This window comes from Coloeus monedula (assembly GCF_965178545.1).
Source record: "Coloeus monedula genome assembly, chromosome: 15".
In the NCBI taxonomy this organism is placed as follows: domain Eukaryota; kingdom Metazoa; phylum Chordata; class Aves; order Passeriformes; family Corvidae; genus Coloeus; species Coloeus monedula.
The window spans coordinates 18,230,350-18,370,516 of NC_138795.1; the positions used below are offsets into that span (position 1 = coordinate 18,230,350).

The 140,167-nt window shown below is 49.6% G+C and overlaps 2 protein-coding genes across 4 annotated transcripts; both read left to right on the forward strand.

The window, feature by feature from the left end:
* Positions 1 to 1,436: 1,436 nt before the first annotated feature.
* Positions 1,437 to 26,605, forward strand: ETF1 (eukaryotic translation termination factor 1). Its single transcript, XM_082291282.1, has 10 exons — positions 1,437 to 1,723; positions 15,884 to 16,059; positions 16,807 to 16,946; positions 20,206 to 20,344; positions 21,230 to 21,420; positions 21,884 to 22,013; positions 22,366 to 22,521; positions 23,063 to 23,127; positions 24,265 to 24,412; positions 25,750 to 26,605. The coding sequence occupies exons 1-10, from the start codon at positions 1,638 to 1,640 to the stop codon at positions 25,830 to 25,832; spliced, it is 1,314 nt and encodes a 437-aa protein (XP_082147408.1). The 5' UTR covers positions 1,437 to 1,637; the 3' UTR covers positions 25,833 to 26,605.
* Positions 26,606 to 37,428: 10,823 nt separating this feature from the next.
* On the forward strand, positions 37,429 to 104,377 carry FBXW11 (F-box and WD repeat domain containing 11). 3 transcript variants are annotated; one of them, XM_082291341.1, is made up of 14 exons: positions 37,433 to 37,518; positions 45,701 to 45,780; positions 74,567 to 74,629; positions 75,691 to 75,916; positions 81,372 to 81,558; positions 82,326 to 82,416; positions 92,998 to 93,135; positions 93,692 to 93,810; positions 94,336 to 94,585; positions 95,669 to 95,787; positions 96,310 to 96,420; positions 96,952 to 97,030; positions 98,460 to 98,648; positions 102,029 to 104,377. In XM_082291341.1, exons 3-13 carry the CDS (start codon positions 74,579 to 74,581, stop codon positions 98,619 to 98,621), a joined length of 1,533 nt encoding a protein of 510 aa, XP_082147467.1. In that variant the 5' UTR covers positions 37,433 to 37,518; positions 45,701 to 45,780; positions 74,567 to 74,578; the 3' UTR covers positions 98,622 to 98,648; positions 102,029 to 104,377. The 3 variants fall into 3 exon arrangements, with proteins under 3 accessions (XP_082147466.1, XP_082147467.1, XP_082147468.1); XM_082291340.1 differs by lacking the exon at positions 45,701 to 45,780 and having other exon boundaries at positions 37,429 to 37,518; XM_082291342.1 differs by lacking the exons at positions 37,433 to 37,518; positions 45,701 to 45,780 and adding an exon at positions 48,122 to 48,224.
* Positions 104,378 to 140,167: the final 35,790 nt, after the last annotated feature.

Here is a 140,167-nt window from a genome sequence, read left to right on the forward strand (position 1 = left end):
CCGGAGGCTCTCCCAGGGATGGCCACTGTGGGTGGGAGCAGCCTCTTGCGGGGCCGGAGGCGCCTGGAGCAGCGGGACGAGGCGCAGCAGGGCAGGTGGCCTCGCTTCCCCAGCTGCTCCAGCCGTGCCCGCAGCGCGCGCCACATCCCGGCGTACAGCGGTGCCGGTGTCCCACGCGGAGCCCAGAGCAGCAGCAGCAGCTCCTGCAGCTCCTCGGCCACGCTGACGCAGGGGCCGCAGCTGCAGGGGACGCTCGGGGGGCTGGCGGGACCATCCGGACGCTTCCGAGGGCTCGGCCGAGGCCTGGAGGCCCTGGGAGCCGCAGGGGCTGCTCGGCTCCTCCGTGGGCCCCTGGCCTGGGCCCCGGGGCGCTGCCGCAGCTTCCGAGTCCCGGCCTGCCGCCGCCGCGCTGCCCGGGGGCCAGTGGCCCACCAGACAGCCACGGTGGCCAGCAGCAGGGCAAGTGCAGAGAGCAGGAGGGCACCGTCGCTCATGGCTGCGGCGCTTCCCATCACGGTTGCAGGAGGGTGCCCTGGCCGTGCCACGGGACTGGGAGCTCATTGTTTGTCTGTGGGGCACCAGCCTCCTTCCCGGGCTCTCTGGGCACTGCTGCCAGCTCTCCTGAGCCTCTGGCCAGCCTGGCTGCCCTTCCCTGGACATTCCCCACTCCACTGGTGCCTCCGAGGCAGCGCTGGCCCAGATCCTTGTGGGCACCGCGTGTGGCTCCTGCCCTCGGACACCACGGCAGGGACAGCGGGAAGGTGACACTTCAGGGAAAGGAGAAATGGAGAGAACCCTATGGCTCAAAAAAACCATTCCATGTCTCCCCATTTCCTTCTCCTGTGCTTTCTGCCCCTCTTGGCCTTCTCCAAATGTTGATGTTCACAGGCCGCAAGGGACTGCCCTTGCCAGAATGTGGGCAGAGGGCCTGGCCTGGGGCAGTGGCAGCCACAGGGACGGGGCACCGGGCAGGGCCTGAGCGCAGCAATTCCCCCGCACAGGAGGCAGAACTGCTGCCCTGGGCATTGCCCAGCCCTGAACATATTTTGCAGAGAGGCGGTGCAGTGTCCCTCCCCGGGACACCCCGGAGCTGTGTGGGCACAGTTCTGCGCTGTGGGACGGAGCAGGGCCCGCTCCCGCCCATCCCCTCGCTGCCGGCCCCACCCCGGCCCCGCCGCCCCTCACGGGCCCTTTAAGCGCGCGCGGGCCGTTCCGCGCAGCTCTCGCGAGACCCGCGCGCGCGCGCGCGCGAGCTCCCGCCCCGCCCCGCCGGGCGGTCCCCGGACTACGCGCCCCACAATGCCCTGCGCGCGAGCGCGGGGAGGGGCGGCGGCCAATGGCGCGGCGCCCCGCTGCCGGCTCCCCCCGGAAGTGACGTCAGGGCCCCCATGTGAGGCGATTGCAACACATGGTGCGCGGCGCGGGGGAGCGCGAGCACCGCGTGCGACGTCAGCGCCGCGCGCCGGGGGGAGCGGGCAGCGAGCGGCGGGGCCCGAGCGGCACCGGCACCGCCCGGGACACAGCCGGCCCCAGCGGCCCGCACCGCGCCGCCCGCCCGCCCCGCGCCGCCGCAGCGCCTGCAGCCGCGGGAGCAGCAGCAGCAGCAGCAGCAGGAGGAGGAGGAGGAGGAGGAGAAGATGGCGGACGATCCCAGCGCTGCCGACCGCAACGTGGAGATCTGGAAGATCAAGAAGCTCATCAAGAGCCTGGAGGCGGCCCGCGGGTGAGCGCCGGGCCCGTGAGACCGCCGCCCCGGAGCGCCGGGTGTCCCGGCTGGAGCGGGGCCGCGGCCGGGGCGCTGCCCGGGCCCGCCCGGCGCGGGGGGACGGGAGGCGCAGCCCCGGCCCGGCCCCGGGGCCCTTTCTGTGCGGCCGCGCGGGGCTCGGCGGCCGCTCGGGCCCGGGGCTCGGCGGGGAGGGCGGGCCGGGCCGTGCGGGGCGCGGAGAGGAAGCGCGACCGCGCTTCCCGCACGGGAAAAGGGAAAAGGGCCGTGGCTGCCCCGGGCTCCGCCGGCCCCGGCGCGGCCCCGCAGCTGCTCCCGCACCCGGCCCCGCACGGGGCGGTTCCCCCCGGCCCCGGCGGGGGTGGCACAGGTGCGTGTCCCCGGCCCCGCTCCCGGCCCGTCCGGCCGCTCCGTGCCAGCTGGCACCGGAGAAAGGCGGATTCCAGCCGGAGGAGACGCTCCTCTGTCCCCCGTGCAGCCTTGGGCTTCTCCCGAGGGAGCGGCTGGGCTGGGGAAGGCGGCGGGATGAGGGCAGGGAGGCAGGGGCTGAGGCAGCACTTATTCGGAGCTTCTCTTACTGACGGCTGTTTGAACTTTCTCACCCCTTCCCCTCCCAGCGAAGGTGCTCAGGTCCATTTCCCTGAAAGCAAGCTCTTCTGAAGTTTGGACACTGGGAAGTTTAAAGTCTTTGATCCAGCTTTAATCTTTGCACTTTAATTTTTTTTTCCCCCACCGGAATGTCTGTTCCTGCAGCCTGCCCCATGCCAGAGGTGCCTGTTTGAGAGGGCAGCTTGGCAGTGGCTGGTTCCATCGGTTGGGAGCCCTCTTGGGCCTGAGGAATTGTGAGACCTCAAGGTTCTGAGGCTGTAAAACAGCAAAGAAGGTCTGTGTTGGTAGACAGCCTGATAAAATAAAAATGAAGGGTCACTCCTTAGCCACCCTTGCGGCTCCAGTTTCCACAGGCTCACTGGAACAGGTGTTCCGTAGTTGGGGCACCACTGGCATTGTTCTGTGGCCCCCCAAAAGCTTGGGGCCAGCTGGCAGAGGCTGAGCTGCTGTCTTGCCATGTCCTTAATACTGCTGCTTCTTCTGTGTGTGGAGTCAGCTCGTGGATTCGTTTAGCTGGAAGCTAACCCAGGCAGGAGGGGAACCCAAGCCACAGGTCTTCCTAAATATATTTTACTCTGATTTATGATGCAGCTTTGTGGGGATAGCAGGTGGGAGAAGGGAGTGGAGAGCCTGGGCTGCCCTTCCCTGCAGCACAGTGGACTTTGGCTACCCCAGCTGATCACTGGGCTGTGCCTGTGTTTGGTGTGGGCAGCACGGGTTGTGCTCACAGGGGTCCCAGGAAATTGAAAGGGCTTGGGAAGCTCCAGGCATCCACTGGAGCTTGTGACATAGCTTTGTTCAAGAGCACTGAGGGAGCCGCTGTGGGCTTTGGAAATGTAGAGTTGGAGTTTTCTCTCTCCCTGATTCGAAGTGTGCCCAGTCCAGTGTCAGCTCTCTTGTTGTTTGGGATAGATGAGTGTTGCAGAGAAGGTTCCAGCAGGTATTGGAGAGCTCCTGAGAGAGGGGAGGCTGAAGGGCAGGTGTCTCTTTTGGTATCGGCTTCCTGGGGCCACAGCCCAGGTGTCCCCCCTGTCATCCCCTTCAGGGTTCCCTGGAACAGCTCTGCTGTGCATCATAGATGCCACAGGCACAGTTGGATCCATGTAGGGGGTTTTGCTGTGCCCCCTGGACCCAGCACATCTCCTGGATGTGGTGATGCTGCGGTCCCTTAATTTAATCTGTGCCAGCTACTAAACCAGCACCCGAGGAAGGTGATGCTGGTGCCAGCAAGTCTGCTCTGAGCAAGGTGGTGCTGGTTCTGTGTCTGCCAGTGAGTTCTAGCCAAAATTATCCTGGTTTGGGACCAGTAAGGAGAAGAGGTGCTGCAGCTTCAGCCCCCAGAAGGCTCAGGCTCCCCGGCACAGGAGGCGTGAGGCAGTGGAACAGGCTTTTCCGGCCTTTGGGAGAGTTGCTTCCTCTTCCTGTGGAGTAGGAAGACCTGTTCTGGGGTGGGTGGGTTGGGGGGCAAAGCCTTCAAACAGGGTGATGTGGAGGGCCAGGGCCTCGCTGGCGTCTCCACCTTCCCTTACTCATGTGCTCCATTAGTGACCCAGCAGCAGTGTCCCAGTTTCATGTGCTGGCTGTTCCTGCAGGGGATCAAAGGGACGGGAAATGGAGGAAGCTGGAGTCAGACATTCCCTTGGCATGTGGTGGTTGGGGCACCTCTGCTCTTATCCAGCTCTTCTGGTAAAATCTCCTTGGAGTCTGCAGGCTGTTAACAAAAGTCAAGTGAGCAGGAGAGCAAGGAAGTGCTTTTATGGATTGATGAGGAAAGGGGCAGTGCTTGGTCAGAGCACCCAGGGGAAAGATGAAAACTTCAGCTTTCCCAGAAGCTGATCAGTTGGAGGCCAGCAGGGGTAGGTCTGCCTCTCAAACTTGGAGGTAACATCCTAGCAGGAATGCCCTGTGTTATTTTCCCAGCCCTGCTAGGGAAAGCTGGCTTTGTCACTGATCTCTGTAGAAAGAGTCTGTCAATTCAAAATAATGGAAAATAATTTTTAATTTCCTGACCCCGCCTCAATACCCTGTCTCTGCTGACAGGGACTAGAAGGAGCTGTTATCTGTGTCTTACTTCCTAAACAAGAAGTTACCTCCTCCCAGCTCTTCCAAAGTTGAGTTGCAAACTGTGTGATCCTGTGCAGGGTGGCTGAGTTGGTGTTTCTGATTTGGTGAGGTGAAGGGCGGTAGCTGGGCTCTGCACAGGGTGTGAGGAGGAGCAGAGGGGCTCAGTTCAGCACTGCAGGCAATTAACCTTTGTGGCCAGAAGAAGATGGGAGTAGAAGGCTGCTCATGAGCCAGCTGTGGCCTTGTCAGAAGTTTAACCTTGCCATTCATCTCTGAGAGCTTGGAGTGCTCCGACTTTCATCAGACATCTCTGCTTCTCTCCTACTGAGGGATTCATTCTGCTTTTAGTCCACAGTTCAGTTTTGTAGGACAGATTTGGGGAAACACTGGGCCCCCCAGAAGCTGCAGCTGTGTCTTTCTCCATGGAGGCTGCAGCAGCCCAAGTAGAAGCAGCATTAGCCACTCTGTTTTTCCTTTATCCTCTCTCTCTCGGGGCTTTTCTGCTGTTGCTTCATGCAGTTTTCCAGTGTCAGTGCTAAACTGACAATCTCTCTTTGTTCCTTTGGTCTCTGCAGTTCTGAATAGTTAGCTGGGCTACGGGCAGAGTTTTCTGCTAATCTAAGCTGTAAATGCTTGGCAAAATCAAGTATCAGCAACAACAAGCAGACCTGAGATGCCACATCCGAATCATATTTGGAAACTTCTCCAGCTCTTAGAAACACTTTCTTCTGCAAACACCTCTGCTTGGAAATGGCACTGCCACCTCTGTGGCCAGGTGGGCTTCCAGACCCCAGGTGAGAGTGCAGCTGGTGCAGGATGTGGAGCTCCCTTACGATGGGAAAACTTCAGGAGCCTGCTCTCTTGAGACATCTCCCCTGCCCTGAGCTTGCTCCGTTGGGAACAGTAGCCCTTTTTGGTTATTTTACTGGAACAGGAAAAGAGGAGGTGAAGATCGAGGTGTCTCTGAAGGCACTGCCTGCAAACACAACTGAGGCTGATGTGTGGAAGAACATTTTTCCAAATTACGTGCTCTGGAAGGCAGGTCAAACAAGGCCAGTGCAGAAACGAAGTCTGAACGAGTAACTTATTCTAGTTGTAACTGGAAGAAATGTTTCAAAGTTGGACGAGGGAGAAATGGCAAGAGAAGGGGAAGTCTTGGTGTCTCCAGAGCCTTGGGAAAGCAAAGTGATGCAGTTCCTGCCTGGGTTTGGATTCTGCCATGTTGAGACTTAGATCTAATATATGGGAGAAACAAAAAGTGAGAGAAACAAAGTCACCAGGAAGGATGGAGGCCTGGAAATACGTGGGAATTCCTGCAAAGAGAGACACAGTTCTGCTTGAGTTCCTGGAAAATGAAACAGTTCTGCTCGAGGGCGGGCAAGCTCACCTGTTGCTTACAGAAAAGATTTGCCCAGCTTGTGTTGCAGAAAGCATCGTTTGCAGATGGGTTCTCTTGCAGTCTGTCCAGAGTCTTGCTGGTCCTGATGGAAAAGCCCAGCCTTGGAATTAGGCACAAGCTGCTGCTGTTTCCCAGCCTCGTGGAACAGGAGCAGGAGGCTGCGCTTCTCCACACCTTGCTCTGGGATGCTGCTGCTCTGGGACCAGGCAGCTGGCAGGGCTGAGGTGTGTTTGGACAACCTGGTGGTTCTGGGCAGTGAGGTAGTCTTGGCCTGTTCCGCTGTGAGGGTGGTGGGCCTTTGCAGACGTGGCCTGAGAGCCCACCTTGCTGTGAGTTGGTGCCACAGTGGGGAGAGCTGTGCAGCACCACTGCTGGGGGTGGTCAGGGATGACTGGGGTCAGTGGCAGGTGTGTCCTGTACAAGTTTGCCTTGTTCCCAAGTTCTTGTGAGCAAAGGCCTGGAAACCGTGGTGCTGGGGTTCTCTGCTGCTGCCTCAGGGAGCTGTATTTCCCACCTGAATTAGGCAGAGCTCCTGCAGCACTCTCCTGTGGGTGGATTGTTCTGCTGGTGGTGCTGAAGGTGGAGTTGTGCTGGGATGACTGTGGGACAATAGCATAGCTGTGTTAACTCCAGTGTGGATTCTCCTGCTCCATACAGGACACAGCACAGCAGATTTAGGGTGTGCTCTTGCTTCAGTGAGTGTGACACCACCGCCATGCCCAGGCAGGTACCAGAGCAGCTCTCTTGGCTTGAGGGGTGTCATACACCCAGAGGAGCATTCAGTGAGGTCTGTCAGCACTGTGACTGCTGTCTGGCTGCACTGCTAGAGATGTGTGGGTCCAGAGGCTCCCTCCCCTGCTCCCAGGCTGGCAGCAGATCTCTTTCCCTGCCTTCTTTATCAGGATCTGTTTGTCATTGTGGCTGTGCCTCGGATCTGAGCTGTGGGTCAGTTTAACTGTTGATACAGGAGCTATTTCTGCAGCTTTCACCTTAGGATGGGGGGTAGGATGGAGGCCTTGCCCCAGGCCTGGATGAGCTGGTCCATCTGGGAGGGGCAGAGCCGTGCCAAGGTGGTCCTTGGCTTTCCAGCTCATGCTGTGGTGTTTAGGTTGCAGGGCTGATATGTTGTGCTAGTGCCAGTCGTGGGATGGCCTTGAGGGTCTCTCCTGCAAGCTGGTGTCTGCAGTGGACCTCTCTTACAGAAAAGTCCTGCTCCAGCTGGAATTGGGCTGGGCTGTCTGTCACACAGTGGGAAATGTGAGACATGGGTGTGGGACAGGGGCTGGAGGAGGAGGGTCTGCAGAGATTGAGTGAGTTTTCTGCTTTGACTTGGTGATCTGCCACTCGTATGGAGTGTTTAGGGAAGAGGTTGTGGTTTCAGTTCTTAACCAAGGCAGATTGCTTTCTCATGCTGCCTGTGGCAGGGGGAGCTCCCAAAGGAGGTCATGTTTCTGTGAGAGATAGAGGCTATGATGTTAATACTGCCTTTTGCTTCTGGTGGTGTGAGGAGAAGGAGGAGGTGTTTGCAGAGAGGCTGGAATAGAAATAGTCCAGGGCAAAAGGGAGAGCTGAGGGCACCATGGCAGGAAACCACGTGGGATGTACAGCAGCTGCTTCCACACCATTTCCCTGCTCTGACTGTTGGGTCTCTTCAGGCTGCCAGTGTCCTCAGTGCTGGGGTAGAAGCCAAATGTGGATTTCATGTCAGCAGGGCTGATCAGACCTCTCAGGACAAAGGCAGTGTCTCTTGTGTTTTGGTGGTGCTGAGAGTGGGTGGTCTGAGAATGTGCCACATGGGAGGACAGCTGGAGCCAGGGAGATGTCCAAAGGGTTGTTGACATCCTGCTGGTTGCCTCAGTCTAATTGTTGTAAAACACTTCCTGGGCTCTCACCTGCCTGCTGTACCTGTTCCTTTTGAATTACAGCAACAGTTAGGAAGTGCTGTTTGGAGAGTACTCACGAGCAAGTGGCTGAGGAGGACCTGAGCTGGAAAAGTGGCTCCAGATCAGAACTGCAGCGAGTGTCTTGACAGCCCATGGCTGTTCAGCAGCCTGGTACCTCTTCTACAACCATGTGAATCATTAGTGAGCAGTGTGATTCATGCACAGATCATCATTCACATCGAGCTAATGAATGAGCCCCTGAGGAATGACGTGGTAGGAGATGGGAATGAGCACCTCAAAAGAGGGCAGACTTTTTTGGCTTTGTGGCAACTGGATTTCTTTTCCCCACTGTTAGCCACCTATTCCCATGTAGCTCTGGGGCATTAGCATTTTAATAAGCAAATCTGGATTTGTTTCAGTCCCTCAGTGTACATCTTGTACCCAAATGGCCCATTAGCATAATGCAACAAGTCTTTTAAACTTGGAGCATTAATAATTGGAGAAGGAGGAGGGAGGGCAGGGGAGCTGTGGCAAAACTGAGCCTCCCAGTGAGTCACAAATGTCTGAAGTGCAGAAATGTCTGTTCCACTTCCCAGTAATTGGGCATCCGGGCTTTCTGCATGAGGTCAGATGCAGCCAATAGGGCCTATTCAAAACATGCCTATGCAGTTATGTTTTGTGGTGTGTTGCCTTTGATCCAAGGATTTTGCAGAGGCATTGATTCACCTTCCCCGTGGGGTGTGCAGGATCCACTTGTGCTGATTCAGTGCTTGGGATGAAGTTGGGATCTGCTCCTGGAGCTGCACGTCTCATTCGGGATGTGGGTGCTGGTGGTGGCCTGAGCAGCAGTATCAGAGCTGGCCCCAGTTTGGGGGGATGGAGCTGGCCCCAGTTTGGGGGGATGGAGCTGCTGACGTGTCCCTCTGGGCAGGTGGTGCGTGGTGGCCCAGGGGCCACGGGCTCACTGTCACCTGCTACCTCTGCAGCCCTCAGACACACGAGAGCTGCCAAACTGTGCTGTGTGGAGGAGTAGAAGTCCGTGACCTGATTCTTGTCTCACCTCCTTTGTGTCCTGGGAGTGAGGGAAGCTGAGCTCAGGAGGCAGCTCCTGGCAGGCGGCTGGCGGCTGCTCAGCGGGAAGCACTGCCTCGCCTGACCCTGCTGAGGCTCCAGCCAGGCTTGCCTCTGCTCCTTTGCTGAAGCAGCCATTTGCTGCCTCCCTGTGGGAAGCTCTCCCTGGCTGCTGGAGCCAGGGGGTGCACTGAAGAAATGAGGCTCACTTGTGTTTTCCAGGGTGGGTTCTGGCTGGGTGCTTCTCTCCCTGGCTGGCACTCAGAGCTTGGTTGGCATCTGGAGGCCTTTCCTCTCTGAGAAGGTCAGTGGGTGAGGGTAGGAGGGCAGGATGCCTTTCCAGGACCGTCTGAGTGTCTGCCTTCAAGCTGGTTCTGGTTACATGAAGTGCTTTTTCTATCGAGTCTGCCAGCTTTACAGGAGAATGATGGACAAGATTCCTGTCTTGGGCTTTGGAGCAGGACTACAGCAGTAGAGCCTGGCATTGTGTGAGCCATGGTGGAATAGCTGCACGGTCTCACGCTGTGCAGTTAAGTGGTTTTCCTTTGTCCAGGGGAGAGGTGGCATTTAAAGGCTGCTGGAGGAATTTGGTGTCTGGGGTGCTTCTTCAGTTCAGGGGAGAGGGGGCCTCAATTGCTTCGATTAATGCTTATGCTGAAAAGGATTCCTGAAGAATGAATTGCTTGGTCTCCTAAATCTGCAAATCCTCTCCTCATAACCACCCTGCCCCCATCTTGTCCTTTTTCTCTGCTTCTGAGGTGTCAGTGGATCAGAGAGGTGATCTCTGCCTTACTTGTGCTTGGGAACTGGTCCCTTCCATATTTCATACCCTTCTTTGGATGATGTGGGAGCCTTTGAGGAATGGTGTGTGTTAATGTTGCCTTTTAGGAGCTGATCCAGAGTTCTGCTGCATGCTGGGGTGAAATGCAGGATGCCTGTGGGGGATTGTGAGGTTCTTGCTGAAATAGTGCTGTACAAAGCTCTGCCTGGCTTTTGGCTCAGCTCCACGTGAAACCTCAGAGGAGCTGTGGCGGGTCCCACTCAGCTCCCCAGGGCTGCGTGCTCTGTCAGGGGTGCAGTACTCGTGTCCTGCTCGAGCTGTGCTGGGAGCCCATGGGCTGAGCAGGAGGGGGAGTTCATCTGTTTCTGGTGGAGGCATCACAAGACATTGTTGCCTCCAAGCAGCAGTCAGGTTGAGGTGTGTTGGCTGGGTTTATTGCAGAGCATTCAGCTGATACTCTCAGAGGCAATGCAGTCTTTAGCTTCCAGGTGATGTGGCCTCTGAAGCACTGAGGAATCTTGGGCTCTTGAGATTCCCTGCTCTTTCCTAGGAGGTTTTCCAGGAAAAGTTGTGCAGCTCTTGCATCTGCTGTTGCCTTTCTGGATTTGGCATCTCGAGTGGACTTGAGCCACTTTCTGTTTGATGAAGGCTTTGTCTTATTAAAAGACATTAAGTCTTTAAAGGGCACAGCTGTGACCTGTTTGCTTCACAGCCATAATTCATAAGTTGCAGGAGCGTGTGTAGAAGCTCCCTCTGGCAAGGTCAGTGCTCTTGCACACAGGGCGGGGATGAGTGGGGAGTGTCTGATGGCCTGGCTGTTGTAAGGGAACCCAAACCAGCAATTTTGTACTCGCCTGTACCAAAGGACACTCCCTTTCTGTAGCACTGCATTCAACATCTCTGCTCAGATGCAGCATCAATACCCCTCAGATATTCTTTACTCACATCACTGATTTTGTGGACTGTGCCCTGAACTTAGTCCTTCACTGAAGTACCACGTGCCTGCAGCGCTGCGGATGTTGGTTCAGAAGCAGCTCTTTGGGTGTGCCTGATGGAGTTCTGCCTTGGGTTACACAGATATTGCTGGCATCTGTCCTGCAGCTGGCTGTGCAGGGAACTCATTTAGCCATCATACTACTTGGGTAGCCTTGGCTGTCCGGGCAGCTTGGGCTCCTTGAGCTCCTCCTCTAGTATGTTGTGCCTGCCCAGTAATCCAGAGTCCTGGATGGAGGAGACCAGCAGAGGTTACCTTGGGAAGGTAACATGGCTCGGAGCAGTGTGTGGCAACAGTTGTTTCATAGAAAGCTTCCCAGCTGTGGAATGTGGCTGGGATCAGATTGTGTGGGAGCTGTTTGCTCTGTGCTCCTTCCAGTCTCTGGCAGTCACACACAGGCCTCATGCTGCCCTTGGTTCCTGGGGAGAGCAGGGTGCTCATGAAGCTCTGCCCTGTGAGAATAAGCCCATTTTGTGTCCTAGGGCATGACTGCCCTCCCTTGCCTCTGTATCCCACATTCCACAGTGTGCTGTTAGTGTGAAATATTTCACTGTGGAACAGCTACGGCTCAGCTGCTGTTTGTCAGGTCTCCTCTGATACCACAGGGCAGGCCAGTCGCTGCTATTTATATAGCAGTCTGTGAAATTAGTGCTCTCCCGTGCCAGCACATAGCCCAAATTGCAGGAGACAGGTTGACTGACTGCTCCTCCTCACAGTGCTGGTGGTTGTCTGCCAGGTGGAGGGGAGCTGTGGTTGGTGCTGCTGGTTTGGTGTGTGGGGTGGGGCAGTGCAGGACCCATTTCGGTGGCACAACACTGTGTAAGGTGGTAGGAGCCTTTTGGAAAACCCCTACATCACTTTCTAGTACCAGCTGAAAGCTGAAGGTCTGAAGATCTGCTCAGCTGTTCCTTCTGGTGGCAGGAGAGTAGAAATGTGATGACAAAGGCCTGCAGGTGGAGATGGTCACCCAGAGCAGGAGGCTCCTCTGGCAGCTGTCGTGGAAAGCAGCCAGGGGGGTGCACGTGGCAGCCATCCCAGATGGGTGCAGTGCCTGCTTTGTGCACTCAGCTCCTGCTCTGGTGCCTCCCTCGTGCTGGAGCACAGAGCACGTCCACAGAGGGCCCCGCTCCTGGTACCGAGCGTGGCGTGGGCTGGGAACGGGGATCCAGCTGGTGCCAGCGTCCTCTGGGCCATCCCTGCTCCTGGAGGGGACCCAGCGGTTGTCCTGGTCTGCACACACAGCACACGGAGGGGCTGTTGGGTGATCCCTCCTTTCCTTGCAGGGACAGGAGCTGCTTGGGTGCCACAGCAGCTGCTTGCAGGAAGAGTGGCACGGCTGTCCCCTCCAGCTTTTTGGGACTGGGTTAGTGGTGATTCAGCGCTGCCCACTCGCTGTGATCACTTGTCAGCAGTTGCTCTGAGGTCTCTCTGTGTCTGTGAAAGCTGTTTCATGGCACAGTTGTCTGAAATTCCAACTGTAGTAACATTGGAATTTTAATAATAGAAAGGCTGTCCGATCCACAAACCTTGATTTTCTGAAGAACTTGCTGTCTCCAGAGAGTGAAATGTGCTTATTTTTGCTTCCCCTCTTCCGTCAAACAGCCCTCTGGCAGGCTGTAGGAGAAAGCCAGAGCCCACCTGCTGTGGTGTGGGAAAGCTGGAGCCTTGATCCTCATTTTCTCTCCTAGAGATAGCTAATGCTGCTCATGGCAGGGGGTGATAAATCTGAGCTAATAGTCCGTTCCTCGCAGGGCTGGCAGTACCCACAGTGCAGGCAGGGCAGGCCTTCTGCCTTTCCAAGCTGGCACTGAACTGCCCCCTTGGTTCTTTGTGGTGTGTGGGCTGGTGCTTGTCATGCTCCTGATTGTTTCCTCTGCCTCTGTCCCCTGAGCAGTGGCACTCGTTGTGCTGCTGCCATGGGCCAGGGTGCTGCTCCCCTCCAGAGCAAACATCTCGGAGCATCCTGCCCTCGGGTGGCACTGGCAGCTCTTTGGCCAGAACAGGGACAGCAGCTGGCTGGAGCTGCTGCAAGCCCCTGGCTCAGCTCAGTCTGACAGCATCAGCTCCCAGCTGCTCTGGTGGAACTTGGGTGTGCTGAGCTGGGGGGAAACTGTAGCAGTGCTGTGAAATCGGGGTGTAGTCTGGATCCTTCCGGAGTGCTGTGGGTGATTCAGGGAAGACCTAGCTCCTGGCATGTTTGACCCCGAGCTGCCAGTGTGAGCAGCGCCCCTGGTCTGGGTAAAGCACTTGGTTGTGCCCGCTTTTGGGAGGCCTTAGGATGGTTGTGGGGAAATTCCTTACCTCATTCCCAGGTACGTGTACTCTGGAACCCTCAGCTCCAGAGGGGACGGTGGGATTTGCAGAAATACCTTTTATCTTGTTGAGGCTGCAAAGACCCAGAGGAGACCTGGAAATTGTCTTACTCTGCAGAGTAACCTATTTTTTCTGAGTGTTTTTGAACAGCAGCTTTCTTAGAAACTCTTCGCTGCCTTTTGTCTCCTTGGGGTGAATTTAGCAGATGCACCACAGGGTTTTTTAGACCCTGCCATGCTGCATTAGGGTACATACAGGTACAAGCTTGCTTTGAGAGCAGAAAGCTGCTCTTCCCTGGTCGGATAACAAGGTGTTGGCAGTGTGTGAGGGAGTTCTGCAGCCACCCTGAGTGCTGGTGCCCATCTGCTTCAGCTGGTGTCTTGCTGGTCTCAGTCTTTGGTTGTCTGGTGGTTTAGTGACCCCTTGGGGTGCTGGGTACCTGGGGACATGGTGACATGCTGGCTTCTTCCTTGTGCTCGAGGCCTCCAGCAGCCTGGGTGCCATGAGGTGCTCCCCTGGCAAGCTGCATGCCAGCTATTTTGCTGGATTCTGCAGGAATTGGTTAGAGCCTGAAATAGCTTTGGCTGTGTGAGCAGTGGTGCAGCATGCCAAAGCCAAGGGGTGCACTTGATGTTGGTAGGGCAAGGTGCTTTTGGATACAAATCCAGCCTGGAATTCGCTGAAGGATTGGCCCAGGCACAGCGGTGTGCTGTGTTGAACCAGCTGGAGATTTAAATGAGCAGGAGTGCTTCCTCTGAGAGACCCTTTTCATTTGTTTGCAGTAATAAATCACCAGGGCTTGGTGTTCCCTGGGGTGGGGTGTTCCGAAGGAGCAGTGCTGTGACCCTGCCTGGTGGGCAAGGTGCTGTGTGTAGGATAAATAATCCCCAGTTCCAGTGGTCCCAGTAGGATCCAGTGGGTGCTCAGTGCTGGCACCAGTGTTTGTGGGGCAGTGGAACACAGCACAAGGCCAGGGCTGGCATCTGAGGGGTGACTTGCATTTGAAAACTGAAGGGAGCTTTACAAATGACTTTGTACTGAAGAATTGCTCTTGGCAGTGCACGCCCAGCCTTCCTCCTTGCTGTGCACAAAGCTGGTGAGGTGTCTGGACAGTCAGCCCTGTGAGGAGCAGCTGGGGGGGCTCATCTTGGAGAAGAGGAGGCTTGGGGGGACCTTCTTTCTCTCTGCAAATTCCTGTAAGGAGTTTGTAGGTGGGGGGGATCAGCCTCTTCTTCCAGGCAGCTTGTGACAGGACTCGCTCCCTGCTCTTCGCCCTCTGTCCTCAATTCAGGAAAAACTGTATGAAATCTCCTCTTAGCAGGAGAGCCATGGAGTGCCCAAGGGGCATAACAGTCCCCCTCCCACGTGCCACACTGGGATGCCCTTAGGTGATGCAGGAAGTTGGGTGTGATGGGCAGAGCTTTCTAATCTCTGGGAAGTCTTAGGACTTTCTTCTTTCAGAGGAGGGGATAACTCAGGAGTGCTGCTTTCAGAAAAGTGGGGAAGAGCTGCTTTCATTCTGATCAGCCTCTTCCTCAAAGGAGCCTGCTGGGAATGATAGCCATTATCTCTCCCCGAAGGCTGGTGCCATTCACTGGGGTAGCTAACTGCTTTAATTGAGTGGGATATGGAGTATTCTTGGCTGGGGTGACCTGGAAGCCTGAGAGCTGTCAGCGTGGCTCAGAGCTCCTCCTGGGAGTAACGCGGGCGAGAGCCGCTTTGTGACTTTCTCGACTGGTGTGTATGGGGAGCTCGGATGTTAAAACCAATTAGTTGTCTTTAAGGTCAGGGACTTATTTGACCTACCAGCCTCTGCTTCAACTTGGCCTGGATTGAGGATCTTTGGGAGAGGGCTGCACAACTTTTGTAAGGAGGCTAATGAAGTGGTGCTTTTTAAAGCACTTCCCTGCTGCCTCTGCAGCCCAAACACTTGAGCAGGACGCTGGTGCGTGACAGCCTGGAACAGCAGCAAGCAGGAGCTGGGTTCGGCTCTTCCTCCCGTAGGAAATATAAGAGAGCAAAACCCTGGGGTTTGGTGTCTGAAAAGCACTTTGCTGGCTCTCTGACTCAGAATCCTGAGAAGAGGCTTTTTCACAGAGCTTAGCTGGTTTGCCCTTGAGAGGGCTGGAGGATACGATGAGGGATTTGATTTTTATGCTGTTACTCTAGCGGGAAGTGTGAGGTCTGGGTTAAATCTGAGACAGTGCAGAGGCAGCACTTCAGACATCTGGGATGCTTTAATGGCAAATGGGAGGTACCTGCTGGAAGGCAAATGGGAACTTCCCCAATTTTCCTTTTGGCTTTGGATGGATTTGAACCACAAGGCGGCTTTAGGGATTAAGATTTCTGTAGGACTCACCCCAAAGCCCTAGGAAAAACGAATATCAAACTTATTTTCTTTTAATTTACGCCTGTTCTGTGATTTGTGGGGTCTTATCTCCTGACTCTGTGCCTGGGGTTGGTGCTGGTGAAGCAGCAGTGTGTGCTTAGCACAGTTCAGTTAAAGCAGCTGCCAGAGCTGATGAGCTGCTCTGGGGAGAAAAGTGATAGTAGGAAAGCAGAAAAAACTCACTGTGACAAAGGGATCCTTCCAGTTCAGTTTTCTGTATTAATCTGAGGAAAACAACATGTTAAGGCAGCACTTGGGCTGCTCGGTGCTCCAGCTGTCTGAGAACAAATGGAGTGGGCTTTAAGATGTCCTTAAAGTATGTGGCTGCATTGTTTTAAATAATCTCTGCTGGGAGCTGCTTCCATTCCTTCTGCTCGCAGCCCTTGGTCTGTACATGTGTTCTTTCTTCCCAGAGCAGTATCCCAGAGTAAACTAGCAGCTTCTGGAGGACTTGCTTGGTAGAGGCTGAGCACTGAAGAGAGCCTATTTTGTTTTCTTGTCTTTTCTCTCCCATAATTGTCCAGCAGAAGGGGAATTACACCAGCAGCAGTGAAGAAACATCTTTGGGGGAGGGAGGAGAGACCTGTGTACATGGAACATGGTGTGAGGGTGCTTGTTGCTCTGCTGCCTGCTCACATCCCTTTTTTCCCTCCCCAGCAATGGTACCAGCATGATCTCGTTGATCATTCCCCCCAAAGACCAGATCTCGCGAGTGGCAAAAATGTTAGCGGACGAGTTTGGCACTGCCTCCAACATAAAGTCAAGAGTGAATCGCCTTTCAGTACTGGGAGCCATTACATCTGTACAGCAAAGACTGAAACTCTATAACAAAGGTAACTTCTAGCTTGTATGGATGCTGGCACACTTCCCTTTCTTGGAAGCAGCCTTAAGTTCCTGCACTATGCAGTTTTCTGCTAATCAAATCTGTTGGCCTGTGCTGCTGTTTTGCACTGATATTCCAGGTATGTTGCCCTTGGATAGCTACTTCAGGGGTGGACTTTGGGACTAGAAGAGTAAGGTGGTCCTTGTCTTTAATGAGTGGGCTCATGATTCTGTTCTTAGTGCTGACTCTGCTAGACGTGGCCAGATTTAAGTGCTGTGTATTCTGCAGTAGTTCATTTGCACTAAAGCAGTGATTTTCTATCAAGCAGAAACTTCTGTGTGCCTTATGCATGGCATGAGCAGCTGCCGTCATTTTGGGGGGGAGCAGACCCAGGTGAGATGAGCCCTGGAAGAGTTCATTGTTACTGCCTTTGCACCAACCCCTGGCCTTCCCTGGGATGGTCACTCTGTAAATCCCTGTGTGGGACCAGCAAAGCCTCAGGGCTGCTCAGCCTTTCTCTGGGTGCTGTGAGCTTGCAAGCTCATGGGTTTAACAGGCAGGTGCATGTCTGCTGCAGGTGCACTAAATGAGTTTGTTTTCCACTGTAGAGGGAATGAGGTGGGGAAAAGGGAAAATTAAAAGTTTGGGAACTTGAATTTCAACTCTGCTATGAGTCTCAAGGGCTGGCAGTCAGTTTTTGATGGGTACAGCTTGCTACGTTCCTTAGTGATCTAAACCTGCATTGTGTCGTTTGTAGTACCTCCAAATGGTCTGGTTGTTTACTGTGGAACAATTGTGACAGAAGAAGGAAAAGAGAAGAAAGTCAACATTGACTTTGAACCTTTCAAACCAATCAATACGTCGTTGTATTTGTGTGACAACAAATTCCACACGGAGGTAAGGACTCACCTATTTGCAGGAACCAAGGTCTGGGCACAACCTTGGTGTGCTTGAGCCTGGAGAGCAGCAGGAACATGCCCTGGGGAGGCCACTGGATGGCTTGGGACTTGCCAGAGATGGGGGATGCCTGCTGGAAGGAGCTGAGAGGCTGCCCAGCTCCTCCCACAGCTGAGTTTGTGTGACCCACAGACAGGAGCTCCTCTCTGTAGCTGGAGGAAGGGTGTTCTTAACCACAGAGGCCCATAGATCTTATTCCAAGCCAGGCTTTAAAATACTGCCAAGATACTATCAGTGTTGCCAGTCTTGGCTATCAGATGTGTTAACTGAGAGCCTGGATGGAGAACTGGTGTGTGCCTAATCTGTCTGGGGGGAAGTGGGATTATTTTTATCCAACATCTAATTAAGTTAAATGAATGGTTTGAGGCATATTTAAAGAAATGTGGATTATAGCAGCCAGTGTGTTGCCTCTGAGTCTGTTTTGGCTCTGGCAGGTACAGAGGTCTCCATGTTTGCAGTGCCCCTCACATGTTCCCCACGATAAATGTGTGGCCTGAGACTTAATTGCCTGTTGTCAACCCGTGTGACGTGGGCTTGACAGGCCCTCCAGTGATGTAGTTCTGCTTGTCTGCTGGGGTCTGTGGAGATGTGATCCATGAGTGGCTTCCAGAGGGCGGGAGTGCAGCAGGGACTGGTGTGCTTGTTGCACAGGTGAGGTCCATCCCTACTACTCTGTCTCCCCCCAAAGGATGAAATCCCAACACGTCCTTGACCTCCCAGGAATAAAAACCTGTGCACAGGCACAGGTCTGGAGTTCTGCTGGGTCCATGTGTCTGTAGATGAGTGAAAGCAAGAGGCAAATAAGAGAATTCAGTAGAGAGCCAGGATGCCAAGCCCAGGACGTGTTTGTCCCTGCTGCTGTGGGCAGTGGGAGGGTGCTGAGTTTCTTCCTGTCCTGCCAAGAGATGGATTTGTTGGGTCTCCTCAGCAGCTGCTGCCTCGGGGCACTGATTCAACACACAAGTGCCCAGCAGGCTGTTCCAGGAGCAGCTGCACAGCCACTGGTGCTGTTGTGTGGCACTGCTCAGTGAGAGTGGCAGTGACCTGAGTGGAGTCTGGGAATTGCTGCTCCTGCTGATGGGATCACTGCCAGCACCTCCCTCCACGGGCTCTGTGCACTCCCCTGTCTGTGGAGTGTGGGGTTATTTCGCTTGGGATTGCCTGCAGTGCAGGGTCAGCTGGAGCTGTAGCAGCCTGCTGGGGGCTGTGAGCACTGGGCTCTGGCTTTGTCCCTCTCTCTGGCTGTAGAGCTGAGCTGACAGCCAGGGCAGCTGCTTGGGGCACCCACAGGTTTCCTGGGAAAGTGAGGGCGTGTGAAGGAGCAGGAGAGGGAGGTGATCTTCACCTTTGGGCTAAAGCTGCAGAGAGGAAGCTCAGTGCAGGCTGAAGGAACAGAAGAAAGGCAATAGTCCCATCTTGGTGCTGGACAGGTCACACAGTGCAGGCGCTGACAGAGCTGATCAGGGGCACTGAGGGAATCACTGATCATTGGTGCTGTATTAAAATAAAGGGAATTGGGAGTGTCAGAGCTGTAGTCATCTGCTGCCTGGCAGGAGCATGTGATAAGATTTCCTGTAGATATTTTATGGCCTGTGTGAAACTGAAGTAACTCCCCCAGGGGGCTGTGAGCCCTGATGTGTGTCTGAGGGGTAGGATTTACAGTGACTTATTTTGATACCTTGGCTGGAGCATTCATTCCAGTCACACGTTTAGCTTGGCTCTGTCCCAGTTAAATAGATTGCAGTGTAATATGCCACTTCCTCCTCTCATTCATCCCACTGCTGAGGAATTAATACAGAATATTTATTTTGGCCAGGAGATTCCATTAAACCTTAGCCTCTGTTTCTTCTAAGCTTGAGAGCTGCAGCCTGGGTTGTGTGGATTTTGGAAGAGGATGACTGATGGGTTTTATCCTTTCAGTTCAGCCCAGTAATCAGGCTGACAGCCCTGCAGGCAGCTCAAGGTCCCGTGCAGTAACCCAGCACCATCACTTTCAGTGTTAAACTGGTGACTTCAAGCAATCTGGAGTTTTGACAAGTTCCCCATCCTACTGATGTGGTTTTGCCAGCCAGAAAGGATTCTGGCTATTGCTTTTTTGGGCATGTGTAAGCGAGCAGGAGTGTGTGTGTGTGCTGGATGTCTCTGCCCACTCAGACAGCCCTTGGGGGAACAGCAGCTGAGAGATTGCCTCGAGAAAGGAGTGCTGAGTTTGGGTGCTTGTGGATGCCCCAGGGCTGGGCAGGAGATTGGGCAAAATCAACTCAAAAGCCTTGATACTGCTCAGTGCTTTGGTTGGTCAGCTTAAATGACCATATGCCTTCTCTAAAGGGAGGAAAATTGAAAGATAACTTCATTTTGCAGCAAATGTTCTGGCTATCTTCTCCACAGCCAGTTATGCACAGAACAATTATTGCTGCTGCTACTTGTGCTCTGTAAGGCTGAATTTGCCACAGGCATTGTAGATTTATTTCATCATTCTGCCTGTGGGATTTGAAGTCAGCGGGTGCAGCAGACCAGTGGTTGTGGTAGGGAGGCTGTGTCAGTGCTCTGGAGTACAAAACTGAACTGACAGTGAACTGAGCTAGTTCTCCTTTCCTGGCTGGAATGCCAGAATCATCCTCCAGCTGTGCCAGCCAGAGCGGAGAGGCCGCCTCAGAGAGGTGGGATCCATTTCACTTCACACTCTCCAGAGCCCTTCTCTGGGGTTTTGCTGTCACACCTGCCCATGACCTCAGGTGGGGAACTGGCAAAGCTGGGAAGTCGTGATCAGAATTAAACTTGGGTTTCCTTTGTGCTCTTGACAGTGTCGTGTGGGATGGGATTATGTAGGGAAGAAATTTTTCCCTGGGAGGGTGGGCAGGCCCTGGCACAGGGTGCCCAGAGCAGCTGTGGCTGCCCCTGGATCCCTGGAAGTGTCCAAGGCCAGGCTGGACATTGGGGCTTGGAGCAGCCTGGGATGGTGGAAGGTGTCCCTGCCCATAGCCAGGGAGTGGAATGGGATGAGCTTTAGGGTCCCTTCCCACCCAAACAACTCTGGGATTCTGTAGTGATCTGGAATAGTTACAACTCCTGAGTGTGCTGCTTTTCCTCTAGTTCATTTATAAAACAATAGCTGTGAGCTGAGACTGCTGGAGCTGTGCTGTCTCTGGTGCCCTGTGTGAGCCATGCCGCACCCTGACAGCCTCACTCTCTGTTCCAGGCCCTCACAGCGCTGCTCTCCGACGACAGCAAGTTTGGCTTTATTGTAATAGATGGGAGTGGGGCACTCTTCGGAACTCTCCAAGGAAACACGCGAGAAGTGCTGCACAAATTCACTGTGGATCTTCCAAAGAAGCATGGTAACACACTAGCCTGTCTCTGCTGAGTGCAGCAGCCTGTCCTGGGGTGGGATGTGAGGGTGGAAGTGGGGAACTTGGCCTGTGGGGGGTTTAGCTCTGCTCAAGTCTGTGCTCCCTTGGAATCTGACAGTAAAGCCTCCAGTCTGAGCCTTCTGTCAGAATTAATGAATCACAGTAATATGCAGTTGATCTTAGAAGTGGCACTTTTTATTTCTTGCTGCATTTGACCCTTTATTTGGTTTTGGGACAGTTCTAACTAAATATTAGTAGCACAAGTAGTAATCCCACTCGATGGAGTCATTCAGGTTTGATGTGCTGGTGGTGTGGGCACACCACAGCGAGGAGGAGCGAGCTGCTCTCTGCAGGAAGCCCGGGGCCTAATGGAGCAAGGAAAATTTGAGTTCCACTCTGTGGTGCTGTGTTGTAGCCAGCCACTGATGAGTTCAGCAAATTGTCTGCTGGTTACTCCTGGCCTACTGTCCTTTGTAGAGTGGATGGGACAAAATGAAATAAAAACTGCCCCCAGTGAGGTTGTGCAGCAGAGACTGCTGGGCTGTGCTGCGTCAGCAGTGTTTGAGGCAGTGTACAAAGAGATGGCTTCTAATGAAGGTGCAGGAGAGAGAATGTGCTCAGATGTTCAATTTCTGCAGAGTTGTGAGTCTTTATAGCAAGAAAAGAAACATTTTCCTCTGTGGAGAAAAATCTGGTGGAAATGAACCCTCTTTATTCCCTGAGTGTTCCATGAGAGCCCCTGCCTGGGCTCGTGGCAAACGTAATTCAGGAGGCTGCAGCTGCTCTTGGCTTTGGTTATTCCGGGCCAGCTGTGTCCTAAGGATGCTCCTGGGATGCAGTGGGTTCCCCATGGCTGCCCCATCCCCCCTGCAGGCAGAGGAGGTCAGTCTGCCCTGCGCTTCGCCCGCCTGCGCATGGAGAAGCGGCACAACTACGTGCGGAAGGTGGCCGAGACAGCCGTGCAGCTCTTCATCTCCGGGGACAAGGTCAACGTGGCTGGGCTCGTCCTAGCTGGATCAGCTGACTTCAAAACTGAATTAAGTCAATCTGACATGTTTGATCAGGTGAGTGGCCTTTCCTGAGCATACCCAAGTGTTTAAGTGTCAGTGGTGACGTGGTGATTGTAGCAGGAGCTCTGATACGAGATGCTCCTCAAGAGGAATGTGACTCTGGTGTCCCAAGAGATTTGATTAAAAATGTGATGTATCCAAAGAGGTCTCCCTTTCCTAATACCTCTTGCAAGGAGCTGAGAACTCCTTTTCTTAAAACAGGGCTAATAAGAAATCTGTCCTCCCTGGTTTGAAACTGGCATTCCCATTCTTCGTGTTCCCAAATCTAAAGCAGAACCTTTACTGCAATTAAACTCCAGTAAAGCTAATCTGTGGTTCAATACTGTGCATTCAGAGGTCCCTCTGCCTCAGGTGAAGTGCAGTAATGAGTGCAGTGACCCCATGGCAGGGTGAGGAGTCTGACAGCCCTGCTCTGGAGTGGATTTATGTTTTCATGTCTCCTCCTTCTCTCGTTCAGCGGTTGCAATCCAAAGTGCTCAAACTAGTTGACATTTCATATGGAGGAGAAAATGGCTTCAATCAAGCAATTGAGTTGTCAACTGAGGTCCTCTCCAATGTGAAATTCATCCAAGAGAAAAAACTAATAGGTACGTGATGCCCTGCAGCCTCCTCCCGAGCCAGGCGTGTGGCACTGAGTGTGCTGGTCTTGCCCTTACCCTCCTGGCAGAGCTCTGGTGCTGCCCCAGCCCTGCCATCCTGGCTGAGAGTGTGAGGTTCTTTTTGTCACCTGGACACCTCAGGTGCTGGTGGGGGGGGTTTGGTTGGTTTCTTTTTCCCCACCAGATTTCTTGGACTTTCTCTGTCCCTCCATCAGAGAACACCTTAGCTCCAGGCCTTCTGGTGGCAGCTGCTTTTCCCAGTTGCTTGCATTCAGATGAAGCTTGTTTGAAGTGTGGGTGCTGTGCTGAGTGCTCATGGCAGGCTCTCTGTGCCCTGCAGGACGATACTTCGACGAGATCAGCCAGGACACGGGGAAGTACTGCTTTGGTGTGGAAGATACATTAAAAGCTTTGGAAATGGGAGCAGTAGAGATCCTGATAGTCTATGAAAACCTGGATATCATGAGATACGTCCTGCACTGCCAAGGCACGGAGGGTACGTGGTGCTCTGGGACACTGAAGGTCTCAGGGTTGAACACCTGAGGTGCCTCACTGGGATGGGTTTGCTGGAGGAGCTCCCTGAGGGGGTCTGATCACAGGAGTGTTCTGCGGGCAGGTCCTGACCTGCAGCTTCCCAGCCCCTGTGGGGGAAAAGCTGGAACGAGCAGGGTTCCAGTGCACAGAGGGAACTGCAGTGCCAGGGGGCACTTGGGCACAGGGCCAGCCTGGATCCTGCTTCAGCTGTGTCAGTGTGGTGCCAGAGGGGAGACTGAGGTGACGTTGTGGCCACAAACACAATACCTCTGCCTACAGGCAGCCCCCATGCCTGCAGCAGGACCTGTCCCTCTCTGTGGTGGCTCTGCAGCTGCTCTCTGCTGCTGTGCCCTGTTGGGTTGCCCACAGAGCTTCAGAGAGGAGGGAAGGCAGTGGCAGTGCCCAGACCCTCTGCTGCTGGCTGTGCTTAGTCTCCTGCTGTCTTAAAACTGCATCTTGTAGCCTTATCCAAACTAATACTATTATTTTTTCTCCCTTCTCAGAGGAGAAGATCCTGTATTTGACACCAGAGCAAGAGAAGGATAAATCCCACTTCACAGATAAGGAGGTATTTCAGCTTTGGGGCTTCTGGCTTTGTTCTCAGTGTGTTGGTGCAGAGCTCTGGACACCTGGGCTTAGTTTGTCCCAAGCACCTGAGCACAGGGACCTTCTGGCCCTCAGTGACACCTCAGGCTGGTAGCCTGTGGCTCCTCCTGTGTGACCCCTGGATCCGACACCTGCTTTCCTCCAGTCTTCCCTGCTGCCAATCCCAAGGTTGTGTAAATGGGCAGTGTGGGGTCTTTGGCCACCACCAAAGCATCACCTACAGGGGTTTGGTAGCCACCGTGCAGGCTGAGGCCCTGAACCATTGCTCCCTGCTCGCGGGGCACTGATTTGGTTGTGCAGGACCACTGCGAGGTCAGAAATGGTGACATGGATCAGGTGCCAAGAGGATGTTTGCTTTGGGATGTATTTGACATGTGGAACTGTCATTTGCTGCCTGAGTTCCCTGCCTGTGCAGGTCAAACAGCCCTCGTGGACCAGGGCTCTGTTACTTTGCAGAGTAAACTGGGAAAAAAGTGTCCCTTGCCAAAAGCGTGGGCATCTGTCCCCCATGGGTTGTGTGGGGGCTGTTTCCAGCTGCCTTCCCTCCTGGAGGGGGATTGGCAGTCCCTGCTGTGCATGGAGGGTTTGCAGTGTTACCTGCACTGATGCATTTCTATTTCACAACAATCACTTCACCTTCTGCTTAGAACATGGTGCCTTTTGGCTCTGTGCTTGCATGGATCAGTGCTCCTGCCTGAGAGCAGGGCCTGCTGGACGAGTGGGGCTGGAATCCCTGCAGGGTGCAGAGCAAGTCTGAATGAGCAGTGAAACTGAGACCTAGTGTGAGGTGACCCTGGAGCAGAAGAATCAAGGCAGTTTTTTCTCCTGCTTCTGCACTAAATTCCATATTAGAGGCCCAAAACACTGTCAGTGATTAATTTTGTAGCACCAGGAGCCTTGTGGCTGTGCCAGCCCTTGCCTGGTACAGTTGAGTCAAGAACACTTCCACCAGGAAGGTTCCTGTGGAGCGTGGGGGCTGCTGTCCCTGCTAGGGCTGACAAAGCCATGGAGCCAGCTTTGGGGGGGTTTTCTCAGTACTGAATACACAGTGACTATAACAAGTTTTATTATTTATTTCTCCCTTCCAATGTCTCCACAGACTGGGCAGGAACACGAACTCATAGAAAGTATGCCCCTCCTGGAGTGGTTTGCAAACAACTACAAGAAATTTGGAGCAACATTGGAAATTGTTACAGACAAATCACAAGAAGGATCCCAATTTGTGAAAGGATTTGGAGGAATTGGAGGTAAACTGCAAGAGGAAAACGTGTTTGGTTTTTTTTTTTAGTGGTTGGTTTGACAATCTGGTGCCAACACGAGTGGGATTAATCTTATTGCAGTTAGTCATGGAACCAGTTCAAGAACCAGTTGTCTTCACCAGGGTAGATTCATTCCCTGTCCAGCAGGATGATGGCCCATGTTGGGCCCTGTTGCTTTCCAGCTGTGCTCCTCGATCCCTGTGTCCTCTGCAGTGCTCAGGGATGGGCTTGTCCCCCTGTCCAGCTGCTGGAGCTCAGGAGGGCCCTGAGCTGCCTGGCTCTGTCTCTGCACAGTGATTTGGTGGCAGCTCCTGCCCTGCCCTGTTAGAGATGGGGCTCTGACCACCCTCGGCCCTGTTCCTGCAGCACTTGGAGCTGTTGCTCATCTCTCAGAGCTTTCCTGTACTTCTCTCCCTGATCTTCTGCTTCTTTCCAAAGAAAAGTATTTTTAGTCCAGCCTCTGGAGCAGTGAGGCCTCTGAAAGGCAGTCCTGCTCTGGAGCTCACTGACATCAGCCACGCCTGGCAGAGGTGCAGGTGGCTCCTGTGCCAGTCTTACAAATCCTGGGCAGGTAGAGCCAAACCTGCAGTGCTCTGTCCTGCCCAGGCAGGGATTGCAGGACAGAGCTGTGCCACTGGCTGTGCTCAGCTTTGATGAGCGTGAACCAGGGATGAGTGCACTGTAAAGAGGAATTTCTAGGGCCCAGAGAACACCAGCTGGGAAGAAACGAGCTTGGATTGTTTGGCTCCATAAGGAGCAATAGATTTCTAAGTTTTCAGGGTTTGTAATTCCAGGAGTCTCTCATTTGCAGCCAGATCCAGCCTCTTTGCATGGTGGGATCCTCTTTGCTCCCATGCTCTGTAGGCTGGAAAGGAAGTATCCTTGAAAATCTCCTTCACCTCAGTAAATGATTCCAGGGATACAGGATTTCCAGAACCCTGGGTTGGTGTTTGGGGTGGGAAAACAGCCCCTAAATCCTGCTTTTACTCCATTGTGAAAGTGTCTGCAGTGCCAGCTGCCCCCTGGGTTTAACTGCCAGGCCTTGGTCTGAGCAGTGACACTGGGACCAGTGACCTGCTACTGGTGCTTTTTGGAGATGCAGCCCTAGAGCAGGCTCAGCTTTTCCAGGAGGAAGCTGGCCTGGCTGGGCAGGTGGGTGTTGCTGCCTTTGGGCAATAATTCCCCGTGGCATTTCTGACTCCAGCTCCTGCCTGCTGCCAGGCCTCAGCGTGGGCACGGCGGGGAAGCTCTGGACGTGCAGGGCTGGGGAGGCTGCTCAGTGCCTGTGGGAATGCTGGGGAGGCTAAAGGCTGTTTCTTTGGCAGGTATCTTGCGGTACCGAGTGGACTTCCAGGGCATGGAATACCAAGGAGGAGACGATGAATTTTTTGACCTTGATGACTACTAGGTAGTCGAGCTGGGTCCGGCAACACGTGCCTCGCCCCTCCAGCATCCAACCCAAGGAGCAAACTCATGGTGGAAAACACAACAGATCCCTGCCTTAGAATTGGAACATTTCCAGAACTTGATCCACGAGCATTTGGATTTAAGAAAGCAAAACCCTACACTTTGATTTGTCATAGTGTCAGTACAGCAGCAAACTACTAAGTTCCTATATGCCACTTTGGACTAATTTAAAAAGAATCCCAGTTTTTACTTTTACTCAATGGTGAAATTGGTTGCTCTTGTATTTTATGGAAATGATTTTTTTAACCTTCATGATACATTAACTGCTGTAAACCTCTTCCTTCCAAAATTAATAGAAGTAAGATCCTACTGGTTTGTCTCTTTATACTTTGATTGGGGAAATCAATTGCTGCATTTGGCAGCGCCGTGACCCATTTACATGGCATTCTCAGCTTAGCCTGCAGAAGAAATGGAACGAGGTTGGAGCCATAATTCTCTTCAAAAGCTTGAGGAGGCACTGACCTGAGTGCTGGTTCATTACATGTGGCTTGCAAATTCTGATGGTTTGGGGAGGCTCACCAGCCAAACGTGCTTTAATCTATTTGCAGAAACACTGCTCTTACAAACTAGGAAATGCACTTCATGGATTGCAATGAGAAAATGCTGCTGGAGTCTTGGGCTTAATTTGGATTTGAGCAGTGCAGCCTTCAGGAATTTATTTTTTTTTTCAGTCTTGACAAAAATAAACATGAGATTTCAGTGAAGTAAGGTACACTTGGCTTTTTGTTCCTCAGTAAGTTTTTCTTTTTGCTTTAGGACTGCGTAAGGTTTCCTTGATTATGTGAATTTGAGCCCACAGGTCTTTAATGGAAGTGGGTGTTTGACAGGAATACTGAGTCAGTGGAGTGAAGGCTGAATTAGTGCTGGGAGTGTGGAATATTTGATTCTGATCTGTGGAGCACTGGCACAGCCCCTGGGAACGCCCAGCTCCCAGCACTGAGCAGTGTCTGTCCTGTGGGGATGTGCCCTTCCAGGGGTAAAGGATCACCTCTGGGCCATCCCAGACTGCCGAGGCTTTGTGTCCTGCCTGTTCCATCCATAGAGCCAGGGAGCTCATCCTTGGGGCGTGTCCAGCCTGCTGGTGACACTCTGGGGGTCAGGGGGCCGTCCAGGCCAGGGGGCAGTGGCACCAGGCCAGGTCCTGCCCCGAAGGGAGCAGTGGCACAGCTCCGGTCCTGCTCAGGTCCTGCTCCCTCCCTGGGGGCTCTCCCAGCGTCGCTCCCGGTGCTTCCCTCAGGAGCAGCTCCTGTTCCAGCTGCAAACCTTTGCCTCTTGTCCTGGTTCACTTGAACAGAGGGAGCTTCTCTTCAAATTTCTGCCACACTGTTGTTTGAGGTCCAAAATTCCTGTCCTTGTGAGCAATACCATTTGTCCCCCTGGTCCCTAACCTGGCCGGCGGCTTTGCTGCCGTCCTCACATCCAAGCTGGAATCTCTCCCGGGAGGTGGGGCTGGGTCTGCTCAGGGCTGAGCACAGCCCTGGCCCTCACAGCAGTATGTTCTGGATTTTGCCATTGTAAATGGGTCTAATGTGACATGACAAGACCACAAAAATTGGATGTAAATTTACATTTTTGAATATACTGCTTGTTGTTTCACATGATACATTAGGGTATGCAGCTCCTTTTTGTAGTTTTTATTTTTACTATTTAAGTTTGGAAATGATGCCAAATTTTTGTATTTCTTTAATCAATGTGTTCTCTTCAGTGATATATATTGCATTATATATTGATGTGTATATCAATATATACTGATATGTATTACACTTACACAAGCAAACACACTCAACGGGGGTGGGAGATCCCGGCCTTCGCATACTATATAGCCTCTGCAGAGAGATCCCAAGCAGTGATATCTTGGTGTTGTGATGTACAGAAATGGAGAAGAGTATTAAACCATATTTAAGAATATAGTACAGACTCCTGCTTTGTTTTCTTTAGTCCAGGAAACTCCAGCTTTTTGCTCTCAGCTCGGTGCCAGCTTCAGGGCTGGAGGTTGGAGGCAGCTCTTTTGCAGCTTGGTTTGTGTTTCTGGATGTGTTTCCCCCTGTGCTGGCCCTGCTGAGGCCCCACCTCAAATCCTGTGTCCAGTTCTGGCCCCTCACTGCAACAAGGACACTGAGGCACTGGAGCGTGTCCAGGGCAGGGAACGGAGCTGGGAAGGGGCTGGAGCCCCAGGAGAGGCTGAGGGAGCTGGGAAAGGGGCTCAGGCTGGAGCAAAGGAGGCTCAGGGGGGACCTTGTGGCTCTGCACAAGTCCCTGACAGGAGGGGGCAGCCAGGGGGGTCGGGCTCTGCTCGCAGGGAACAGGGACAGGAGGAGAGGGAACGGCCTCAGGCTGGGCCAGGGCAGGCTCAGGGTGGACAGCAGCAGGAATTTCCCCATGGAAAGGGTGCTCAGGCCTTGGCAGGGGCTGCCCAGGGAGCTTTGGAGTGCCCATCCCTGGAGGTGTCCAAGGAAGGGCTGGAGGTGGCACTCGGTGCTCTGGGCTGGGGACAAGGTGGGCATCGGGCACAGGCTGGACTGTGGTCTGGGAGGGCTTTTTCAACCTCAGTGATTCCATGATTCTGTGTTTCTCCAGCGCACTCAGTTGCTTTTTGAAGCTGGAGCTTGAAACTGACTTCAGAAGGAGGGAGAAATCCAAGAGCCAGAGTCCAAAGGCAGCTGTGCTGTGAGTGTTACCTGAGGCAGAGCAAGGACAGCCTGCAGCAGCAGCACCCTGCCCTCAATACCACAGTCCCAGAACCCCTGGGTGTTTTTTCAAGAAGCCTTTTCTACTCTGGATTTTGGGGCGAGGCCACAGGGACAGAAGTGTCCTGGCTCCGTGGATCTGCCCTGACCTCTCTGCCTTCTCCTGTGGCCAACCCCTGTGTGTCCATGGCTATCCAGGGAGCACCTGCCTCCTCCCCCAGCTGGGCAGGCAATTTGTGAGAGACATCATTAATAGCAGGACTTTTAAAGGACGTTTTAAATCCCCTCCCAGCGGGTGTTGCTTGGCTGAGGTTCTCTGGCGGAGGCTGAGCCTCCACCTTCCATGGGAACAGCAGGATTTGGGTGTGAGGTTCTTGGCCTGTTGCTGTCACACTTGGGCTTGCACAGAGTTATTCCTGGGACCTCAGACTTCCAAGTTTGTGCTCTCTGCCTCACACAGTCTCTGATCTGCAGCTGTGGCAGGCAGGAGAGCCTGGCTCGTTCTCTGTTCTCTGAATTCCCAAGTTTTGGAGATGGGACTTTTCTGCTGGAGCAGACACAAAAGTGATGCACAAATCTCACGCTGTCTGTGACCCAGGTACAGAAAAGTGATGCTGTCCAGCTCACAGTGTAGGTAAAGGCATCAAGCTGAGCTCAGCACTAAATGAAAAATATAAAAATAATCTCTTCAGCTGGTGCAGTCGGGGGGAAGCTGCTGCCCCCGCAGTCTCGCCACTTGGTGCAGCCAGGCACGTGGGTATGCATTGTTTAATAAAACCCCAAAAATTTCTCATTTGACCCTTTGCTAGCAGCACCAAGGCTGGTTTCTGCCTTCCAGCTGTGCATTCCAGGGGAAGCAGGAGCAGCGAGGCCTGGCTGCCATGGAGGGATGCCCAGAGATCTCCTCCGCTGTCAGATACTCCACGCCAGCCGTGCTTGGAAGCTGCTCTTTCCTCACGGATCCTGACTGGTTCCTGGCTCTTCCCCTTCACGTTTCAGTGGGAACACAGCTGTGTCTGGGTGGCTGTATGTGCTGGGTCCCCTCAGTGCCTGCTCCGCTCCGGAGCCTGCAGAGCTGCTGGCACCTGGAACTATCCCAGCAGCTCCTCGCCCATGGAAGGGTGAGGCCCCTGGAGAGAGATGTGGAGAAACTTTTCTTCCTTTCAGCTGCCAGGATCAGGTCACTGAGGGGTCCCTTTCACAGGCTCTGCCACAGCCTGGCTTTTGTTCCAGGTGCACTCAGTTGCTGTGTATCCACAAGTGCCTTTTTTCACAGTGAATATTGCAGAGTATCAGGTGGGTTCTCCCTGCCCTGTGAAGGTGAGCATCACCTGGCAAGGAGCCTCGACTGCCTCCAGCACAGGGGATTGCTGCTGGAATTGCGAAGAGAGTTCGGTGGGGCCACGTTTGGGCACTTCCAGCAGGTTTGGGGTTGGAAGCTGGGCAGGATGGGTGGCTTTGCACCCACTATGGGCTGGGAAATAACTATTTCCCCAGAAGGGATCCATTCTTGATTATCTGGAATTGAGAGAAAAAAAAGAAAGTGTCACTTCCAGGATGTCCCATGGAGCTACTTCTGTGCATGCTGGAGAGGTTCAGAGGGCCCATCCCTGTGTGTGCCTAAGCTTGGATGCAGGGCTGGAGGCTTCTTGTCGTGGATCATCAGCTCCTGCTGGCCTGAAGGCTTTTTTTCCCTTGTGCCAAAGGCTTCAGCTCTTCTGAATGTTCCAGCTGTGAGTGCCTCACCCCCTGGGGAATACCTGAAATTTGGAGTGTCTGTGTGGTGAGGCCACCCCGCTCCCACTGCGTTCCCCGCTCGGTTTCCAGTTGGTGCTGCGGGCTCAGATATTCTGATAATGCTCCTCTGAAACGCTCCTTTTTGTCTGGCTGTAATTAAAGCCAGGATTTGCCCTTTCTGAGTGGCTATTTCGGGAGCTGGAGCTCGGCCTGCGCTGCTGGTGCTTGTGGGCTGCAGATGCCATTGTCCCGGGCAGCCGGGCCCGGCGCGGCGCTGGGGCAGCTCTGGAATCTCACTCCGCTATTTTTAGTTGGTGGTGAAAAACTGCACTTCCAACACTTCTGAATGGCTGTCAGTGCTTAAATAAATCAAAGGGCAGGTCCTCGCTGCTGCTGAGGAGCGGGGTGAGGAGGTGACCTGGAGCTGCTGCGGGGCTGAGCTGGGAATGGGTGAGCCGGGAGGGGCTGTGAGGGGTCGGACATTGCTGTCCTGCCATAGCCCTGCCATAGCTCTGCCACAGCCCCGCCGCAGCCCCGCCACAGCCACAGCCACAGCCCCGTCACAGCTCTGCCACAGCCGTGCCACAGCCACAGCCCCGCCACAGCCACAGCCCCGCCACAGCCACAGCCCCGCCACAGCCCCGCCACAGCCCCGCCACAGCCACAGCCACAGCCCCGCCACAGCCCCGTCACAGCTCTGCCACAGCCGTGCCACAGTCACAGCCCCGTCACAGCCACAGCCACAGCCACAGCCACAGCCCCGCCACAGCCACAGCCCCGTCACAGCCACAGCCACAGCCACAGCCACAGCCCCGCCACAGCCACAGCCACAGCCCCGTCACAGCTCTGCCACAGCCACAGCCACAGCCACAGCCACAGCCCCGCCACAGCCACAGCCCCGCCACAGCCCCGCCACAGCCACAGCCCCGCCACAGCCACCTGCCTGTCCCGTCCGTGCACGTGTCCCACGGTCACTGCTGTGGTGGGGTGGCTCTGGGCTCCTTGCTCATCTCACTGCTCCTTTCGGGGTCAGTTCTCCCCGCTTCCCCCGTGTCCCCAGGTGTCCCCGCCGGCTCTGCCGCAGCTGCAGCCCCGGGGCTGTGCCCTGTGTGCAACTCTGCTCTCCCCAGAGCCACCGCAGGGCCCACCCTGGCCGTGGCAGCTCTTGGACAGCCGGGACGGGAGGCAGCAGCTGCTGGAGGACACTCTGTAAGTCCAGGTGAGTGAATGTCCCATGTGTGGGACTCTCCCAGCCACCTCCAGAGCTGGGAGACAAAACCAGTTGGTAACTCACAGTTTCTCCTTTTCAGTGCCAGGGCAGGAGTTTCCTGAGGAGCTGCTTCACCTGTTTGGCCACCAGGTTTCCACAGTGGCACAAACCCCTCCTCCCTGGCTAAGGGACCCTCGCAGCTGAGTTTCCCTGCCTGGCTGTTCCCTGCCGTGTGCCTGGAGAGGCCCAGGTGGCTGCTTTGCCACTTTGCTTCCCTGTGCTCGGACTCCAGGACTCACTTGGGATGGGGAACCTTCAAATCAGGCTCCCAGGATCTCCAGTCACCCCTGAGCTGCTCTGCTCTGCAGCCTGTGAGGTAAGAGGGGCAGTGGCTCCTGGAACGACCCTGGTGACCCTGGGCTTGTCTGCGCTGTGCAGCTGCCAGGGAAGCTCGGCCGGCTCCAGGACAGCCCAGCATGGGAGGATGTTGGGAGAAAGGGGGCTGGGGACGGTGTCTGTGCCCGTGGACACCGTGGTCACCTGCCCCATTCCCAAACCTGGCAGGCACAGGCCGAGGGGATGTCCTGGCTGTGAGGGTGGTTCCCATCACGTTCACAGGGGCACTGACCTCCTCTCCTCTGGGACTGGCTGCCCTTTCTGGGACTTCTCTGGGTTTGGGGGCAGAGGGGCTGCTCTGAGCACCCTTGTGTGGGGCCCTGTGCTGTGCTGGGAAGGAGCTGGGCCCCCCGAGCACCAGGGCAGGCTGGCCCTGTGCCCAGGTTGCAGGCAGGAGCTTCACCTGGCCTCACGACCCCCTCTGCTCTTCTCCAGGAGCTGCTTTCAGCCCAGGGTGTTGTAATCCAGTAGAAAGGCTCCTGAAGGCTCCTGTGTGGCTGCCCACGCTGCTCCTGGAAACTCCCAGGAATGCTCAGACGTGGACAGCCATGCGGAACCACTCACCAGCTCAACCCACCAAAGGCTGTTTATCCATTGTATCTGGTAGAACTGTCCTTGTCACATGTGTACCCTCATGGCCAGGCTCTCACATGAGCACTTCCCCCCACGTGCAGCCAAGTAAAAGTTCCATCACATCTCCTGTCCATCCCTGCTTCTCCAGACTGCACAAACCTGGTCCTGGGCATGAATCCTTTCCAAAGTCCAGGCAGCTGCAGTGTGTGCTAAAAAATAACCTGGCAGTAAACTCCAATGAAAACCAACCAGAGGGCTGGGAGTTTCCTTTTCAGTCCCAACCCAATGGGATGTTTAATCCCTCTCTGCCCACAAAGCCTCTGTGTGAGAATTGCTTTTGTTAATTCTTATAACGGGAGAGCTGAGCTGCTCCACATCCCTCACCGGGTGTTGGGCTGGGTGGAAGTGCTGAAGGGCAAAGCAAGTGTGTCCATGGCTTTATTGTCACCTCCCAATCAATTACTGGCTCCAGGAGGTTGTGTTACCCTTGGCAGGCCACCAGCTGCCCCAATGTCACCTCTCCAGGCTGGGGAGCCCTGCCCTGTACCACACGTGGGAGCTCCAGTGCTGCTCTCACAGCCAGCGCTGCCCTGGGGGAATCTGCCTCCAACCACTCTGACAGCCCTTCTGCCTCATCCCTGGGTCTGTAAATGGAATTAAATGCTGAGGGCTCAGCTCTGCAGTGTATTCGCCAAATAATGCAGTTCCCAGGGCTGTCTGAAGGCGTCTGAAATTTGGGAAATGGATCCCCACCGAGCTGCCAGAGGATTTGAGCAGCTGACTCTCACCGGCCCCACAAGCAAATCCCAGACTGTGTCATTTTGTCACTGTCTGTCTCTTTTGTTTCCATTTTTTTACCTGCCTGCAGCCCTGCTGGATCAGCAGTGGGACCGGGGCTGTGGGTTTGGAGCAGCCTGTCTGGGAGGCACCTGTGGCCAGTCACTCTTATCCTCACCCTGTGGGTGTTCAGCACTCCAAGGCAGCCCTGGAATGAGGGACGAGCTGCTGGGGTGATTTCAATGGGCTATCCAAGGCCTAGAGAAATTGCAGGAAATGGACACAGGTGTAGAAATAGCTCAGTTCATCATCTAGAAAAGATGTAGTGAGACAAATCAAATGGTGTCACCCCTAAGATCCTGCCCCAGATGGGCTGTGGTGGTGCCAGGGCATGCGAGACACAGAGCTGCCTGTGTGGGAATGGAGATGGGGAGGGTCAGGGAGCAGATCCTTGCCTGGGACAATGAATAGACAGAAAACATGGACTGAACTGATGGCTGAGTTCCAGTGGAGTCAGCCCGGGGGGCATGGGGTGGGTTGGGGCTGCATCCTGGAGCATCCCCAGCTCACTGGAGTGGCCCTGGCCAGGCGGACATGGGGACACAGAGCCCATGGCAACATGGAACTCTCAGCTTCCAGGGCAGTGCCAGTCTTGAGACCACACCACAAGTTTTCCAGGGTTTTTCTAAGCACAGGATGACTTTTGCTTCGATACAGGGAGGCTGAGATGACCCTCAAGGAATCCTTGCCGTGTTGCACAACATGGAGATATCTCCAGGTCAGTGGTGCTGGGATTTTCCCTTCCACTTCCCCCTCATCCTCGCAGGAGAACTGGCAGAGCAAGTTCTCTTGGGCTGAAACTGCCCCACCGCCCTGCTGTGCCTCCACCTGAGTGGGCCTCGTTAGCACTAATTAGCAGCTGTGTCCCTGCTGTGCAGATGTGTGTCACAGATCTGTCACACACCCGGGGAGGAGTGACTGGCACAGCCTTGTCCGAGCAGGGCACACACCCAGAGACTGCTCCTCAAATTCCTGCAGCCAGGTAGGCATGGGAATATTGAATCATGGAATCACTTAGGAAGGAAAAGACCTCCAAGATCAAGTCCAGCCTGTCCCCACCTTGTCCCCAGCCCAGAGCACCGAGTGCCACCTCCAGCCCTTCCTCGGACACCTCCAGGGATGGGCACTCCAAACCTCCCTGGGCAGCCCCTGCCAAGGCCTGAGCTCCCTTTCCATGGGGAAATTCCTGCTGCTGTCCACCCTGAGCCTGCCCTGGCCCAGCCTGAGGCCGTTCCCTCTCCTCCTGTCCCTGTTCCCTGCCAGCAGAGCCCGACCCCCCTGGCTGCCCCCTCCTGTCAGGGACTTGTGCAGAGCCACAAGGTCCCCCCTGAGCCTCCTTTGCTCCAGCCTGAGCCCCTTTCCCAGCTCCCTCAGCTGCTCCTCCAGGACTGACTCTTTCCCAGTGAGTTTCTATCTCAGAATAAATTTATCAAAACCTGTTTTTTCATCTTATTATGCCTTGGACACATTGCTCAGTCCTCATGAGGCCTTAAGTTGTGAGATGTTCAGAAACAATTTTAATTTACAGATACAGGGATTGATATCCCCTCTCTTGCTTTCCTTGGTGTTCTACACTAAAGCCAAAACATTTTATGTTTTTATAATACTTTCCTTAATTAATTTCTATGTTCTTCTCTTTCTCTCACATCATAGGAATCGCTTTTACCACACCATTAAGAGCAGATTACAGGAACTCCATTTCCATCTGACATCTCTTGCCAGACTGAGACCCATCCTGATGTGCAGCATGCATTGGTGTGGTGCAGGAACCTTTGGAGCTGCCAGGATGGCAACACAGATTTACTCTTTGTACAAATTAATGGAAGAAATTTTCCCCCTTTTTTCTCTTTTTCATTTTCTCTTCATTCCCTCTGCCCTGGGAATTCTTCCCATAGTCAGAACACCAGGCTGTGCTTTGGAAAGCACCAGGAGCATTGTGCTGTCAGCAAATCCCTGCCTTGGGTATATTTAGACTGAGACATGCTGATTTTTTACTTTGGTGTCCTAAACAAATATCTGCTGCCTTGGTTGCTGTCAGGGCCAATGTCTGATCCCAGGGACAGCAGAATGGAGCTGGATTTTGTCCCGCCTTTCTCAGTGGCACCGTTGTGTGGGGGTGTTACACCGTGGCTATAATTCCACCCGCGACTCCTTCATTATGGGTTGTGATGGGAAGGTGGGGAGGATCCAGCTCAGCTGCCAGCTGGGGGCCCAGGTTTGACAGGAAAAGGATGCATTTTCCATGGCAATGGAGTGTGTCAGGGCGAGGGGCAGCGCGGGCACAGCCCACGCTGATGTGGGCAATCCCTGTGTGGGTCAGGGCTTTGTGGCCCCGCTTAGAGGGACTTTGGAGTAGTGGCACCTTTGGTGTTGGCTTTGTCCCCACGAATGGAAATGGGGCAGCTTTTGGGGCACATCACATTGTCACCCCCAGGCTGTGAGCAGCAGCAGGTGTTCGATGGGGAAGGAGACTTGCAGCTCTTGCTTTGCCTTTTAAATGCTATAAAAAGGGTTTAAACCTCATGACTGGTATTGTTCTAAGCAATTTTGAATGGATGAAGGACATTTCTGCTGACACAAACGTCCTGTGGAACAGGTGAGCTGTCAATAAGAAAGGACTTTGCGCCATTTCCATTTGTTCATCCTCCATCTCTTCACCATTTGGCAGAAACTTGAACAGGTATCAGAAAAAGACGCTCAGCAGGAAGCTCCAGGTCCATTTTCATGGCAAGCCCAGTGCTGTGCTGTCACACCACGCTGCTTAGGGCAGTTTTGCTTCCAATTTCCAGTGCCTACGGCTGCATTTGGTCCCTGCTGCGTGGTCAGCGAGCAGCCTGAGTGTCCTTGGTCACCTGCTCTGGATGCTGTCTCCCTGTGGCAGTGGCACAGGAGGATGGGGCCACACCAGAGTTTTCCAGCAGGAGCCAGACCCTAAAGGCTGAAAAAGCTGCTCTTTGCCAAGGGTTGAGGTCAGCTATGTGGAAATGCCACCACCTGGGCCAGGGGTTTCCATGTCTCCTTGCAAACACAGCACATCTCCTTTACAGGCTTTTGTGTTCTGCCCTTTCTGTCTTCATCTAACCTGGACAGAAGTTTTCCCTGTCAAGGACCATCAGTTATTTTCTAGATGCTGTGCCTGCTGTCAGTCAGGGAAATTTTGGTAAAAAAATCCCATTTTATCCATGGATGTGGTGGATTTCCATCTCATCTGGGCAGCTGGAGGAGCAGAGCCAGCAGAAACAGGCACAGGCTTCAAAGCACAGATGGGTCAGCCAGACCTAAGGCACAGGTTAGAATTTATTAAATAAAACTCTTTATTAAATAAACAGTACAACACACAGAGCCATCTCGTGAGTCCATGTATCCCAGAATGGTTTGGGCTGGAAGGAACCTTAAAGCCCATCTCATTGCACCGTGCCACGGGCAGGGACACCTTCCACTGTGCCAGGCTGCTCCCAGCCCCAATGTCCAGCCTGGCCTTGGACACTGCCAGGGATCCAGGGGCAGCCCCAGCTGCTCTGGGCATCCTGTGCCAGCCACGGAGGGAGCGGATGGGGGGAGTCTCAAAGGCGCTTCCAGGCTTCCGATCTCCCAGCGTCCATCCAGCACCAAACTCCCGCCTCGGCCTTTCCCAGCCCCCGAGGCCGCCTCGTCCCCGGCACCGCGGGACAGGAAGCTCGGCGGCTCCGGACGCCTCCGCCGTCCCACCGCTTCCCGCTCCCGGCCCCATTCCCGCTCCCGGCCCCGGCCCCATTCCCATTCCCGTTCCCGTTCCCGTTCCCGCTCCCGCTCCCATTCCCATTCCCGTTCCCGTTCCCGTTCCCGTTCCCGTTCCCGTTCCCGTTCCCGTTCCCGTTCCCCTCACACCAACCCCCCCCCCCCCCACCGGGCCCGCGCAGCTCCCGGCACCCCCCGCGCGCCGCCCGCGCCCAATGGGCAGCGCGAGGCTCCCCGGGGGCGGGGCCGGGCGCACCGGGGCCCCGCCCTTTCCGCGCGCGCCGTGACGTCGCGGCGGGCGCAGCGCGCGTGCGTTTGCGCGTGCGCGCGGCGGGGGCGGGCGGGCCGCGGCGGGGCCTGGCGGGCGCGGGGCGGCGGCGGCGGGGCCGGGCCGGGCGGGCGGGCGGAGCGGAGCGGCCGCCGCGATGGAGCCCGACTCGGTCATCGAGGACAAGACCATCGAGCTCATGGTGAGTCACCCCCGGCCTGTGCGCACACCCTCCCGCCCCCTCTCGCCCCCCCGGGCTCAGGCCCCGCCGGCGCGCCGGGCCCGCTCCGTCCGGCGCCGCCGCTGCGGGGGCTGTGGCGAGCCCGCGCTCGACCCCGGGCCGGCCGTGCTGTCCCGCCGTGGGATCCGCTCGCTCCCGCCTCCACCGCGGCCCGCCCGGGGCGCCACGAGCGCCTTCGTTTCATTGAAAATAAATAAATAACAACAATTAACCCCCCGCAGGAGGCAGGGCCGGGCCGGGGGCGCGGAGCGGCGCGGCCGCGCTGCACGAACCGAAAGCGAAATGCCCCAGGCGGGAGGGCTCCGGCTCCAGCCCCGGCCCGGCCAGACCCTCCCGCGCTCCCGGGGGCGGATTCAACCCCGCCGGGGGGCTCGGGGCTCCGGGCCGGGGCAGCACCGGTGCTGCAGCTCCGGTCCAGCACACACGGAATTACCTAATGAGACCTAATTGGTGTATTGGTTATACCCCTTATTAACGCTTACGCCGCTAAATTCGCGTTAGTGGAGAGGCAGCCAGATGGGAGCAGTAGAAAGAGGCTTTTTTTTTTTTTTTTAATATAAGCAAATTAGATCTTTATAGGCAAATATCAGAGGCCCCTCGTTTTTCTGCCTTTAGGCATGAATAAAATTAAGTTAGGAGCTGAGAGAGAATAGTAATCAGTAAATATCTTCTAATTTATTTGTTATAAGCATATTTGCTTTTTCTCCTAAGCTTAATTTGCTCTCACATCCACAATTTAATGCAGTTCTCCAGAACTGAGGGCCAAAATGCAAATAATTTCCCTTTAAGGCACTCTGAGGGTGAGCTGGGTTCAGTGGAGACATTAAATGGGTTTTTTAGCCAGTGGAGTTGTTGCTAAACTACCTGATCCGGAAAATATGAACTTTCTTTAAATGTGCCATCTGGTCTCAAAAAGCAGAAATGAAATGAAAAAGAAAAAGGGGGAACCTACAAAGCCTTTGTGTACCTTTCATTATTTTTACTGATCACTGAGGGCAGGGCCTTAAAAGCTGTTCATGGGGAGCCTCCTCCCCCCGTGCTGTGATCTCGCACTTCCCCTGGGGGACATCAGAGCCATCAGTGCCCTGCAGCAGGGAGGGGAAGGCTGGGGCAGCTCTGCGGGGATCCGGCTGGGGACCAGCCTCCCACAGAGATGCCTCCTAAATTCCTGAGGTGGAAAGTGTGCTCTGGTGGCTTTTTTCCTCCGTGGAACGGAGTCACCGGCACTCAGCTTTGGGTTCTGTGAGGCACTCAAATAGCGTTTGGGGCTGGAAGGTTTGGCTCCCTCAACTTTCCTGCTTGTGTTTTTGCTCTCCCATTTTAGTCTCTCCTCTTTGGGGCCAGGTTGTATCAGGAGGAAGCAAGTGGGACTTTCGCTGGTGATTGTTGTCCCTCCACTTGCAGCTGGAGCTGGGAAATGTGCTAATCCATGCAAATATCGGTGCTGTTAGTAGGAGTTTTAGTATGTAGTAGGAGGTTTAAGAAAGAAATTTTTCTCTCTTTCACAAGAAATGGATAAATATAAAAATTTAATAAGATGAACAATTAATTCTGTAGTTTCCAACAGAAAATGGTACTCTGTAAAATGTAGTTAGTAGTTGAATTTATTGTTAACCTTAGTGGAGGCTTGCACAGGATCACTTGTGTTTGAGTGGAAATGTTTCCCTAAAATCATTGAAAATCATTCCTAAATGAAGACGTGGAGGTTTTGCCTTCTGGTGTGGTGCAGAGGGTGAGATTCTCCAGGAGATTTGTTTGACTCCACAGGGCAGAAGCCATTTGGGCCGAGTGCCCCGTCTGGGATTTCTGTGTGATCTGGGAACGTGGGAGTGCTTGTGGGAAACATCCCAAACCCAGGGATCATCCCTGCCTGGCAGATTTAGGGGGATGCTGCTCTTTTTTAAGAGTGTTCCAGATTCCTAAAAGCAGGTGTTTGTGCCTCTCCTTGCTAAGAGAGATGGGGTTTGGTGCACTTCTGCTCAATCACTTCCCTCCACTGCCAGGGATGAATCTGTAGTAAATACAGGAGCAAATGCGTGATGTGAAAGCTCTGAGGAGGAAATCCACCGTAATTCTGAGGGCTGATAAACAAGAGATAATGTGTCAACATGTTACTTGCACACAAGTTTCAGAACTGTGTTCTAACCCTCAACTGTGCCTTCCCTGGATAGATCATTTGCATTTATTTAAAGGAAAATCAGTCATGGAAATAATACTGTTCTATTTTTAAGGCCGAAATCTAAGAGAAATATTTTAAGGTTTCAGAGTGACAACTTTGATTTGCTGTGTGAAGTGTTAGTGAGTGTTCCCAAGTCGCTGTGTCTCTCAGGACAGCTGAAGGCTTCCCGTGCCGTGTGCCGGTTCTGTGGATCCTGTTGTTAGTCATTCCCAGGGGGATGAGCAGTGCATTGAGTGATGCCATTCCACGGCTTCCATGTGCGGGTGGTGCCCAGCTGTACAGCTGAGATACCCCGAGCCTGCAGAAGGGTCCCCCCGAGGCCCTGAGGGTAACTGGGACTGACTGGGATGCCCAGGCTGAGGCTCACGGTGTCTGGTGAGATTGTGGCTGGTTCAGTGGTGGGCTCAGGGAAATGCTGGGTGTGAGCAGGCAAGTGAGGAGTGAGGAAGTAATCAGAAGAGATGGAGGGCCAGCCACAGTCACTGAAAGGGCTCTTTCTGCCCCTGGTTTTGGTTTTCTCAGTGAAATTAGATAACTGTGACCTTTTTGCTCTTTTAAAGAACCAACAGCAACGCTTTGCCAAATAAGTTTTGTTACCTACAGATCTGAGATGTGTATAAAATCTGTGTTCAGTTGCATCAACCCTGCGATTTGCATTTCTCTTCAATACCTGCTCAAAGCCTTGTGTTCTTCATTTTCCCAGGAGGCTTCCCTGAACCGTAATTTAGTGTTACCAGCAGCTTTCAAAGTAGGGGGGATTAGCTGCTTAGTTTGTACTGAGGTGGTTGTAACAGAATACATCAGTGTGGCAAATAGTTTGGGGGTCTTTTTTATACATTTATGGGGTGAACTGTGTGCAGCATATGGTGTGGATGGCATAACAAAATAAATCTGCTGCTCCCAGGCTCCTGTACCCACCAGACACGTACAGGAGGTGGCTCCTGAGCAGGAATCCAGCTGTGTGTAAATTCTCACACTCACTGAGCTTATGACCCTCGTGGTTCACTGTGGCCTTGCTGCCCAAGCTGCTCTCCAAACACAGGTCGCTGTCCTGGCAGTTTAAATTCAGCATTACACTGCTCTGTGGTTGGAGTGTGAAAAGATTCAGGAAAGGCCATGCCTAGGAATAAAATGGGCAAGCACTTGTTCACACTGTTATCATTTGCATCTTGAAATCATGTGTATGGAAATAATCTTCCTAACTCACTGCCTTCAGTGTTTAGAATGCCTTTCTCTGGCTCTCATAAAAGTGTCCGGTGTTTAAGTACCTCGGTAAATAATAAATGAAGAACTATAATTGAGTATCTTGCCAAAAATCTTTCTGTTTCTCCTGGCAGGACTTTGATGGGACGTGGAGGTGTTCAATTCAGAGGTACCAGTGTGAGGAGGAAGTGTTTGACACAGGCCTGCCTGAGTAGCAGCAGCTCCTCCTGTAAATCACTCCAGGGGTACCTGAAGTTCCTTGGGTTACTGCAACTGGAGATGGTTGTGCCCCCAAACTATTTAAAGCTTAAAATGCAAAATAAATCCCAGTGTTCTGTTTGGAAGCTAAAATACAGCTGCTATATATATATCTCAGTAGGGCTATAGTGCTCTGGCTTTTTTCTTCCCTGTCCCAGTCATTGCAAGCCAAGCAGCCAGTTGGATTTGTAGGATATTTTTTCCACATATTCTTAGAGGACTCCTTCAAAGAGTTGACTTTCGTAGTGACAGATACAGGCAATGATCATCTTTGCAGCTGAAACAAAGGAGGTACTGTTCTAGCTGAAATGTGACTGGTTCTTAATTGAAGCCTGGGAGTAGATGGAGTGTTAGTAAGGCATTTGTAAACCTGTGTGTAACCTAGATGTGCTTTCTTCATCGGGACAATGATCTGTTTACTTTGCAGGTATCTTTTTTTTAATCTTCAGTAGTGAAATGAGCAGAGTTGAGAGCTGCATGTTGGACAGTAAAGCATGCAGGGTTTTATACATGGGGAAGAAGGCAGTGGCTGGAGCAAATAGCTGAAGAGGTGGTGGTTAGATGGATGTGAGGAAGGCACAGCCTTGGGGTGAGCCTTGGGGCAGGGGATATGAGGTCTGTGCTGCTGCCAGGCTCTCAGAGTGACAGTCCTGTTTCAGAGAGTGCCTCGCAGAGGAAGGATGCAAATCTGAAGAGAAAGGATTGCTGTGACTTTGGCAGCGGTGCAGAAAATGGGAAGGAAGAGCTTATGAACATGAATTAGAGCAAGGCAACTGCACTCAGAACCAGTGGAGTGGTGAAATGAGCAAAATGGACAAAGGAGTGTGGAAAGCTTTTTGTTTTGGGAAGGCTTAGATGAAACAATGGCCTGATCGGGGAAGTGAGATGGCAGAGGGAAGGAGGCTATAAAGATACAGAAGTGTATAAAGGAAAGTTATGTGAGGTTTGTGATGATGGTGGCAGCAGCCATCCGTTTATTCAGGTGACAGAAAGCTGCAGATGTGCCGGTTGTGGGGGAAGTTCTGAAATGAAATTGCTTTTGGTTCTTAATAAAAGGAAGTTACCAGTTCTTGGGGAGACTAAGCCGTGGTGTTTCACCAGAGGCTCTTTAAATCTGGTTCGAGACTCAGAGATTTTTTTACCTCACGATGCAGTTACATTTTCTAACATGACTAAATTCTCCAACCTCTGCCCGGTGCTGAGTGAGTGAGGTGCAGCAGAGGAAGTTCCCTGCAGCCTGGAACATGTGCAGGGCTCCTCTGTGTGAGCGTGGCTGGGCAGCCCCAGAGCTCTGCCTTGGGGCCGGGAGCTCCTGGAGTAAATCCCTGCCCAGGTGTCTGTGTGGAATGAGATCCCATCTCTGCAGGCAGCTGGTGTGGGTGCAGCTGCCCTCTGAAGTGCTCTGGAGTTGCTGCTTTAATAGCCCGTCTGCCTTTGCTGCGTGTCAGACGATGCCGGCTGTGTCCCTCAGGATACAGAGCTTTGAGCACTGCTAAAGATTTGGGTCACTGATGAGTGTTGTGAGCAGCATCGCAGCAAAACAACCTGCCTTGTTACAAGCTGTACCCTCAGAGAGACTTGGGAACGCTCTTTGAAGGATGGATGTACCATTTCATTTCATTTCATGTTTTCTAAAACACCTCTGCTGCTTGTTAAATCAACTTGCTGTGTGTCTCTTGGTGTGCTGGGTTTATTGCCATGCAGTTTAGAGGTCACTGGTGCTTTGGCATTTCCAGTTGCCCGTCCCTGGGCAGCTCAGAGTGCTCAGGGAGATTGCTGATGGCTTTCAAATGAAATGGATGTTGCAGCAAATGTGCCAATGCGAGAGGAATGATGTGTGGGAGAGAACAAGAGACTGTGCTTATGAGAGGGCTGCTCCGTGACAAGGATTTTTTTTTTTGTTGCAAGGCAGAAAATGAATTGAGGGGAAATGAGAATATTGACTGAGTTGTTTAAATTAATGCTGATGGGTAACAATCCTTTCCTTCCAGCTTTTTTTCTTGGGCGACGTCTTCTTTATATGAATGCCACTGTTTATGTTGTTACATAATCTGATTTTGTGGTTTGATTTTTATGGCATCATTATTCACGGAAAATCCACTTTTTCTGGAAAATCCCTTGCTTCCCCAGTTTATTGATGTATTTATGAGCTCAGTGGTGTGACATCTGACAGCCTACTCCGTTTTCCTGTACCACTTCCACTCGTTTCCCAATATGAGTAATGCATGACTGAGAGCAGATAATGCAAAAATAACGCAATGCCATTGGTGTTTTAACAACGAAAAGCACTGGCTCTTTCTGAAAACTTAATTTGCTTCTCATGCAGGCTAAATTAACAACGGGAATGTTTGAAGGCATGTTGTTTCTTTGGTGCTTTGTTAATCCACATCCCTGCAGGACTTGCATCCTTGTACTTCCACCCCAGGAAATTAACAGTTTTGTTCAGGATCAAAGAGTAGTTCAGCTTCCTGGGCCTGTTTGTAGGATGAATACAGATGGAAATTTGTAAGATGTAGGTAGGGACCTACTTGCTAGGAATAGGGAGTGATGTGCTTTCTGGGTAAAATGGTGAAAAAAGCTTTTTGGGTCAACTTTAAGCTGTGGCAACACTGCAGAATTTTGGTAGAATTTTCTCATTGACTTAGAGGAAAGAGGAGAATCACTGTGTGTGTGTATAGATATATCTATATCTGTATTCAGTGTTACAAGTTTGTTCTTAGTTTCATTCTATTGAGGAGTTCCTGAGTGTGGAGTTTTGGTACAGAAGTTGTGACAGTGTGCACTGTTTGCCTTTTTGGGAGGTGTGACGTTGTATTTCAGCGTGGTTTGCACGATGGGGCTGTTTTCAAGTCTTCCAACCTTTGCAGTGATGCCAATTTTTGGTTTTCAGACAAAAATGCCTCAAGCTTTTTGGAAACGTATACTCAGAATTTGCAAAACTTAGTATGTTCCAGCTTGGACTTGACAGAGAATCTTGTAGGCAATTCTCTTAGGGCAGGGGAGGACTAGCTAGGGAAACTTGTTATTCAGGCTGTCTGCAGAACACCAGTCCCTCTGGAGACAAAAATCAGACCTGTGCTGTTACACTTGCAAATAATGTTAAGGTTTGGCTTCATGGAGAAGTGCCTTTCCTTCCAGCACCCTGCTGGCTCTGCAGTGACTTAGCAAATCGGTACATTTATATAATTTGATAGCTGGCTTCTTGCTGAGCTATAATGTACTCTGAAAATTCTGAGTCATATGCCTTGACATCTTAGCACTTTCCTTGGCAGCCTTAAAAATCATGCATTGGTCATGGTACTGGGCCTACAGCGCTGCTTTGTCCTTGAAACGCTGCCCTAGAATTGACCGGCTTTGCCAGTGGCTGAAAAGCAGGAGATCGCCCCACCATGAAGATGCTGCTTTATTTGGGGAGCTGTGGGCAGTGAGGGACAGTCCTGTCCTCATGGAGATGGTTTCTTGGCAGAGCTGGGGACAGTGGCAGTTTCTCCACCCTTCTGTGAGTTGCTGGAGCTTGAGACTTGGGGCACAGCAGTGGAGGCTGAGGTTCAGCTCTCTGGAGGGGCTGGAGAGCATAGGAGAGAGAGGGTGAGAGGTGGTGGTGGCGTGTTCCTCTGGGGATGTTGTAGCATTTTGCTCTCACTGCTGGCAGGGGAAGTTCTGCAGGCCATGGCCCAAACTTTTTGAAGATCTTGGTGGAAGTTGGATGTTTTGGTCTCTGTAGGCTGAGCTTTCTGTTGCACGTGTAGCGTGAGTTTTCTGCAGACCCCATCTTCTCTGAGGTGTCACTGTTCCAGCTGCTTTAAATTAGTCACACTCACTGTGCTGCTGACAGGACTGGCTTGGAGGCCTTTTATCTCCCTGCTTAGCAAGGGGTGACCGTTTCTTGTCTCAGGAGTAGTGTACAGTGTCTTACTCTCTTCTGGTTCTAGAGTGTTTTCCAGAGACACAGCAGTACTGAAAATGTACTGAATTCAGTGCTGTTGTTCAGATCAGGAGTGTCTTGACAGCTCCATCTTTGTGCTGCAGATATGTAAGGCAAATGAGGTCATTTTGAGCCTGGAAACAGGGAAATAATCATTGCAATAAAATGCTTTAGAGGATGTTTATGGCAGACTAGGAGAACTGCATTGAGTTCTGTTGTGCAAACCTGTGTTCCTGGAGCAGGCCTGCGAGGTGTGAGCTGGTGGCTGAAGCTTTAGGACTTGCTTTGTTATTTGCTTTGTAGCTTTTTCTCATCTTCCTTAATCCTGGCAAGGTGAGCTGTACCCCAAAACACTTGTTTGGGTGACCCAGGGTAGGGGAAGGAGCAATTTCTTGTCTGTAAATGCGTTTCTCTGTCTTAGATCCACCAATCCGACGACCCCACTAACGTAGTTGGTCCTGGGCTGGGCAGGTGCCTGGGCTGCCTTGTCTCTAACAGCATTAGCAGTAATTGGGATTTCGTTCAAGAAAGAAGTAGATACACCAAGCTGAAGATGATTGGCTGCTCTCTTTTAACAGACAAGTCTGAGAAGGAAAACCCATTCGAATCCCCTTTCATTCTGGATTGGTGGATCTGAAGCCCAGAAACAAAGTTTCAGGTAAGAAGTCACCCTGTACTATGTCTTGCTGCTTCTGCTTAGATGAGTTTGTCCGCACATTCAGTCTCTTGCTTTAACTGCTTCATGTCCCCCAAGTGTGAGGGCACAGGGAATCAGCTGCTGAGCTTACAGTCAGACAGGGCATGGCCAGGAAATACAGGAGCTGTACTGGAGGGAATTGCCAGTCTGCTGTGAAACACAGGCCTGGGAACACGAGGGGAACTTGTGTGTGCAGGAATGGGCACGGAGCCATTGGCTGCCACATCCTGCTTGTGGAAGCAGAGAGCAGCCTTGCCAGTGACTGCCTTGGGCTCCCCATGGAGTTCAGGGAGGTCAGAGCCCTGAGTTCTGTCCCTGTCCTCTGATGGGTCCATCAGAACTGGAGAGAACTTCTCTGGCTGTTCCTAGGGCAAATTCCTGTAGCTTTTCCTGCTGAAATGCCATTTGAAAGTCTGTTGTGGGCAGCACTTGGAGTCAGCGTCTTAAATCCTTCCTGAGATGTCAGTGTGAAGGTCTGGCTGCAGCTGTTTTGGGACAGGTGTAGGGCGGGGCTGGCAGGAGGAGCCTCACAGTGATAATAGGTTTATTTCAGAGTAGGGGAGAGTGGTTGTACTTTGAGTCACAATCATCTGAGGTTTGGGAAGCCTGCGAAAGGCTACAACAGGTCGTCTTGGAGATGGGTTTGGAAGGTGTTTGTGTGCCTCAGGAAGGCAAGCTGGGTCCCTGGCTGGCAGGAAAATAAAGTTACGTAAGTTCAGTATCATATCTGGTGTGAATGGGAGAGCTGCACCTCCCAGTGCCCAGCTTTACTGTAAGTTGGTGCCAATGTACCTGGATTCCTTTGGACAGTAACAGCAGTAATGCCAAGCCTTTGTGTGTTCTCCTTTGTAGGCAGTTACAGTAGTGAATGGTGAGGCCTCAGTATTTACCCTCCTGTAGCAGAAACTCCTGTAGGTGCTGTTGATCTCATGCATTGTTTTAGTTCTGCGTTTGTTTTGCTGGTGTGGTATTTTGTGCCGAAGTTACATTTGAATTCAATTGATAAGTAATTTGTAATGAATTACTTGTGCAAAGGGTGCTGTTGTTTCCTGGTTTGATTTTTCAAGTAGTTGAGTTTTATTTGGTTAGGGTGGAGAAATCTGTTTTAGTGTAACTCTTTAAAAGAAACCAGAGGGAGAATCTAAGGGAAATACTTATTAACCTTAGACTGACACATTTCTTGCATTCTCATCTAGTATCAAATTGAATTTGTTCCACACACCCATCAGACTCACTTTGGAGTTAAAACTGTAAAATAACATCTTTCTGTGGAATATTTGCTGTTCAGGGTGTGCCTTTTTCTAAAATGAGAGAACAGGGAGGCAGAAGTGAACTTGGCCTCTTTAGTGATGAAAACTGAAAAGAGGAAATAATTTAAAATACACTGAGCAGGGAAAAAAAGGGGAAGCATAAATGAGTGCCCCTGCTGATCAAGATCCTCAATGCTATTTAATATTGCTTAACTTTTGGAAACATGCACCAGCCCTACAAAGGCTGCAGTGGAGCTGAGCAGGTTGGAGGCTTTGCTCTTGCCCGTGTTTTGAATGTTACATTTCAGAAAGTACAATGTGAGGCAGCTCTCAGAGCTGTGGCAGTGTTCCTCTGCAGCCTCAGCTGTGCATCCCCTGCCTGGGAATCCACGGTTTGTTCCTGGCAGCCCAGGCTCCACAGGCATCGGAAGTTGTCAAGTGCTTGTACCCTGCCTTGGCCATAGTAGGATTTACTGTTAGCTGTGTTAGGCCTCACCCTTAAAAACTTAATACAGAGGAGTCTGAGACAGCTTTTAACATGTTAGACAAGTTTCAGCCACATTTTTCTACATGTTTGACTCCCTGCAGGTTTCTCCTGTGTGATTGGCAATGCTGGGTCTGTGTTTCCCAGTCAGGATGTGCCCTGAGCTGCTGGCTGGAGATGTCTGTAAACCCCTGTCCTGCTGCAGGAGAACAGAAGAAGGTGTTTGCTTTAGAAATGGCCTTTTCAGTGTAACACAGGGGATGTTAGTGCAGAAAGGTGTATCACACTTAACTGTGGCAGTTGGGGTGAATGTACTTGAAGGAAGCAAGGGCTAATCTAAATGCTGTGTATTTTGGAAAATTTAGGTTATTTCAGTTAATGTTCAGAGTGACTTAGGCAAACATCTGAGGATTTTCTTCCCAGTCCTTTGTATCTTCCTGAAAACGAGGTGCTGCATCTCATGAGTCTTATCCTGATGAATAAATTATAATGGAGTAAGATGGTTATTCTGTTCAAAGAAAGCATTTAATCTTCTCTCCACTGAACCCATATTCCTTTTGTAGCATTGAGTGTGTGTAGCAATCACACACTTTGATCTTCAGGAGCAGAGTGGGACAGCGTTATCCATCAGCCTCCTGTGAATTCAGTGTCCTATCTAGAGCATCGCTGTGGTAATGAGGAGAATTTCTCTGATCAATTCTTTTCCCTTGTCTTGCTTTAAATTTCCCGATTCCTCACTTAGTGTTTTTCCCCAAATGCAAGAACTTACGTGCAGGTCTTGAATGGCTGTTGGAGGGTTGTTCCATTGAGCAGTCTTTATTGTGAATGGCCATCATTTGGCTAAATTGATTTTCCTAATGGCACTGTGACTCAGCTATTGGTCCTATTTTTTTAGAATGATCTGATGGCAGTAAAAGAATAATCAAAAAATTTTCACAAGTTAAATGTTTGCCACTCTGGGGATATTTATTTTTGAGAAATTTGCTTTTGCATTTGTAGTTCACGGAAAGACAGAAATAAGTGCAAGAGTAAATTACATCTAAACCAACTCTGTTGACCTGGGAGTACAGTTCTGCTAAAACTGAAGCAGATTGCTGGAATGCACAAGTAAAACTCCACGGAGTGTGGAAATCTGTTGTGTGGATGGTACTCCAACAGCCTTCCAAGTCACCCAGGCCCAGTGAGGTTGCATTTGGCCATGGAAAAGGTGGTGATGTGATGGCACCAATTCCAACAGACTTGTGTGGAGCATGTGAGCACAGGGCACCTCCCAGGGCACAGCCTGGCTGTGGAATGGCAGTAGGAGGAGTCCAGAGTGCTTCTGTTGGTCAGACAGTTGTGTCTGTGCCTCCAGAGCTGTGCAGTGTTGTACCAGAGGTGCAGGGACTGTCCCCTGCCAGCCGGGCTGTCCCTGGGGAACTCGTGTCACTACTCCCTGCATGTCCCACAGAGTGTTCTCACACAGACACTTGGATGTTCTGCTTTCCCACCTGTGCACACACTCGGGGCACTCACTCCCAGCCCAGGGATCCACCCCTGCCCTGCTTGGCACTGTTTGAGTAAAGCCCTTACGGGAAAAAGCACCAGGTAAGATCTGGAGGAAATCCCAGTCTGCAAACTGGGAGGGAGTTTGAGTTGGCTGCTGTTCCTGCCGAGTGTAAAATAACACTGAAGTCCTTGAAACAGTGTTACTGCTCATATTTTTTATGTCTTATTGTGGTTAATGCTGATTTTTGAGGAGATCTAAGCTTGACATTGAGTTGGAGGTGGGAGCATAAGGCTTTCCCAGACTGTCAAGACTGCCCTCGAATCCAAGTTGGCTTTTCAGAGCACCCCTTGGGCTGCATTAAACTGAGTCCCCAGCCATGGGAGGAGTTTAAGTAGCACCACTTACCCATAAAATCATCAGTATTAAGTGATGATGGAAATAAAGAAATACCAGTTGTGTTGGTCCAGGCCTAAATCGAAGTAAACTAACCAGGAAATCACCAATGTTAAGTAGCATGTGAGTTTCTTATAGCTAAAAACCTGAAAAAATTCACAGTGAAGGTTGAAGTTATTTGGTTGTTCCTTTTTTGCCAGTTGAAATATCTGTTTATAGCCTCATGGACATCCAGAGCATGAACTAACCTTACAGAGGAGCTTCCAGCTTTGCTGTCACAAGAAAGCTGGAAAAAGCATTTAGGATTTATAAACTTGAATGATTTTTTAGGTTTTAATGTTCAATTTAGTTTTGTAATAAACTGCATAAGAAAAAAAGGTGTTGCAGGAGGAGTGAATTAATATAATTAGCCAAGCTCCTTGGGAAAAAAATGAGTGAATTAGCTCTTTCATTTATTTTACTCTATTTCCTTTGAAATTCTAAAGAGCCTCTCCTTGCCAGTCTTTTTTGGACTCTGTCTAGAAACTGATTTTCAAAAACAAGGATATTTTTGCCTTACGACCAGAATTTCCCAAGCTGTAAACACACCAATAAATTTGGATTCCTTAAGTTATCTTGTATAAATAAAATGAAAGCGGTGAAAAATTCCGAGGTCATAATTTTAATATTTTATAAAACTTGCAGCATAAATCTGGGTTATATAAACGTTGTCATTCTTGATTATGACACTGCAATATTGCCATGCCTGGCTTGCAGAGGTGTTCTAATTCCATCAGGAATACAGGCTATAGGCATTTTTTGAGCAGTTTAATGGGCTTTAGAGGATAAACGGGTGATGGTTTTTCTAAGGGATAGAGAAGTGTGAGGATTTCTGTGTGACAGTATCAGATGTGCTGAGAGAAACCATTTCTGGGAATTTTGCACTGCTTTAACCAGACTGTGCTGTAACCTGGGAGAAGTCCAGAGTGAAGGAAAACTTTGGATGGTTCAGGGCCTGAGAGAGTGTTTTTAATACCTCTATCCTAAAAGTTCCCACCTACAAAGTTGGTTTATTGGATGCATGCTGCTGTGTGCTTTGCTATTAACATAAGAAGTCCTTTACATCTAAGCCTTAAAGACATTGAAGCATCTTCCCTTGTTACTGGGGATTTACAGGTTTCACTGGGAATGCAGCATTTTGTATAGGCTGCTTAAATTTGAGATTTAAGATTGAAACCTAAAGCTTGAGATGCAATTCCTGGGGTAGACCACCAAAGCAGCTCTTTGTGTATGGAATTAACATCAATAATCTAATAATAAAATTAGAGTACGACTCTTTCCAAGCACAAAGGATTGAAGAGATCAGAATAAGGGTTTCTGTGTCTGTTCCCTCCTTGCCCTGGAGCTCAGAGCCCCTCTCAGCTCTGCAAACTGGGCCTCCAGGTGATCTACAGCCCTCAGAATGTGAGGCAGTTAAAGCTCTGCATTGCTAGTTACCTTATTCCTTAAAATCTGAGTTTCAGTTGGCTTTCCCTTAACCTGTGCAGTTCTGTTCTCTGTGTTCTCATTTAATTCTGTTCCTGTTGGCCACTGGCATTTTCCCCTTCCCAGACTAGTGCTGCATCTCCCTGGGCTGCTGGCGAAAGCAGGGCCAGTGCCAAGTGAAGGCCTGAGCTGAGGCTCCTGCTATGCCAAGTGGAGTCTTTGGAAGCCTGTTAAGCTTTTATTCATGGCAGGGTCGAGCAATAACATGTCAGGGAAGCACACAAATATTTGCACGTTCCTGTTTCGGTGTGAAGTGGGATGCAGTATTGAATTTGTAGTGTTGTGCAATATCAGTGCTGCAGCTGAGTGTCCAGGGAGTTTTATAAACCCTTTCATGCAGGGTTTTGTAATATTGTGAAAAGGTTTTTGTGTGGCTTAACCTTGGCATGGAAATGGCCTCGGTGTCTAATGCATTTTGAATTAAATTTTAAAAAATGTTCTCAAGTTACCCATTTTTCTCTTAAGTGCTTAAAATTCAGTTTATTTAGCTACAGTAGTTCCTAAAATGCCCACACATAATAACCTCGAAACCAGTGATTTTTAGCTTATAATTTGTGGACACCTACAGGTGTAGATTCATTATAAACCTTGTACTCAGCTTTGTACACCTGAGCTGAACATCTCAGGAGAGGAGTTTGCTGTGCTTTTTGTCAATGACTTTTATTAAGTCGTGTGAGCAAAGTGACTTTTTTTTACCAGGCCTAAATATTTAAAAATGTGTTTGGGCTTTAATCAACACCTGAATCAATACCTTGAATTTTGATGGTTCAGTGTTGCAGACACCCCATGCAGATATTGTCCTAAATAGGAGTAAAGGATGAAACAGATTGGAAAAGAAGTTTCTTGAATCATACACTCTTGTTTTGAAAAACAGACCTATAAAAAGTGTGTATCTTCAGTCAGTGGGTTTTAACAGTGCATCCCATCTTTTTTGAAAATATGAAAACCTCTTTTTTTTTTTTTTTTTTTTTTTTTGGTGCCTTGCTGAAGTTAATGTAGTTCCCCTGTTGTCACTGGTTGACTTGTCTTAGAAGAGTCTTGGGAACTAAATTTCAAGTGTTAGTATGAGGACCTGTCAAAGTAAATTACTGAAAAGGAATTGCAGATATGCTGGATTAATTACTTTATAGCTAAATCCCATTTCTCTAAACTTGAAATAAACCTTAAAAAACTTCTAGTAATTGAAAACTATGGTTTTATTTTGCTATTAAAGAAAAAACAATACAATAAAAACCATAAATATGACTATTTTTATCCCTGTCTGTAAGATATATGCTCCCACTCTTCCCATGCCAAATGCATAGCACAGGACATCCCTATGGAATCAGCACCTTCCTGCTGGGTAAGAGAGGAAATTTCAATGTGTTTTGATGCTGCTAGGGGCATTCTTGTGCTGGTTTTCCTTTAATTTCTCTCCTTAGCATGGAGAGGAAAAGATGAATCTGTCTTTTGTTTTATTCGTAAGATATGAAACCAAAAAAAAGAGTTTTTAACCCCTTCAGGTGCTCTGGGCTCTCTCCCCCTCCTTGATCCGGGCACAAACTGCTTTCTGTGAGGCTTCACCTCTGCTTATTCCACTTTCAGCTTTGACCTGTGTGGGGCTTTTCTTTTAAAATTTTGATGTTTGTTGTAACTAAATTGGAACCCTGTGTGGAAAATAGTGAAAGCTCAGTCTGTGCCAATTATTGGAGCTGGGTTTATGCACTGCTTCATGCTGAGGAATTGAATCCTTTCCCCTAGCCTTATCTGGTATATGTACTACTCTGTCCTTAAAAGGAACTGGGAAATAGTATTGGGGAGCTACAAAAGTTTTGGAGAGTCTGTCTGCATCAAATTTCTTCAGCTTCAGAAAAGAAACAAAAGGGATCTCCAGACTTTTCCTAGCTTCTTGTGTCAGCAATGGGGAATTCGGTAGTTAAACTTGGGAGGCAGGTTGAGTAACAAATGTAGCCAGGGGATAATTTGTCTTTAGGATATCTTCAACTATAATTCCAGCATGTCCCCCCAGTTTATTAGGATACCTTGACTAAGCAGAACTTGGTCATGCAGTTTGAACTTAGCTAAGTGTGGTTCCTCTCTAAAACATGCTCCCATTGTCAGGTTGTGTGTCCCAGTGCAGACTGGGACCTCACATTAACACCAGCTTTGCCGTGGGAATGAAGAACCACAATTTGTTTGAGAAAGCTGAGGCAGTGGGGAGTACCAAACCTTAATTCCCAAAGCTCCTCCAGGAGGATCCTAAAGCCTTGCCACCCCAATGGCACCTCCTGGCCTCCTGTGTAGGGGACAGCTGGGCAGGGATTTTGGCCAGGCCTGTTTGCTGGGTGAGGCCTCTGCCTCAGAACGTCTGCCGTGGGCAGCAGTGTGTGGGTGAACTAAAACTCTCCTGCTGCTGGGAGTAAGTTAAAATGTTCAGCTGGGCACTAAAGCCACGAGGTTACAGAGATGGGGAAAAGGAGCTCAGGCCAGAGGGATGGCTTGTCCTTGTTTGCTGCACAGGCTCTTCAGTGGTTATTTTACCCTTGGCCGCTAACATGTGATGAATGTAGAAGTAACATAGATAAGTACCCACGATAACATACTAATGAGTTGCCTGCCTTGAGTGATTTGTTGTGGCATCTAACTGCTTCTTCTCTTCCTTCCTTTTTGTCACCCTGCAGTGTTCTGTGCCAAGGTCTTTGTGGCTAGGCTGCTCCAACCTGGTAGAGAGCATGTGCGCACTGAGATGCCTGCAGAGCATGCCCAGTGTCAGATGTCTCCAGGTGCCTTTCTTCTTTCTTGTTGTAAATGTTATGCTGTTGAACTTGTGTTAAACTCTCAGGACTCTGTTTAATCAAATTGTTAAGTCTGCTAAATGTTTTTTTGTGCATCCTTTTCTGAAATCTTCTACTTAACTGCATTGTAGGAGTGACTCTTTAAGGGCTTTCTGTGCAGTAGGGCTGGGGGTTGAGCTGTTGTGTTTTATTGCCTGTTTACTGAAGTTGTGATACCAGTAGCATAGTTCTGCATGTTGCCTGCTACGTTTTGCTTTCTCGTTTAACTTAAAAAATAACATAATGAGCTTTGCCATTTCTCTTAAATTTGCAATGAACTGACCAGCCTGTGATATTTGTGTGATTTAATTTAGAAAGGATAAGCTTTTTATTTGCTCCTAAGCGTGGTACTGGGTGTAGCCTTACCGTAGTCTTTGCACGTGTTTTAATGCAGAATAGTGAGCATGGAGTCCTGGGGTCTTTGGGTTGCCCTGTTTACTCAGTTTTTTAACTGTTAAGAAGTGAAGAACAAGGGATGGGGGGCGGGGGGTTGCTCTGCATAGAAAACCACTAAATCCTAAGTTCTCTGTTGTTTTTCTTCTAGTAAGCTGTTGGAGCTGAGCCTGCATAATTTATAGATGGGGAATTGCTGCTTCACTGGTTTGAGAGGGATTGAAAATGATGAAAAGGGAGCTTCTGGGACCAGTTAACAATTTTGAACTCCCAGGGTATTTACCTTGGAGAGAAAATGCTGGACATGTGTAGTAACTGTGTGGCACTTCCTGAAATGTTTCTGAATGTAACATTTTTTTAGCAGAACACAAGGATTATTTAACATTGGTCTGTTTTGTAACATAAGAGCATTATTCAGTGGTTCAGTCTTTCATGTGTATGAGTACTTAAAAGAAATTGCTTTTTTGTGAATGAAAATGAACAACTGAGTTTTGTGTGTCACTCCATTTGAGGTCAGCCACTGGACATCAGTGTCTTACCTTAGAGAGTAACCAGTTATTTCAAAACATCTCTCACCTGCAAAATGTGGCCACTTGAAATCTGAATTTCAGAACCAGAGATTCCTTCAAAATTTCTGTTAAAATATAAATCTGTTTTTCCGTTTGAATGCTTTATGTTTCCAGGCTTGAAATACTATTCAAAGAAAGGACAAAAACTCATGTCCAAGACAAACTCATAGATGGATAATTCAGTTTTATAGAAATGAACAGTCTAATGGCCAAATAATGCTTACAGAACATGCCTACAGTCATGTCAGGGTGGAGTCCCAGAGGTTTGGTGTCTGTCTTGGGAATATTTGCAAGCTCCTTCTAATGTGAGATCTCCCTGCTCCCTTTCCTGGTCCTCAGCATTGACCCTCTCACTGGAAAAAACCCTTTATTTCAGTGGGAATTCTGAATTTCTTTTTCTCCCAGGATCTGTTCTGTCAATGGCCAAAGAGCATCTCAGCAGATGTTAGCGAGTGGTTGTGGTTGGTTTTAAGGTGGCTGGTGATGTTGGGAATGTGGTAGGAGGGGCCAGGGTGGTTTCGAGGCTGCTTCCCCAGCCCTGCTGAGGGTGAGCAGTGGCTGTGGCACAGCTGCTCCTGGGGCTATTCTGTGCAGAGCCAGGGCTGCCATTCCACCTTGAGAACTATTTCAAGCCAGGAGCAGTTATGCTGTTACTGATGTATTTTGTGTGGTTGGGATAGATCTTGCTTTCCTGGAGCACAGCCTTGGGCAGGGCTGGCTGCTGGACCTCCCCAGTGGTTTCCAAAAAGCCTCTTCAGGCCAGGGAGCTCCTTAGTAAGTTCAGGCCCTGCAGGGCAAATTCCTGGTTTGGGAATTGCCCAGACTCCTTAGTGTTAGATCTGAGAACTTGGACTATCCCCGGTTTCTTACAAATCAACTCCACTAGGTGCATAAACTGTGAATTGAACAGGGGAGAGCTCAGCCCAGGCTGGGATTTGGTTAATTGGTGCAGAGTATGTTGTATTACAAACTTCTGTTGGTAATACTGATGACAGGATAAAGTACAAACTAGTTTGTTCATCAGTGTGCTGCTTTATAGATGAGATTTGGGGGAACCTGTTGTCACACAGTTACGGTGTCATATAGTTAAAATGCAGGGCTAAGGCAGCTCTCGTGTAAGAATGTGACACTTGGAAAAATTTCTCAGACCTGTTTTGTTTTCAGGAATTGTTACAGCTCCGTCAGCTTTCATGAGAGCCCCACTGAAGTACCAGTTAATTTCTGTAAGGCTTTTCTGCTCCGTGTGCTGGTGGGAATTTCACAATCCCAGAACATCTGTAGCCCTATAATAGTAGCACTTAGGTTAACAAATCATGAAGTACATCCCTGCAAGGGCAAGCACAGTGTTCAGGCAGGTGGAGTTGCTTTGAGGCTGTGGGAGCTCAGGGTGTGGAAGGAAACAGTGCTGAGCTGTCCAGCCTGTTGCACTTCAGGAGTGACTGAGGAGGATTCCACCAGGCCTTGGCTCTCTGGTGTTGTTGGGCCTGTGCTTTGCTGCTGATGCACCCTCCTGATGGATTGTCCAGGGAACAAGAGGGAGGAATGTCCTGAGCAGGAGAGACCTGGGACACCTGTGCTCCAGGGGACAGCACTCTCAGGGACAGGGTGGGATTGTTGGGGTGTTTGCAGGGCCAGGGGTTGGATTTTGATCATCCTTGTGGGTCCCTTCCAGCTCAGGACATCCTATGGTTCTATGAAATATTGTGCCAAAATAAAAGCTTTTTCTTTTTATTAAGGTTTGATTGTTTTTGTAGAGCTGCAACCAGAAGAGGCTTTGAGACTTTTGGAAGTGTCTGTGAAGGATTATTTTTTTAAAAAAAAAGTTCTGCTTTTGGGTGTGTGACTCAGTGATGCCTGAAGGGGAACTTGGAAGCAAAAGTGGCACCAGCTGCTTTCCCCATTTATTATTTCTGGCACCGTGACTTGCCCTTCATTGTTTCCTGAGCTCAAAGCCCACAGAGAAATCAGGTGGGGCAGACACCAGGAGCTCTTGGTTCTGTAGCACACATTTGGTTAGGGTGAAATGATTAAAAGGAAGTGCAGGGGGGGAAATTCAGAAGCTCTTGGGTGATTCACGGAAGTTACCTGAGAGTTGTATCTGTTGTGTGTGGTGTGTGTAGAGTAACCAATGAACAGGCCAGAGAGAGGGAAGAGCAGTCTTCAGTGTGGAGCCTTGGACAATCTCTTCAGGAAGCTCTTACTCAGTCCTGGGGCTTTTTCAAACCTTTAGGCTTCAGCAGTCACCTGCCATCCACCTAAAGGAAGAAAGCTCTGCCTTTCTGTGATGTTGTTAACAATCATCAAACCTAACAAGGCTGTTTAAAATCAAGCTGTAGCATTTCAGCTACCATGGATGGGGAGGTGTTCCCATTCTCAGTGTGGGTGTGTATTCTGTGCTTTTCCTCATGCAGTACAATTCCTTCATAGTGCCTGCAGTTTACTGGAGAAGTATTTGCTTTCTCCTTTCTGTGAGCTGTTGGTGAATGCAGAAGAGAGACAACTAATTTATAAAAAAATACTTATTCCTATTTGTGGTACTTGTGGTTTGCTCTCATCTACTCTGGCTTTTGGTTTAATTGATATTATTAGGAAATAAAGTCCCTGACACTTAACACTTGTTTCTGTTGCATGGAGGAACACATACTAAATGCCAGTTCATAATACTCGAAACTGCTACAAGGCCTTAGTTTTAACTGCTTAATTATCTTTAATGATGTTTTTGTACATGAACGCACTGGTATCCAATAGCTCCTGTTTTCATTTGCTTTGATACGGATTTCTCTGCAAGATTAAAACCAAAACTCTTGTTTAGGTCTTTAGAGAAACTGGTTCTGTTACCAGTTGAGTGATGCAACCCTGTGGGTACAGCACCTTCCATGGCCTCATCCTTGGAGCACTGCAGGGTTTTGAGTGTGTTTTGTGGTGCTGATTTGGGAAGTGGCTCCAGCAGGGCTGCCAGGCAGAGACACGTCCGGGGTTCTGGGCTCTGTGAGTAAACATCTCCAGTGTGGAGTGAACACTGCTCATTAAGCAGCAAAAGATAAGAGCCCAGGCATCACTTTGAATTATTGCATAATGTAGGAGGTGATGAAATAAGTCTTGGGAAATGAATTATTAGAGAGATGTAATGAAATTAACCCAGTAACCAAATACTGCCCCACCAAGTTTCTTCCCTGTCTTCAGTTACACTTTTCTTTCACTTCTTTTTTAAAATAATCATTTTATCCCTCTTCTAAAACTCTGCTTAGGTTTCCTCATGCTTATTTACGTCCTCCCAAGGTCTTTGGGGTTATTAGAAAAGGTTTTTTCCTACACCTTTCCATCTATTCTTAAAGTTTTCAGCTTAATTGCATATAGTGCCCTGCTCCTCTTTCCCTTTGTGTTCACACGTGGCATGTGTGGCCTGGAAGCTTTACCAGTGTTCACTGACTGCAGGAACAAGAAATGTCTCACTTCCTGAGCTGCCGGTGGGAGATGTCAGCTCCCTCCTGTGTTCCTCCACAGGCCAGATCTTAAAACTCATGCAGTGGCTTTTTCAGACTTGAGTCTCCCCTGACTCCTCCCAGCCCGTTCTCCCAGTACTCCAGAGGCTGGGGATAGCACCCTTGGCTTTACCTGTCCTTTGTACTTGGCTCCTGCCCAGCGGGATGTCCGGCTCCGTCGGCGCTCCTGGATCTGCATTTTCCTTTTCATGGAGTCCCCATCCCTGGAGGTGGCACTCAGTGCTCTGGGCTGGTGACAAGGTGGGCATTGGGCACAGGCTGGACTTGATGGTCTGGGAGGACTTTTCCAGCCTTACTGACCCTGTGATTCTCACAGCACATGTCCTGGAGGTGGACAAGCAGTAGGAATGTGACATTGACTTGGTTCTTGCTGCTGTCATTCCTGCTTGGAATGGTTGGTTGACAGGAGTCTATCAATTGATCCTCCATAAGTGGAAGCTGTCTTCACAAAAATGGGGCTCTTAAAATCCATTTCAGTTGAGCAATTTGTAATTTATTACTGTTCTGGAGAACCTATTTGCCAGTGGCAGGTGGAGTTCTGGAGCATCAGGGTGTAGATGTTTATTCCCTGCTCCAGCACTCCCTGCAAAGGCAGTTATTTGTTAGCAGAAGGGAATCTCGGTGCTATCACAGCTGAGCTGGGGCACAAGGAATCCCCGAAGGGTTTGGGTTGGAAGGACCTTAAAGCCCATCTTGTTCCATACCCCCTGCCATGGGCAGGGACACCTCCCACTGTCCCAGGCTGCTCCAAGCCCCAGTGTCCAGCCTGGCCTTGGGCACTGCCAGGGATCCAGGGGCAGCCCCAGCTGCTCTGGGCACCCTGTGCCAGGGCCTGCCCACCCTAACAGGGAACAATTTATTCCGTGTATCTAACATGAATTTCCCTTCTTTCAGTTTAAACACAGAAGTTTCCAGAAGGAAGTGTATCTTTCTATTTATTGATGTTACAATTTAGCATTAACTTGCTTAAGCTTCTGTTTGTTTTTCTTTACTAATTTTGAGCTTCTGTTGATGTTTCTATTCTGATACCAGAAGGAAGCACGACAACAGAAAGTGTAGTTGGAAAAACTTGTAGTTGAAAGCTAAGAACTGAACATGAAAACTTCTTCATCCTCTTTCCCCAGTACAAATTCAGGCACAGACACGATGCAGTTTTCTTGGAACGACAGCGAGTGCCAGAGATGGGCTCTGCTCAAACCTTCTCCTCTAGAGCATGAAATCACAAATGGGAAATGATGAGTGGCCTGTCGCTCTGGAGCCTGCATCCCTTTGGAAATGTTATTCTCTGCAGCTGTTAAAATGAGTTGTCATAACCAGACAACTGCCTTGCTGCTTCTGTTAGGTCTGAAGTCATTTACAAATACCTCTTTGACATGTTTTCTGGGATTTTGCCTCAAAACAGTGGAACTGTTACCATTTCTTTTTGGAAACAGTCCAAGAGATCCATTAAAAAGAAATACAGATTTGATTCCTTTTCTTTAAAGGAACAGAATGTTCTCTCCAATATCTGAAATATTTGTGCTTGTCCCTATGTTTAAACAGACTTTTCAGAGATGGAGCTTTCAGACCGAGGCCAGCAGTGCAGAAGCAATTAAAGCTACCCGTGGTAGGTCTGGGGGCAGTGTGGGCAGGGGAATGGCCTGGATTCCCCAGTCCCTAAATCCAAGGTAAAAATGGCCAATTTTCCCTCTGGTAATCGGCAGCAGTGCTTTCCAGTGTTGTTCCTTCTGGCTGGAGTCTCCTCTCAGTGAAAAGTAATATCAGTTTGGGGTTTGTTTTCAGCAGTTCCTTGTAATAACTTTTTTTTTTTAGTTCTCAGTGTGGGTGTTACAGCTTTTGAGGCCTGATCCGACAGCTCAGTTTTTGGTAGTTGCACACACTGCAGCTATTTTGCAAAGGGTAGCATTGCATTTTATTCCCCGCGGTGTTCCAGTGCTTGGCCATCCTGGTCATCCCCACCATATCCCAGCCTATTTTCTTTGGAGTGCCCAGACTGGGGTGAGCACTCTGGATGCAGTCTGGGAGGCCCTTACAGTCACAGCAGCTTCTTGTGGTGCTTCCTGATGGTGTGGCCAGCCATGGCTTGGTGCTGGATCCAGGCTCCTGGAGGATGGGGAAATGTGAAATGCAGGGATTGCTTTTGTGAAGCATGATTTATTCTCTGAAGGGAGGGGTTCTGATAAGCACTCCTTTGTTGTCCTTTGTGTATCTGAGTGCTTCTGGCTTTATGACTTTAATTATTAACTGAGGCTGTTCATTCTTAGGGGCAGGAAGAGACTTTCTCTGTATTGGGTCAGTTCCTAGTGTTTGTTTGGAAGTGGAAGTGAGTGGTTACTCACTGGAGCAAATCCCAGGACTGAGCTCTGAGTCGGAGCTCTGCTCTTTACTTTCCTCAGCTGAGGAGCAGAAATGTGTCCCTGATGTGTGAGAACCAGCAAATGGGGTAAATATCTGTGAGTTTTGGTTCCTGATTTGCCTGGCACATGATGTACATCCGTCACTTGTAGCTGGCTGTGGCTTGTGCTGAGGATTCCAGCTGTATTCCCTGTGGTCAGCAAAAGGGGGGAGCAGCCTGTGAAACCATGTGGCAGGCTGGGGTCTCCTGTGGTGGCCACCCCTGGCTGGCACCATTTGGGCGGTGCCAACCACTGACCTTTCTGCTTGTGGGGAAAGGGTTTTGCTGCTACAAACAACTTGATACACACGAGTGCTTATTTTGGACTTTGTTGTTTTCAGTGGTTTTTGGAGAGCACTGAAGGTCATACACTTCATCCTCAGGCTGCCAAGTGTGCTTGAACAGAAGAGTGGCCCTTTTCAGAAGCCTGATCCTCTTGGTGGGCAGTTCTCTCATCTTGGTCTTCTCTTCAGAAGTTGTCAGTATTCAGCAGTTAGTAATTGACTTAATCACCGATCTTTATGAGCGAGATGAGGAGGAAGTGGTGATATGAGTTCCTCTTGGATATGCAACTAAGCTGCTGCTGCAGGGGGGACTTGAGAACACAGAAAAAGTCATGGGAGCTTAGAGATCCAGTCCTTACTCCTTTGGGTGCCTTGCTGGCCTGCCTTTTGCTAGTGTTTCTCGCCTGTTCCATGCAGAGATCCCAATCTATGCTCTCCACACCGGGAAGGATATGTCCCTGTGGAGGCAGGTTCTCCATGGTGAATTCATGGATCACCACGAGGTACTGCACCTTGCCTCAGCAAATGCGGTGCCCGTTGCTCAGAGCTGCAACAGTGAGTGTAATGTCAGACATAAATTGTGTCCCTCAGAAAGCTTAACACAGTCCCACTAAGCCTGAGAGATTTCACAAGCGGTGGGCAGGAGCTGTTATTCCTGATGGCTCTTCTGAAGCATCTGCAGAAGGGATGGTGTTAGCCTCAGCCTCATGTTGATACTTTCTCAGCCTTCTTTGGAGAGAGGATTTTTTTCTCTGTCTGATCCTGTTACGGTGGAAAGAAATGTGTTAGGAAACGTGCCTTGCTCCCTGCCTGCCTTCTGGCAGTGCCATGCTCATGCTGGCAGGGATGGAGGAGGGAAATCTGACTGAGGAGAGGAGGAGCTGCAAAGGCAGTCTGTTCTGGGTGTGTTTGACACAGTCCTCTTCCTTGCAGGTGTTGTCTCTTTCCCATAGAGGAATTTTCTAGGAAACAGAAATCTATAATCAAATGTTTCCCACCAAGGTTGAAACTCCATTTGTGCAGTGTCTTTGCACTGCAGACTCCTCATCAGACCCCCCTGGCAGGAGGGTGGGTCTCTTGCCCGGGGGAATTCAGCTGCTGTTTGGTACCTGTGTTGATGGTTTTGCTGATTCTGATGGTGCCACTCTGAGTCATCATCAAAAGGACACTTATCCTTTCCATGTGACAGACTCCTGGGTGCTTAGCAGGCTGCCCATTCCCAGCTTTCCCTGAGCCTCTGTGATTTGCATCTGATGAGTTGTTTTGTAGGTCTTCAAGACTGACATTTAAGAGTCTTCACAGAGGTGGTTGGTTTCTTGTGGTCCTTTGAAATGGTGGGAGAGTCCAAATGCATCAAGGGAGGCATGAGAGTCAAGGGTAGCACAGCTGGCTACAGCTGCAGCAGGGGATTGAGCAAATTGTACCAGTCCCCATCTGGCAGGGCTGGAGGAAGTGGTACAGCAGAGAAAGAAGGAACTGTATACTGAGCTTTTTACTCCTCTGTGTAATATTTTTGTGGCAAAATAGTCCTGTTTGGGAAGCCTCCCTGCGGGAAGGCTCAGCTTTTTCTCTGGGACTGTCCCTGTGTTCAGAAGTGAGGGCAGCAGCTTTCCTTCCTCAGTGCCATCCTGCCCAGGCCTGGGGAAAAGGATGCTGCTGGCACTGCCACGGGTGCAGAGCTGGGGCTGGGCTGCACCAGGGGTTGGTGTCAGCTGGCCCTGGCTTTGGTTTGCCGTGCCACAGCTCTGCCACCTTTCTGTCACACAAGAAGCTGTCCTGTGACATCAGGCACTGATGAGTATGGACGGAAAATAATCTTCCAAACGCAGGAACCTGAGACTTGGGGCAACTGTTCCTGTTGTTCTCAAACCCTGTTCTGTAGAGTCTTACAGTGAGGTGCTTTTTGTATTCATCAACTGGATCTTGAAGTTGTGGAGAGAGAAGTGGTGCCGACCTTCCAGGTCAGGAACATTTACCATCCATTATATAAATCATGTGAAATCTAAATTACGCAATTGCACATGCCTTTGAATAGCCAGATAAAATCAGCACTCGAGTGCAGAGTGTCTGCCTAACCCCAGGCAAGGCTGGGTGGATATTTAAAAAAATGATTTGAGTATTTTTTTACATCTTGTATTACTGAAGGCTTTTTGCTTTAGCTGCAGTTAGGCTGCAGCCTTCATGGAGATAAGGTTTTCTCCAGGTTCTGGGTTGCTTGGATATCAGCAGTTCCAAACCCACACTGAACTTGTGCATAAACAAAAGCTTGTGTTTTCAGACAATTAGTGAGTGATTAGAATTTCCCGAGCAGTTGTGAAGATTGATACACTTTCATGAGCTCCCAAGTCTGGAGTACAATGCCGTACATCTCTGGAGAAACAGAGATGAGCTTAGAACAGGACAGGATTCTTCCTTGGGGTAGCTCACTGGTTCTAGGCTTCAGTTCTACTGAATTTTCATTGCAGTGGCTACTTTGTATTTCTTTTGCATGCAAATACCTTCTAGTTTGCAAAAGATCAATAATTGAGGGTTGCTGCATGTTTAGTATTTCATACTGTTCAGTGGCTTTGAGTAACCTTTGTGTAGCTTTTACTGTAAAAGTTTGTATAAAAGCCTGTTCAAAACCTGCTTAAAGTTTTGCTGATCCTTGGGGAAGAAGAGCAAAACCCAAAGAATGAGAATAAATTCTTGAACAGTCCTGGTGCCAGGGCAAAGCAAGAAGGGATGTAAAAGAAAGTACTGGCTGTTTAATTGAAGTAAATGACTGGTTTTGGTTCTTCACTCCTAGTGCCTTAGTATTTAATGGCAATGAATTTGTGGCTGTGGGCTTGTAGTTGTTTGGAGCTCCTTATTTTTTAACTATTCTTCATTTATCTGTGCTTTGCTATGTGCTATTTGTTGTTCAGCCACTTCCTCAGGCTGCAGGTTCATGCCCACTGCTTCTCTTCCTTCAGTTCCGTGTTGTTTTCCTTGAGGGTTAGAGGGCTGCAGGGCTTTTCATGGAATGGTTTGTGTGAAAGGGACCTTAGAGCTCATCTTGGTCCGTCCACCCTCTGCCATGGGCAGGGACAACTTCCACTATCCCAGCTTGCTCCAAGCCCTGTCCAACCTGGCCTTGGACACTGCCAGGGACTTTCTGGACCTCAGGGAAAAACAGAAGTACTGAGCAGTAGTGGATATGAGGAAAAAACAAGATCAATCAGGTTTGGAAAAAATGGCTTTAAGGATTGGGATCTTTCCCTGGCTGCAGTATCTGAGGCTCTTGAGTGTCCCCTCCCTCTCACAGCTCTTCAAACCCCTCGTGCTGAGGGTTGTGCTTTGGGCTGGCACTTCGAGGTAACTCCCTTTGGTTTGATATGGAAACAGCAGGAGAGATCTGAACCTAAATTCCCTCTGGGAAACCAGGAATAACCTTTGAAGTATTTTAACTTTGCACCAGGCAGCCAAGTTGCAAATGTGTAGTTCATCTTAGCAGAGGCTAATTTATTTTTGATGAATTTGAACTGATCTAATTACTAGCTTAGCCTGAAATTTGCTTCCCAGATGTTACTTATCCTACCTTTAATCTGGAATACTGTTAACACTTATTAATTGTGTGGGGCAGAGTGGTGTTTTCTGCCTTGTTTACCCATGAATGTGGTGCAGAGAAAAATGTCCAACTTTTGGAGCTTTTGGAATTTGATTTTGCCTTGCCCTGGAGTGAGGGTGTCCACACAGCACCTGGGGTTTTTCAAGGATGCTCCATGGGAGATGCAGCGCTGTAGGAGGTGATGGGGCAGGTTCTGGGCTGTGAAACAGCAGTGCTGATTGGAGCAGTTGGGTGTTGCAGGGATGCATCAGCTGGCTCTGGAGTGTCTTGGCTGCTCCTGGAGCCCTGGAATTCAGCTGCTGTTCTGTGCTCAACCCTCCGTCAGATGTGCTAATTTGAGCAGTCAGCACTGAAATGCAACTTTAAATAGTTTGTTTTCCTTTTGCAAGTCCTATAAATGATGAGATGAGTGGATCTGAAGAGGTCTCTTTGCATCTGCTCTAAAAGGAAGAAAAGCAATGATAATCTCGAGCCAGTATTTCCCTTCAAGTTTTCTGTTTTGGATGCTTTTTTAATACAGGAAATAAAAGCTAAAGGGGCTCTTTACTAAGCATTGAGACAGTTTCTAAGGTAGTAAATACTACTTAATGTTTTCATTATAAAAAAAACCAAAAAAACCAAAAGCTTGACATAGATAATCTCCTAACTGCCTAACCAAATCCGGTTATTTAGAGTAGCTTCTGATACAGTTGTAGGTGCAGATGTTCTGAACAAGTAACATGGTGTAGTCGAAGCTTTAAAAACTTAAGCTCTGCTTTTCCTTCAGAACTTTCAGTGAGCTCACGGTGTAAGTAACATAGTTTGAAGTTTCCCATGAGTCTTAGAAGTACAGAGGAAAAATTGTTCTACTTTGGGATGGATTAAGATTAAAAGTGCAGATTCCACATAAATAAATTCATGTGGAAAACAGATGAACCGTTAGTGCAAAACCTACTGCTAATGATTGTAGCTGAGAACGTGGGGTAACTTCTCTTAATTTAAAAAAATAAATTGAAAAAGCAAACCAACACCTTGCTCCTAATATCTGTACCTTCCTACAGCTAGTTTGTCAGGGCCGTGTTTCTGGTTTAAACGTTTTGTTGTTAAAAAAAGTTATTCACAGGCAGAAAGGATTTCTCTTTTGAGGTATTTGGCCTTTAGAGCAGTGAAAGGTAATTGAGAAATGTTTTAGGCAAGTGACTGCAACTGTTAGCAGTGGTATCAGTAATAAGCTCAATGACTGCTTTGATATGCTGTTTGAGTACTGAGGTTTTGCTGCTCTGGCAGGAATGTGGGGTGGGATTCCTGCCCACATCCGTGTCTGCCAAGGAAGGCTGAGTGACTGGACAGTGAAAGGCATGAACCTGAAAAACAAACACGGCTTGTAGGCCGAAGGTGGAATTAAAGCTCCTCTTGGGCTGGGCAGGGGCTGCAGAGTGCAGGGGTGGGAAAAGGAAGCCAGTTTTCATCTGAGTGAGCCTCAGGTGAGGCTTTGCAGGGAGCCTTGCTGGCTCCTCTTGCTGCTGGCTGCTCTCGCACCAGCTGGGGGAGTATTACGATTATTATTAGTAGTAGTGTTTTATTGACTGAAAATTTCCCCCTGGCAGCTCAAGCTCAGCACTGGGCACCTTAACATAGCCCCCAGCCCTGGCCTGGCTGAAGTGCCAAGTGCTTTTGCCATTTCTCCTGGTCCTGCATCGGCGGTGCTCTCTGTTTGAGGGGCAGGTGGACAGAGAGTGGTTTCTGTGTATTTGGGCTCTGGTTTTCCATCCAGCTCAAGCGTTTGCACCATGTGCAAGTGTTGCGAGCCGTGCTTTGGTGCTGGAGTGGTGCAGGGATGAGTCATCAAATTGCTACAATTACACAATTCGCTACTCATTGTCCTTGTAAATACAACGTGTTTTTATAGGATGGATACAGGCAGGTTTGGGTTACCGACTCTTTACTCCAGACACTCAGAACATTAAATGAGAGTTTAGGGTGTCTTTGGGACAGTTGTGCAAGGAAGGTGCTATTAGATGTCATCCTGCAGTACCTGTTGAGGTAAGGCTGCCCTTAGGAACTAACCAGTTACTGCATATTTAAAACCCAACAAAACCAAACAAACCCCCACTGGATGTCTCTTGGGATTGCAGTAATTACGTTGTTTTTCTGGTGACATCAGCTTGCTGTGTGGAAATGGAGGCATGCTGGAAAATAGCTCTGAACTTGGACAGAAGTGGAATTGGTTGGTTTCTTACGATGACCTAAATTGAACTAACAGTCAGTGAATATTTTTGATGTAAATCTTTCTGAGAGCATGTAATACATTATTGCAGAAGTTCTAAAAGCCACAGAGTGATTTTGATATTACGGTTTTCCATCAGCTGTAGTCCTTCACAGGCTGGGGTGAGGATTAAAGTCCTGCCCTGCCAGGCAGGCTCAGGCTGCAGTTTGGACACATTTATATATATATATATATGTACAAGAGATCAGCAGCTAATTTATAATGTGTTTAAGATGAGGACTGATACTCTAGAAACAAAATAGTGGTACTAATTGCCAATCATCAAGGCATTGGTGATTAAGCAGAATGACCTGGTTAGTAACTGCTTGTAGTCTTTGGAACCTGCAAAAATAACTGTTCTGGAACATTTAGGTGAGGAGTGGCTGGAGATTTTCCTTCTCTTAACAGAGGCAAGAGCAAGCAGTTTTAGTTTTGGGGAATTTATTGCTCTGGCCAAAACCTCCTGCAGAACAAACCCTTGAGAGGTGTCAAACTGGGTATGGAAGAGCATTTGGTGTCTTTTAAAAACTTCCCATCTACAACTTGTGGTCAAACTTTGGAGTTTGTTTGTAGCAGCTTGAAACACAAACTGGGGCACTGTGGTGCTGAATTCAGCATGTCTTCTAAACTTTCTGGTGGTTAGTCAGAGGCCAAATAAAAATTGATGCCCTATTTTCAGTATGAGGGGTTTTTTTCTAATTTTGCCTTCAGCTGTTGGCTCTTGGTAGACTCTTTAAATATTTTGAGTATATTTTTTGTTTGAACTTCCAGCAATAGCTGCACTAAAATAAAACCTGGCAACTGAGAGAGCAGCAAGCTAGGTAAGAATTGAAGCATGTTCAGCTTAATTCGTGCAGATCCCCAGTGCTTACATAAATAGTTCAGTTTAAGCTGAAACAAGCAGTTACTAATATAGACATCAAATATAGACATGGCCATGGTCAGTGGAGTGAACTTTTATGTTTGGTAGACAACCAGCTGTCCCTGGAGGCCAAGGAGCCCGGTGGGATCCTGGAGGCATCAGGCAGAGCATTCCCAGCAGGTCAGGGAGGGATCCTGCCCCTGTGCCCAGCCCTGGGGGCACCTCTGGGGTGCCGTGCCCAGCTCTGGCTCCTCAGCCCAGCAGGGCCAGGGAGCTCCTGGAGCGGGGCCGGCGGAGGCTGCGCAGCTGAGGAAGGGCCTGGAGCAGCTCCGTGCCCAGCACAGGCTGAGGGAGCCGGGGCTGCTCAGCCTCGAGAGGAGCCCCAGCTGAGAGGGGCCCTCAGCCCTGGGTGTCCCTGGCTGCAGGGAGGGCTCAGGGCAGGGCCCGGGCTCTGCTCCGGGGCCCAGCAGCGGCCCCAGAGCACCGGGCAGGGCCTGAGCGCAGCAATTGCCCCGGCCAGGAGGCAGAACTGCTGCCCTGGGCAGGGCCCGGCCCCGAGCAGATTGTGCAGAGAGGCTGTGCAGTGTCCCTGGCTGGGGATATTGCAGAGCTGTGTGGGCACACTGCTGTGCCCTGGGCTCTGGGATGGCCCTGCTGGGGCAGGGAGGTGCCGCCGGCTGAGCCCCTGTGGGCCCTTCAGCCTGACCCACTCCGGGGTTCTGGGAGTCATCCTGGGATTCATACGGAATCTCAGACTGGAGGGGATCCATAAAGATTGTCCAGTCCAGCTTCTTGCTCCTCACAGGACTGCTGAAAACTAAATCAAGTTTAACTTGATGAACCTCAGAGTTTTGCTTTTCCAAGTGCTTTATAGTGGCTGTGGACAGTGGATTAAGTTTGTCTAATATCAGCTATTTTCAGAAACTCTTTTTGTGGACAATCATGTGACTGTGGGCTCTATTTTCTGCTTTTCTGAATGAAATTAGTATTTATTTTTGTGTAAAGTTATGATGGGATTATCTCACTATATTAAAAATACAAAATTAGTGGGAAAATATTGCAAGGAACCATTTTCTGTAGGCAATGGAGTGAGGTTAAACCCGTAGCTGAAGGTGTGTTGGTGCTGGTGCTGCCTCCTCTGTGTTACCCAACATCTTTTTTGACCAGATTTGAATTACTGTCCATACCTTTTGATGCTTTCATGTGAGCTTTGATGCCATTGTTCCATCCACAGGCCATGGCTGTGCTCCCAAAGAAATGTTTTGTGGTGATGAATTTGCAGTGGGTGGGATGAGCACCCTTTGTCAGTGACTGCCTGTTCCTGACCTGGCGTTTTGAAGCACTGCAGGATTTTTTCATTTCTTCACAGATCTTGAGGAGGGTGAGAAGGAAGGGATTTGGTCCTTGGTGTGAGGGGAGGTTGGTTCCCATTTTGTGCAGTCTGGGTTAGGGGTTCTCCAAATTAATTTCACATTTGTGCTACAGGTTATTTTTACTAAGAGCCTCTCCATAGTTAAAAGAGGAAAATCCCCTCTTATCCCTGATCAAGTATGAAGATGTTAATAAACATTGTTTAACAGGTTCCTGGGTTAGCAAATGCTGCCCATTTCTCCCCAAGGAGAGGCTGACATTCATTTGGAAATGCTTTGAAGCATTTGGCAGTTTCTGGCTCTATTGAAAGCAGGAAGCCATGAGGGGCACGTGCTCATCACTTCTAGCTGGTGCAGATGGCTGCCCAGCTTCCTCCCTTTCTGCTGGCTCCAGCTGTCCTGGAGGATGGTGGATTCCTCCCTTTCCCTGGGAAATGTGTGCTGGGACCTCCAGCAGTCCCTGTGTGGCAGAGCTGGGTTCAGGAGGGCATTGAAGCTCCAGCTCTGTGTACTCAACCTGCAGAGTTTGACTCCAAGGTATCCACGTATGTACTAGTTATTTTGTATTGGTCCTTCAACTTCTTCAAAGTCAGATGTCGTTTGTTAAAGGACATCAATCAGAGCCTGTTTAGCTGAATTGTTTTAATTGGTTTTGCTTCTTTTGTAATTTTCACTGAAATTTCCTGGTGTTTTTTCCAGAGAGTGGGAATCTTGTGAGAAGTTAGACTGTTGAAGACTTAGCTTGGTCTTTAACTGAGATGGGAATTAATGGTGTCGTCTCAAGGGTAGTGGGAAACAGAAGTTCCTGTTTCCTATCCCTTTCCCTTTCACTAAAGCCCAAATATAAGACTCTTCTTTTTTTCAAGGTAACACAGCCGTTGTCTTGTTTTGTCCATACATCCTCTGTATCCTGTGAATCCCTTCTTTGTCAGGGAAGACTTTATCATCAAAGAAACTTGGCAGTGCTGTCTGCCTTGCTTGGTGCTGCTCCTGAAACTTGTGTGTCCTGCCCCAGTTCCCAGGATTTCCTGCTATCACTTCCATAATTGCTGTCCCGATACTGGAGCTCCAAGTGGGTTAAGAACAAAGCTGCACTGGGCTGTTCCCCTGCCCAGGCAATTAAGTGACTCAAGGCACTCCCAGCTCCTGGAGCCGGGTGCAGACCCAGGCTAAGTGCAGCCTGCTGGAAATCTGGAGCAGCCTGTCCAGGTTTGGTGGATTTCTGCTGGAAAAGGTGCAGCTTTTCCTGCACCTGCTGATGGAGGGGAGCCTTGCAGTGCCAGTCACCTGCAGGGAAACACGGGATGCTTTTGCACCTCACTGCCTCACATCCATGGAACTGCTGTGCTTGAGACATCAGTTACTACCTGGTATCCAAGGATCTTAATTGAAACTGTGATTTATGGAGTTTTAAAATACCTACAATTTCTGTGCCTTTGGGGATCATTCACAGTTGGTTCTATTTCAGAAGCTCTCATAATCTCCAAAGGGAATTAGCTTGATGTAATTAGGCTTGTCAGAACCTCTTTCTCTCCAAGTAACTTGTGAACCTGTTTTTGCCATGGTTATCTGCACCCCATAGAAATCCCAGAAACTTGAGGTACTGTGGAGCAGAAAGACTAAAGAAAGCCTAAAGTTTCTGCAGGACTAAGCAAGGAATGTGGGATGCAAATCTCCAGGAAATGAGCTTTTAAACTTGCCCAGCTTGTGGAGCAATGTGTAAATTTTACTGCCGTTTCTGGTTACAGTCAGTGGAAATAGAGACTGGGGCTTTGCTCAGTGTAACTCGATTCAGTCGGGTTTTAACAACTGCAAGGCAGCAACAAAACATCCCAGCTTGGACCCATTGTTATCTCTTGGCTGTCGCTGCCATTCCCAGTAGGGATGGAGAGCACTTACTCAGGCTGACTAATTAAGGAATGACAGCTGCTTGGAAATAATCATTCTACTTTTGCAAGAGCTGTGAGCAACTTCACAAGAATCTCTGGAAAAAATGAATGTATAAACAAGATGAATTGACAATATTTAGAAGCCCTGCTTCCACTGTGAGGAGCTGCAAGGCTCTCGTGGGGGTCGAAATCACACCGGGGAATCTCTGCAAGGGCAGCTTGGCCTTGCTGGGATCACTGGGATGGGACACCACTGCTTCCATCAGCCCGTGGAGCTGTTCATCAGCAGAGCTGCAGGGAGTTGGGGTGAATTCCATGGTGATGCCACTTCAAAGCCACTTGGGAAACCGGCTTTATGTGGAGGTGGGTGGGGTGAACAAGAGGTGCTGGCTGAGGGAAGAGTTGAACTTGGAGATGCTGATCTGTGTTCTTGCACAAGCACTGGAGCCCAGGAGCCAGGACTGGTGACACCAGCTGTTAGGAATTTTGAAGTCCTTCTTCTGCCAAGTGCTAGGAATGGGCAGGACAGATCAGAGTTGTCTAATTGCTTCTTCCAGACAACAGGGCAGGATCTACCCATCATCTCTTGGTCTCCAATTAGTAGGCTTAAGTGCTGGAGAGAGAGATTGGAGTCTGAATTGGGATGTGTGCGATGGGGGGAATAACCCCAAAATGAAGTGTTTTAGAAGAGAAGCAGAGCAAGTTTATTAGAAAGAGAAGATGTAATAGCAAAAACATGTATTTGGGAGCAGAAAGGGAAAGGATGAAGGATTTAAAAGCTCTAAAATACAATAAGAAAGTGTGGAATGAGTCAGGATGGGAAAAGAGAGAACACAAGAAGCTGTAGTAGTAGATACCATTAAATTAATGCAGCTGCCAACTTCCTGGTGAAATATCTGAATACAGTATTCATTTCCAGGCTACGAATCAAGCTGTGTTACCTGCCCCCACAGTCATGGCTCAGGTGGTGACAGGACATGGGAGCATCTCTATCGCGGTATCCCGCAGTGGTAGGGAGGAGAAGAGAGATCCAGCAGGCAGGAATTGTGCAGCAAGATTCCTTTAATTATTTTACAACTCCTTTATAGACTTTTTTCTTCATAGTCTAATTGGTCAAAGGATCAGGATCAGCCACTCCTTGGGGTGATTGGCTAAAATCCTAAAACATCCATTGTCAAAATATTTTTCTACTGTACTATAAACAAAGGTTTTGCAAGGTCGCAGGTGTTCATAGTTTATAGAACTCTACAAATATCTTCTGTGAGAGAAAGATATCTCACGGGATTGGAAAGAAGCAAGAAAAATTCTTGCTAGCAGCATATTTGAATCCACACATCTCTGGGCAGCAGTGCTGCCTGTACCAGGGCATCCATTTGTGGATCTAAGACGTTGTCTTAGCCAAGGCTGTGCTCTGCTGCTCTGAAGAAAGAGGGAAAAGCAGAGACAGGCAGGGAAAATGCAAGAGTCCTTCGTCTTCTCCTTTGGATCAGTGGATGTGGGAGTGAATGGTGCTGCACCCCATTGGCAGCTGGTCACTGCTGGAGTTCCCCTGGGCTCAGCAGTGGCGCTGGTCCTGTTTAGTGTCTCTGTTGGTGACCTGGATGAGGGGATCGAGGGCACCTTCAGTAAATGCACAGACAGCACCAACCACCCTGTGCCACACTGCTGCTGTGTTTAGTTCTTTTGTATGTTCCCAGGATGACATCGTGTTTTGGAGGCAGTTCTTAGTCTCCATCCCTGGGAAAGCTGGCAAAGATTTCAGAGATATTTTCTGATAAAAGGAGAAATGCAGTGGCAGAGTCTCACCGTGCCCTGCTGAAGGAAAGTTAGGGGGGATAAATGGATAAAAATGAGGGGTTTCTGCTAAATTTGCTGACCCAAGCCACCTGTGTTAGATATTCTCAGTGTTCCTTGCTCGTAGCTCCCAGGATCCATGGGTTTATTTAGCCTTCAGCTGCCAAAGGAGAGGAGATGTTCCTTACTCATTTAAGGACACACTAATTGGATGTACCCTTAACAACATATAATCACTCTAATGAGTATTTTTACATATTCATATAGAAATAAAATAAAATCAAAGGAAGTGCATGGTTCCCTAGTGGCGTGTTTGCTTTCCAGAATGGTGTGGGCTGGCTGGGTCCCAGTCAGTGAGGGGCTGCTGTGTGTTCCCTGCTGGGGGAGAGCACCCCTTGCACTGGTTTGCACCCCAGTGAGAGGGGCTGCGTGGGAGCAGGGTGTGGTTATGTATAACTCCAGAGGCCATGACCATGGAAGGTGTGGTTGTCTGTTCTATGTATGTCCAGAAACCCTAAAATCCATGTTTTTTGGAGTCACCCCAAACATCTCCTGCCTTTATCCCTTTCTGGATTCCCCTCCAGCCACTTCCTGGGCTTGTACATGTCATTATCACGTGTGTCATAACCAGGTAGTTGAGTCTTTCCATCACCTGTGGCCACAGTTTTATTCTGCTGTCCAAAGTCCGTGTGCCACATGTTTTTCCACACCTTCAGGGAGGGCTCAGGTAAGCTTGAGCCAAGGCAGCTGGGCGGGGGACGAAGGGTTGCTATAGATGGGATACTGTTCATTTTCCAAGTTTCTGGGTTTGTGCAGCATGTCCTTATGGAAAAAGAGGAGGAGATGAATGCTTTTGAGATGGAATTGTGTTTTGAGTGGGGGTGGATGTATTTTCTAAGGAGTTATCCATAATCCAAGATGGCAGGAGTACGGGAATTGTGTGGCTTTACTCCATTGTGTATTTTACTTGAGCCTCTTGTTCCTGTTTCTGCTGAGACAGAAGGGAAGAAGGCTGAAATAAATACAGTGTTTGAGGACACTCAGTTTGTCCTGCTAACCCTCTGCCAGTCTCCTGGGCACAGGGATGGGGAGGGCAGGGCTGGGGGAAGCAGGAACTGCCTGGGAATGAGGGACTTGGGAGCAGGGAGGAGGAGATGGTGGGTGTGCCGTGGACAGCAACAGGGAGCAGCTCATCAGCAACAGGGGCAGAAAGGAGGGGAAGATTGGGGGAGACAGAGGTGAGCTCAGAGAAACAGTAGCAGCTGAAGGTTTATAGAAATCCTTCCATCTTTTGTTGGTGAAGGAAAGGGAGGGAAGCAGTGATGAGGAGCAGTTCTGATGTGGGGAGAGCACTGCAATAAAGGCAGGGGTGACTGCCAAGCGTTGTAGACACAGCCTGGGCAGTGAATTGCAGAGTTGTTCTGCAGAGAATGATCCCTGTTCCTAGAGCTGGGGAAAAAGCATATTCTGTTGTATGTAAGTAGTGTATAGTGATTTTTTATTTTTTTTATTTTTTTTTTTGCCTAGCTGTATGCAATTTAACTTTGGCAGAAAGTGCTGGTTGAATACATTGACAGGTTTAATTGCTTTGGCTTGAGTAGGATGAAAGTGAATTTATTTCCCAGTGAGAAAAGCGTTGAAAGGCTGCATGAAAACCTGTCAAAGGAAATTGAAGCGGGGTTGGGGAGTTATCTTTACAGTAAATGGAATTGATAAACATGTCAGTTAAAAGTGGAATTTATTTATAATACTCAGGTTTTGTGGCCAGAAGTCTTTGAGAATTCCGTTCACTGGGAAAATGAATTTTATCCGTTCAACTGATTTGCTTTTTTGTAATGATTGTAGAGCAAGAAATTGTCACAGAGTAAAAAGCTGAAGTAATGTTTGTTCTTTTTTTCCAGAACACGTCAGTAATGGAGGATCAGAATGAAGATGAGTCTCCAAAGAAAAATACCCTGTGGCAGGTAGGACTAACATGGATGTAGAAGGAGAGGTGCCAGGAGTTTGTGTGTTCCCACTTTTGAGAAATGTCCAAATCTTGGGTCTGCATAATCATCCTTGGATGTTGTTGGCTGTATCCTCCTAAAATTAGCTCAGCCTTCGAGTGAAGGATGATGCCAGTGGATAATCCTTGAGAAATTACCAGTTCTGCTCAGATTCTGTAGTTTGTGCTGACCTTGGAAGGACAATGCTGCGTCAAAGGATCCTTGGGAATAAAGTTCGTTTGTATTTCTGAGCATGTGACTGTTGTTTAAGAAGAGAAGTTCAGCATGGCAAGGAGTCACAACCCGTTTGCTTTGAAGAAGTTTGGGAATATTTCAGAGCTGCCAATTGCTCCCCAGCAGCCCCTTGGCCTCCTGAGGGGCTCAGAGGAGCTGGCATCACTCTGAGCCTGTTCTCACTAATTAGCAGTGACTCCTGCCGGGGCGTTCTTGGGGCATCCTGATGTGGAGCTGAAGCTCCCAGGATTTTAATGAGGGGTTTATGTGGATGTCCCAAACATTGACAGGTGCTGTTCCTCAAGAACAAACCAAGCCCTTGATTCTCAGTTTTCATTTATGGACAATCAGTGCAACACTGACATAAGAGTCTCGAATTCTTGTGTTAATTAGCGTATTCATATCCAACTTTATCTCTTATTTTAACTGCCAGAACCTGAGCAAAACATTTGTGGAGACAAACTTCAGTGTGCCCAGAAACCACTGTTTTGAGCTGGGAAAGGCAGTTGTAAAAACAATTAAGTTCCTTGCAGTTTAAATGGTAAGAGGTGTAAGGGAAGAATTCAAGACTTGCAGAGTAATTTAGGAGCAGTCTATGAAAGACTTTGAAAAGTCTTTGAAATTTATCTGATGTAGCTCGTATCTTGAAGAACGTGTTTTAAAATTTAGCTTTGGTTATTTCTTTGCATCTTCTTACACTTTCTTCCTTGAGAGAGTTTTTATTAAGCTGTTCCTATTGTTTATGTATAATTACCAATATTTAAATATATACTAACATATCAATAATGTTCCTTTTCCAACCCCAGATAAGTAATGGAACTTCATCTGTGATTGTCTCGAGAAAAAGACCATCGGAAGGAAACTACGAAAAGGAAAAAGACTTGTGTATAAAATATTTTGACCAGTGGTCTGAATCAGATCAAGTGGAATTTGTGGAACACCTCATTTCCCGAATGTGTCACTATCAGCATGGACATATTAACTCTTACCTGAAGCCCATGTTACAGCGGGACTTCATCACTGCGCTGCCAGGTAAATGAAGGGCACGGAGCAAGGGTTTGCTCTGCGCTCTGGGAGCATCCTCCAGATTTCCATTGTCCCTTACAGATACAGTGCTGCTTCTGGTGCACAGAGGGGCAGCAGGGTGGCTGAATCCCTTCTGTGATTAATTGAATTGGCCACTGGATGCCAGTGTTGTTCCACGTTAAAATAGTTGGACTGGTGTATCCCAAAGAATTTCTGCTGGAATTGGAACTGAGTTGTCACAGAAGTTGTGTATCTGCAGGCTTTGGTCTAAACTCCTTTTTCATACAAACCCCATAGGTACAGAAAATACTGCCAGAGGTATTGTAGTTTAGGAAGTCTTACATTTTAATGTCGTTCTGAGTTTCTGCTTAGGTGAGTGCATCTAGTTTGTCTACTCTTGTTGCTGACCTAAGAGCAAAAACACTTGGGGATTTTTATTGTGCTGTCCAGCCCTGATTCCTCCTTTCAGTTACTCAGAACAACTTCTGACACCCAGAAGTGTCACCCTGTGTTAGTATGTTCAGATATGAAATCTGTTTTTACACTTGCTGTATGCATTTTTTCACAAGTGGATATATGGAATCTCTAGGTTGTAATCTGCTGCTAAGTTGTATTTATTTTTCCATTAATTTTTGGAAGAAATTGTATCTCTGGATTTTTGCTGCTGGGAACAGTGATTCATTGGATTCTTGGAAAGGGAAGTGTGTGGACATTGTTTGCAGAGTGGGAAATAAGCCTGGGATAAGGGGTCAGTGTGTTCTGTGTGCCACTGGCAGCACAGGGGCACCGCTTCACCCTGCAGTGTGTGAGCAGCCTGGGGTGTTGTCCCAGGAATGCCAGGACAACGCTGAGCACTGAGGTTGGAAGAGGAGGCGATGCAAATCCTAAAAGGAGTTGGAAACTGATAGTTTTTCGTGCACAGGGAATATTGAAGTAAAGTCTCTGTAAAGGTTGGTGGTACTGATGCTCTTGTAGCCTTGGTGTGTTTGGGTGGGGGCCTTCCTGGTGTGTGGGACAGGATCTGCCTCCATGTCAGGGGGTCCTGGTCTCTGTGCTGCTGCCGTTTCACAAAACCTGGAGAATTCAACTTTTGGAGGTGCTGGGGGTGGATTTTGGCTCCTCTTTCAAACATGGTTAAAAAGGGCAAAGTCCATGGAGGGGAATGAAGAACATAGAGCAGGGCAGAGGAAGTGATAGGGAATTTATATGTGCTCTGTTTTCTTAAAAAAGAAGCTTATAAAATGTGCAAGAGGGCTCTGAAAGGGAGGAGTGTCCTTTCTCTCACATCTCTGGTTCACAGGAGTGGCTTTCGAGAACACTGAGCTTGTCTGGCCACACAGGAAAACGTGCTCCTCATTTCCTGGGCAGAGCTGTTTCCTGCAGGGACTGTGGCTGTTCCTTCCAGCTTGATCTCAAAATACTGAATGCTGATTTCTCTGGGGAGTACCTGGGATTTACTGAAAATCAAGTCATGGGGATCACATTAGGGTTATCATTAGAGTTGGAAAAGCCCTCCCAGCCCATGGAGTCCAAGCTGTGCCTGGTTCCCACCTTGTCCCCAGCCCAGATCACCGAGTGCCACCTCCAGCCCTTCCTTGGACACCTCCAGGGATGGCCACTCCAAACCTCCCTGGGCAGCCCCTGCCAAGGCCTGAGCACCCTTTCCATGGGGAAATTCCTGCTGCTGTCCACCCTGAGCCTGCCCTGGCCCAGCCTGAGGCCGTTCCCTCTCCTCCTGTCCCTGTTCCCTGCGAGCAGAGCCCGACCCCCCCGGCTGCCCCCTCCTGTCAGGGGCTTGTGCAGAGCCACAAGGTCCCCCCTGAGCCTCCTTTGCTCCAGCCTGAGCCCCTTTCCCAGCTCCCTCAGCTGTTCCTCCAGGACTGACTCTCCAGACCCTTCATGTACAAGTCTGATCTTCAAGTATAATTTTATTTTATTTGCTTTTATACCTCAGGGCTGATACAGAGTTGTACAGATCTTTCATGTTATGTATTTCTGCCTAAGAAAATTTTGGGAGCTTTATAAGATGACAGGCGTTTACACCACGTTTGTATATATCGAAATACATCTTTACAACTTCTGGTGCTTTTTTCCAATGTAAATACTGGGAATTGTTCCCATATTCAGCCTTCCTTGAAGGTGCTGTGGCGTGCGAAGAACATCTGTCTAAATTTATCCAGGAACTTAATCTGAGCTGATTGAAATCAATCCCGTGTTGGGCTGCAATCACATTAAAGGGTAGCAGTGAAGTACCACTCTCAGGCACATGGAGGGATTTTTGGGGTCATTCTCTGCAGGGCCAGGAGCTGGAATTGATGATCCTGGTGGGTCCCTTCCAGCTCAGGATGTTCCATGATGCGTTTTTAAAAGATGGGTTCACTTGTCTTAAAGAAATCAAATTCTTTTGTTTTAAACAGAAGTAGTTCTTGCTCGCTGCTGTCCTGACCAATTTTACACCTGTGAGAATGTAGGAAAAATGGAAGAAGAATTGATGGACTCTGACTTCCCTTGTTTCCAGTGACAGAGTGGTAGCTGTGGTGTGTTTCCTGATCTAAGTGACTGTTTTGTATCTAATGTTGATCACATTTAGAGAGCTGACATCTCACATTTGGGTTTTATTTTCATACAAAGTGATATTTATACATGGACCTTTGAAATTCCTGTGAATTTTAACTGTTCAAATTTATTATTGAAATTCAACCAAACCTTCAGCTGGTCTCTCTAATCAACAACAGCTCTTTTCCACCATTTTCTGTAAAACTGCAAAGAGAACCCAAAGAGATGGGTGTCATGTTTTCCTTTGAAAAGTCTACCAGTAGATGTCAAATTCATTTTGCTTCAGAAAATGAATAGATTTTAGTACCTAGTTCAGAAACTTTCTGAAACAAATCACTGTCTTTTAATGTAAAATAGGGATATGCAGCTATTTCAGGCCATAATGTGTCTTAAACTTAGTCCTGCATTTTGTCTGACATAAATCTAGTGGGCCTGTTCTTTGTATCTGTGCTTTGGACCTGTTCTTGCTATGTTAATTAGGGTAAATATTTCACTTGACATCTCTTTTGAATGTAGCAATTTAAATCTGTGCACTTCTGCTAGCAGTGGAACTCTTAAGAATAGATTCGATGGCAGAACAAAACATTTGTGTGTTCTCAGTGTGGGACTTTGGAGGCGCTCTGTGTGTTCATAGAAGATGAGATTGGCAGATTGTAACATCAGAAAAGAGTTTGTGACTCATTAAAAATCTGGTTTTAACTGTGGTCAGTGTTACACAGCATTGTGACAGTTGGGCATCTTGATAAAGAAGGGGCTTTTGCCTAATAATTCCCAGTTGATGCTTGAGGCTCAGTGAGATCCTGGATCCCAGCGGGCAGGCTGTGTGTGCCAGGAGGGCACGGTGGGCACAGCCCCACAGTGACAGCACACGAGTGCTCTGGGGTGTGGGAGCTGAGTGAAGTGAAATGAGTAAGAGTTACATGTATTGGTTTCTGCTTTCTGCTGCTGTTCAGTTTTATGAAGGCCATGTGAAATTCAGTGTGCAGTGGAGGACTGTATGAAGAGTTTCTTAATGCTTTAAAAAAATAACAGTAGTTCCTTTGATTTGTCAGGACTATTTGAAGCCTAAAGTGGGCTGTCATGAGATAAAGTGGAAAATTTAAAAGGTCGTCATCTCCTGGTTTGAAAGATTTTTTTCATGCTTGGCCAAGGGGTGTATGTTACTCATGAAAATGAAGTTATTCAGCATCTCAGATTCAGGGGAGTTTTGTGGAAAGCAAAATTGCAGGTCCTTTGAAATCAGGAACAGACTTAGCAGTGACTTTTCATGGGACCGATGATGCAGTGGTTGGAATGTGAATAAGAAAAGTTTGGTTGCTATTTTAAATTCAGTTCAAATTCATTATCTAAGTGGTTTCTGTGTATGGACCTTTACTCAACAGCAATCCCATTTTTAAGTCAGGCCCCCTGAGCAGGAGACGAGGTCTGGGCAAGGGGCTAACCTTGTGCAGTGTCCCACCTGCTTTGTGTCCTGAGAGGTCTGTGCTGGCAGCTCAGCAGGTTTGTTGTGGTACTTATTCATCCTCCAAGCTCCTGAATGAGTTGCCCAGTGCTTTGGAGAAGTATTGACTGAGTTAGGAAATCAGATACTGCAGCACAGAGTCCTGATCAGTGGGCCACACCCCAATCCTGACATGTTTCGGGGGTGGCGAGTGCATTTCAGACATAAATCCAACCCTACTGTGATCTAAAAGGATCACAGGGGTTGTCAAGCTGCTTTTGGGGTCTTCATAGGGGATGTCTGTGTGTCCCCAGTCCCCTGATAATGGGCTCTGAGCACCTGGTCTGGAGGCACAGATTATGGAAAGGATTAAATAGGAAAGATGTCCTTGCAGGAAAGTGTCTGCATAATCTCTGCTCACACTTTCCCTGCTCTGTCTGTACTTCTGTGGAGTCCTGTCTGTGCTGAGCTGAATTCTCTATTGTTACATGTGAGGGAAGAGTCAAAGAATCATTATTTTAACCTTTTACTGCTGCTTAGTAAAGCAGTGCTTGAAGACAACCATCTTTTGGGATTGTGTGCTCAGGAGGAAAAGGATTCTGTGCCCACAAGTAGCAAAATACTTTCTCCTGCTTGTACATTCTGTTGAATTTTGGTTTTATAGACCCACACAGAATGGTTTGGGTTGGAAGGGACCTTAAAGCCCATCTTTCTCCCCCCTGCTATGGGCAGGGACACCTTCCACCATCCCAGGCTGCTCCAAGCCCCAATGCCCAGCCTGGCCTTGGGCACTGCCAGGGATCCAGGGGCAGCCCCAGCTGCTCTGGGCACCCTGTGCCAGGGCCTGCCCACCCCACAGGGCACAATTTCTCTCCAATATTCTGTCTAACTGTGCCCTCTGGCAGTGAAGCCATTCCCCCTTGTCCTGGCACTCGAAATTCCTGATGCAGAGGAACTTTCTTGTAGCCCCTTCAGACGATGGAAGGGGTTCTGAGGTCTCCACACAACCTTCCCCTCTCCAGGCTGAACATTCCCAGCTCTCCCAGCCTGGCTCCATAGGGGATCTGCTCCAGTCCCTCTAGCAACTCCATGGCCTCCTCTGGACTTGCTCCAACAGTTCCATGTCCTTATGTTGGAGGCACCAGAGCTGTGATCCCTGCTCCAGGTGGGATCTCAGGAGAGCAGAGTGCAGGGGACAATCCCCTCCCTGGGCCTACCCACTCTGCTTTTGCTGCTCTGTTGTGCTGATTGTCCTTCCAAGGCAGAAGGAAGGTCCAACAGCCAGAGCAGAGCAGGAAAGGCCCAAAACCTTGGAGATATTTTGGTGTATCTGTGTGCACTCACCTGTAACCAGTGCCTTTACCAATGACAGTGTTCTTGAAACTCTGGATTGTCAATGTCTCGCAGGGCTGGTTTGGTTGTTCTCTGTGCCCCGACTGACTGGCTGCCTTCATTTCTTTGTAGAGCAAGGCTTAGATCACATAGCAGAAAACATCCTTTCGTATCTCGATGCCAGATCCCTGTGTGCAGCAGAGCTGGTGTGCAAGGAATGGCAGAGAGTCATCTCGGAGGGAATGCTATGGAAAAAGCTCATTGAGAGAATGGTACGCACAGACCCGCTCTGGAAGGGGCTCTCAGAGAGGAGGGGTTGGTAAGTACCTGAACTCACCTTGTGCACTGCTCTCCTTGCAAATTCCCTCAGAATGAGCTCTGCCCAAAGCAAGTTTATAGTGAGTGGGTATTGCTGAGCTCCTGGTCTCTGCTGGGACTGGGGGCCAGAGCTGTCAGCTCCCCTTTCTGCTCTGGCTTTGTCCCCTTTTGTGCTCCCATGTCTGTCACCGTTTTTTCTTGCTTCAGCGTGTGCAAATTTGGAATTTCAGGTTTGCAGGGAGAACTAACAGTTCCATCAAGTCTCAAAAAACATCTGCAGGGCTTTTTCTCAAGTGAAATATTTCCAATTCAACTTTTTTTTTCTTTTTTTCCTCCCTTAAAATGTAAAGTAGCAGCTTGGGCTGCAGAAGGCTCTCGAAGAGAAACCGTTGCTTTTTGTGGCAGTGGAGTTTTCCTGTCCTTCCCAAGGTTCTGGAGGGCTGTTCTGCTTCAGAAACCTGTTTCCCTGTGCTCTCTAGTGGTGTGCCTGAGCAAAGGCACGTACGGAGCAAGGGGATGGCACCCTGCTGCCTGGAGAAGTTGTGGAGCAGGGAATCAGAACTGGAAAACACGGTTATCTTTTTAACCTTGGACAGCTTAAATATTTGTCAAATCGCAAAGTCACAAGGGTTGTAATAGTGATACTAAAAATTCTTCCAAGTGTTTCTGAGAATATGTGCTCAGAGTTTGTTCTGGGCAGGCTTTGCATTCCTGTGAAGTTTGGATTCTTTGTGGTACTCTGAAAACTGTGTTTTTTCTTCTTTCTAGGGATCAGTACCTGTTTAAAAACAGACCAACAGATGGGCCCCCCAATTCATTTTACAGGTCCTTATACCCAAAGATAATCCAGGATATAGAGGTAGGTGTTCTGATCTGTCCTATCTGCAGGACAGATAATGGTGCTGATTTTGGAGTTCCACAGGTGGTGATTGTTGGAGCAGTGAATCTGTGTCACTGCTGCTCTTGGGATGATGTAAAAAACACCCTCAGCAACTCCCTGCCACAGGAGGTGCAGTGGTTTAGGTGTTAACACCATCCTTTTTGCATTTGAAGAGTTTTGGAACTCTTCTGAGACTCTGGATTTTAATACAATAGCAGGTTTAGGACACAGTACTCCAAGATAATTCCATGTATTGCTGAATGTTCAAGGTATTGGCCACACTCACTTGGAAGGTGATCTGAGGTTGATCCCTTAAACACCAATTATTTAAAATGTGACTTACTACTTCTAAAGCAGTGACTGACTGTTGTAAATACAGCTTTGGTCCCCATATGGGGTTTTTCCTCTCTCCAGTGGTTTGATGGGAACAATAATCAGTCCTATGATGATGAACCCACAGGGGCATCACTGGTAAAGAAGCTTCAGATGTAAAATTTTGCTTATCTTGTTTTGAGGTTTACAGAGCTGAGCTTGCTTGGTGGTTTTGAAATATTTCTGATAAATCAGGATCATCCCAGTGTTCTGCCAGCAGGAGAAAATGTGTCTTGATGTGTTTGCTGTACCCACCACAAAGCTCTGAAGTTACACCACAGACTGTCATGGATTTATTTCAGGATGGGAAATTATTGGTCTGAAATTCATTAGTGGGGAAATGTGTTCTGATGTTGAAGACAGATGTGAACTAATGGAATCACTGCAGAATGGCTAATGGCAATTTGTGTTGCATGGCACTCAGGAAACAAAATTATCCCGAACTCTGAACCCAGCTGTAAAATGGTTCTGCTGGCAGCCATAATGTACTTTCCAAATACCTTTTAATAAAGCTTGCTACATCATTTATAGACATTTAAAGATAAAGAACTGAGCATGAAATGCACCCTAGGCAAAATATGACCAAACTTGATATTCACCTGTGAGCTGAATGATCCGCTTTGTTGTTTGAGGGAAGATGTATTTTCCCTGTAGGGAAGGAGAGTGATACTGTGGTGATAAGAAGCCTGTAGGATTAAGAGCTTTTAGGGTGATATTTTCTTGCTTTCTGCACAATTCTGGTCTAGTTCTGTAAAGAAAATGGGCAAAAAGCAGCATGAAAACCTTTGCATAGAACACTAGAACAGTTTGGTGTTACTGTAACTCACACTTTGTGTTCCTTTTCTGAATCTCATTTGCGTAAGTGGAACATTTGTGTAGACATTGTTGTAACTAAAGATGGAAGGACTCCTTGAAGGTGTTCTGAGGGCTTTCTAAGGCTTTTTGAATTATCCCAATCTGCTCTTTAATGCTTTGATTCTTTACTTGCTGTAGATTTGCTTTCCAGTGCACAGAAACAGAGCTTCTGAATTGAATACTTCTTGCTAGGATGAAACAAGAAGGAAAAAACCAAAGCCCTTGTGCTTCTCTCATCCCCAATATCAATAATAAATATTAAAAAATTGTCAGTCTTTGAATAGCTGAGAGTGGGAAAAGAGTAGGTCATTAAAAATGTAGTAATGAGCATGTTTCTTAAAAAGAAATCCTAATTTTCATTACATTAACAATAAATTTATTAAACCTCAAATTAAGAGACAAATTTGCACCGTGCAGCCTGATAGCAAGAGCTCATCCATTCAAAATGGATACAGAACACATTGGTGCTTGCAAGTCAAGAGACCCAGACTTTCAAACCTCCTTTGAACCTTAAGTTTCTCTGAGTTTTAGCTCATGGCTGTTTATTTTCCATTCAGTGAGGCTCAGGTGGCTGCTTGTGGGGCTGTAGGATGTGCAGTCAGGGCTTGTGGGGTGGAGCTGGAGTCAGGGCTGTGGGGTGGAGTTGGAGCCCAACCTCAGGCATTAAAAACCACCCTGAGGTATGAGCCTGGGAATGAGCACACGGTAAACTGGGAGCTGTTGCCGTGGTTTCTGCCCATTCCAGGCTGCCTGGCAATCCAGCTGCTGCTGCCTGTGCTTCCTTGTGCTTTCCACCTCATGCCTGTGTCCTTAAGGCTGTTAAATATTCCTGGCCATGCCGGGAGCTCCGGGGTGGCTCAGGTGGAGCAGGGAAGCAGAATCAGGGTTGTGAGGGAAAATTCCCTGTAGTTCTCTACCTTCCCTTCCATGCTTGGCTACAGACCATGAACAGCAGCTTGAGGCCTCAGTGGCTGTCAGTCCCTTGGGGTAGAATTGAGGGTGGTGGCATGACCTTCCCACCATCCACGGCCCACGCGCACTTGGGAAGGGCAGGAAACCTGGGATCAGCCAGCACCTGTTGGCTCTGGGCTCCTGCCTCTGCACTTCCCTGGGGCAGGAGGAAGGGGAGCTTCTCTTTGCCCAAATCCAGGAAAGAAATGCATCTCTTTCCAGAGTGGAGAAATGTGTGTTTGAAAAGCAGTTGTTAATTCCGGAGTCACCAGTGCTCCGTTGGCACGGGCAGCGCATTTCCTGCTCCCGGTTCCTCGGAGCTGCTGGGCTGGAGGGAAGGCAGGAGAGCAGGACAGGGGGATTGTGCCACAGCAGGTGTTTCCCTGCTTACATATTCCCTCCAAGTCCTCTGAAATATTGCTGTTTGCAGAGGGGTTGGTGTTTGTGCTAATAGTCAAGGGCCCAATAATTCTTCCACTTCCAAAAGTCTATTAGAATTTTTCAAATAAATCACCCTTTAAAGTGCTTTTCACAAATTGGTTCCCTAAAGGGCTGTCAAAAGAAGCTTTTAACACTGTTTAAAATGTAGAGAGTGAGTACCAATAACAGCCAAACTTAGCTTTAAGATTAACTTTTTCCTCCTCTTCCTGTTTTGAAGCCTGAAGTTGCTCTCTACAGTTTTGTACTTTCCCCATTCTCCCATGTTTCACAGCAATGTGCAGAAGCTCTTAAATAAGACTTTCATCTTAGCTGTGATGAAGAATATTTTGTCTCTGAATACCAAAATATTTTTTCTTCAAATATTTGCCTGGATCTTTAATAAGATCTTCCTGTTTCTTTCAGAGGTCAGAGTTCAGGGAGCCATATTAGCATTTATAGAATTATATACCTGTTGTTAAAAACAAATCCAAAGGATTTGATTTTTTTAATACAGTAAAATATATTTGATGTAGCACAAAAATCTTGTCAGTTGGTATTTTACCACAAAGATTAACCAAATTCTGCTAGATTGTTTCCAAGGGTGAGAGTTAGGAATTTACTGCAGCTGGTGCTAAATTGGGTTGTGGGCAGAGATAAACTCAAAGCAGAATGTGCTCTCCGACTGTCAGAATTTGAAAAATAATCCCAAACCTGAATTAACAATTGGAAGGAAAAATGAGGAATGATAAACAGCAAATTTGAATTCTTTCCCTTGGGCTCTACTTGTGGGTCAAAAGTTCATGCAACCACAGAGTGGTGGTAGCTGAAGGTAACACAGGCAGGGATTTGGCAGAGGGAGCTTCCCTTGCCTCTCCAGAAATGTTGTGGTGCCAGTGTGTGTTTATTTCATGCCAAACACATTTTAGGAACATAATGTCACTTCTGAAGTCACTGGATTTGAAAATAAGAGGACATTCAGAGATCTGAAACCAAATTCTTGGAAAGAGATGGTTACTCCCTACCTCCACTGGGAAGCCAAATATTTAATTAGATTTAGTTTCACAAGAGGTGGTCCAGTTCCTCCAAACGTCTCCAAGTCACATGTTGAACTGCCAGGGTTCTTTAGGAGCTTTTTTAAAGGGAAAACCTTTTTGGATTTGGATTTGGGGGGGGTTATCCTAGAAAACTGGACTTGGTTTGAGAGCTTGTTTGTGGAGAGCCCCTGGCTGGAGCGGGGGGGTCCTGTGTGGGGTCGGCTGTTCCACAGGCACAGTGCCAGGCTGGGAAGTTTAATCCTGCTGATTCCAGAGTCCCAAGTCCCTGGAATTTTTCCATATTATTTGTGAAGCTCGGCCAACTATTGTGTTGTCCCCTCAGGATTAGCACAGGTGTCTATTTCTGGTGATGAGTTGAGAAGACTTTATTTCATAAATGTTCCCCTTATCTTTGAGGCACATGGTGAGTGCCCTCAGCTTGTTTCCATGGCGACTTGGGTCCACCTAATTAAGATGAGAATTAAAATGTGGTTTTTCTGAAGACTTGAGGAAAATGTGGTGCCAGGCCATCAGATAAACACTCTGTGTTCTTCTGATTTCTGAAGAAGTTCAGGTTTTAGGACTGGAACTGAAATTTTAAAGCCTTGGAACAGTTTGAAAAGGGGAAAAAGTCAGTTCTTGCCCTAAGTCCCTGCCTGCATTGGGAGATGATTGTTTATGAAAGTTGCAGGGTATAATTTCTGAGGGAAATGGGTTTGTTTAGTACTGCTCTAATTATGATGCTGGAGAAATTCTATGTGCATGTGTGGGGAGAATCTGGTCAGCATTATATGCCTTGAAATTTTTTCAGCCAGCCTTTGAGATCTCTATTCCACAGGCACTTTCCAAAAAGCATTTCTTAAAAATGAAGCTCGCCAAGGAAAGGGGAGGCTTTGGAGCAGGAGGGACCAAGTTCTTGTGGTGCATGGCACAGATTTCAGCTCTCTCCTCTGAACTCCCCTTTCAGCTGCCCCAACCACGGGGTGGGGCCCTGGCTTGGCTCCTTTGGTTGCCTTTGCCCACATTACTCCTGCTTTTTAACACAAATGGGCTGGAGAGCAGCCCCTGGAAAGGGACCTGGGGGTGCTGGTCCATGGCCAGTTGGATGTGAGTCAGCAGTGCCCTGGAGCCAGGAGGGACATCCCTGTCCTGGGGACATCAGGCTGGGCCAGGGAGGGATTGTCCCGCTCTGCTCTGGGCTGGGGCAGCCTCACCTCCAGTGCTGGGGCACTTTGGGTGCCACAACAGCAGAGAGATCCCAAGCTGCTCCAGAGTGTCCAAAGGAGGGAGCCGGGGCTGGGGAAGGGTCTGGAGGGGCCACCCGAGGAGCGGCTGAGGGCACTGGGCTGGTGCAGCTGCAGCAGAGGAGCTGAGGGCAGAGCTCCCCGGGGCTGCAGCTCCTGCCCAGGGCAGCGCAGGGACAGCTCCGAGCTCTGCTCCTGGGCCAGGGACAGCACCCAGGGAGCGGCTGGAGCTGGGCCAGGGCAGGCTCAGGCTGGAGAGCAGGGAAAGGTTCTGCCCCAGAGGGTGCCGGGCACTGCCCAGGCTCCCCAGGGAATGGGCACGGCCCCGAGGCTGCCAGAGCTGCCGGGGGTGCACAGGGTGGGGTTGCTGGGGTGTCTGTGCAGGGCCAGGAGCTGGACTGATGATCCATTTGGGTCCCTTCTAACTGAGGATGCTCAGTGACTGTGTGAACTTTGTACTTTCCATGGTGTTGTGCATAAACCGAGTTACTGTCTCCAGTGAAACTAAAAAGGTACAATAATTTTGGTTTTCAGCAGCATTATTGTGGTCAGGTGAGGTATACAGTCAGATGCATGTGTCACTAAAGTGCCTCAGAGGACCCCCAGCTCTTTTCGTTGTTACTGGCTTGTATTTTTAAGATTCCCTCTCCAGGTCTGGCAGTTACAGCAGTTACTTCTCCATTGCCTTGGTGTAAGCAGGAATGCATTTAAGGTCTGTATGCATTGATGTTGCACCTGTAACATAAAAGCTTGACATTTTAGTCTTAAGTGTGGTGGAAATCAGTGGAAATTAAGATCTTCTGAGAGAAAACCAGGCAGAGCCATCAGGGTGTGTTACTGTGATCGTGGCAGCTGCAGGGATGGAAAAGATGCTGCCCTGGAATCCCTTTGGGCTCCTCTGCTTTGAGGCTGTGTTTGCAGAGGGGCTTGGTGCCCAGGACAGACCTTTCAGGGAAGAGCAGCTTGGTCCTTCTGCATCCTCCTGTTCCAGGACTCCTCAGTGGGAATTGAGTGGATTCTTTACTCGTTACCTGGGCAAGCAGAACAGCTCATGTCAGCTCAGGCTGGCCAGCACAGCCTCCAGAGACAGAAGCACAGGGACGAGGTGCAGCTGCACTTGGGGTCATCCCTGTCTCATGCCCTTCCTCAGTGGTGTGTTGTGCCTCCCTCAGCACATCAGGCATTCCCAGCACCCTGGGCAGTGAGACAGTCCCAATGCTGTTGACAGTCCCTGAGTGACTGTTCTTTGGGTCTGAGAGTGCAGTTCATGTTGCCTTTTTTATCTGGTTCGCCTAAGGTGTCTAACAGCATTTTGACACTTGGAGAACCCAACTGCCTTTTCCTCAGGCTTGGTTGCACGGTCAGTATTACACTGTCAGCTTTCTCCCAGAGTCACTTCTATATCCTTGCTTGTCAGTGGGCTTTGATGCAGTTTCTCCAAGCCTGCTCTTCCTCTGTAAGGCATCAGCATATTCCACTGCCCAGACTGATCTCACTCAGCACAGCAAGGTCGATCTGTGCTTTTAAAATGGGGCTTTAGAAGGGGATCAGCAAAGCTGCAGCGAGGGACAGAGCACAGGGATGGTTGTACCTGGTGGCCTTTGGGCAGCTCCGTACTTAGAGCATCAGTCCCATGCAGAGAGGGGTCACACTCCTCAGTTTGTATTGTCACATCTGGATCTTACCTAAGCAGCTGCAAACATCAGGAACTTTTGGTCTTGAATTCTGCTGAGAAACTTGCTAGGAAAAGCTTCTGTTTCCTTTTGGTCTAGAGTAGTTTGGATTTCTGGACTTTGCTGTTTATGCTTTGCTGAGTCCAGCCAGAAAGCCACTTCTCTGCAGAGTCCTGGGGAGCAGCCCGAGCCCTCGAGGAAATTAACATCTCACAGCCTTTCTTCTTCAGGCTGATGCAGACACTATGAAAACTCTTTGCCCCTCACTGTCTCTCAGCAGTTTGGAGCCCCAGCAGTGAATTCCAGAGTCAAGCCAGGATCTGGGGAATCCTTCTTCAAGAGCTTGATGCTGCTTTTTCCTCCTAATAGACTTCAGAGTGTCCAAGAGAGGAAAGACCTTGAGGGTGCAGAGAACCTCGTGCCATGGCCAATCTGTCGTTTTGTCTTTGCTTATCAAACCCTCTTAACTTCATCATGAATGAATTATTAAGCCCTCTCTACCCTGGTGACCCAAGTTCATTTATTTGTGCCTTCCCTCTGCCACAGTCAGGAGGGATTTTCCTTTTTCCCTTTGAAGAAAGCATGAGAAGAACAAAGGGTTGGATTTTCATGGCCTAATGCGTCAGGAGAAATCCCCTACATACGTAACAAATGTGGATGTTCCTTTTGCTTTTCCCTGCCCCCCTTGTCCTGTAGGAGAATTGTGTATTCAGAGGGAACAGAAACTCCTTGGTTTATGGGATTAAGATAAACCCACTTACTCTGCAATAACATTCACAAGGATAAAAATGCAATTGTTAGCCAAGGAGCTGAACATAGTGTACATTACCCAATGGGAAAAAAACCCCTGTTCCTAGTAGATTATCCTTAACACTTCCAATGTATAGTTAGTGTTCCAGCTGTTAATCCAGATGAATTGCATTTTTTTCACTGTGCATCTTTGCACCAGTGAATGTATTCTGGCATGGTCAAGGCTTGGCTATACCTCTACATCTTGGACTATTTTCTATTTGTACTTTTCTCACGAAATGCTTTCTTTTCCTTCAGTTCATTTGTGCACCACTTCAGCTGCCAAATGGCTCTCCTGCTGTGGCAAATGCTTTGGCAAACGCTCGGTATTTATCCCTTGTATGTCCAGATTTTGTTGGTTGTGCAGCATTTGTGAGCTCCTCGCTGCTGTTGCTCTGGTGAGCTTTTAGGAGAGTGTGAGAAACTGGGGGTGTGAACTCGGGAGACTGTTCTACTTTTAACTGGGAAACCTGAGTTCAGAGGCAGAGGAGACTTTTGAAGGGATCTGTAGAAAATGCAGTAGTGGGTGTTGGATATATTGGTGTTGGTGTGGAACCACAGATACACAAATAAACTGTGGGATTCTTCAGCCCTCACCCCCTGGTGCTTGTAAGGGTCCATAAGCACAGTGATCTCACCCCTCATACCTGCTGTCCTCCCTGCTCGGTGTATCCAGTTAGGATATCTCCTGGCAGGAGGGTGCAGATGAAGACTTTCTCTCACTGCACCATGGAGCAACAACCAGAAATGCCCTACAGCAGAAGCTTTCGTGTGGTTGCCAGTTCTGCATTAACCGTGTTCCTCTCGGAGGGTCCTCCAGTTGCCCACCCACTCAGTCTGTTCAGTCATCTCAAATGTTATTTCTCTGGATGTGCACATCTGGTTTCACTCTGCTGCCCAGGGAAGTGCTGCTGTACATTCTGTGTGTCGTGGCTGCTTTCCCAGTATCCCAGGAATTAAGGCAGCGTGAGGGGATTTTACAAGTTCTCCAAAAACAGGCACTGTTTTCCCACAGTAGCCACAGCACATAATGGCTACATGGAATGACATCTACTCACAGAAGTGAAGTGTGCACCTGTATGTGACTTACTGCCCTCACAGAGATACACACGAGACTTGAGTTGCCTTTATCTGAAGCCAGCATTTTCTTGTGGGGAGCAGCTGAAGTAGCTTCCTATAGTGAACCTGTGAGAATTGAGCCAGCTCGTGTCCCGAGTGCCTGGTGAGCACACTTCCGCTGCGGGCTGCTCTGTGTGGGAAGCTGTGACCAGCAGCATTTGTGATTTGTGGGGTTCCCAAGGTGTTCTGGAGCTGTTGGGAGTGGCTGTCGCAGGAAGCTGAAGTGTGGAAGTGCTCCTGGGGAGTTGGAGCACTCCTGGCTCCTCTGGCACATGCTTGGTGCAACTGCTTAGTGCAGAGCTGTCCAAAAACAGGGCTTTGGGGAAGCTCTCCCTTAAGACTGTTCAGAACATAAATAGTTTCTAAAACTACTGAAATTGGCCAACTGGGATCTCTGATGCTTTATCTCCTCTGTCTCCAGTGTTACTGTTGCACATTTAAATCTGCTGCCTTCAGATCTGTAATTATACGGGCTCCTGCTGTTAATGCCTGCAGTCCTCTCCTGTTTCTGAGGGTCAGAGCAGTTGATGAGCTGCAGTCCTGCTCTCCTAGCCCAGATGAGATAAAGCTTGGGAATTGCCTGTCCTTTCCCCTTCAAGCCTGCATTCCATGCTGAGCAAGGAGGGTGATGAGCTGGGCTGTTGCCTCCAAGGCTGACCCAGAGCAGTGTCAGGTTTGAGCCCAGGTCCCAGTGTGACAATCAGCAGGGCACTGGCTGGCCAGGACAGCTTATCCCAAACCAATGCCCTCACTGTCCTGATTCCATTGGCTTCCCCACCAGATTGGAAGGGAATGAGAGGGGATGAGTGACCTGTCAGCTGCTCCTCTAGAAGGATCTCTTAGCATTTATGATTTAGACGAATTCCTGGGGCACATCAGGTTTGTATTAGGACTGGGTATAATTCTATCCAAATTTCATAATGGGAGACAATTGAAGGAGCACACATGTGGAAAACAAAGTGGAAAGACAGTTTTCCCTTGAAGCAGACATGTTTTCCTAGAATTGGGATGTCACAGTCACACTCCACTTCTGTCTTTATTGAGGGTTCAGTCAATTTTAGTCTTGGAGGAGCTGCAGAGGTGCCTGCTACTGCTTTGGAAGTTAGGATTATATAATAAATATGCTTTTCCAAGCAAATTGATGGTCTGTCAGCTTCTGCCCAGGTTACCATGCAGTGTTTGGGAAGAATCTCAGGGAAACAGCTGAACAGATGGCCTGTTCTGGTGCCTGTACTGGAAGGTGAAAGCATCCCAGTCTGCCCAGGTGCTGCAGGTGTTGGCCTGGGGTTCTGGGCACAGATTCTCTTATGGTTGAGTTAGGATCTTCCTGCCCAAACCTCTACATTTCTTTGAACCCAGCATCGGTTTTCCAACAAGGAATAAAGCTGATTAAGACCTGAAAATCATGCTGGTTCTGCTGTGAAATAGTTTGCAGCTTTTTAAGGCATGTCAGGTCTCTTTCCTTAAAAATATCTCTCAGAATCAAAATGTTGAGAATTACCCTTCCACAGATTTTAACTGGGGGGAGGAAAGCAGGTTTGGGTTATTTGAAACCTTATAGTTCCTGTGAGCTTTATTTTATCAAGGTTTTAAGTACTTTCAGGAGGGTTTCATATCTCAAACCCCTTTCCAAGGTGTATAACTACAATTTATGGGTGATATGGCTGGGTAGGGGAAGGGAAGGCCCAGGAAATCCCTTCCACCCACGTGTTGGACTCAGCAGTTCTGTAATGTTGGTCACTCAGGTGAGGCTGGACATGTGAGCTCCTGGTTTCATCTTTGCTGCTTTTGTTGGTTGGTTGCATAAATATGGGGGGAACCAAAGGGTTCTGGAATGTATCTCTGTAATGGCTCCTTGGGAAATTCTCATTAGGGTTGGTTGACCATGATTTCTTCCATAAACACAGCCTTTGTCATGACAAATTACACAAGTGCTAATTCTAATTCGTTGTGGTTTGTGTGTATTTATTGGGAGCAGGAGAAGATATTTGTTGTATATCCTTCAAATTCAAGGATGGTGTGTGCAAAAGTGGGAAGCTGGTGGGGTGTGGGACAGTCCTGCTCCAGCCTCAGGCCCAACTCCTGTTTTTGCCCTCTGGTCAGACTATAGAATCCAACTGGAGGTGTGGGAGGCACAACTTGCAAAGGATCCAGTGCCGCTCCGAGAACAGCAAAGGGGTCTACTGTTTACAGTATGATGATGAGAAGATCATCAGTGGCCTACGAGATAACTCCATTAAGGTGAGCACTTCTCTTTGTCCTTTCCCTGCAGGTGAGTGGGCTCTGCCCTGGGGAGCTGCCTGTGCTTCCTTGATGTCTCTTGATGGGACCCTGTGTGTGTGTGTGGTTGGTGAGGGTGGGATGTCTGAGCCTGGCAAAGTCTCACCTGTACTGTGCTCTGGAAGCTTGGGGCACTGCCAGGGGATCCCTTCCACTGACTGCAAAGATGTGCCTTGAAATCAGTGTTCCCACAGGAGGGGGGAGGTCTCTGTGCTGCTGTCTCTGGCTGTGGCTGTTCGATTGCCAGGAGTTTGCTTCCATGCTCATCCTCCCTGGCACTCCTTTGGCCAGACAGGATTTGATCTCCTCATGAGGGCTGGTTATTTTACTGTTCTCTCAAAAACTTATATCAAAACTTCCTTAAGCTAAAGGGAAGGACAAGGCCCACTGATGGGACAGACTCACGACTCATGGAAGTCCCTGGTTTTCCTCCCTTCTTTGTAGCTGTGACGATGTTCAAGTCTTGGATCCATGTTCTTGATGTTGCTAAACCATTTACCCTTCTTGTTTCTAACAGATTTGGGACAAAACAAGCTTGGAATGTTTGAAAGTATTAACGGGACATACTGGCTCAGTTCTTTGTCTGCAATACGATGAAAGAGTTATTGTAACTGGATCTTCAGATTCTACAGTGAGGTGAATGTTCTTGCACAGAAATAATTTGAGTATCAGGGCTGGGAATATTTTCAATAATCTCTAAATATCAGAAAACATCCCTAAGATAAAGGTGATATTTGTATTCCAGAAGCAAGATATTCATATTTGGCAAAGCATCATACTAAATAAATTTAATTTCCAAATCTATTTTGTTCTTTTAGCATTAGGAATTTTGAAGGAATATGACCTAAGGGATTCAAGGCATATCCTGAAGTTTTGGAGTGGCTGATGGCCAACTATACAATAATTTATTTAGTTAGGGTTTCCCTCTGACATCTTGTAGTTGTGACTGTTACTGAGAGGGTGTTCAGTACCCAGGAGCACTGCCTGACTGCAGTTCTGCTGGCACTGAGGACACTTCCAGCACCATCTTCCTGCCTTCCCCAAGCCCTGCCAGGGCTTAGCCAGCCAGAGCTCTCCCTTAGAGACCAGAGCAGGCTTGTGCATGTTCATACCCTGCAGAGCCATCAGCTTCCCTCGGGATAACGCTGTTCTCTCCCGCAGAGTCTGGGATGTAAATACAGGTGAAGTTCTGAACACGCTGATCCACCACAACGAGGCTGTGCTCCATTTGAGGTTCAGCAATGGGCTGATGGTGACGTGCTCCAAGGACAGGTCCATCGCCGTGTGGGACATGGCCTCCCCCACGGACATCACCCTGCGCCGCGTCCTGGTGGGACACCGGGCTGCGGTCAACGTGGTGGACTTCGATGACAAGTACATCGTGTCAGCCTCGGGGGACAGGACCATCAAGGCAAGTGGCACAGCTCTGCTCCAGAGCCGTGTGGCTCCCAAGGAAAGATTTGGAGCAGCTGAGGGGTTCAGGAGCAGTTCTGGCCTTGCGCCTTTCTGGTGTCTCTCAGTGAGCAGCGTCCTCTCACTGGCTGCTGGTGACTTTGGGCACACAGCTGCACTGGAATATTTTCATGGCTTCTGTTGTACAGCTGCAGAAAAGCAAAGCCCATTTGCTGTTTGAACTCTTAGTCTCGAGATCAGTTGCTCTGTTAAATGTGGCACATCCTGTGCCTTTTTGCAGTGGTATTTTTAATTTCACTTGGCAGTTCTGTCCAGACGTGAAATTCCTCAGCAGTGCCTTTCCTCACCACGCCTTCCCAGCAGCTCAGCCAGGCTGTGCCATGTCTGAAGGATTCAGAGGCTGGATTTGAAGGCTGTTACATACCAGAAGATTTGAGTTACCCAGAGTGCACTAATATAACAAAGGCATTTCCACCCTGCCCTCTGTGAACCAGAGCTGCCTTAGCCTGGGCCAAGAAGTTCTTGGCAGTTCCATGTCCAAATCTCTGCCAGAGATCCTGCTGCACTCTGTGTTGGAAAATGAGCCACTTGATATTCTGCATTACGACTTCAATTACAGTTCATTAAAAATGGGCAAAGTTGATTGAATCCTTTAATGTTAAGACCAAGCTTAAAGGCCACGTTCGGACCTTCTCTTACTAAAAGCTTCCTAGTAATTCCTTTGGTAAAAAACGTGAGAGTTTTGCATTTGATAACTCCGTTCTTAAAAATGATTCTTAACTTACCAAGTGTAATCAAATTTTTGAAATCCTTTGGAGCAGTCTCTGGCACCTGAAAATATTTTTTATACAGCCCCCAGCTCTTCTCGGTGCCACAGCAGTGCCTGTGGCTCTGTCACTGCTGGGTCCCCACTGGGGCCCAGGCCCTGCTCTCTGCTTCTAAAGATGCGCTGTGGGTTTTCACTGCTCTGTCCAGCAGAGCTCAGCCTCAGGCCTTTCTGTCTGTGAATTCATAGTGGCTTCTCCTGCACTGCAGAAGCCTTGTTTGGTGCAGCTCTCAGGGGTTTGTCCCGTGTCCCCAGGTGTGGAGCACCAGCACGTGCGAGTTTGTGCGGACCCTGAACGGGCACAAGCGCGGCATCGCCTGCCTGCAGTACCGGGACCGGCTCGTGGTCAGTGGCTCCTCGGACAACACCATCAGGTGGGTGCCACGAGCTGCTGGCCCTGTGTAACGGGGGCCTTCTCACCTGAGAACAGGATTTCCCTGCACTTGGATGCTGGTAAAACTTCCTTGGCGTGGCTTGCCGTTGGAGCAGATGGTTTAGGAATGGGGCTCACCTCAGTGTGGGAGTAAACATTTCACTACCCCGTGAAAGAGTGGGACACTCAGGTTTCAAAGTGAACAAAGCCTCTTATCTGCTGCTATATCACTGTGTCTTCTGCTGGGAGAGATGGGGAAGACATTGATCTCTGGCTTTCTTGTTTTCTGAACTTCTAATCAGTGGTTTACAGAGAATAGAAAAAACTTGTTAGAATTTCCCAGAATAATGCTGAGCTTTACTTGCATGTGCTTTTGAATGTTTGCATTAATTTTGGTACATGTACTGCAGCTGCTCTGAATGACACACCTTTTTAAGCAAATTACATACCTCCCACAGCAAACCAGGCAGGAGATGCTTAACCCTGGGTGTGGGAATCAGCCTTTCTCCTGTGTTCTCCCCAGGCTCTGGGACATTGAATGTGGTGCCTGTTTAAGAGTATTAGAAGGCCACGAAGAGCTGGTTCGGTGCATCAGGTTCGACAACAAGAGGATTGTTAGTGGAGCCTACGATGGGTAGGTTTGAAAGCAGTTCTGAAAAATTTTGCTTTTCTCTTGCGGGGCTCTCAGGAGTCTTCAGACCATTTCTGTGGGGCTGAGGGCAGGACCCCCTTCCATGAGCACCTCTGGCTTGCTCAGTGTCTGCAGTGCATTGTGAATTCATGGCAGTTAATCCACATCCAGATTCTCCATTTCTTCCTCTGCCTGGAGAGTTAGTGAAAACAATTGTGGAACTGGGTTTGTCTGTAGCCTTTTATTTGGGGTCAGTGTCTGCCTGGGGTTGGTGGGCCCAGCTTCATTCCCACATTCCAGAGGGGTTTGTGAGTGCTTTTTCAGCTTGTCTGTCACAGCCATCACAGAGCCATCACTGGAATGGCTGCTGCAAAGAAACACAAAACTACCTGGCTTTTACAAGCTCGAGCATTAGTATTTCTCCCAATGTGCTTGATCCTGGGCAACTAGCTATAGGGAAAACCTGGCAAGCTTTCCAGGGCTTTGGATGTTATTTTCTATGCTTTCATAATGATTTTCTTATCTTACTTTCAGCAAAATTAAAGTTTGGGACTTGCAAGCTGCTCTTGACCCTCGTGCTCCAGCAAGTACATTATGCTTGCGTACGTTAGTGGTAAGTAAAAGTTAATTAATTGGGGGTTGTCTGGGGTGTTTAGTGCATTATTGTGGGATAGGTGGGAATGCCAGGATGGTTTATGAAGTCCATAGTGCTTAAGAATGAAGAAAACTGTATTGTCATATCCTGAATGATTTGCATCTGACCTTAAATGAAAGATCAAATTTTTCTGGTTTGAGATTCTCAGATACTCTTAAAAGAAAAAGAAATCATCATGATACTTTATCAAATCACTCTGGGTATTGGTGTGTTTCCCTAGTATCTCTGTAGGGCTGGTTTTAAATTTCCTCTTATTGAAAAGGGGGCAAGAATCTTGTGAGCCTTTCCCAAAGTTTTCTGGTAACCTTCACTTTGGAAGGAAGAGCTGGGAAGGGGGAGGAGGGGAGGCTGAGTCCAGCAGATTGCCACAGGAGCTCTCAGCCCTTCAGAGGACTGTCATTTAAGGCTTAAGTTGCTTAAGTTATATTTTTCTTTGTAATGAGGGGCTTGGCTTGTGACAGCAGACTTAATTAAAAATAGATGGGGGAAAGAATTCCTTGTTCTTTTCACCCAAATGTGTGTGGAATTTTACTTCAGGAGTCAGTTTGACAAGCCTGTAGCAACTCAGAGTCCTTGACTGTAGGTGATGCATGTGCTTGGTCTTTCCAACACCTGGGGAAGTGCTTATGTGGCTGGAAATGCTTCTCCTTTTTCTTTCTCTTCACTTGTCTTGATAGAGAGATAAGATTTAACTATTCTTCTGTTTAGTTTCAGTGAAAAAGTTGTTTCTGTATTCTGTGGGTATCCTGTAGCTCAGGTTGGATTTTGGGATCGCTCTGCCAGCTTGGGTTAGTTCTCCAATACAGGCAGAGTCCTCACTTTAAATTTAATGAGAATGGGTAAGCAGGACTAAGGGGAGAGCCTTTTCTGGGCTTCTTGGTGCCACTTTGAGATCTGTTGGAAGAGCTGCTGGAGCATGTACTCCCCTTCTTAGGGCAGTGTTTGAACTCCTGGCTGGTGTGTGAGCCCTGAGGATCCTCTCAGCAGGGTGGAGCTGTGATGTGCTCTTTTGGGGCTGCACAAAAGCAGAATCCAGCAGAGAATTCTGCAGGAGAAGGAGCCCTGGCAGAGCATCAGTGCCAGCCAGGGGCAGAAATTGCTGCTCCTTGGTGGACGGGCAGCTTCTGTCTGGAATAATCTCAGCCTGTGGCTGGGCTGGCCCCACCAAGGGAGGTTCAGGGTACAGCACTGGATTTGAGAGCCATGTGTTTTCTGTGAAGAATTCTCATACAAAAGCAGCTTTCCTTAAATCTGTGTGTAATTATGAAGGTTTTTTAGTCAGCACAGCAGAGTTTGAACACACTTTGTGTGTCCAGATAGCTGTGCAATACCAATGCTCTGCAGTGTTTCCCTCTTGCCTTGCTGACTGCTTGCCTCTTGCCCACAGGAACATTCAGGACGTGTCTTTAGGCTCCAGTTTGATGAATTTCAGATCATTAGTAGTTCCCATGATGATACAATTCTGATTTGGGATTTCTTAAATGTGCCACCGAGTGCCCAGAACGAGACCCGCTCTCCATCTAGAACATACACCTACATCTCCAGATAACAGTCTGCACTTTACTGCCCTCAGAAGGTAAGGCTCCCTCGTTTGTTGGATCTGGGAAATGTCTGAAATGTTCCCTCTGCCTGCAGCTTGGCTTAGTTAAACAAGCTGAGGTTCTCCTTAAGAAAATAAAACCTTTTTATGCCACTCCTTTCCCTATCTAGTCTTTGTGTGGTCATGCTCCAGCATGTCCTGTTGGCTTACCCCCTTCTGTAATCCCTCCTGGTTATAACTGGGTGTTCAGGCATGTTAGAGAGCTCTCATGTATTCACAGCATTCCTGGGAATCGAGGAGGCTTGGTGTATGGCACAGGCATTCCAGCTGTGCCATGAAATTGGAGCTGTGTGGAGCTCTCCGTATACGTGCTGGCTGTGGGGAGCTGTGGAAGGAGCAGTGCAGGGCCTCTGCAGGGATCTGAGCCTTGGGCAGCAGCACAAGAAGCACAAGTGGCAGGGGAAGCTCTCAGAGCTCACCAGCACAGCTCAGAGCTGAATGAAGCAGAGCCCAGGAACTCACTGTAGTTGGGTTCCCTGTCCCAGTCACTGCAGTCACTGCTCAGAGCCCTTTGTTGGGAGTGTAGATTCTTTTCCTCTCTATTGCTGCCAACAATTGCACTTCAAAATACACCTGTGAGTGCTGGGACTCAGAAACACAGGCACTGCCCTTCCAAAGCACAGCAGGCTCTGCCAGTGCTTCCAAGGAACTGGAGACACCACAACAAGAGGAGCTGGGAGTGACATAGCCCCAACAGGAAGGATTTATTTTATTTGAAGTAGATAATGAATACTTTGCTTAGCAAACATGGTGTGGAAAGCCTTCCTGTAAGAAGGGATTCTCATTATCTCTCTGGATACATTTGTCCCTGCTGTGGCAATATGCTCCTCAGGTTTCTGCACTCCTGCAGGATCTCTGCATCTGGCTAGGAAATCCCTTCCCCTGTGCAGACACACTTTGAGGTGCTCCTGCTTAAAGAAGAGTTTTCTTTCACCTCAGGAAGTGTTGGCTGCCTTCCCTGCTACTGAACTCCTTTTAAAAACGCCAGGGCAGTGCCCTCTCTGGATCTGACACTTGAGTCTGTTGGCATACAGCTTTGCAGGGAAGCTCTGAGCCAGCAGTTGGCCATTGCCAGGCTGAGCTGCCTCTCAGCATTCCTGTAATCAGGCCCTGGAATAAGGAAGAACTGATGCTGTGAACATGAGCCATGTGCAGAATCCCACTTAAACCTTCCCCTCCCAGCAGGTTTTAAGAGCACTGCTGCAGGGGTGGCTTAGTGAAACTCAGGGACTGGCTTGTCCTTCCTGGGGCGGGACAGGGACAGCTGGGAAGGCTGAACTGCTGAGGATGCTGGTACAGGGTGGGAGTGGCTATAAACAACTCCATAGGACATAATTCCTAAACTCCCCAAGGAGCCAGGGCCTCCAGCACTGCCTGCCTTGTGTGTTTGATCCCAGAGGATGTAAATGCATCTGTGTGGAAAGCTGGATGCTGTCACTGACACATCCCCAGGGACTGTGTCCTGCTCCTGGCATTGGCTTTGTGCCACTGGATCCAGACCTAAATGAGCTGCTTGCTGTGGGGCCTCCAAGGCTTGTTGAACCTGAATGATTTTCCCTCTCAATGGAAAACTTGTTTTCCTCCTTTCTGTGAGGAATTCTATTTTTTATTTTTCTTGCCTTTTCAGGCAGGTAGAACAGGCTGCATTTTGTCAACAGTCTCCATCTACCTTCCAGTCCTGCATCAGTGCTTGGTTCTGTTGACTAAAATGATAATTTGAGATGGACAAATTCTGTTTTTAAATTACAGATTGGGCAGGCTTCTTTTATTAGTTTTGATTCATATAAAAGCCACACATAGTGTGTTTTAAGGGCAAAAGAGACACAGAATCATACACTGTCCTGAGCTGGAAGGGACCCACAAGGACCATTGATCCAGCTCCTGGCCCTGCACAGACACCCCAGCAACCCCACCCTGTGCACCCCTGGCAGCTCTGGCAGCCTCGGGGCCGTGCCCATTCCCTGGGGAGCCTGGGCAGTGCCCGGCACCCTCTGGGGCAGAACCTTTCCCTGCTCTCCAGCCTGAGCCTGCCCTGGCCCAGCTCCAGCCACTCCCTCAGGTCAAGAACTCGGCACCTTGCTGGTGCCTCACGTGGCCCTCCCGGCTCTGTCTTTGGGATTTGCCAGGGCAGTGTGAGATGCCTTTGGCAGGGGGTTCTGCTGCTCACATCCTGCACACTTGGCACTTCTGCACAGCTCAGTCTGCCTGGCCCGGGAGGCACAGCTGGGACCACGCAGCCCCTCATCCTGGGAGCTGTTGGTGTTGGTAATGACATTCCCTGAACAGCTATTTCCTCTACTGCAGAGATGCTGTGATGTCACTTTTTGACAGGTTTGTCTGACTTCAGAATCCAAAAACCCTAAATCTATATAAAATTTTGGTCAAACAGCTAATATTTCATCATGACATTTAATGAAACAGTTTTATAAGCTTTCAAACATCACAGTCTTGTGAATTTTGAAGCAGCCCTGCACACGTTTTTACAGGCTTTGCAATGTGAGGCTCTTCAAAGTGGATCATTTTTGACAGTCCTGGCAGTTGGCTGTGAGAGTTTTATTGCTTTCTGTTGAATTCCTGTTGTTTATTGTAACATGATAAAAATTGTTCCCATATGATAGTCTAATATTCTGGTATTAAGCATTAGCCCTTGGGCTGAGGGAAGGGAAGCTGAGGGGAAGTGCCTAAGGATGTTTTAACCTTTCATGGGAATTTCATATCAGAAGAGGGAAGTTCTCCCTAGTCCATAAAGATGGTTTTGGGAAGTGGCAGGTAAAACCAAAGCTCAGATTTAATTACAGTCAGACCTTACACTGCCTCCAAGCTGATAATGGAGCTATCGGGCTGGAAAAGGTCATGGGAGTATCAAAGTATTTGAGGTTTTTGTGTGTTTTCCTAAAAGCTGCTCATGTATTAAAGCAGCTGAACTTGCCTCCTGTGCAGAACTCTTGCTTTGCAGTGTGAGGAATAAAGGACAGTCCCCATGGTCGCTGTTTCAGTGAACAGCACTGGGGTTTGGGGGGCTGAGCTGGAGGGTCCCTGGCTGTGCCCACCAGGGCTGTGCCTCTGCCTCTGTGGAACTGCCTGTGGGTCACTGCCAAGGCCCAGGAGAGCCTGGCTCTTGCTGCTGTTCAGCTCAGAGCACACCCCAGAGCCCCTGGGGGCAGCTCCCCTGCAGGAGGGGCTGCAGTGGGGAGTTCTGGCCAGCAGCCCTCCCTGTGCTGCACGAGTGTCACCTCCTGCACGTGCTCTGCCCTTCCCTCTCAGCCTGGATGCAAAGGCTGCTGTGGGCCTGAGCACCTCTGGATGCTGTTTGCTCTGTGCCTCCCCTCAGTTCACTTGTCTTTTGTCTTTTTCAGGGTTCCACAGTCTTGAACTACTGGATTTTTGGCTACTACATGCCTGAAGATGATTGACAGCTAAAGTCAGAATTGGTTCTAGATGCTGTGTAGATGCAAAGCAGCACAATTCTATATCTAAATTTCTTAATCTTTCCTGCTCTCAGTGGTCGTCTTTGAATTTGCTACAAATTCACTGACTTGGAGTAGATGAATTTCAGAAGCCTATCCTTCCCTGCTGTGAGAAATCCAAAGCTTCACATGTAAATTGTCCGTAGAAACTGAACTCTGATGGCTTGTTTTTCAGATATAAATCGGAAGTCAAGAAAGGACTTGGCGTAATTTATATTGCTTTGCACTTTTGTCTGACTTTAAAGAAAAAAAAAAAACATTCTCCAATGAAATTTGGGTGCCAAACACATGCCCAGAATGTACAGAGCTTTGCTTTCCAGTCACCACTGTCCTTTAGGTGTTCCCCATGGCAGGTTCAGAGCCCGTTCTGTTCCATAGGTGTACGTTGGACTCTTAGAAATATTTCTGAATTGCTCAGTAATATTTTTGGATTACAGTTTACTTGTTTCTGCACCAATAATTTCTTTTAAATTAAAGATTCCCTGCAATTCAGGCTAGGTTATCTGAGCTAGTTGTATAGCACTGTCTTTTCCTTTGCCCTGTGCTCTGTACTCGCCGTCCTGCGCTTCCTGATGTTTGCTGTAGTCCCCCCCTCCTTCCCTGTGTGCTTCCCTCATCTCGGATACTGTGTAAGCATGTAGATACCTTGTACATACAGCAGAGCCTCTGGTGCCAGGCTCGGGATGTCCTGACACTTCACACTAACACTCAGCGTGGTGGCACTTGGCAGCAGGACATCCTGACCCCTGGCACTGGTGGTGACATGATTACCTAGACATTGTCTCGCAAAAGGAGGTTTTCAGTATTCATTAGTTGGGTTTGTTTTTGTTTTTGTTTTTTTTTTTTGTTTTGTTTTGTTTTTGGTTTTTTTTTTTAATGGGAACTACATATTTTAAAATGTAATTTCTAAACTTTTTAAAAATTAAAAACTGTTTAATTTATGTTCTGTATCTTATATTTTTGTGCCGCGGGATTTGCAGCTGTGTGTCTCTAACACCAGTGGGGCCTCGCAGCCCCCGCTGATGTCCTCGGTAGCATTAGTGTGGCTGCTCAGTGGAGAAGAACCATGGGCCAAAGTTCCATTTATTTATGTTTGGTTTGTGACACTTCCTGACGGTGGAGAGGAGCTCCTTCCAGTCACCGCTCTGCTTCCTGTGCCCGTGCTGGGTTCCCGGGAGGATCGGCTGCCGTGTCCTGGCTCCTCCAGGCTTTTGTTAGGGAGCCTCCATAGCTGCTTCTTCAGTTCTCACAGTGTCCCCTTCCCTTTGTGTGGTCACACACCCCCCCTGCGCTGTCCTTGGGTCAGGAGGAGGCGTGGAGCAAAGCAAAGTGAGTTTCCCATCGGCACCGGCCCCGTGGCTTTTCTGTCCCCGTGCCCTGGGCGGGCGCGGCTGGCGCGGGCCGTGCTGCGCTTGCCCGGCTCTGTGTCCGTCCTGTGCTGTTCTGTGCTGCCAGCAGTGTTGGCTCTCTCGGGTTGTTGCCTTTCCCTGCGCGGTGCCGAGGGACAGCGGGGGAGCTCCAGGTGTCACCAGCCCAGCCCCTCCCCGGGGGCACTGCAGGGCTCCCCTCCCGCCCTTCCCGGGGAGCCCAGCTCCCATCCCCGTGTTACTCCAGCTATTTATTCATCGAGATGAGCGAATGTGGTGAAGTCCAGAAGAGTAAACTCGCTCCTGAGCGTCCATGAGGTCACTTTTTGGTAAGCTTGACAGTAGTTCGTGCAAGTGTCTTACTTTACCCTTCTCATCTAATAGCTTTAATATTAAACTGTTTAATAAAGAGACATCTGTCGCAGCCCTGAAGAAAAAGGTTCTTTGTTTCTGAAGAGCGGAGTCCTTTTTTTTAAAAATGCATGTGTAAGATTTAAATTCCTGTTTTTCCTTGGGAGATAATGGTATTTGAACATGCAGTCTAAACTTCTTTGTGCTTTGTGTAACATAGCAGTGGACTTTTGTGATTGGCACCCAAGGAACTCGACTCCTGGGATTCATGGTAGTGATCCTGGCTGCACTCTGGACTTTGTTTTGCTAACCATAATTGAGCAACTGTACATTACTGCGATATTAATGTTTCAAAGCACTGGGATAGTCTAATTCTAACTTGTAATTATGTTTGCCAATTATCTGTTTGGAAAGTTGGTGTATGAACAGCTTCTTGAAACTGTTAAATTGTACAGATATCGTTCATGATCTAAAGCTTTGTACTGTGGAATGTGCTTAATAAAAAAAAGTTTGAACTTAATTTGTCACATGAACGGATGAGTGATGTCACCTCAGCAGAGCTCGGTGTCGGGGTGGGTTAAGGATGGGCTGGAGCAGCCTGGGCTGATGGGAGGGGTCTCTGCCCTTCCAGCCCAGCCCCTGCTCTTACACGGGTGGTGGCAGCTGCTGCTCCACCCTTCCCTTTCTTGGGGCAGACTCTGGGAGGAGCAGTGAGAGCTGGAGCTGAGCTCACTCACCCATCACAGAGGTCTGAACCCCACTGTCTCTGCAGGAACATCACAAGGATCTTCTCTTCCTTTACCAAGGGGTGCAGATAGAATTTTTACAGTATTACCCATCTCCTGGCTTGTTGAAGCAATCTCCATGCCTTGAGCAATGCAGAGTCTTCCAGAGCTTGCTCTGACTCAGGAAAAGCTTCGCCTTGGGCTTTCTTCAGCTGCTGTGCAGTGACTGGTTCAGTTTTTGGGTTTGGTGGGTATCTGGGAGGCACTGACCTGAGATGGTTTTGGAGGTGCCATAAACTCTGTGCTAAGCAAATGAGCAGTTCTGGCTCAGCACTGGCAAAGCCAGGCCTCAGAATGTCTCCAGAGCAGATGACCTCTTGCTCTCCTTGCCCCACTCCTGATCCTGGGTAGGAGTGTTGGGAGCAGCGTTGCTGCTGCTCAGGCTGAGGCTGCCCTCGGGGCAGAGTGAGCCCAGTGCCCTCTGTTTGGTGCCAGCAGTGCTCTGTGGAAGTGCAGCCTGGCTGAGCTCCTCACAGGGGTTCTGAAGGTCTTGCTGGGTATCATTATCCAAATAAGCCACAAAAGCTCTGGGATGGAGCTGCAGTGTAAACCTTGAGGTCAGGCTTTCCATTCCACCTCACCTGGGTGGCCTTTGGGTTCAGTTGTTCTGTGGGTTTCCCCTTGCAGCCTTTAGCAGCTGCCTGTTACCTCCCACCAGAGGACTTCCCAGGGAAGTCGTGGAGGCCCCGCTCCCCTGGGTGCTCCCGCCCATCCTGGAGTGATTTGGGGCCCCTTTGGACTCTCCCCTCCCACCAGAGGATGGGAGCCACATGCTGTCCTGAGCATGGAGTGCCCATGGTACTGGGCAGTGCCCTGGGAGGGTGGGCAAGGAGGGCAGGACTGGGCTCCAGGGGCCCCCACAGGGTCTCATTTAAGGCCCAGCATCTCCTACCAAGCCCTTCCCAAACTCCCGGGGCTGCCTGTGGATGGGGTTAGAGCAGCAAAATTCCAGAGGGGAAACTCCATCCAACCTGGCCTGGGACACTGCCAGGGATCCAGGGGCAGCCCCAGCTGCTCTGGGCACCCTGTGCCAGGGCCTGCCCACCCTCCCAGGGAACAATTCCTTCCCAATCTCCCATCCAGCCCTGCCCTCTGGCACTGGGAAGCCATTCCCTGTGTCCTGGCACTCCATCCCTTGGAAATCATCTCTCTCCATGTTTCCCGTAGCTCCTTCAGGCCCTGCAAGGCCCCAGTGAGGTCACCCCAAAGCTTCTCCTCTCCAGGCTGGACAATGTCAGCTCTCGCAGCCTTTCCTCCCAGCAGAGCTGCTCCATCCCTCGGATCATCCTGGAGCCTCCTCTGGCCTGGCTGCAGCAGCTCCAGGCCCTTTCTGTGCTGGGCCCCAGGGCTGGGGCAGCTCTGCAGGTGGGCTCTCACCTGAGGGGGCACAGGGGCAGAACCCCCCCTCCCCTGCTGCCCACATGGGGGGGATGAAGGGGAAAAAAGCATTGGAATAATATAAGTTTAGAAAAGACCCTTTTCTGCTCCCCATCCCAGCAGAGCTTTTGCTAAAAATCCCAGGCCAGGCCCAGTCTCCAGGAGCGCAGCCTCTCCCTGGGATGTGCTGCCGGACACAGCTGCCATCCCTGCAGTGGGAAACGCGCCCGTGGGATGCTGCTCTGGCACCCAGGCTCTCCGTGGTGTCTGGACAGGCTGTCCCTGTGCCACCGTGCTGAGCACAGCCCGTGCTCTGTGACAGTGACAGGATTTGGGGCGGCCCTGCCCCACAGCCCCCGGCTTCTGGGCTCGGCAGGGAGGGGGATGGAGCCAGCTTTGGCTTCTCCAAGCTCCCGCTTCTCCCTGGATACTTTAAAAACATCTGTGCAATGCTCTGTAGTGCTGACACAGGACTCGAGTCAGTTGTTGATCATCCACACGCCAGGACAAAACCTCGCTCTGGGCGGCGGGGGCTCCACAGCAGAGCTCTGTGCCCTCTGCAGAAAGGCCTTTTGTTCTGCTCTGGAACTGAATTCAGAGCAGGAGATGACAAAGATCAGCGGTGATTACCCAAGCCTGTAGGTAACACCCTCATGGAACATCTCCGGGCACTGCAGCGGGGTGAGGGACTGAAGGGAGTCGAGGCCTCTCTGCTCTCAGCTGTCTGAACTCGCTCGGTCTCCCCGGGTGTTTCCATCATCTCTAAACACGTGGCACGTGCCCACTGGAATCTGGGAGCACTGACTGAAATGGTTCATTTTTATCCTTAGAAGATTTTTTGTTTTGTTTTAGGATTGAGTTTTTTTTTTTTTTTAATATTGTAAATAGTAATTTAACAGATCAAAATCACAACTGAACCAAAGAGAGATCCCGCAGAATTTTCCTTGTGCTTTGTGCATCTCTGCACAGGAGCTGGGTGTATCCAGCCGGGCACTAGAGATGGGCACCCTTTGGGAACGGCCCCGCTGCCTTCCCTGAGTACCATCGGCGCTGGGGGAGCGGTAATTGGGAGCGGTGATTGGGAGCCGTAATTGGGAACCGTAATTGGTTACGGCTGCCTCTGGAAGGGTTTGCAGGGACCACCCTCTCTCCCGTCTCGTCTTTCCCACCGTCTGCTCGCGGCTGAGCCCGGAGCAGCCCCTGGCCGGATAATTCCCCTGCGCTCCCCACCCTGCAGCCCCTCGGGCTGGATTGAGTGGGAAAAGGCGCTGGGAGTACTCTGCAGACACCTCGGTGGGGCCGGGGCTGGTTTGGCAGCGGGCAGGGACATCCTGCAGGGACATCCCGCCGGCTCCTTCCCCGTGCCCGGGGGCTCCCCTGGACCCCGGGATGCGCTCCCGGCTGCTCCCAACCCTGTCCCGCGGGACTCGAGCTGCGCAAGGAAAGGTCCGAACCAGCAGCATTTGGTCGGGACACAAACCTTCCCTCTAGAGCGGGGTTGCTCCGAGCGAGGAAGAGAAGAGAGGCGTAGGGAAGCGGCCAGGGGTTGTTGCCCCAAACCTTTCCCTTCCCTTGGGGAGGAGAGAAAATCGCTCCGGGTTCCGCATGTGGAGCCTCGGCTTTAGAGAGAGGGAGGCACAGATGGGCAAGTGCCTGCTCTGTCTGACCCTTCGTACTCCCCAGCCCTCATGCCCCTGCTCCTTGGCAGGGCACCCCGGCCCTCTCTGCCCCCTCTCCCTCCGATCCTGGCTGCGGAGCACAGCGATGGGCAGGGGATGGGATGCAGGGATGGGAGGAGCAGCAGGGCCGCAGGGTGAGGCTGACGCTGGTGCTGGTGGCAGGGAAGGTCCCCTCCGTCCTTCACAGAGGAGCCTCCCCTGTCCTGACTGCACCAGTTTCTTGCAGAGGTTAACGTGGCTCTTGCTCAGCACCTCCCGGCTGACGAGGGCAGGGGACAGTGACGGGGACAGCCCGGGCAGGTCCTGCCTCCCCGAGAGAGCCAGTCCGGGATGCTGAGCCATGCCCACAGCCGGCTGGGATGAGGGGAAGCTGCTGAGCACAACCCCCCCGGGACCGGCTGCTCCCCGAGGCTCCGCAGCCCCTCAGGAGCTCTTTGCTGCCAGGACCCAGCGGGATGGAGCCCCGGAGCGAGGACGGGACTCCCTTCCCCGGGGGTGGCTCTGCCCCACGGCCGAGCCCCGGGAGCCACCCGAGCGCGGCCACCCCCGGCTGCTGCTCCGAGAGCCCCGCCGGGCACGGGCGATGCTCTGCCCCCAGCCACACCTCGGGACACATAATCCTGACTTCACACTTTTTCCCAGACAATATCTTTCCATATAATCTTAATGATTCCTGCTGCAATAACAAATAGGCAGCCCTGAGAATAACTTCACACTTAATTGCTCGTGCCAAGAATCTCACCACTTGGCCCTTCTCTGGGTGTTTTCCCTCCAATCCATCTGCACAAACAGAAGTGGGCCAGTTCTGTGCCTCAGGAATGAGGAGATAAAAAGGCAATAATTTATTTTTCCACCAAAGCTAGAAGTATTTTATAGAATTTGCTAAAGTTTTTGTTTCAGGAAATTTCATCATGTCTCCAGGAAAAAAAAAAAGCGCCTAATTGGCCTCAGATTTTCTAACTCCCTTTTCATTTTTGTAATATGAGGAGGTCTAGGTCATCTCAAGGTCACTGCAGTTAGTGTTGCTTTAGTGCACCTCTGTGGATACCTCGTTTCTGCAGCAGTTTTTCCTTGAAGAGCAGCCCCAGCCTGCTGCTGTAGCAGCCACTTTCCTTGGCAACCGGTTGCATTCCTTTAGCATATGGAAATATTTTTTAAAACACATAACATATAGGGCTGCTTGTAGGTGAAATTCTCCAACAGAAATGGAGCAAATGCTTCTAAGCCCTTTGCATGGTGTTGTAAAAAAAAAAAAGCTTTTAGCAGAAAGCTGCCATTTCCCATTATCTGCGCTGGGATCTTGATGTTAAAATGCTGGTGGTTATCAAATTAATAAAAATGTTCTGCTTGGGAAAAATTTAATTTTACCACCCTCCCAAGGCTTCCTGCAGTGTTGCCATGTTGGTTTACATGGCTTCAGGTGGTGAGGTCATTCCAGCCTGGGCTTAGCTTGATTTTTTTTGGTCTATCTCGGTAAAGCTGTGGATTCCAAGTCTTTTGTTTTAGGAAAACTTGATATGTGGTATCCTGAAAATGTAACAAACGCTGAGTCTGCATCTGCTGGAGAAACAGAGCTTAAAAGAAAGAGGTGTTTGTACCTGAATGACCAGGTTGTTGTGAAGAGGTAAGGCCAAAGCAGAGAGGAGGCACCATCCCAGAATCCCAGAATGGTTTGGGTTGGAAGGGACACTAAAGCTCATCCAGCTGAGCTGGACCCATGCCCTGAGCTACTGCTCAAGGCTTTCCTCCAGAGGGCCCAGCCCAGGCTGGAATTATTGGGTGTTTCAGCTGCAGATTTAAAGCAAAGCTGATGCTTTTCACAAGTACCCCCACACTGCCTCCATCTGGGTTTGTCTCTTTGTGCTGCTCCTGTCAAAACCTGGCAAAATTTTGCAAATTCACCAAGGAAAGGCCCAAATGCAAATGAAAAGTGGAGGCGAAGCCTGGGTGGGTGTGGGGAGAAAAAAGCTCCTGGTCCCTGATCCTTTACACAGCAGAGTATTTAAAATTTGCTGAGGAAGGGCCAACTGCCTGGATCTGGGGGGAGATAAATGGAGTGAGATCCTCAGGGATCTGCCTCAGCTCTGGTGCATCTTCCCAAGCCTTGGGAAGGCTCAGGGAAACAGGGACCAGCTCCAGCGCCAGGCAGAGCTCACAGAGCTCACACAGCTTGGTCAGCTCAGCATCTGCCAAGTTCCTGATGGCAGCTCCTGCCTGCGAGGCTGGGAAAGGACCCCAGAACTCGGTGATGTCATGTCCGGGAAATTAATGACTAGCAGGACTTGGAAAGAGCTGTTGAGGAAGTGGTTGTGTTCCCATAGGAGAATTTTTTTTTTCAGGCAAGCACGTGGTGAATCAGAGTGCCAGGCTGGGCCCTGGGGCTGAGGGATCTCTGTGTTTATCTGTTAAAACAAAAGGGAGAGGCTGCACTGCAGCTGGAGGCTCTTGCTGGGGGTGCCTGGCCTTGGCTTCCCTGCTCTGACCTTGCAGTCCCTCTGGCACAGAGTGGGGTGTGCCTGTGTGTGCTCGTTCATCCTGAAAAAAATGCTCTTTCCACTAGCAGCACCCTTACTGCTGTGGGACCGTGTGCCCAGTGCCACGGTGCACAAGAGAAACCTGTGCTGCTCCAAAGGCAGGGGAGGCCAAACTTTGCTTTGTGCAGATCCCATTTCAGCAAATGGAGAGGCCAGAAATGCCTGCACCAGTTGCCTTGACAAGGGCTGGAAAGAACACTGGAACGGAGGAAGAAAATTCACATATTCAGGGCAAGGGCAGCAGTGAAAGCAAGACCAAGATCTGCTCAGTGTGACCAGCAGAGAGAGGCTGGAGAATAAATTAACTTTCCCTTCAAAGCCAGGCTGGCAGGGCCTGGGTCAGCAGCAGGAGGGGGTTACAGGGGCCTGAGCTCATTCTGACACTGTGAGCAGCACAGTGATGCTGCCCACGCAGGTGTCTGCCCACCTTCGTGCCCCTCACAGCCCCTGGTGCTTTGGAATCATTTTGGGAAGCCTTAGTGAGCAGCTCGTGGGCCTTCCAGGAGAGAGGGAGCAGGGGAAACACACATCCTGCTTCGTTTCTGTAGGAGAAACATTCCTGTTCCTGTTTCTGGGCAAGAAAATGGACAAGGTGACCCCTGAGTGTTCCCCTGAGGTTGCTGGGATGCACAGCCCCTGACCCTGCGTGTTTGCAGTTCCCAGCCTGCACATCCCAACTGGCTCCTTTGGAAGGGGCCTCAAAGCCCATCCAGTGCCACCCCTGCCATGGGCAGGGACACCTCCCACTGTCCCAGGCTGCTCCAAGCCCCAATGTCCAGCCTGGCCTTGGGCACTGCCAGGGATCCAGGGGCAGCCACAGCTGCTCTGGGCACCCTGTGCCAGGGCCTGCCCACCCTCCCAGGGGGAATTTCTTCCTCAATAATCTCAACCTACTCTCTTTCAGTTCAAACCCATTTTCCCTTGCCCTGGCACTCCAGTTCCTGATTAATTGTCCCTCTCCAGGTTTCCTGCAGCCCCTTCAGACGCTGGCAGGGGCTGTGAGGTCTCCACACAACCTTCCCTTCTCCAATCCTCACAGCCAGCTGGTTTTTTGGTGAGCACAGCCCGGTTTGTTTGCACCTCCTGCATCATCCTGAACACGTTTTGCCATATTAGGCAAGTAACAGAACTGGAAAAGGCGCCAGTAACAAACACCGAGTTTTTCTGTGGATGATTTTCTGCAAACACTCATTTCTAGGAGTCTGCTGGTCAGAACTGGCTGAACACCCCAGCCCAGTGAGCTTCCCTCTCAGAGTGCTGGTGAATTATTTGCCGTGACTTGCCCTTGGCTATTTTCTGAGGGTGATTAATGATGTACCTTGGGTGCTCTTCTCTTGTTTTGCTTTTTCTCTCCATGACCGGAGAACTGAAACAAGAGCAGTGAAATGAGGAAATTCAAGTTGCCACTTGGACTTCCAGCAGGAATTCCAGAGCCAGCACAAATTCATGTGAGAGCTGGCGAGACTCTCACTTCTTCCAGCGCCTCTGTGACATCCTGGCAGTTTCCCAGCCCATTGCTGAGTGTTTAACTTGTCCCATGTGACACAATCCAAACAGGGCCATGCTCCTTCCCAGCTCCTGCAGCCACAACAGGCATCCAGATGATCTTCCTTTTTAAGGAAAATCAACATTTTCAGGAAGCTCATGGACCGGGCATGTGTCCTTTTCCTCAGCCAGAGCTGTGGTGTGGTGTGAGGAGAGCACAGAATTCCTGGGAGCCACAGGGCCACCAGAGGCCGAGGGCAATGGCAACACAAACCTAAGGCAAGCTTTAATTTAGCTTATTCTGAGACAATTCAAGGTCACCTGTGCCACACCAGGGGCTTGATTTCTCCATCCCTGAGAGGAATTCAGCAAAAATCCAGCCCCATTCCCAATAACCCAGTTGCCAGTGGGAGCAGGGCTGGCTGGGAGGTGTCTGGGCTGGCACCAGGAATTGTCCTCAGCTGAGCCCCTTGGCCACACGGGGCTGGTGCTGCTCTGCTCTGGCCCAGCCGTGTCCCAGGGAGGGCTGGGGGCAGGTTTGAGCTGAATGCCAGGTGTGGGACATGAAACACCGATTTTGAGCTGTGGTGCAGTGAGCTGGAGCCCAGAGCTGGGTGTAGCAGCACACGCAGACAGCTGAGGCTGCTCTCTCTGCATTCACAGTCCCTCTGTACTCAGGTTTTACCACCATGAGTAGCCCTGCTCATTACCCAACTCCTCTTAGCAACATCCACCACCTACAGCTTGTAAAGGGTTTGTGAGCACCTTCCAAAGCAGCCTCCTCCAAACGTGCCTGGGGATAAACATTCGCTGCCTCCTGGAATAAATGGGGCTTTTTGTCCTCACTTTAAATTCGTGGGCAAAGATTTTGGAAAATGTCACATGATTTTGGAAATCACAGTGGTCAAAGACTAATTTAGAAGCATTGTTGAACGACTTTGCAACCCAGATACTGAATTTCAAGCAGCTCAAGCCAGAATAAAAATGTTAAAAATGGTTAGTTGGTTTTGAAATTTTTACTTATGCCATCTTTTATTACCTTCTTGGGTTTGAAATTCTGGCTTATGCCATCTTTTATTACCCTCTCACACTTTTCTTCACGCAGTAATGTGATAAAATTATATTCAGCTGCAGCTGTGATTCTGGGCAGCAGCCAGGGAGCAGGGGGCAGGAGGGGTGACAGAGGGGGCAAAGGGGGCTGTGTTTGCCCTGCAGGGAATGGGGAATGTTGGGCAGGGCAGGCCCATCCACATCCCCCTCTCCCAGAGAAGCCGCTGTCCCCTGTGAGGGACACGTCGGTGTCCCTCAGTGCCCTGCCCTGCCACCAACCTCCTTCCCAGGCAGGGAACGCTGCTCCCAACCTTCCACAGGGAAAGGCAAAGCTCTGTAACATTCCAAAAGAAGCACAAAGTGTTGGATTGTTCTTCAGAGTGAAATAAAACCTCACAGCACACTGATATCATTCGGGCTGGTGCTTTATCTCCTTGGCTGGAGCACAGCCCTTGCTGCTGGATGTCGACCTGAGGGGATCATGGATAAAAGCCTTCCTTTTGGGAAATGGGATTTCGTTGTTAATTTGTTGTTTGATTATGTGAGATCACATAATCAAATCACACACACAAAAATAAAATTTCAGTTGTTGCCCCAAATACAGATTTCACTGGGGTTGCTGGTGAAGCCAAAGGAGCAGAGAGATGCAAAACCATCCTGTGATGATTTCAAGCAGCTGGTGGAAGATGAATGTTTACCAGGATGGGCCATTTAGTAGTGCTTTAACTTCTACACTTTGGGCCCAAAGACAACCAGAAATGGAGCAATATATGAAATAATAAATGCATCCTTTAGGTAAGCATAAAGGATAAAACTGGCAGGGTGAAACCTGGCACCTCCAAGGAGAATCTCCTCTCTCTTGTCTCATTCCAGTGATTTGTGGGACGTTCCTCACCTTGGGGATTGCACAACTCTGGAACATGCAGTGTCACAAGCAATTACCTTTCACTGCCCAGACAAACTGCCAGGGCATTAACCTGAACTTTTCCATGGAGAGCTCCAGAGACATATCCCCCTTGGAAAGGCCCAGAATGCAGCTTATTTCCAGCTGAATGGAAGACAATGCCTCCAAAGAGAAGTCAGAGTGCAGAGGCACGGCCAGTGCAGCAGTTTGGAGCCCAGCTCTCAGCAGGTTGCAGGGCTGGAGAGAGGCTGTGGTGGGATATGGAAATGCTTTCCTTTTTCAGATCTGGCAGTGAATTCCATGATGTCCTGTTGTGATTTTAGGGCTGGTGGAGATGTGGAGTTGCTTTAACTCCTGTGCCAGCTCCAGGCAGGGAGGAGCTGAGCTGTGTCTGCTCTTCACAGCAGAGGAGCAGGTGGGTTCTGGACTCATCCACCCATGAAAATGGCATTTTGGTGCCACAAAGGGCTGTCACAGCTCCTTGAAAAGCCTGGGCTGAGTCTGGAATGTGAGTGCCAGGTTACACATGGAAATGGAGTGTGGAAGCCAGACCCAAAGGAATGGATGTGGGGGATTTGCTGTCCAGGCTGCATCCTGGTCCCGCGTGGAGACTTGGATCTGCAAACAGAGCCCTTGCAAGCTCTCACCTGTGTGAGCTGATTCTGCACCTGTTTGGTCAAAAACCATCAGCAAAGCACCCCCTGAGCCCCCTCTGTACTGCTCCCCTTCCTGCAAAGCAAACAAGGAGCTGGGCTGGGGAGTGTTCTCGTGGCACTCCTACACAGAACAGAAATGCACATATGACCTGGCATCTGCTTCTTTTTCCCAATAAACTGCAAAGTCAACACACACAAATATGTTTATGTGAACAGACCAGAAAAACAGCTGGTTCATCAAAGCAAAAGGGGCACGCTTGGCTCTGCTGGGCCAGGGTTCAGCGGGCTCCCATGTATTTATAAAGTGAGAAAGTGGAGCATGTTTGAACATGCAGGTGGATAAATATTCCTGCCAGACCTGCTGGAGTATTTGAAGTCTCCCTGAAGCCGCTGCTCTGACTCACCCCTTCCCAGGGAATGCTGCCCTGAGGGGAGCAGGGAATGCTGCCCTGGGGGGAGCTGCTCTCCCAGTCTGGAGCTGGCACCTCCTGCAGCCCTGGACAGCCCTGTGCAGAGGGACTGTGCCCAGGACACCCTCAGCTCTGCCCTCCTCCAGGTCCTGGGGCTAAACAAGGCTGGGTGAAGCTGTCCCCAGGCTGGAAATGTTGGGGTGACCCACAGAGGTGCTGCAGGCAGATGTGGAGCTGAGCATTTGTTTCCTTGGCCTGGCATCTGTGGAAGGAGGCTGCAGCTTCCTTGCCAACATGGAAAATCCGGCTCAGTCCTGAGGCCTGGACTTCAAAGCCACTCGTTCCATTTGATGTTACAGCCCCCAGTAATCCCGAGCAGGGAGGGCAGAGCAGCAGCGCTGGCACGGGGACACAAAGTGCAGAAGCAGCACAAATATTCTGTCAGACTCTTCCCAGCCCTGCCTCCCTCTGGGTGCTGCCACTGCTGCACACGGAAGAGTAAATCCCTTCATAATAAAACACATGCACACCCACAGCCCAGGCACGGCCAGAACCCAGCACAGCCTTTCCCACAAAGCTCCTGGAAGGTCTCTGTCCACCAAGAGCGATCTGGGGGTTTATCTAAGCTGCAGCCAGCCAGCACAGGCTGATGTGATTCTACAAAATGAGTTTCCCTGTATTTCATCTCTCTTTCTGTATAGCTGGAGTGTCCAAAGCTAAATAAATCAATGGTTTGGGTTGGAAGGGACCTTAAAGATCATCCAGTGCCATCCCCTGCCATGGGCAGGAACACTTCCACCGTCCCAGGCTGCTCCCAGCCCCGTCCAGCCTGGCCTTGGGCACTGCCAGGGATCCAGGGGCAGCCCCAGCTGCTCTGGGCACCCTGTGCCAGGGCCTGCCCACCCTCAAGGGAAGAATTCCTTCCCAATATCCCATCTATCCCTGCCCTCTGGCAGTGGGGCTCCAATTCCTGATACAGAGTCCCTCTCCATGTTCCCTGCAGCCCCTTCAGACACTGGAAGGGGCTCTGAGGTCTCCACACAACCTTCCTTGCTCCAGGCTGAACATTCCCAGCTCTCCCAGCCTGGCTCCGTAATTTGACCAAGCAATGAAGAACTTCTTGAGCCAAAGGGACAGAATGAGGTGTAAGTCTGTGGCAGAGTTTGGAATCCCAGGAAGGTTTATGAGCCTTCCAAGGCCTTGCCAGACAAGCAGAATCAGCTTTGTCTTCAGACAACAACTGGCAAAAGGTGGCAGCTTCTGTGCCCAGCTGAATTTTGCAGGCAGGCTCAGAGAGGAAGCCAGGGAACACACACGTTGTTGTAACATCAGTGCACAAATAACAAAAAGCTGATATTTTCAGCTACAAGACTGACAATAAACTGGTGCCAGCACCAGGAGTGTTGCCTTTACCAAACCCTGGGGTCAGCTTTCCCTCAGGAGCCCTGTGAGCAGCCCCTGCCCCTGCCAGTGACCGCACTGCCCCAGTCCTGTCACCAGCCCCGAACTCCCTGGCATTCCTGGCTGGAAAATGAAGCCTGTGTGGAAAAGGGTCCTGGTGGAAGGCCTGAGGAGGGGCCTCAGCTCTGGAAAAAACAACACTGAAGACCTGATCTTGCTTTATACAAAACTGGGTGACAAGTCCTGCTTTTTCCAAAGGAAGAAGTGCCCATGATGCTTGGGTGATGTGGGCTGTAAATGGCCTCAGACTGAATTTTGATGCAGAAAGTTGAGAATAACTGTTTCTGTGGTTCCTGGTGAAGGAGCTCCCTAATGTGAACAATACTTCCACCAGGATAAAGAAAGTCAGGAATTTCACCTTATAATGTGAGCTGAAAAAATCACCCATGGGTGTTACCTGATTAGATTTCCCAATCTTAGAGCGTATTTTCATTACATTATCAGAATTTTCTAATTCTGGTAAACTCTACAGAAGAGCTTGTCCAGCTTCCACTGACTCTCAACAATGGAATAACAACCCCAGACCTGGATCCATTCCCACATCCTGCCAGGCCCACCTTCCCCTCACTCATCATGACACTGATGGAAGCCACTAGATGTCACTGCTATATTGCACTAATAAAGTTAAAATAATATTTTTCTGGCAATAAATGTCCTGACTCATAAGGAAGTTGGTTTATAAAAGCTGTGGATAGTTTGGATTCCTTCCAGTCAAAAAAACCAAAACAAAACTTCTTTTTCTTTTCTTTTTTATTTCACTAAAAATATTGGATCCAAGTTCAAAACACTCATTTAACAAATAACATTGATTTGTGTTTTAAAAGGAGAAATACTTTGAAGTTAATACCAAGTAAAGAAACGTGGTCTGTGGCTCTGTGAACTGAGAGGATGGGAAAAAATTGTATCGGAAGGTCTGCAGTGCTAAAGATGAGGCTTGACTGAAGGCAGGGCTGGAGATGGTCAGGAATACTCCTGTTCCTGTGCTCCACCAGAGAGGGAGGCAAAAGGCCAGTGAAATAATAGTAACAGCAGCAATAATATTGTATTAATGTGCCTTTCACGTCCCAGGCTTCCCTGCTGCAGGGCAGGACAATAATCCCTGCACTCAGCAGCAGCAGGAGCCGCCCTTGGCAGCTGCTGGGAATTGGGAATGGCTGCTCCAATCCCAACCACCACCAGGGCTTTGGGAGCAGGTGAAGTGGATTTTAATGGGCCAGCTCTGGGCTTGCCTGCAGTGCTGGGGCTCACTCAAATTCTTTCATTTGCTTCTCTCTTCTGCAAGGGGAGGGTGCTTTGGGTTTGGGTTTTGTCTTTTAAGGCTTTGGCGATTGAAAAAACTGGCGGGTGAGCTCAAATTTTGAACCATTTCTGGGAAGAAATTTGATGTATCTCAAGTGGCCACCTGACGATTCCTTCCCTAAATGAATCCTTGGGCTTTTCTCCTGATGTCACCTAGGCAAGAACTGGCTGCTGCAGGTAAGGAACATCCTGAACTCCTGATAGTGGAAGATGCAGAGAATATCCTAAATTCTAATAAGAAAAAGCTCAGAGGAGGTAGAGCCTCCCTCATCTGTCATGGGAAGCTCTTTTTGAAGATGAGGAATGCAAAGCTCAGATGGGATGGGATGGGTATTTTCACCCCATGGGATTTCTTCACCTTCTCTCCCCCAGTTAGTGACCTGGACACGTTCATGCCATTTGGGAAACAGCATTTTGGTTCCCATTTTGGTGGGTGTGAGAACGCAGATTAGGAGGGCAGCCATTTTTGGGCCTGTCCCCACCCCTTCTTGATTTTTTTACCACAGTAGAAGGAGCTGAAGTTATTGACAATTTACTGAGAACTGTTTCCTACTGTGAGGAGGAGCCTGAGTGCAGCTGCAGCTGAGCAGAGCCCCATCCCTTTGTCTGGGAGCAGGAAATGTGGCTGCTTTGGGAGTGCCTGCCCACGAGGGTGGAGAAGAACCATGCTGTGGGTACCTGTGTGAGGGAGAACAACGGGGGTCTGTGGCAGGGGGAGGTTTAGTCTGTGCCCTCTGTGGTGTGTGGGTGACAAATGGGTGTAACCCATGCTCTGGGTTTTGTCCATACAGGAGCAGCTTTTTGGCTGTCCTGGACCAGCACCAAACGTGGGTGAGATGCTCTCTGACGTGGCTGGAGCTGGGCTGGACTCAGTGCCTGAGACAAAGCCCACTGTGCAGGGGAAGTGCCTCCTGTGTGCCTGCTCTTCCCCAGTGATGCCTTTGTTTCAGTGTCAATGAGGACAACTGGAGTGCATGAATTTCTGTTTTGGGAAGTACTTGGGGACTAATGGTGCAGTATCACTGCAGGCTCTGATTAACCACCTGGTATCCAGCAAAAACCTCGTCCAGAGCCATGCACAGACACCCAGGGTAATTGGAACTGGAGGGAAATCCAACCAGCCTCTCTCCTGAGGCAGTGCTACAGAGTTTGTGTGTTCCACATCCAGGTAAACTCCCAGCCGGAGCAGGACTGAGACAGAGAAACACAGAAAGGCAAGAATAACTCACTTCCCTGGCTCAAGTTACTGACAAAGGCATGAAAGCCTCAGCCTGGAGGATAAATTATGAGCTATCAACCCAACCAGAGACATAATAAGAAGGGAGGAATCAGATGAGTAAGGCAATAGGGGAAAAGCAAACACTGTGAGTAATGGCAACACGAGGTTGGTTCCCTAGAAGTTGTCTGACCACATTAGATAGCACAGCTCAGTGACTGGGGCTGGGCCCAGTGTCTAGAGAATAAATCAAACGGGTTTTTTGTTGTTGATAAAACATTCTCTCCACAGCAGATGGATTTAATATTTCCTGGATCCATACTGTTCAAGCCCAGGAGTGGGGATGCTTTTCCAGGTCTGCACTATTGATGGCCTTGTTTCCAAGGGGTGCAGACTCCGAGAGTTCTCCCAGGACTTGTTGCTATTAACTGTGAAGGGAGGATTTTTGTCTCTCTCTCCTTTGTTTCCCTCCTCAGTCTGTTGATTTTGTTTGCTCCTGATCCACTTCACTTCCCTGGGCCCAGTTAATTCCTCCCACCCTTCCTCCCACTTCCTTCTCCCCTCTTTACAGCTCCTTCTTTACTGGCACTTCCATGCTCTCCCTGCTCAGGCTGTGGGACCATGGATTGGGAAGGAATCCTTTACTGCGGGGCTGGTGAGGCACTGGCACAGGGTGCCCAGAGAAGCTGAGGGTGCCCACTTGGCTCTCTGCATAAACACATCCAGCTGCCACGAGCTGCTGTACATCCATAGGAGCTGAGGGGTACAAACACTGCCAGCTTCCTCAGTGGAGCTGTGATCTGACCCAGGCTCTTGAATGAGGGAGGTGTAATGGATCTGGGAATTTGCATTCTGCCCTCTCTCCCCTTTCAGCTCTGTCAGAGGGGCTGGATTTGCAATGAGCTCGGGCCACCCAACCTTCCATTCTCTGGAATGTGGATGCTGTCCCTTCTGCTTTGCCAGGCTGCTAGCGTGGTCTGAGGGGACCAGATTGGTTGATTTGGTCTGGGATTGTCTTCAGATAGAGAGTTTTAATTCCAGAGAACTGTGGGACCTGGGACAGCCCACGAGTGTAAGAGCTGCCCCCTGCCCCAGCCAAGGGCAGCATTCCCACCACAAGGGCTCTAATTAGACAAGCAGTTAATTGAAATGGCAGGATGACTGAGTGCCTGGGAGGGAAGGCCAGCTTTGGATGTGGAGGAAATGCAAAATGTTCCATAACTGGCTGTAAATCCTTCAAAGCCCATCTTTACACACTAAATATATTGACCACAAATAAGTCAAGGGAAGAGCAACCTCTTTATAGGGCAAGTGCCCAGCAGGTCTGTAGGACCAGTACTGCCCCCATCCTGAGCCAAAGGTTGGATTCTATTTTTCAGCAAAAACTTATATATACAATTAACAATCAAGTTTATCCTCCCATGCTTTTTGCTGTCCTTCAACTGTAGGAAAGGGAATCACTGCAAAATGTTTTCAGTAACAAAAAAAAAAAATTAGCTGTTAGTGATTAGTGGTTTATTTATTTTCTCAAGTAATTCATTAAGAGAAGCTGAATTTAATGTCTTACTCAGCCTGTAAAGCCTTCCTCCTCGTCTCCACCAGCCCACTTCCTCTGAGTTCAGCACTTCCTGCAGATAGATGTGGTGCTCACTGTTATTCCACAATGACTAAGTTCTCCTGAATTGTGTTATGGTTTAATAACAACAGGAATTAGGTTTGCTGCTACCAAAACCATTCTATTATGACACATCCAAAGACATGAAACCCTCTTGTGCAATAATAAGGGGAAAAAAAAAATCTTTCCATCCACTTGTACAAAAGAAGCCTCAAGAGATCAGTGCTATAATAAGAAGAAAACAAACATGATTCAGTTTAGAAAAATGCAGCTAATATGTCTAAAGGAAACTGCAAGTACTTAATCAAACAGAGGGATTTGGGAAGCAGTGTTGTTGGACATGACCTGGGAGCTACAGGGAGAGTGCAAATGAGATATTAAACAGATAATTAAGCTTTTTGCTGAAATGGCACTGTCAGCATGGGATTTGGGATATTGTGTTCAGTTGTGTGCATCCCAAATGGATGGGAGGTACAAAGGAGCTGTGGGGATTGAGTAGCCTTGACATAAGCAGGTGAGGGAGACAAAAGAATTGGAAAAGAATCGGGACATGACCCACATGAGTCTCTTGGTGGCTCCTGGGCCTGACAGTGGAGCAGAGGGAAGGCAGAGCTCCCTGAGAATCAACACATCCCCACACATCCCTGGGAAGGCAGAGCTCCCTGAGAATCAACACCTCCCTGCCGGGTCAGGGTGCCAGCCTGAATTCCTGACATAGCAGCCTTTGAGCCACAGGCAGCTGCCAGTGGAGCTCTGGCCCAGCCAGGCCAAACAAAAAGTTCCTCTTGAATATTAAAATTAGAAATCAGATCTTGCTCAGTTGGGCATCACAATGAGAGCAGTGGGCCGCACTTGTGTGGGATGGTTCTTGACAGGTTTAGGGCTCTAAAGCTCTTCTGCTTGTCACAGCTCTGCTGATTCAGGACTGCGCAGCACGGGGTCTGTCACTGGGGAACAGCAATGCTGGCTCTGCTTGGGCTTGAAAGAAGCAAGAGGGAGTTTCGTTTTTACTTAAAATCTTTTATGACAGTGCTTTGATGAACCTCTAATGTATGTGTTACTTATATTTCTTTGGGGACAGGGATGTAAAGAAAGGGGACGAGGAGCCTGGGGGAAGCCAAGCAGCAGAGCCTGGTGCCCTGTGGAGTTGTTCAGCACAACGAGCAAATAACTGACTTAGAGAAGAGTAAGTCCTGAAGTTTAAATACTGTTTGTAGCACAAAAAGGGTCTTTGCTCTATAACTCCCATCAGCAAAATGAAAAAGTTCTCTGCCTGGATGGAAATCCCCTGTGTCCTCACTCTTCGGGAAGAAGCAGAGGGTGGCAGGCACACCCTGGCAGAGGCCCTTGGTCTGTGCTTTATCCCAGCTTGGTTCCAGAGTTCTCTGCAGAACAGGGCTTGGGTGTAGACAATGGGAGTCTGCAGCTGGAAATGAAAAGCCAGCCCTGAAGCTGAGCCTTTAATGACTTTGGCTGTTAATGGACTTGTCCCCGGGGCAGAGGAACTGTGACATACACCAAAAGCAAAATTTGTTCTTTCACAGTTCAAGTATTTTAGCTTCGATTAATAAAAATGCAGCAGATTTTTGCATCCCAGCAGAGCCTGATTTCTCTGTCACTGTGGAACAGTGAGCAGTTAAAGCTCCATCATCATCTGAGCCTGGCTTGGCCGGGGAGCTCTGCAGCTGCAGCTCTGAGAGCAGAGTCAGGCCTGGCTCTCGGATACGACTGCAGTGGGACTTGGTGGGGTGGGGAGGGGTGGTTGTTAACTTGTATTGCAGACTCCTGGGCTATTTTCTCTTTGATTCTTGGTAATGAAATGTTCTTTCCTCGCTAAACCTTAGGACTGCTCTAGCCCAGCCACACGGGTGTGCAGGGGGACTGTGCTGCCCTGCCCAGCGTGGTGACAGCTCTCTCCTGTCACGGCTGGGATGCTCCTGTGCATGCAGAAGCAGCAGGGTTGTGCCATTGGGTGAGACTTCTACATCAAAGAGGTTCATAAGCAGAGCCTCCAATGTGTTTGAGGTTTGCCCATCACTGCAGGATACTTCCCAAGAGCATATTTGCTCATTATAAAGCAGCCAGACTTGTTCCTGACTGCGTTATGGTTTGTTTGGATCCAAGGCTGCCTCCAGGATCAATGGGAGTGTGCTCTTGGAAAGGGCTGTGCAGAGATGGGGAAACCTCAAACATTTTGGAGGTTCAGTTTGGAAACCTCTCTGGTTTGGAAGTCCACCAAAAGCATGTCATGAGATGGTTGGAAGACTGGGTGGGGTTTACATCTGAGGATAGAGTGCAAAAGTGAGAATTGTTTAGTTTGGAAGAAAAAAGGGTTGGAGGGTATGTGAGTGAGGTGTTTAAGAAAGGTACTGTGAAAACTAATCCACTCCTCAAGTTAACTTTCCGCCCTAATATGAGAGCAAGGGGTCAGTTAGCAAAAAATGAAACGGAAATTATTTTATCACGGACCATTTAACTGGGCTGCTTAGAAGTCCTGATCCCCTGAGACAGAGACAAGAACTGGTACAAACAGCTTGATTTAACAGAAATGCCACTGATTTTGAGACTCTGCTGAGTGCCCCTAAGCAGTTTTTCCTCTGTGTGACTTGCCTGAGAAGGTTATGAATGAATTGGGCTCCTCAGCCCAGCAGGGCCAGGGAGCTCCTGGAGCGGGGCCGGCGGAGGCTGCGCAGCTGAGGAAGGGCCTGGAGCAGCTCCGTGCCCAGCACAGGCTGAGGGAGCCGGGGCTGCTCAGCCTCGAGAGGAGCCCCAGCTGAGAGGGGCCCTCAGCCCTGGGTGTCCCTGGCTGCAGGGAGGGCTCAGGGCAGGGCCCGGGCTCTGCTCCGGGGCCCAGCAGCGGCCCCAGAGCACCGGGCAGGGCCTGAGCGCAGCAATTGCCCCGGCCAGGAGGCAGAACTGCTGCCCTGGGCAGGGCCCGGCCCCGAGCAGATTGTGCAGAGAGGCTGTGCAGTGTCCCTGGCTGGGGATATTGCAGAGCTGTGTGGGCACACTGCTGTGCCCTGGGCTCTGGGATGGCCCTGCTGGGGCAGGGAGGTGCCGCCGGCTGAGCCCCTGTGGGCCCTTCAGCCTGACCCACTCCGGGGTTCTGGGAATTACAGAGGAGAACCAGCCTGATTTGAGGGCTTTTACAGCAGTTCACTCAACAGGCTTCAATCCAAACATCAGGCTTTTCCTCAGGACCTGACCTAGCACAGATTTTTGTGTGGCTTTGACAGAAACAGCTGGGGCAGTCTTGGGACTGTTCAGACATTTCACAATGACTTTATGTATCTGATGAGGCTTTTGAAAGTACCTACATGACAAAATCCAGTCAGGAACCCATCATCCAGCTTCTTTTGAAAAGTCTACCAAGTGGGTGTTTTTATCCCGAGAGCTTACACACCAAAAAGCCCCGTTGTCTTCTAACATGCCTCCTGCTAATCCAACAGGTAACGGGGAACCTTGTGGTGGCAGATAGGTTCATTTTTAAGATTATCAGCCAGCAAGGACAATTTTGAAGTCTGCCAGAGCTGGAATAGCACGTGGGTAATGGATACAGCAATGGAACCCCTCCCCGGGACAGGTATGGGCTGGGATTTCTCGAGCTCGGGCTCATGTAAATCCCTGTGATGAATGAACTCACCACTGGATGTCATTGTTTCTCTATAGGAAAACGTCGGGGACGCTTTTATTTGGCAGTAAAACTGCTTTTATTGTCTGGGGTTTTTTCCTCCCCCAAATAGCAAGCCCCACACACGGGATATTCAGGTGTTTGGCACCTCTTCCCCTTGGCTGCAGCAAGCCCAGGAACCAGATGACGCCTCTTGTTTTGCTAGGGCAGGGCAGCTTTGCTGCCCTGTGATGGATACGGTCTCTCCTCAGCCCCGCAGCCTTCGGCCAGATCGTCAGCTGGTGTAAATTGTGCTGCTCGGAGGAGGCGAGCGGCAGTGCCAACGCAAACAGCCCGCGGATCCAGCCCGTCCTGCTGCTTTCAAGTCCCCTCAAGCCCAGCCAATCCTTCCTGCTTCCTCCGACACCTCCCTCATGCCCCGGCTCCCACCTTTCCCTTAATGATCTTGACAACAGACCTAATCCTTTTTTCTCCTTTCTGTCTCAGTTCACTGTTTGAAAATTTCACCCAAATTATGACGTCAGTCAATTTCCCGTGTTCTTTCTGCTCCGGTTTGTGTTATCTTCAAGATGCCCCTTCCAGGTGCAAATCAGCCGTAGGGAGAAGTGGTCAGCTGGAAAGGGAAACAGGTCATATAAACACAGCCCAAAATCGTGTCCAATTTAACATCTACCTTGGCTTTTTGGTCGTTCTGGATTTGCCTCTGATCCCGTCTCACTGTCAGTTTTCCACAATAACTCCCTCATTTTTAAAAATCTCAAAGTACATAATAGAATCGTGGAATACCCTTAGTTGGAAGGGACCCAAATGGATCATCAATCCAGCTCCTGGGCCTGCACAGACACCCCAGCAACCCCACCCTGTGCACCCCTGGCAGCTCTGGCAGCCTCGGGGCCGTGCCCATTCCCTGGGGAGCCTGGGCAGTGCCCAGCACCCTCTGGGGCAGAACCTTTCCCTGCTCTCCAGCCTGAGCCTGCCCTGGCCCAGCTCCAGCCGCTCCCTGGGTGCTGTCCCTGGCCCAGGAGCAGAGCTCGGAGCTGTCCCTGCGCTGCCCTGGGCAGGAGCTGCAGCCCCGGGGAGCTCTGCCCTCAGCTCCTCTGCTGCAGCTGCACCAGCCCAGTGCCCTCAGCCGCTCCTCGGGTGGCCCCTCCAGACCCTTCCCCAGCCCCGGCTCCCTCCTTTGGACACTCTGGAGCAGCTTGGGATCTCTCTGCTGTTGTGGCACCCAAAGTGCCCCAGCACTGGAGGTGAGGCTGCCCCAGCCCAGAGCAGAGCGGGACAATCCCTCCCTGGCCCAGCCTGATGTCCCCAGGACAGGGATGTCCCTCCTGGCTCCAGGGCACTGCTGACTCATATATTTGGGCAGATATGACTAACACAGAACATTAAAACTGTTCAGTATTTAAGTATTTATATTTTGTATTTCTAGATATATTTATAATATAATTTATATATTTATAAGATGTTTATATTCGGTATTTAAGGAACATGGGATTTTACCTTGTTAGTTCCTGACCTGGGCACAGAGAAGGGCTGGGAGAGGTTAATTTTAATGCAGCCACAGCCACCGAGGTGATAAGGCTGCCGTGCTTCCTGTGATGCTGCTGTCCCCATGCCCTGTGCCGTTCTCCAGGACAGAGGGGATGTTTGGTACCATCTGCTTCCTGAAGGGTGAGGAATCGAACAGCACCACGGGCAGAGCATTCCAGAGCAGCATCAGCTTTCTTCCTGTGTGCCATTCCCCAATTCCTCTGCCAAGGTTCAGTGCCAGCAGGAGCCTTACAGAACTCTCTCGTCTCAACTTCCTTACCTAGAATGAAAAGTGAATTAAGCCAGTTAATTACTCACAGAGCGACAGACAAGGAAAACACCTTTGAGCATCACTTTGCTGAAGCAGCCCAGCTCTTTGTACTTCCTTTGTATCTCTCATGTGTCCAGCAGCTCAGGTAGAACAGTGAGGGATTTTGAAGACTGCTTCTCTGATCTCAGATGTGGTGGCCTGCAGGAGAGTGAGATCCTGCTTGGTCAGATGAGCTGTCCATTGATCAGGTTTTTAATAAATCCTGCCACTTCACACTCTGCATTGTCTTTCTCAGAGAGGTGCACCCCAGGCCCAGGGCTGCCTGCACTGGAGTCAGTGATGGACTCTTCTTTCTACACCAAATCAGGAGCTGGTCTGTGAGCAAAAGTGTGGAAGAGAAAGGAGTTCTAGCATCTTGTTTCACTCAGGGCTCTGGAAGAGATGGAGAGCCTCGAAAAGAGGGCACAGAAAATAACCAAACAGTTCTGCCAGACAGTCTGCATCCAATTCATGAGAGATTTTTGGTGCAAGTGAAGGTAATTTGTAATTAACAGAGGGATGATGGAGCTGTTTGTGGGTTACAGGAATTTTGGAGATCTGTGAGGTAATGAAACCATGCAGCTTCAGAGTGTAAGGATAAATTAATTATAATTACATTCTTAATTTCCCTGCCAAAGAAAAACAGAAGAAAAAGACTTGGCATCTCCCACAGAGTCTTTTGGGATTGGACAAACTGGAATTTTATGGAGTTTTAAAGTCAAAGTGTGTTATAATCCCAAATGAGGCTGCAATGACACCACCTTCTTACCAATTAAACTTGTGATCTGTGTGGGTTTGGGATCTTTGGGTTAGAACCAAATGAAGAAATATTGGTAACTTGTGCTCCTGTGACCTTTTTCATGAGGGCTGCAGCAGAGAGGGATGTATTCTGCTGAGCCTTCACAGTGGTAACTCATTTTATATTCTTTTCAGAATTTTTATCTTTTATATGGATGAATGGTGTCTCTGGCAATGGGATGAATAACGAACAAGGGTCTGCTTGGGGTGTCTGGTGCATCAGTAAGTCCTGAATCCTTGGTGGGTAAGTCTGTACCTCAGAGTGACTCTCAGAGGTCACCTTGTGTAACAGAGGAGCACCATGAGCAGGTGGTGCTCTTGTCAAAGCCATCTGTGTCAGGCATCCAAAAAACTTCATGGTCAGAAGCTCAGGATGTCCGACTTTGGGTTGTTTTGGGTCTATTCTGCTCCTCCACAGTGCCAGGGAGGAGTTCACTACTAAATACTTTAGTTTTTCTGTAGGAGTGTGACACCCAGCTCCGTTTGGGTGCCTTGGAAAATGCCCCTCCGTGTCCTGCTGGGGCTGAATTAAAAGCAATTTGTTGATTTAAAGCAATTTGTCTCCTTCCACGTCCTGAATTCCCAAGCAGCAGAACTCCCCTTGCCCCCAGAGCCAGCTCCAGGAGCCACTGTCCTTGCTGGATGCTCTGAGGGAATGTCTGATGCAGGAATATGCTGACAAAGGGAACAACAGCTCAGAGTCTTGGCTTGTTTGGTGACAAATTAAACTCCTGCCTCTTTCCCCAAACTGCAGCTGTGACCTGGACATTTTGCAGCTGCCACACCATTAACTACAAGTTCATGGTATTGCCAATGAAAGATATGAAAGAAATAATTTTCAAGTGGTAGATTTGACTTATCTTCTTGTTCTAGGGGCTCTAAAGTGGATTTCAGCCCTGTTCACTCGCAGCCATGTCAGACTCAATTACCCAAATTAAGCCTGTTCCCAACTGCCTAAAACTGTTTCAGTGTCAGGAGGTCTCTGTAACACTTCTCAGAGCTCTGACCTAGCAAGTGTGCCCTCTGGAGCTGCTCTTTTGATTTTTTCCCAACACCTAAAATCCAATTGCTTGAAGCAAGTGCTTGGTAAAAGACTCGGTGACCAGCACAGTGTGGGGGGAGAGGCCAGAACAGAGCAACCACTGCCAGGTATCAACTGAGGGAAAGCTGAGAGTAGCCCCAAATATGCTAAACAGTAATAATGACTGTGCCACTCTTGAGGCTTAAATCCAGATTTTGATAGCGACTGTAAAGGGCAGTGATAAATTTCTCTTGGATGTAAAAGGATCAGACACACAATGTTCTCTCTGGCTTCTTTGAAGAGCATTTAGGAGCTCTCGTGTTATGAGGAGCAGCAGGAGGAGCAATTAGTGCTGGAGCCAAGCTGCACCTCTCGGGCTGAGTGCTCCCTCACCAGCACAGACCCCTGAGCCCACAGGTTTCATTTGAATCACACAGTGTTGCTCAGAGTAATTCAGAATTGCCAGCGCTGGACCCTGAGAGCACAGTAACAGCCTTCTTCAAGGAGGCTCTGACAGCACGATGCAGGCTCCCAGTCAGGCTCCCTGCCTTTCCTTTTCCAAAGGAATCAGACACATTTTCTGCTCTTTGAGGCCCAGTCTCTCATTTAGAGAATGTTCTTTTTCATTTAGAAAATGCACTTTTTCACTGAGCCAAGGAGCGACTGCCTTGCTGGCAGCAGTTGATATCAGAGCACCAGGAGGGCACTTGGCCAGTGAGCATCATCCTCTGAGCCTCCTCACAGCTTCAGTGCCGGGTGTCAGGGAGCCCCTCTGGCAGCCTGGAACGTGAAGCACGGAACTGCTTTTTCATGGATGGGGTTTGGTTTCCTTTCTGATGTGATTCCATGCTTGACACTCCCCTGATTTGTCAAGTTGGACCTCCCAGGTTATCTCTGTGACAAATAACCTGCAGGTGCTTTGAAGGGCCACCTGCTGTGTCAGGCAGGGTTGATGGAAATGTCTGAAGCACTTGCAAGTTGTATCCTTTTGTTAAATCTGCTGTTCCTTCCGTGGCTGGATGTGCTGCTGTGTGTGTTGAGAAGCAGCAGACCTGGATAGCATGTATAAGAAATGATGCACAAAGCCTGTGAGTTTATAAACTCCTTTTTGGGCCAAAGACTTCTCTGAGGGGGATTACTGTGAGTTGTAACTTCTGCAGCTGTTTCTCTGTGTTCATAAAAATTCAAAGCTCCGTCTCACGTTACGCCAGGGTGACCCAGCTGCGTTCATGTTTCAGGTACTGCCCACTGCAAATTGCTCCTGGTTCACAGCAGCAAAAGTATTTCACAAATGGGATGAATTTGTCTTTTAGTGAAGCTCCGCGTCCTTATCTCTGAGTAACCAGTCCAAAACTCCTCCAGCTACTGGATCTCCTGTGATACTCATTCCTCCCGCTATTGCCAGTTCTCACAGTTTCATCATGAGTCTCTTGGAGCTGGATTTGCATTCTGATGAAACACATCAGTCATCACACCCTGCTCTTGCCTGGCAGAAAACCCCGCCTGGGTTGGATCGCTTTCCTGCCTCCTTCTCCCAGGTGGGTGCTGGGGAGAGCAGGGAGTGCTCTGACCTTCCCCTGGGGAACTAAAAGGAAATGTGAGATAGGAGAGGGGGCAGGAGGAGAAGAACCTGGTCTTGTATCTGATAAATACCTTTGCCTCTCTATGGACATCAGGCCATTCTGCTGTGTGCTTTGAAGGAAAACCAACGGTCTCTTGGAGGGACAGTGGCTTGAGGAAAACAGAAGCTCAAAGACAAAATATTGGCAAATGATAGAAGATAATTAAGCAACTGTGAGTTTTGGGGACAGTAGAAGTCTTGTCTCATCAGACAGCACCTCATGCCAAACCACAATCCTTCCTCTGTTCAGTGGGGCTTTCTGTGAGTCTGGGAGAGCTGCCTCAAACTGGAGAGGAAACAAAGAGAAGAGTCTGAATGTCGAGGTGTAGGGCACCAGTTATTTTGAAAATGCCTGGTTTTTTTCCAAGCAGAGCAGTACCAGGTGGGAGCAGCGTGGGGACATCCCCAGGAGGTGTGTGGGGACCTGCCCCAGCCCTGTCCCAGCCCCAGCCTGTCCTGTGAGTGGAGCAGGTGCAGCCCAGGTCGTCCACTGTCACCTCACGCTGCCAGGGCAGCCCCCAGGAGAGTGCCAGCATCTTCAGGCCCTGGTGCTTTGTGTGCAAGGGCATTGCAGAGTTTTTGTTATTTCCAGTCCAGTGCAGAGCTGATGGTGGGCAGCCCCTGCCCTGTCTGTCCCGAGGGACCCTTCCCTTCACTCGGTGCCTGCAGGGGACAGGAGGCTGCACGGGGCTGGTGCAGCCAGGATTCTGGGTGCATCTGCTGGAGTCATGTAACCCCAGAACTTTCCTTTCTCTGTGTGCAGTGGGACCTGTAAGGCTGTTATCTTGCATTTAGCGATAGCAAATTAGTATTTTATGCAGATTTAACACAATTACCCAATTTGTGTGTAAGAGCATCTGCCTGGGTAGACCCCATGCAGATTCTGTTTTACAGAAATGCACACACCTTTCTTTTCTCCTCCATTCCCCTCTCAGACAGTGCTTCCCTGTCTTGGTTTTTTTATTACCTTGTCCTAGTGCCAGGGTGGCATCACAGCCATTCCCTGTGCTTACCCTGTGGAATGTTCACCAAAGTCTTCATTGCTGTTTGGGTTGTCTCCAAGAAGGAAGCCCAGAACACTCTCTGGGCTTCTACTCATGGAATGAGCAGATCCAAGGCCTGCCTCAGTTTTCTCTTTGCTGTCATGTTTTACATCTAATGCAGTGCCCTGTCTGCACTTCAGGTGTTTCAGCCACTCTCAGCTTCTACCTCAAAACCTGCTGTTTTTAAAAATCTGTCCTACCCACTCTTTTAAAAAATATTTTCTTATGTAATGTTTCTTTTATCCATCTTGCCAACAGTTTCTGCCGTGTTGCCTTCATCCCTTCCATGAATTTGACACATTTGTAATTTAATCTCACAGTCAATGTCTTGCTTTGCTCACGTCTGGAACATGCCAATGACGTTACACTGCTCCCTCATGTGTTTCTAATTCCCTGTATTGTCACACACCAGCTTCAGGATCATGTTTACGGTTCAGTCCTGCCCTGTCTGCTGCAAGGAGGGGAGAGCAGTGACGTGTAATTCCTTCACTCTCCCTCTGGTACCAGTGCAGGGCGATTCCTGCTGGACTGAGAGGGTTCTGTGATGAAGAATCCTTTGATAATGAGCTTCTGTGGGGAAACCAGTCTTCCAGCTAGGAGTGTGTAATAATCATGGACTCACAGAGTCATAGGAGCATAGAATGATAGAATGGTCGGGGTTGGAAGGGACCTTAAAGCTCACTCCATCCCACCCCTGCCCTGGGCAGGGACACCTCCCACTGTCCCAGGCTGCTCCAAGCCCCAATGTCCAACCTGGCCTTGGGCACTGCCAGGGATCCAGGGGCAGCCACAGCTGCTCTGGGCACCCTGTGCCAGGGCCTGCCCACCCTCCCAGGGAGGAACTTCTTCCCAATATCCCATCCAACCCTGCCCTCTGGCAGTTTGAGTCTGTTCCCCCTTGTCCTGTCCCTCCAGCCTTTGTCCAGTCTCTCTCCGTGTTTCCCGTAGCTCCTTCAGGCCCTGCAAGGCCCCAGTGAGGTCACCCCAAAGCTTCTCCTCTCCAGGCTGGACAATGCCAGCTCTGGCAGCCTTTCCTCCCAGCAGAGCTGCTCCATCCCTCGGATCATCCTGGAGCCTCCTCTGGCCTGGCTGCAGCAGCTCCAGGCCCTTCCTGGGCTGGGCCCCAGGGCTGGGGCAGCTCTGCAGGTGGGCTCTCACCTGAGGGGGCACAGGGGCAGAATCCCCCCTCCCCTGCTGCCCACGCTGGGGCTCAGCCCAGGGCAGGGGGGTTCTGGGCTGGGGCAGGTCCAGCTCTCACCCCCAGCACCCCCAGGTCCTTCTCCCAGGGCTGCTCCAGCTGCTCATCCCCAGCCTGGACTGACCCGACCCAGGGCCAGCACCAGCACTTGGCCTCGTTAAACCTCATGAGATCCCTTGGGCCACTCCTGGAGCTTGTCCAGCTCCCTCTGGGTGTCACCCCATCCTTCAGGGGTGTATGAACGGGGCCATAGGTGCTGCCTTGTCTGGGTGCAGAAGTGCGTCCCTCAGTTGCAGGCTGTATTCTTTAAACACTGACTTCTGCTAGTGTTTGGGGGGTTCTGTTCTGCTGCTTGCACCTTTTGGCTGCCAGAAACCCTGGCTGTGCTGGGAGCTGCTTTCCCAAAAGGGGGAGGAGAGGGCAAACATGAGCCTGCCTGTCCTCCCATGCACGTTGCTCCACATGTAGCAGAGATAGCCAATGCAGGCCCTTAAGGATTTGCTTCCAAGAGCTGGAATCTCTGTCAGAATGAACTGAGAGTGGGATGTAATAAAGGTTGGACTGTGGGTTCATCCCTCTGTCACAAAAATAATCTCTCCTTTCTATCTGGCCTTGTGCTTTCCTGACTTTTGCAGGACAACCAGTTCGAAACGTGTGATAGAGATGTAGCAATGAATGACACAGGTTGTTGGGTGGAGCAAGCAGACTTTGTGGTTGCTGAAACCTTGTTTCCCTAAGAAAACAAACCGAAAATCAAATGCCTCCCAGTATGGGAGGACATGTGAAAAATACTTGAATAAGGAATATACAGTTTCCTAATTGTGGCATTTTCCATGTCTCTCAAAACCATTTAAAAGCTCCTTCCTAACCACCACCTCTGTGGCTGTGGCACACTGGCTGGGATTTTTGGCCAGCACTGCTGCTCTGCCTGATGAGGAGGTCAGGTTTCATTCCCACAGCACAATTACCCATCCTGAGAGCCTCCAGAATGATCCTGACTCTGGAAGCCTCTCTTGGCATCTGAGCTTTACAGAATCTCAGGCTGGGTCATCAGGTGGCACCTCCCTGCCCCAGCAGGGCCATCCCAGAGCCCAGGGCACAGCAGTGTGCCCACACAGCTCTGCAATATCCCCAGCCAGGGACACTGCACAGCCTCTCTGCACAATCTGCTCGGGGCCGGGCCCTGCCCAGGGCAGCAGTTCTGCCTCCTGGCCGGGGCAATTGCTGCGCTCAGGCCCTGCCCGGTGCTCTGGGGCCGCTGCTGGGCCCTGGAGCAGAGCCCGGGCCCTGCCCTGAGCCCTCCCTGCAGCCAGGGACACCCAGGGCTGAGGGCCCCTCTCAGCTGGGGCTCCTCTCGAGGCTGAGCAGCCCCGGCTCCCTCAGCCTGTGCTGGGCACGGAGCTGCTCCAGGCCCTTCCTCAGCTGCGCAGCCTCCGCCGGCCCCGCTCCAGGAGCTCCCTGGCCCTGCTGGGCTGAGGAGCCAGAGCTGGACACGGCACCCCAGAGGTGCCCCCAGGGCTGGGCACAGGGGGTGGGTGCACCCCACCTTTAGGTAGAATCTCCAGAGAGCAGAGCCCAAACACAAATCACAGTTCAGCAAGTGTCACCTGTAATGTCTTCAACAACATTTCTTTGGGTTACTCCATTCTCCATGAACTAAAATCTGAGAGGGATAATTCAGGAAGTACAGAACCTGCCCACAAAGGCCACAAAACATTCTGGGTCAGCACCGGAGTGCTGGTCAGTGTGTCCTTTGTGAGCAATAGCACATTAATAATACATATTGTACATTAATAGCACACATTTCTGTAGCTTACGATATACATGGATGTGGCAGCCACCTCAGCTTTCCTCAGTGTTACTAGATGTTGAGAGTCTTCCATGAAATGCTGTCCAATTAAAGCTGATGGCAGAATTGGATGTATTTATTTTCCTACATAATGAGCTCTCTCTCTTTGTCCTTCACCAGTTGATTGCTTTCAACCTGAGAACTCTGCCTGTTAAGCTTGGGAGAATTCTCAGGTGACAGGAGTGTAAGATTGTGGTTATTAGAAGGAACATGAGGTTCTAGAGTGGATCTTTTAATTGCAGTAATAAATCTTAAGAGATAGCAAATAATGCTCATCCCGATTAAAGTTTGGAAATAGGAATATTGTCATGCTTGTCTTTTTTGCTCATGTGCAGTGCTCAGCTCAGGCAGTGACAGGCTTATCTCTGGACTGGAAAGCCAATGCCATGTTGCATTTACAGCTTAATGCAAATAAGCAGAATTCTTTTGTGCTTCAGTGAGCAAATGTAATTGCTGGCAGATGTGAGTTTCAGGTTAGCACTCCCAAATTGCTCCACATTTACAGAATTCCCCCCAAACCAGGCTGCAGCTCCAGACACTGGTTCAGCAATGGGAGAGTAAGGGCTGCAGCACTGCCATGCAAACGGGCAGGGGAGGCAAAACTGCTGAGAATCATGGAATATCCTGAGCTGGAAGGGACCCACAAGGACCATTGATCCAGCTCCTGGCCCTGCACAGACACCCCAGCAACCCCACCCTGTGCACCCCTGGCAGCTCTGGCAGCCTCGGGGCCGTGCCCATTCCCTGGGGAGCCTGGGCAGTGCCCGGCACCCTCTGGGGCAGAACCTTTCCCTGCTCTCCAGCCTGAGCCTGCCCTGGCCCAGCTCCAGCCGCTCCCTGGGTGCTGTCCCTGGCCCAGGAGCAGAGCTCGGAGCTGTCCCTGCGCTGCCCTGGGCAGGAGCTGCAGCCCCGGGGAGCTCTGCCCTCAGCTCCTCTGCTGCAGCTGCACCAGCCCAGTGCCCTCAGCCGCTCCTCGGGTGGCCCCTCCAGACCCTTCCCCAGCCCCGGCTCCCTCCTTTGGACACTCTGGAGCAGCTTGGGATCTCTCTGCTGTTGTGGCACCCAAAGTGCCCCAGCACTGGAGGTGAGGCTGCCCCAGCCCAGAGCAGAGCGGGACAATCCCTCCCTGGCCCAGCCTGATGTCCCCAGGACAGGGATGTCCCTCCTGGCTCCAGGGCACTGCTGACTCACATCCAACTGGCCATGGACCAGCACCCCCAGGTCCCTCCCTATTTATTACATTATCAGTGTTCTGTTGCAGCCCACGCTGCACTATCCCCGATGTCTCCCAATGCTGACAGGCAGCTTTGGTGTTCCTTAGGAAAAAATGCAGCTTTGACACTTTCTTCTATGACTTGATCATCCAATTATTTGTCTGGCTTACTCTCGATGCCGTGCTGGTATTTTTGGTGGTTCAGGATCTCAGTAAAGTTTACAGCCTGTCATTCTGTTGTTCTGCAAAGCCTTTCCTGCTCTGAGATGTTGAATCTGTGACTGTAAGAAAATCCTGTCGATTTCACAGAAGTACTCCACAGGAGGAGATCTGATTTAAGATACTGTTACCCCACCACGTACAAGAAAATTCTGAAGAAATCTGTGCGTGTTTATACACCAGATACCAAGGATAATTCTGTAAAAATGCTTCATTTCAGTTAAACGTTGTAAGAGCCCTCTGAACATTTTGACAAAATTGAGTGCTACAGTCCTTGCTTGTCTAAAACTGTTCAAACATCTTTTCTTCATCCTTCGTTCCTTCTGAGCCTCCCAGCTTTTGATGTGAGCAGGACTGGGGCTTCCAGACTACTGACACTGAAAGAAGGACTCTATCTGTGGGAGTAAGGCAGCTTAACCACCCTCTGAACTGTCCACAGTGCTGCAGAGTATCCCTGGAGAAAAAACATCTCCAATTCTTTAATACTCAAGACCTCAGATTGCACCTGAGCTTGCAGGGAGCAAAACTGCAGCACAAGTCTGGGTGTGAGGGTGAAGGCATTTTCACTGGGCTGGGTTCATGGGAAGTCGATGTTTAACTACTGCTACTTCGTTTGTGAGCCAGTGGTGAAAGTGCTCTGAAACAGGAAGATTTCACAAGTGAAACGGAGTCTGTGCCCAGGCTGGGGAAGCTCTCTGCCTCCCTTAGATGTAGTCATGTCAAAGCTGGGTCGAGTCTCATTCCTGTAGAAACCTTCCTGGGAATACAAGTAGGGAGAAATGGCCACTGTTTGAATTTGCAGAGCAAGGCTTTGAGCAAAAAATACACTGGGGTTCTGCAGTAAAAATAGGATTAGCACAGATTTTTAGGAGGGAGGATAATGGATATATCCATCAACCAAGGAAAGATCCATATGTGTCTATCTTATATATAAAAACACAAGCTGGAAGAGTAGTAAGAACGTGCCTAATATCTTGGTGTTAGACATGAAATGAAATGAAATAATGAACTGAACTGAACTATGAAATGAAATGAAATGAAATGAAATGAAATGAAATGAAATGAAATGAAATGAAATACTCTGATTTAGAGACACCTTGGCTGGAGTTCTTGCCAGGGTATCAGAGTGGCTCTGCCAGCCCAGTTTTCCTGGGAGGAATTGCATTTCTGTAATATCAGCCCATGGTGGTGCAAATAACCCAAAGAAATGTGGATGTTTTCTGTAATTTTTCATACAGCTGAAGGATTTTCTCTCCTCTGAAGCAGCACACCTGCTGAAGCTGAGCCCCCCACTGCCAACCACAACTCTGGAGCCATTTTTATGTCTGCAGTGAACTGCAGGAGATGCTCACAGTGGCTCACTCGGGCTTGGGCAGACACCAGGTGGAATTTGCTGCTACAAATAAAGCTTTTCCACATGGATGAAAACAAGGACGCTGCTGCAAAGCACAAAGCTCAACCTCAGCCTCAGTTTTGAACAAAACCCTCGAGGTGTTTCTCTGCTGAGGGCACCCCCAGCTGTCCCACAATCAGTGGTTGTTAGCAGCTTTATGACATCCCCCCAGCCGTGCTGCAAGATGGATGCAGGAACTTCTGTGCAAATATCACGAAGACGATGTGTCACCGTGGGTTCCTCACTGCAATGCAGCCTCATTGGCAAGGCCCCCGTGGAACAAACCTCCCTGGGCTATAAGTCACAAATATGAAGTCTTTAGGAAAGTTGGAGGAGTGCTTTACAAGAACCTCTATTTTTCCTACTGCAGATGCTTTTCCTCACAGGATTCCTTTATGTCACTGTGCTCTGCTAAGGGGAATAAAGAACTCACTGTGCCTTCAGCTGGGTAGGATATTTCACAGAAATTTGGGGGGGTTGCTTCAAAAGAGGCAAGCTGAAGAAGCACCAAATAAAGTCTAAATGCTTAATTAAAATGAATGGGGTTTAAATTTTGCTGAAAAGAAAGCATTTAGTCAACTGAGAGCATAGAGAGCTGGGATTTATTTCTGCAGCAGAAGTGCCTTGAAATCCTCCTGGGATTCGCTGCCATTGTACAGGTGGCAGAAGACAATGTCCAGAATGGGACAGTGCCTGCCTGGAAGAGCCTCCTGAGCAGGAGATGGTATTTACACCTGAAACATGGGGAGCAGAGGCCTGGAGGAGGTAAATGAATAAGCCAAAGTTTGTAATCAGTGAAGAACTGGGAGCAGAGCTCCTGCATCTCAGGATGCTTCAACGAGCTTTGGCCAAAGGCTCATTCTGCCACTTGGTAAAGGCATTTACCATCGCTGGGAGAACAAAACATCACTTGGCAGTCATTTATATAAGATATATTTTCGTGCTTTTTAGGAAGTTAATAAACCAGACTTCCCTGTCCAACCCTGGCCTTGGACACTTCCAGGGATCCAGGGGCAGTTGCAGCTTCTTTGGGCACCCTGTGCCAGGGCCTCAGCCCCTCCCAGGGAGGAATTCCTTCCCAATATCCCATTTACCCCACTCTCTCTCGGTTTGAAGCCATTCCCCCTTGTCCTGTCACTCCAGGCCCTTGTAAAAAGTCTCTCTCCATGTGATGCCAAATCCTGAGACATCAGGATGTCCATCTGTCTGTTTTGAAATTAGTTCCTTTCCTTTTGAAATTCCGAATATTAATTATTCAGCAGATCAATGGAGACTTTTTTATTAATAATTTGCTTTCATCTGGAAACCAACTCCTCAAAAAAAAAAGCATCACCTTTGGACCAGCTCTGGAGTTGACTGAAATATGCAAACTAAAAAATGCCCACAGAAATTTGAAGCTTGTGTGGGTATGGGGATCCTTTGAAAACCTGTAGCTTCTCCTACTTCACACCAGACACGTGAGACCTCTTTTTCTGAGCAATGCCTCCTATTTCTGAGGGCTGATGCAAAGAACTGCCTTGGGGTTTTGGCCAAGTTTGTCGCAGACCCCAGACTTACAAACAGTCTGAAATTTAAAGGTATATAAGAAGGTTCAAATACTTATGCACAATATTCCTAGAAAAACAGACCTAGCAAAGCCAGTATGAAATTTTAGTCTTAAATACTTTATAAATGTTGCTGGTAGTGCTGCCTGTAATTAGGCTTGCCTCACATTTCCCATTATAAGCCCCAGTTTTCAGTGGCATAAATCTGTGCCAGATTTTAACTGTTTGGGCTGAAACTTTCCATGCTGAATGTCTGCCTCAGATGAATTGTTTGGAAAGCTTCGACAAAAAATGGTTTCACCATTTCTGGGAATGAAATTAAGAGAAAAATATTTTCTTTTGCCCATGCAAACTTAATTCTGGCATTTCCTAACCTTTGAGTGCTGGGGCTGTAACCTTGATGTTTTTATATATGTGTGTTTATGTTTCCTTCAGAAAGGGAAAGTTTATAAAATAATGCCTACCTGGATATATTTGGATAGCCAGGCAACTTTGAACTCGACGTTAAAACTGTAAATAATTCAATTAGCTTGTAAACAATCTAATTACATTGATTTATTGTTTATCCTTGTGCTAATTGCTCGAAGCCTGACTTCAACAGGCCCCTCTTTCCTTAAGGACTGTGGATCAGTTTTAAGATTGGTCTCCTATTTTAACTTTTAGTTCAGTTCTTGGGTACAAAGTGTGGTGAATACTCTCTTCCTCCATGGCTATCAGGCTGATTTAAAGTTTACAGGACATTTTTGATTTGATTTTTTGGGATGCACCCTCCTGTCACCCAATTCTAGTTCAGCAGCAAGCTCAGTCTTTAGCTGTTTGAAGGGACATTGTCTCCTGCATTGCCCTGAGTGTCTGCAGATACAGAAACCAACCAGAAGCCTGAGTTTAGCTGGGTCTCTGACAATTCCTATCAGCCAAAATTTGCCTTGCTACTCCCTAGGAGGAAGAAGACCACCCCCAGTAGCTTGGACTGTGAAAGAGGAGTTTTGCAGTTTAGGGAAGGACCGAAGGGTGAGGAGGGTGAGCCTTAGAAGGGCAAAGCTTGGCTCAGTGCTGGCTTAGCAGCATCCCAGGGATGGGGCTCTCCCAGTGCCCTGCCTGTGCTCGGGCTGAGGAGACCCGGAGGTCACACAGGGGTGGAGGAAGGGCTTGTGCAGGTGTGTGTGGGTCCATCCTGCTGAGCAGAGATGTTCTGGGCTCCTCGTGGTGTTGGGAAAGTGCTCAGAAGCTCTCAGAGTGGCCTGCACCTCTGGGCCACTGACAGCCAGGTGATTTAGCTGAGGACATTTATTTTAGTGCTGCCCTCAAGGTCACCTTTATTTTTCTTGCATCTTTGACTTCACTTACTGGATAGGATTTTTTTATGGAAAAAAGGAACTTTCATGTTGAAGTGTTCAAGAAGTAATTAAGATGGATTGTGTTTTTTGAAGAGGAATCAGACAGGTGTGGAAATTATATCACTTGTTGTGTTAATGTTGTTATTGCCAGGGATTTTTAGTCGAACTGCCCAGGAAATTCTTTTGAAAAAAAAAATGGTGCCAGTTTGATCCATTTTTCTGTACTATTGGCAAGAGCTGTGACAACGATGAAATAATTTTCTGTCTCTGTGCTGCAGGCCCAAGACAAGACTCTCTTCCTTTCATGGCTTCTTGTGTAATTGCCTTTAAGTAAAATTAACTGTAAATTGCAGTAGTTTGAGCAAAAGAACATTCGTCTCTATAAACAACCTTATATTCCCCCTGAGGCTGATAGTGACTGCCCTCAGCCACAGCTGGTACACTCCTCCCTCTGCTAATGGGGGCCACTGTGCATTAAAAAAAGAGGAAAAACCACTTTGCTGCAGCCTATCGAGGCAGGAATGACCAGGACAATAAACGGCATTCCCAGTTCAAAGGCTTTGGAGCTGACTGGGATTGGAGTCCCGTCCTGACTGCTCTCCTGGGGAAGGGCTCTTTCCAGCAAGCCTGGCCCTGATGTCTCTGAACTCGGAGCTGGGAGTGGTGGGATATTCCCAGGGGAAGTTGTTCACACGGAGTTTCTCTGGGAATGTCTCCATCTCGCCCTGTTCCTAAACCGCGGTGCATTCCTTCTCCTCGCACTCGGTGGATGTGGTATTTCCCTGAGCTCCCTGTGCTCCTGGGCTTTGTCCTGCTCCAGAGCTGTGGGTCCCTTCCTCCTAAGTCGCCATGGAGCTCTGGGATTGTTTGGGTCCAGGAGACCTGGAAAGGTTCTTTGGTGGGTCCCTACTGGGTCCCTGTTGGGTCCCTGTTAGGTACTGTGTTCAGCCTGTGTCTGTCACAGGTGAGGGATCCCTCCTGCAGCTCCTGTTCTCTATTCAGCAAAATATTGAACCAGTTCTATGCCTTTACTTACCGAACCCCAAACACTGAACTGAAAACCTGTTGTACCGAGTAAGAGCCTCAAGAATGGAGGTTTTCTTCAATAATGTCTCTGTAATGACAGCAAGAT

Excerpts from the sequence above, each read along its gene's own strand:
- FBXW11 (XM_082291340.1), top strand. The coding sequence starts at position 37,474 with ATGGAGCCCGACTCGGTCATCGAGGACAAGACCATCGAGCTCATG. Across the intron at positions 93,811-94,335 it reads TCTTCAGATTCTACAGTGAG|AGTCTGGGATGTAAATACAG; the intron begins GTGAATGTTCTT and ends TCTCTCCCGCAG. Across the intron at positions 95,788-96,309 it reads TCCTCGGACAACACCATCAG|GCTCTGGGACATTGAATGTG; the intron begins GTGGGTGCCACG and ends TGTTCTCCCCAG.
- ETF1 (XM_082291282.1), top strand. The coding sequence starts at position 1,638 with ATGGCGGACGATCCCAGCGCTGCCGACCGCAACGTGGAGATCTGGAAG. Across the intron at positions 16,947-20,205 it reads ACAACAAATTCCACACGGAG|GCCCTCACAGCGCTGCTCTC; the intron begins GTAAGGACTCAC and ends TCTCTGTTCCAG. Across the intron at positions 21,421-21,883 it reads AATCTGACATGTTTGATCAG|CGGTTGCAATCCAAAGTGCT; the intron begins GTGAGTGGCCTT and ends TCTCTCGTTCAG.